This window comes from Sceloporus occidentalis, unplaced genomic scaffold (assembly GCF_023333645.1).
Source record: "Sceloporus occidentalis isolate IW3139 unplaced genomic scaffold, rSceOcc1.0.p SCAF_292, whole genome shotgun sequence".
NCBI classification, from domain to species: domain Eukaryota; kingdom Metazoa; phylum Chordata; class Lepidosauria; order Squamata; family Phrynosomatidae; genus Sceloporus; species Sceloporus occidentalis.
The window spans coordinates 7,651-144,113 of NW_028317272.1; the positions used below are offsets into that span (position 1 = coordinate 7,651).

A 136,463-nucleotide genomic window follows, 5' to 3' on the forward strand; every position below is an offset into this window, starting at 1 on the left:
TGTAGTAGTGTGTGAGGGGAGGCTGGCACTGCCGCTGTCTGCGCTGTATCTGTGCTGTGTATACATGTCACGGTGTAGTAGTGTGTGAGGGGAGACTGGCACTGCCGCTGTCTGCGCTGTATCTGTGCTGTGTATACCTGTCACGGTGTAGTAGTGTGTGAGGGGGAGGCTGCCGCTGTCTGCGCTGTATCTGTGCTGTGTATACATGTCACGGTGTAGTAGTGTGTGAGGGGAGGCTGGCACTGCCGCTGTCTGTGCTGTATCTGTGCTGTGTATACATGTCACGGTGTAGTAGTGTGTGAGGGGGAGGCTGCCGCTGTCTGCGCTGTATCTGTGCTGTGTATACATGTCACGGTGTAGTAGTGTGTGAGGGGAGGCTGCCGCTGTCTGCGCTGTATCTGTGCTGTGTATACATGTCACGGTGTAGTAGTGTGTGAGGGGAGGCTGCCGCTGTCTGCGCTGTATCTGTGCTGTGTATACATGTCACGGTGTAGTAGTGTGTGAGGGGAGGCTGCCGCTGTCTGCGCTGTATCTGTGCTGTGTATACATGTCACGGTGTAGTAGTGTGTGAGGGGAGGCTGCCGCTGTCTGCGCTGTATCTGTGCTGTGTATACATGTCACGGTGTAGTAGTGTGTGAGGGGAGACTGGCACTGCCGCTGTCTGCGCTGTATCTGTGCTGTGTATACCTGTCACGGTGTAGTAGTGTGTGAGGGGGAGGCTGCCGCTGTCTGCGCTGTATCTGTGCTGTGTATACATGTCACGGTGTAGTAGTGTGTGAGGGGAGGCTGGCACTGCCGCTGTCTGCGCTGTACCTGTGCTGTACCTGTGCTGTGTATACATGTCACGGTGTAGTAGTGTGTGAGGGGAGGCTGGCACTGCCGCTGTCTGTGCTGTATCTGTGCTGTGTATACATGTCACGGTGTAGTAGTGTGTGAGGGGAGGCTGCCGCTGTCTGCGCTGTATCTGTGCTGTGTATACATGTCATGGTGTAGTAGTGTGTGAGGGGGAGGCTGCCGCTATCTGTGCTGTGTATATATGTCACGGTGTAGTAGTGTGTGAGGGGAGGCTGGCACTGCCGCTGTCTGCGCTGTATCTGTGCTGTGTGTACATGTCACGGTGTAGTAGTGTGTGAGGGGGAGGCTGCCGCTGTCTGCGCTGTATCTGTGCTGTGTATACATGTCACGGTGTAGTAGTGTGTGAGGGGAGGCTGCCGCTGTCTGCGCTGTATCTGTGCTGTGTATACATGTCACGGTGTATTAGTGTGTGAGGGGAGGCTTCCACTGCCGCTGTCTGCGCTGTATCTGTGCTGTGTATACATGTCACGGTGTAGTAGTGTATGTGATGTGTAAAGTGCGGTCTCTTATGTGGCGGAGGGGATAGTCTTGAGACTCTCTGTGGGCATTGCGGGGTTAACTCTGACACACGTGTTCCCGTGTGTAGTAGTGACACACTGGGGGTGTGTTGGGACGTGGTTTGCTGAGTAATATTTCTCTGAGTCTGGGGGGTCTGAGTCAGCGTGTGTGGGCCGTGGGAACTCGTCATTGTGGCTGGGACTGTGTGCCACCTTTGTCTGTAACATTGTGTCACCCTGTAGGGGCATAAATAGATTCAGCCCTTCCGTCCGTGTCACCCCACGGGGGGCGGGCAGACTCATTGGTCTGTGTCACCCCACGGGGGGTGTATGGGACTCACCTGGTTTGCCTTTTCTCCCAATAGCCTGACGTGTTTTTGTATTTTTAGTTTTTTGGGGTTTTTTTTGCTCTATTGTGACACCTACTGGAAACCATCAGTTTTGAAATATAATTTCAAAATAAATCCCCCCCCCCTCCCCGAGGAGATGGGTGAACGGGTGTCATGATTTCCACACAGTCATCCGTTCGTTAAGTAGTCTGCGACCGTGAGTTTTTATTGGCTTGGGAATGACTCAATCCCAACCAATGGGTAACTAGTCGCATATGTCTCGTCTCCAGAACTAACTATGTATATATAATATATATGGTTTTTTTCTGTGAATTTTGTAAAAAAAAATAAAAAAATTATTTTTTTCTTTCTTTTAATGTTTTTTTTTTTGTAAGTAATTTTTTTATTTTATTTTTATTACCCCCAGGCTCTTTGTTGTGACCCAGAACACCATGCTTCTCCCCCTGATGTTACTCTTCGAATTGTGAAACCCTCACGGATTCAAACGGTACGTCGCACCTTTTAAAACTAAAATCTTTTTTTTGTTTGTATCCCACCCTAGTCTGAGCATTAAAAAAAAAATACAGTTTAAAAAAAAAAAGGGGAAAAAAAAGTGAACGTCCATCTCTTGTGGGCAGAAAACTTTTGAGAAACTGCAGAGAATTTATACATTTTAAAAAAGCCTTTTTGCTTTAATCAGTCGCTGGTCTCGTCTTAGATTCAGGAGCAGTATTTCTATCCCATGCATGTTTAAACTCTCCCGCTGTATTACCCTCTTCTGCTGGGAGGCTGCTCCACTTACCTACCACTCTCTCAGTGAAATAAAAGGTTCTTTGGCATTTTTTTTATTATTTGCCCACATGGCAGCAACAAAAACTGGTGTGACTATACCCGCCTCACCAACCAATGAGTCCCAAAGAAAACCCCCTTCCTACTTACAGCAACCCAGGCGAGCATTTAAAGGGACAGTAACGGGTAGTTACAATTATAAACATTTAAGTAAAATTCCTTATATATAATATATTGAGCTTCTGTGGGAAAAGTGCTGAACGACTATAATTTGGTTAAAATATCTCACGTGTAGTTCTATATTATATATAAAAAAAAAAAAAAAAAAAAGTGACTTTTCAAATTTTTTTACCATATGTTTTTTTGGGGGGAAATTCACAGCTGCTTTTATTTATTATTATTATTTAATATTTTTTTTGGGGGGGGGGATAACCTTGCACTCTAATACGCGTTTTTCACCCCTCGGTTTATAGTTGCACTTTATGATATCCCGTCATTTTTCGTCCCCCCCCCCCCCCCCCCCACCGCAGTCTGGATGTATCGCTCACAGGAACAGTTTGGATCCCGATTTCCCCGTGACCCCTTCATCAGTGGAATCAACACAGCATGGAACTCTCCTCACCCCCGAGCGTGGGTCCCTGCGGGCAGGTGAGTGCGCACGGCCGGGAGTGAGGCTCATATATGCGTGTATGCATGAATGTATCGTGTATATAGGGGGCTGCTGTGGATTGTAGCTCTGTGCATTCTGCGGCATAATTTCCCTCCTCAATTTTTCCTCCTCTCTCTCAGATGCTCTTCCAACATCAGCCAATCGCAGTTGCCACCCCATTTGCCCTCTAGTCATGTGGCCAACATTGGTCATCCCAACAAGCCGTATTACCCTCTGGGGTAAGTATTGCATCTGGGAGGAAGGGAAAAACCTCTCTGACGTTTCCCGGTCATCTCCCCATCACCGTCTTACCTCCTTTCCTCTATCTCCGTCTTGCCCCCCCGCCATTAGTTCTGCCCCCGGCCCCCGGTTGGGGAAGTTGGAGCGGGTGCACTCGTGCGTGCAGGCTCTCCTCAGGGACGAGCAGCAGCCGCAGATTTGGGAGCAGCTCGGACAGATCTACGAGTCGGAGCAGGAATGGGAGGACGCCGTGCGCTGCTACCAAACGGCCGCGCGCTATCATGGCGGCTACGAGCTGAGTGCGCACATCTCCAGGCTGCAGCAGGTGAGTGGGCACTAGCGCTCTACACGGCTGGGGGGGAGCAGCTTGGTTGTTCCCATAATGGCTTAATCAATGATCATTATCTCCTCCTTACCTCTATCTTCTCGCTTCTCTCATACCTCTCCCTCTGCGTCTAAAGACTCACCTATGGAACCTGCACTCCAATCCTCATCATCGGCCCAAGTCTCTGCCGCCGCTACAACAAGTCTGGGACCTTATGCAACACGAGGTAAGCCTGGCGTGGAAGAGGTTAAACGCACAGTATCTTCACCGTCCACATACTCGGTACAGCGCAGCATGTTCATTACCATCACGTAGAATGTGCAGGTAGTACCCGTGCGGTCCTCTGTTTATCATGGATGCTTATTGTGACCGTATATCTGCAGCAGAAGAGGCATTTTGTGGGTAAGAGGGGTCCCCCACAGCTGAAGCGCCCTGTCCCCCCAACTGAATCTTCAGCCCTCCAATCTCCCCCTCACAATCCTCATGGGGGCGAGGAGCAGCCCATGAAGCGCAGAAGGAGCGGGAGTCCTGAGCAGGTGATTGTCTGACACTCCGGAGAGGGAAATGGGGCACCTGTGTATCTGATAACAGGGGTTGAAGGGGCTGCCACCGCTGAGGGTTGGTGGGTGCCGGGGATGACAAGTGAGGTTGGTGGTTCCTGGGGATGGCAGGTGAGGCTGAGCTTGGTGGCCCCTGGGCATGGAAGGGGAGGCTGAGCTTGGTGGCCCCTGGGCATGGAAGGGGAGGCTGAGCTTGGTGGACACTGTTGATGGCAGGGGAGGCCACCTTTGGTGGCCCTAAGTATTTGGATGCAGGAGTAGTAGTATCTATGATCAGTTACGTGTGGCCTGTCTGTCTTTGTCTTGAATTGGGTTGATGCCTTAATGTCTTTCCTTCCGCTTTCAGCAGCGGAGAGGATCCCACAATCTGCACTCCCCTCCGAACACAGGAGGTTCTGGGAATTTGTACCACCAGGCGCCTGCAAAGCCGAATGTTTGGAATCCTCTTACCCATGAGCCTTGGGTGGAACGAAGGGACAGGCAGGTGAGCCGAGAAGCGTCCTCCCAGAAACTTTGGAGAATGTGGTGATCGTAATTGCTAAGCTTTTCTCACAACTGTCTTCTTCTTGCTTCTTCTTCAGGATCCCCGCATGCCACCCCATATTGCATCTTATCCCCCTTACTGTCCTCCTCGTCCACCACCACTTCACCAGCAACCACGCCCTCTGAGTGACCTTACTGAGGCTCGGGGTCAAAGGTCACCAACAGAGGTCACCCCTCCAGCACCACCACCACCACTTCATGTGCCTTACGACCAGAGAAGACACCGCATTCCGCCACCGAAACCCTCTAGGACTGATCTACCCCCTGTAAGTACTTACAAACGCTTTTATCAGTTCTGAATTATGTCCTTAATGTATAATTGTAGGACTTGTCAATAGTCCCTCCATAGAACCTCTACAGATATGTATCTATGTTGTAAAATTATTTTATTTAAAAAAAAATCTAAAAACATACCCTTATATTACCTTCTTTGGTTTCAGTCCTCCGATCGCTACCAGAGCCCTGTGGAACCTGCTAGGATCTGCCCCCCTCCTCCGGAGCAGCCAGACCCCCCCAAACCGCTCTGCTTGCCTGTCCAGCCCCAGCCATCTCCTGCCCCCTGCCCTCCCCCACTGCAACAGAGCTGGCTGCCTGCCCCAGTCAAGGAGGAGGTGAAGAGGGGCGATGCTCTGGAGGAAATACTGTATGGAGAGAATCCTGGAGGGGTCAAGCGGGAAGGGTATTTCCCACCCTGCAAAACCCAAGAGGGGGGCAGCGTCTACGAGCACCTAACTCAGGGCATCACCACCAGCAATGTCAGGCCAAGATCTGAGGCCTTCCAGTCGGCCAGCCTGGATCATGTGCTCAAGAGCCTGCAAAAGATTGATGACCCTGTGTTTGCCCCCAAAAAAGAGGAGGAACTGGGAGAAGGAATCCGAAAGCAACCCCGCACCCCAGAGACGGATGACTCGAAGATACCAAGCCATGGACTCTCTAGGGCTGAAGGCAGCTATTCGGGTGGGAAGGGCTCTCCTGTGCAAGAGGACAACACCTCACTCGTCCCTTCTTCTGCCCCTCACCACAAAGATACCTCAGGGAGCATGCAGGTGTCGGGTTCTGTTTCTCCATCAGCACAGTCAGTCCCAAATCTGAGCAGCCAACCGCTGAGTCCAAGCCCGGCCTTCTCCGAGAGCAATGGAGGTTGCAGGCAGGAGAAGGAGAAGTCCGCTGGATGCGACCAACTCTTTGACTTCCCCGGAGGGCAGTTAGCTGAGCCTTTTGAGGAACCCTCAGAGTTTGCGAAGATATTGCCTGATGGGTTGGATGATATCATGAAAATGTTGGATGAGTCCATTGAGAAAGAAGAAGTTGGTGGGAGCTCCAATAGAGAGGACTTTATCTCCCCTTCCACTTGTCCCCCAACTGAGGCCAGGTCAGATCCCCACCTTGCTGGTCCAACCCAAAACAGTGTGCCAGGAACAAAAATTGCAGAAGTGAGGCCTAGCGAGTTGTTCCCCTATTATGGTCCCAAAAAAGCAATACTGGGACAGGAAGGTGGCAGTGAGACACGACCTGCGCAGAATGGTGGAAATAGTGTTCTGAAATCGCTGGCCAGCGTGCTAGAAGGACAGAAGTATTCCTACCGTGGTGGTGCTGGCCTGAAGGGAGGAGGAGGCGGCCCGGCCTACTTCGCTGGTGCTATGGTGGTCAAGCGTAGCAACCCATACACTGCGCAATCTACCTCACGCCGGGCCTGGGATGAAAAAACTGTTATTGGGGCAACCCCTACCTCAGAAATCACAGTGCAAGGGATGTTAGGCAGAAGGACAGGAGTGCGGACTGAGACGGACATTCTAGAGGACATCTCACGAGCTTGTGAAACTCTAGTAGAGGGTTCTAGAGTGTCTGGGTGCAGCCGGGTGGAGGAAGATAGGATATCCGAGAAGACAGCTAGAAGGCCCGAAGTGGTGATAGAAAGAAAACCAGAGAGACATTGGGGGGCAGGTAAACAGGAGAGTCCAGTTAAGGCAAGTACTGAATTACCTTGGGGAACAAATAAGCAAGAAGGGGCAGCTGAGAAGAATCTAGATACAGCCTGGGGGCCTGAGAAACAAACAGGACCAGTCCCAAAGAAACCAGAGGTGCAATGGGCGGCAGCAAAACCGGAATCAGTGGTAGAAAGGAAGCAGGGGACACCCTGGGTGGTAGATCGAAAGGAAGAGACTGTTGATAGGGACTTAAAGATATCATTGAAGGTAGCTGGGAAAAAGAATGTCACCGGCCATGTTGACTCAACTCAAACGACAGCTAAGGAACATGCCTCAAAGTTGCATGGGACAAGCATCACGGAAATGACAAAGTTGGATGGGGTACTTGAGAGATTGCAGGAGTTCATTGAAAGTCAGTCACCAAAAAAGACAACAGAACCACAGATACCCCAGGTGGCAATAAGTGACAATAATCCATCAGAGCTACTAAAGCGAAAGGGCGAGAAAGAGAGCATTAAATCCCCAGGCGAGGCGCCGAAGTTGGAAGCCGAAATGGAGGGTGCTAGGGTAGTAGAGTCGGAGAGACCCCATGAGAGACTGACCATCTCCTTGCCTGCTCCAACCCGCATCAAAGAGGAGGGAAAGAAGAGGGACAAGAAACACAGGAAGTCCAAGAGAGACCGTAGCAGAAGGGCAAAAGAGGGACGCTCACAAAAGGACAAAGAGAGACAGATTTTGGGTAACTTGGATCTTCAAAGCCAGTGTAGGGATGCACCAAAATCTTCTCAGAAACAAGGGACAGGGGGAGAGAGAAGGAAATCCGAGACGGGTAGAAGGGGAGGGGAGGAAGGACACCACCACCAACCCACCACCCCTGCTACCCCAGCTTCTGCTCTTTCTCCACCTTCCAATGGGAACGTAACATCTGACCTGTTGAAAATGAGACCCTTCATGGAGGGTCCGCCCAAGGAGCTGAAGATCCGGTTGATAAAGGTGGAAAGCGGGGATCGAGAGACCTTCATCGCATCCGAGGTGGAGGAGAGGAGACTACATGCCAGCGAATTGACCATTAACCACTCGGCTGCAGATATTGTCCGAGCCACCAAGTAAGTGTAGGAACGGGCTTGAGGTTGAATGGAGGGCTACACATAATAAATGTGGTTCTGTGTCTTCCCGTGTTTTATGGGAAGCTGTACAGGAGTGTCGAGGGCCACAGCCAGATGCAACCTTGGTTAGAATTTATGAGTAGATTATGGAGCAGGAGCATGGGTTCAAGATCAGCAAAGGAGCACTTGTGCCAAAATAAGTCAAACTTCTGTCTTTCTCTTGTTTTTTAAATTTGATTTCTCCCTTTCTGTCGTTTTGCCTTAGAAATTTAGTGATGAAGGGAAAGTTCAAGGAATCCTACCTCTTGCCCTCTATGTCCGTGAAACCCCCCATGGGAACCGAGTGTAACCTCCCGCGGGAGAAACTCAACCCTCCCACACCCAGTATCTATGTAAGTACCTTGTCCTCTGTGGAGCAGTGTAAGCCCTCTTCTCCCGATACTGGGTGACATAGTAACACTACTCCTTCCCTTCTCTTCCCATACAGTTGGAAAGTAAGCGCGATGCTTTCTCTCCTGTTCTTCTTCAATTCTGTACCGACCCGAAGAATCCCATCACGGTGATACGTGGATTGGCTGGTTCCTTGCGGCTGAGTGAGTTTCTTTCGGGTGTTGCAAGTTACTTGTGAGGGGTCACTGTTCCTCAGATGGGTTTTGGGGAGGAGGAACATCGCTTCCCTATCTGCCTCCTGCTTAACTTCTCCGTGTCTCTCGCCTTCAGACTTGGGTCTCTTCTCCACGAAGACCTTGGTGGATGCCAACGCGGATCACTCTGTCGAGGTTCGTACTCAAGTGCAGCAGCCGTCCGATGAGAACTGGGACCCGTCTGGAACACGGCAAGTCTGGCACTGCGAGAGCAGCCGGTCCCACACCACCATTGCCAAATATGCTCAGTACCAGGCATCTTCCTTTCAAGAGTCTCTACAGGTAGGTGGAACCACCGCGATTCCCTCCCCAAACCAGTGCCGGACACATTCCTATGGTCCCAGCCCCATAATGCCCCCCCCCCACCACCACCATGTTCAGCCCCCATAATAAATAACCCATAATGAGGGTTGTTTAGTAGATTGGCCTAAGAAAGGAGTTTTCCCTTTTTGTTACTCCAACCAGGCCCATGGAGGACATGTCGTGGGGCTATCCCTCCATCGCAGTGTCGCACTCTTTTGCTTTCATTGTCATGGCACCTGCTTAACCTTATTATTGTTCCTTCTACAGGAAGACAAGGACAGTGATGATGAACTGAATGAACCTGACCGCACCACAGAACCCCCACCCCCTAGGTAACTTGGGCACTAAGGAAGAACTGACCCAGCCCGGGGACAGTGTGTCACAAATGCTGACTTCCCTCTCTCCGCCTTTCTCTACCTCCACAGCACAAACCAGGAGCAAAAGACCCCTCAAATTATCAAGTTTGGCACCAATATCGACCTCTCTGACCCAAAAAGGTGAGATTTATTGACGAGATCACTGGCGTCATCCAATGATGCATATTTCTCTCCTGCTTCATTAGTAGTTAAAAGTAACCGGCGTTCTCCAGGGAAACATCTTCTATCTCTGTAGGTTTTTTCCATGGTGACTTCTCCTTCCTGTTTAGTAGGACTCGGCTTGGAAAGTTTATGGAGGTTGGACCTCCTTGGCCAGGGACTGGTGGAGAGATCCTGGTTATGGAGAAGCTTTCTCTCCACTCAGCTCTCTCCAGAAACCCACTAAAGAGAATCTCTTCTGTTGGATGGGTGGGCTGCGTCTGGTGGGACTGGGAAGACGTTGAGGAAGTTGATATAATAATGTGGATTTTTTGTTGTAGGTGGAAGCCTCAACTTCAGGAACTGCTGAAGCTGCCTTCCTTCATGCGCGTCACGTCCAACGGAAACATGCTAAGCCACGTAGGACACACCATCCTAGGCATGAACACGGTTCAGCTGTACATGAAAGTACCAGGAAGCCGGACCCCAGGTAATAGGCCAATAAATGTGTCGTTATAAACGGTTAGAACAGTCTTGCTGCCCTCCGCCACAACCATGTATACGTGACCCCTGGAAACGAGCACCAACCACTCTGAATTATTCAAAACACAGAAGACCAACATGGTTGTGTCTAAACGTTGGTCATTTTGATGGTCCACGTATAGCCGCGTGGCTTAGAAGAATAAGGTGCGGGTGAGACGCCATCTTTAAGCCTTTTGTCCTCGGCACCCTTCAATGGCTTTTCTTTCCTGTTTTCTCTTTAGGCCACCAAGAGAATAATAATTTCTGTTCCGTGAACATAAACATCGGCCCCGGGGACTGCGAGTGGTTCGCCGTGCATGAGAATTACTGGCAGGAGATCAGCACCTTCTGCGACAGGTCAGTCCGCGGCCGGAACTTCCCCGACCCCGGCAGAATCCCTCTTCTGGGTGCCACGTAACGATACGGAGGTCATCGCTGTGCAGAAGACCTCTTATTCTCATGGAATTTGCAGCTTGGACAAAAATCATTTGCCCCGGTTGTATGAAGGAAAATGACGAAAACTTCCTGCTGCCTCCTTTGCAGGGTCCATCTTCAGGCACCTGTGCCGTTTGCGAGGGAAAGCAGGTGGCAGGAACAGAATTTTTTATTTTTACTTACTTTTAATCTAACATGATATGTTTAAGGTTGGCTCTTTTTAAAGAAATTTTTCCAGGCTGTCGTTTGCTGTCCGATCTCCTGTAACAGCTTCCGATCACGCGATCGCGCTGTTTCAACCGCGCGATCGGGCATTCCCTTCCGGGTTGCGTTACCGCTGACGTAACCCGGAAGGTTATACGCTGCGATCTCTATGCAGGTCTGTGAGGACCTGCATAAGAGATCACAGTGTGATCGGTGCAGGGGGATCGCGGGGAGGGGAGTGAGAAACCATCTCTCTCACTCCCCCTCCCGTCCTGAAAGAGAAAAGCTGAAGAAAAAAAGTTAATTCATTTAAAAAATAATAATAAATAAATCATTAAAATAATAATATAAATAATACTAAAAAAAATTATAATGTAAGCTGTGATGTCATTGTGACATCACTGGCATGTTCAGGAGGTCCCTAAGAGGACCTATAACCATTTCTGTGTAAAAAAAAAATAAAAAAAAAATATATATAAAAAATACAAAAAAAATGTAAAAAAAATTAAAATAAAAATATAAAAAAAGATAAAAATAAAAAAATTATTAAAAAACCTTACTTCCCATTGCCCTAGAATAACATCTAGCCAGTATAACCCTCCTGCCCCCGTTCACAACCCCCAAACCCGTTAAGCCATAGGCATAAAAATTATACAAAATTGTATACCTTATAGTATGCTCCCTGATGCTGGGAAAGTCTAGAAAATCTATATAAATTAGGTATTTCTGAAATCAGGGCACCTGAATTAATAAACTTGGAGAGGATTTTCCATCACTTTACCTAATTTTGTGAGGGAAAATGTAAAACATTTAAATTTATGTATATAATATAAAAATTCTAAAAATGTCAGTTTATATTATCTATAGCTAAGGAGGGCCCTACTTGTAAAAAAAAAAAAATAATAATAATAAAAAAAATTATATATATAAAATAAAAATTCTAGAAGTGTCAATTTATATTTTCTATAGCTGAGGAGGGCCATACTTAAGACCTCTTTCCCCAAAAAAGACTGGGACTTGGTCTTCATTGACTACTTTTTTAATTTATTACCTCCTGGTGGGGAGGAGATACTTGGAGCGTTTGCAGTTAGACGTTCCGTGTTATCTCTGTATATGTGATGTAAATTGTTCTAGGTTCCGTATACAGTCTCTGCATTGTGAGGCTACTGGATTCACTCTCTTCCTACCCTACCTCCTCCTCCTGCAGGCACAACGTGGACTATCTGACCGGTTCTTGGTGGCCAGTCTTAGAGGATCTGTACAAGGCGGATATCCCCGTGTATAGATTTGTACAGCGGCCGGGAGATCTGGTGTGGATCAACGCGGGGACCGTTCACTGGGTGCAGGCCATCGGTTGGTGCAACAACATCGCCTGGAACGTGGGGCCGTTGACACGTGAGTTGATGTCTAGGAAGTGGTTTCCACCACGGTGGAGGACATCATGGCTGGAGCTTGACTCCCTGTACTAACGGTAAATCTCACGCTCCCCCTCAGCTTATCAGTACCAGCTGGCCCTGGAACGCTTTGAGTGGAACGAGGTCAAGAACGTGAAATCCATTGTTCCGATGATCCACGTGTCGTGGAACGTGGCGAAGACTGTGAAGATTAGTGACCCCGACCTCTACCGCATGATAAAGTGAGTGTGTGGCCTTTTGACAAATACAGCTTTCCCCCCTTCTAGTTTCTGGGGAAGGAGACTCGCAGTTTAGTAAATCTACCACTTCCGGGGTTTGCCACGTAAGTTTTCGGTGTGACTGCTCAACTGGGCCTTTCCCAAATCCTACGGTTCTGTACACATATGATATCCAGATGGGGAGCAGCCATCTGTACTTCCTGTTCTCAGGATCTGCGTGATTATTCCTCCCCGGTTATTAAGAAGCTGATTTTGATTGGTTCAGGCAGCCTTTGTGGGAGGAGGAGCAGAAGGAGAAGGGAGTGATGGTGCAGGACAGGAAAATGATTATGTAATGCTGGCCCTGCCACGGGCTGCCACCGGTCTCACGTTCCCTGTACCGCGTTGTTTGGCAGGCACTGCTTAATGCAATCGATCAAGCGCTGTCAGATACAGCGGGACAGCCTGATCCGCAGCGGCAGGAAGATCGCGTACCAGAGCCGAGTGAAGGATGAACCTGCGTATTACTGCAACGAGTGTGATGTGAGTGCATTCTCTTCCCCCCACATTTAATGTGCGTTTAAAGGGGCGCAGAAAGCCATCTCCTGGCGCCTCTGGGGGTCTGCGGTACGACTGGAGCCCTGCCTTTCCATGGTCTCTTTCCATGGTGGTCGCTTGCTGAGCACCAACCGCTTAACCATGTATATACGGGCAATCACCTTACACATGAACACGCTCATACGTGTGAAAGTGATGCGCCAACACGCAATCACACAGGGAAGCAGCCATAGTCGTGACGGATCTCCCCATTAAGACCATTGGTTGGGGTTTAATGCCCCTTTAAATACATCACGACCCCTCCTGCCTTTGGCATTTTTTTTTATTTTTTTTTAATTCCGCGCCGTCCCGTCTCCCCCCATAACGCTCTGCCCCCCCGCCTCCCGCAGGTGGAAGTATTCAACATCCTGTTCGTGACGAGTGAGAGCGGCGGGAAGAACACGTACCTCGTCCACTGCGAGGGCTGCGCGCGCTCCGCCAGCAGCAACATGAGTAACGTGGTGATTCTGGAGCAGTACAAGATGGAGGAGCTCATGCACATGTATGACGGCTTCAACCTGGTGAGTGAGCAGCGCAGGGGGCGCCCCAGGCAGCCTGAGAATAGTTAAATAATTTGGGCTACTCACGGCCTCTATCATTAGTGGCTCTCGGCCTTCTCTTCCTTATTGGCTCATCTTGATTTTTTATTTTTATTTTATTCTTTTCTATATATGTATATATTTATCTTTTTATTTTTATTAATCTTATTTAATTTTATTATTTATTATCTTATAATGGTTCTGTACTTGGAATTTTGATGAAAAGATTTGCGGTCTGAATTCCCTGTGGTTACCCCTCATCGGGTTTAATTTTAGCACGCTGAGTATGCAGGTTTTTTTATGCCCCGTTTGATATTTTATATTTTAAAATTATTTTTAGGTCCCCAATTCACGTTTTATAGACTTAGATTAATCGTAAGTTTTTATTTTTATTTTAAAATGTTTATTTTTCTTTTAGGCACCACCCCCAAGCACACGGTGAGGCTCCGCCCTCTCCTGCTGCCCCTACAGCAGCCTCTCCTCTTTCTTCATCTGCCACCGAGCCAGCCAATCAAATCTCCCCCCCCCCCCCTCCTTTACCCCAGAGCGGGGGAAGTGGGGGGGAAATGGTGCTATCCAACCAGCAAGTCACAGACGAGAGCCACGGAATGGGGGAGGATGGAGGGGAGCCAATCATAGATCGGCAGCTTTTGTCTCTCTCCAGCCAATCGCAGGCCTTGTTTACACAGATCCCGTCCCAATGCGGGAACAGCCAATCAGGATGCAAGATTCTACTTGTCCACATTGCTAATTTTATTTTATTTTTTTGTAATTTTATCAGGAATATTTATTCTGAAATCTTGAATTTGTGACTTTGGGGAGGGGGGATTTTATTTGGTGGGGTGGGGATTGTATATGAATTTTTTTAAATATTTTTGTGAATGGGTTTTTTTGTCTTTTTTTTTCTTCATTTTGTTGTCGTCTTTGCAAGTTGAGGGTACTGAGTTTATTTTAAAAAAATGTTAAATTAAGTTTTTAGAGTGGTGCTCGGCTTTTATTGATGGGGGGGGGGACCGGCCCACAATGGCCCACGTTGAGTGTTATTGTGAAAGGGGAGGGTAGGAGGCATATGAGGGGCTTCTCCGTGTGTGCGTTGGGGGCCTGGCTGAGATGCTGGAGGATAGAGACATCGACTTAATGAACGGAGAGAAATTGTTGATGACCGCGCTCACTGGCGGGGCAATGCCGTGTGTAAAGTGGCGGGTCACGGTGGGGCGCGCGGGCGCATTGAGCGGAGTCATTGCTTGGCTCTCTGCGATGGGGCGCCATTAACAAAGTTTTTGTGGGGGGGGTCTTCATAGGTTATCCTCTATTTCGCTGGCATAGTCATCTTGCCCCCCCCATGGGCCGAATGGGGGGTCCCGGTGGGATTCTTTCTTCTCCTTTTATAGAAACAAGACCCCCCCCCCTCCCCCAATGACTGTGCGTGAATGAACCTCTCCCCGAGTTCTGTCCATTGAGAGAGGGATACGGGTTTTTATATATATAACAGAAAAAATATCTATTCAGCGCAGACTTTCTCTCTTTTCATCGTTTCCTTGGATTTTCACCCCATTTCCTGGTCTCTGTAATATAGAAGTTTATTAAAAAAAAATAAAAATGAATATATATAAATATAAATATATATATATATATATATACAGAAATATATATAGATTTGGTTTATCTTCCCCTGTCTGCTGGTCGTCGTCGTCGCTTGTCGTGTGTCTCTGTGTTGCCGTCTGAACCCCTCTTGGGTTTCGTCTTTGTCCATGTTTGTTTCCTCTCGCCGTCTTCTTTAACGTTTCAAGCTATCCCTAACTCCCATCACTCCCTTCTCTCTCTGCCCCCCAACCCCACCGTCCTCTCTAACCTTTCCATTTCAGCGTTCGTTCTTCCTTTTTTAAAGGCGCTGTTCCACCTACACAGAGCAGATCCGCCATTTTATTCTTCTCCTTTCCCGTAAAGAGCGTTTTGAGAAATTTTTTTTTTACGCTTGTATGGCAACAGCCAGTCAGCACTCGCTATTGTGTCACATGGTAATTAAACTTTCCCTGAAAAAAAAAACCTAAACAAGGCAAGATTTTTTCCATGAAAATTCTTTTGGTAGGAGACGGGCATTCAGCAGTATCCAGAATAGGAGGGACAGCACCCTTAATGTAGCAAGTTGCTTCATTCTATCGCTACGTGCCCCTGCTCCATTTCATTCGTGCCCCTGCTCCATTTCATTCGTGCCCCTGCTCCATTTCATTCGTGCCCCTGCTCCATTTCATTCGTGCCCCTGCTCCATTTCATTCGTGCCCCTGCTCCATTTCATTCGTGCCCCTGCTCCATTTCATTCTTGCCCCTGCTCCATTTCATTCTTGCCCCTGCTTTTCAACGTCCCGCCGCCTTCATATACTTTTCTTAACCCCTTCACGACAAAGTATGGGCTCATAATGCATTGTCATTAATGGGTTTAATGACAACCCGTTGTCCTTAAGGGGTTAATGTTCATTAAAAAGAAAAAAAGGCAAAAAGACCCACCCATCAGAGGCAATTCACTCACCCACGGCCTCCATCTACACATCATTCTAGATGCATTTGAATCCATATAAGAGCTGAAAAATTCACGTATAAATATATATATATATATATAAAAAGAAACTAGTTTTTTAGATTTATCATAATTACACCCGACGTGTAAACAGTATTATATTCCAAAGAATATAGCTTATTGTCTTTTAAAGGTGCTGTTCCACTTAGACAAAGCCTCGATGTGCACTCGCTAGGATGTTAAGCAAATTGATCCTTAGCAGATTTGGCGTTTTATTCTTTCCTCTGAGATTTTTAAAGCTTGTGCAGCATCAACCTATCAGCACCTGCTTTTGTTTCATGTGACAATTAAGTCTTCCCGGTGATATAACGAAAACTTTTTAAATGGCAGGAAACCCGGACAGTTTGTAGATGTAAAACACGCCCGGCTGTCTGACTTCCGCTCCACACCGACACGTATACAGTATTCACATCCCTATACCAATAGCGCCCTGCGGTATATGCCTCGCTCGTGTACGCTCCCCATCGTTTCACGCTTTGCATGCCACAGAATCTGCGTATCTCATAACTTCTTTGACCACTACATCAAGGGCGTCCCACCCGGCATTCAGGGGGCCACCGACAAACCCCGGGTTTACAGGATAGCACTTAGCACACTACTCTGCAGTGAGTCGGAATTAATTGCCCCCCCCCAGAGAAATCCCTGGGTTTTCGGCCCCTGGTGGCTGTGTTGGACACCCTTCACCATGTGCTTGTGTGTGAGTGATCGGTTCCTCTGGATCCACTGTTTTGAGCTCTCAATCTGTTCTACATACACATAGTCTAAAAAAAAAAACCTCTTTACGAGACCTCATAAGGGGGGAAAATCCATTAAGCTGAAATTACCTTGAATTTTTTTTTTTTCTCTAATGCATTATTTATTATGTTCTGCGGGTTTGTTTTTGTTCTTTAGAATTTAAGATGTTTGGGGCATTTTTTTTTTTTGTAAAAAAAAAAAAAAACAAAAAAAATATTCTGTGTATACATTTTTTTTGTTTTTTTTCTGTGTGTTTTTCGGTAGGGTAAATATTTCCCTTCTTTTTTAATGGTGCTACGTTTCCTACAATTTTTGTAAATTGTTTTAAACTGGTGGAAGGGTAGATGACTTTAACACAAGGGGGGGTTGCATTATGTTCTTGTTTTTGTATTTTGCCCTGAGTGATGGGGTAATGCTGGGGGGGCATCAAGAGAAAAAAAAAAAAAGGGGGGGGGTAACTGCAGGGATGAAGTCTGTTGGGGGTTGTGTTTAGGGGGCAGCCATCTTGCAGGCAGCTGGAGGGGACTGGGTTGAGGATGTGATGATCTACAGGCTGTGGAACCGAGAGGACTTCATGGAGATGCCAACCACTGCTAGGAGCCGGGTGAAGGCAGTGTCACCGTGCTGGGTCTCCGGTGCTAAGGTCCCCTTTTTTGGGGGGGTTACACGTCTGGGGCACATCGCCAGTCTCCATAATAGCTCACCTGGTGCTAAAAACCAGTCGCTTTGTTGGTTCAGTGCTAGTTTGGGTGGGTTTTTGTTTTGAAACCTGGACAGATGTCCTCCTCTAACCCATGGGGGGGGTACTTCTGCGCATGGAACTTCTAAGACTATGCACGCCCCTGGTTTTCATCCAACGTAAAGAGAAATTAAGACTGAACTGAACATTCATTGGAACTTCAGATGATGAGGAGACTGTAGACCTCTTGCTGAGTTGAGTGGGCAGCCTCAGATGTTGGGTTAGAGCCACTCGGTGAACGGATCTGGTGGAAATGCTACGTCGTCCTGTGCTGGGTCAACTTGCCTGGCAGAGGTGGTCTAATTCATCGAAGAGAGCGTTGTGGGACTCGTTCGGTGAATTAAGAGCGTCGGCACTAGCCAGACCCAAACCCCCTCTTCTCAAGTCTTCAAAACTTCTCCATCGAGACACAAGATGCTTATCCCCCCCCCCCCCCTCCGTTAAGCGGACAGAGAAGACTTCACTCCCCGGGATTTTAATATAATTTTATTTTTTTTTTATTTATTTTTTTAGACTGTACGTACCCTCTTTCCTCACCCCATCACACAAACGCAAAACTTCTTATTTTTAACTGAGCCAGCGACTTTTTTGTGAATTTGTGATATTAATAAATCTGAAAAAAAAATAAAGATTTTGATAAAAAAAAAAAAAAACTTTTCTTTTTCTTCTTCAAAGGGGATAGTAGGTAAAGATAATCTGGTTGCAGCTTTAGATTTTCCATATGTTTGTCTATTTTATATCCTTTTTTAATTTTTTTTTATTTTTTTTCTTCAAAATTCACAATTTCTTAAACTGAATTTAAATTCACAGGTTCAGAAATGTTGGCCACAGAGAATAACTATATAAAGAGGGGGAACGGGAAAGTGACCAATGATTTCAGATTCTTAAACAAGGGCATGTTTACAAAGCTTATGATGATAGACACTGGTTCCAAAACCGGCCCTCGGCCTCCTTAATAGTGACGGCTTTCAGGATCTCCTCGCAGAGTCCCAGCCTGCTTGCGAATTTGATGGAGACCCGAAGTGGCCGATTTAACTGCTTTAGCTGCGGTGAGACAGCTACTCTGCACAATGTCAGGAAGCATCATGCCAAGCACATAGTATTATCATACATCACAAGTGATCATTGATGGTGATGGAGGTGTCCATCGGAGTAAGCAGGAGCGTTTTTAAGGAAAACGGCTCTGTTATTGGCTATTTTTCAATTACACAGAACATGTAATGTGAGGAAGACCATTTATCAAAAAAAAGGGTGACCTCAACCACACATTGCATCACATGGGGCAGAAATGATGGAAAAGCTGCCCTGCAAGATAGATTTTCTGCAGCTGGTTAAAGGGGAGATCTGGCCACAGTGACATAGGAAGCAGAAAAAAAAACCCCAATGGGAGCATAAAAAGACTCCCTGCAAGGTGTAAATGCTGCATGAATTAATTGTTACTCTTGACCCTAGTGGCTAAATGTGGAACTGCAAGTGAAACACAAAAAGTTGATTAAGGCTCAAATTCTTCAATTATTGTTATTTATTTCTGTGGCACCAACAATGTATTCAGGGCTTCTTACAGTCCCTACATGCAAAGGTTCTGACAAACCCAGAAGTGACGGACTAAGACGACCCGATACATGATTAGGGGAAGAGGGCACGGCTCCCAAATGTATGATCTGGAGAGGCGAAAGAGGAACGATTACACCCATGATGCTCCATTTACGCACATTTGCTGTATTATAGATTTTTCCCTTTTTTTTTTTTTTTTTTTTTTTTTTTTTACTCCAACGCTACGCCAACGTAATCTTGTAATTCTAAAAATATACCAATTAGACAAACCGATAAAAACATTAATAACCATCTTCTATGTGGATTCATAGACGCAGTGCTGGCACGAGCCGCATTTAACTCATCAGAGTGAACCCCGCAAAACCCACTTCCAAGAAAATGATGATCTGTAATTAAAAGAAATTAAAAGATACAGACTTAAGAAAGTCACTTAATGATTATAGTGACCTCTTGTGGTTGTTGTGTATTATGCAGGCGATATTCCATGAGTACTAGTGCCATCTTGTGGCCACTATGTATATTGTCATAAATATTGCTAAAGTGTACTGTTAATAAATGTCCATCCCTTTATCTTGGTTCAAGGGTTAATTGCCTAATTTTGTGAAACACTGTTTACTCACACACCACTGGCTTATTATACCGTGGTCAGCGATACGGGAATCAGGCCAAGATCGGGTATCACAGGTTATCGGTATGGGTACATTAAAGAGCACATGCTGGGTATTCAGAGCTCTAGATTTCCAACGGGAACTCAATTAACCAAATAATCTGAAAAGATGCTCAGGGCAAAAGAGGCATCTGCAATCTTCCGGGGCACAGCCATAGCCCCCCTCCCCATCTCAAGGAAATGGTTGACCCCAGGTATATGGGGATGACTAGAGGCAGAGAAAGTACTGGGAAAACTGAGGACAATAGATTCTATCCCCTCCCCCGCACCTGAATTGGTTTGTTCCTGGGACACTTCCTGTCTGGAGTGTGAGCATGGAGTGCTTCCTGCGATGGAGTGTCTGCCTGTTTTGTGTGTTCAAATGAAGGTGGCTGAGCGAAGGCAATATTAGTTATTTCTGAACAAAATAGTATGACAGGCGGGCGGCGGGATAATGTCCAAGGACCTTTTTTTTGTAAATAAATGAAAAACTATTTAAATGCCTTGAAAAATAAAATTTGTAGAAAATATTTCTATTTAGAATGATGAATACAGTGAAAATATAAATATAATATATGATGGTGCTTATATAAATTAAACCAATAATAATACTAATAAATAATAATAATAGTAATAATAATAATAATCATTTCAATTCCTGTACAGAAAGGTGAAAACGTACAGGACAGTCCAATTCACAAACGGAATAGCAGTTTGTATTTTCAGACTCAGGACATTAACGCTCCAATAACCACAATTCAGATAAGGGTCCTGGGTGGTCCTAATAACCCATTTGCTGCAAAGCATCCTGGAACCTGCACTGATTAAGAAGCCCTCAGGTGGGGGTGGGGTGGGGGTACATATAGGGGATTCAGCCATTTGCAGAGGGGAAGCTTCATACATCTAAAGCCCCCCCCCCACGCATTAAATGCATATAATGGCTGGTTCGGCCCTTTAAACCCCTGCTTTGTTTTAGGCTACCATCTCGCTGCATCCAGTACATGCGCAAAATGAGGAGATATATTTGCCCCAAACAGGCTGCCTGTGCCATCTTTGCTCCAGCTTGTTAATGCCCCCAAACAGCTTATCTGTGCCATACATTGTCTCTTGCCCCCCCAACATACACTATGACACACATTCTAACACATCCGCTTACTCATACAACACACACACACACGTACATTCTGATTGTAATACACACACAGATTGGAAGGATCAGCAACTTCACAATAGGGAGAGATGTATTAATGGGGAGGAATAATCATGCAGATCCTCCGAATAGCAAGTCATGATGGCTGTTACTCACCATAATGGGGGATATATATATATATATATAATTACTTATTTACAACATCATTACCTGGGGCTTTAGTGGATAGAGTGTAACGGTCCTTGTTTATCGCGCTCCTCGGCCCTCCACATAAGTGATTTACGAACTGTTATGATCCATACCTTATCAGGGTGTTTACTGAACCCGAATGATGCTGCCGGGCCGGCAGGGATGTTTCCGGATTATGATTACTTGATAGAATTTGCTGTCAGATCCCCCCGCTCCCCCCCCAATGTATTACCCTCTACCACTTCTGCTGGGAAGCTGTTCCACTTATCTACCACAGCCTCAAAACGAATGCCAGCCTATTAAAAAGTTTTTTATATGACACTCGAGTCACTGGGTCATCCCTGGCTATGGTCATCGCAAACTGCAAATTCTCCTAGCCCACAGAGCTTGCATTCTGTAAAATGTATTGATGAACTAGGGCTAGGCTGTAGTATAATGAAGGCTTGTGAGCAGTTGACCCGTTATAACTATTCTGTAGGATTGTATTTAATTAGTGCAGGTTCCGGGACCCCTATGAGGACCACCCAGGATGCTGATTTATCTGCTGGAGAGAACTGTGATGGATGATGCAGTGATGACTCGCCCCCAGAGCTTACACTCTCAATGCATATAAGATAGAAGGGGGATGTATATTGGGGGTTGGGGAACCTATACATTCCAGCGAGGGTGGACTGTTAGGGGGAGTGAGGCATCCCTGCATTCCTAGATAAGAGGAGGGGGAGGAGAGGGCACAGGCGTATTAGGAAAGGAGAGGTACTGAGGACCAGATGAGAAGAGGAAAGGACCAGGAGGACAGGAGAGACCAAAACACCCCGTTGGCCTAGAAGAAGCCCCCTTTTCAGTACATGTCTCGCTCCGACGTGAATCAGGCGGCGGTGGGCGACAATGCCCCTGCCCCGCCACCCCCATATACCCCTCTCCCTCCCACCCCCAGGGAGCCCCTGGATTGCTGGGCCTGCGCGGTTCTGATCACAGCTCACAACCTGCTGGTGGGAGCCGCTAACCTGCTGATATTCCTGATCCTGTGCGGAGGAGCCCTCGCCCCCTCGGCTGCCATGCTGCTCTACGGGTTCCTGTGCCACCCCCAGGTGAGTGGAAGCCCCCCGTGACCTCTAAAACAAATGTCGATTTGCAGTGGGGCAAAGTGGGAATCTGCAGTTTCAGCTCATTGCCTTCTCTCTGCAGGGCAGACCCCGTGCAGCTTCTCCCGCAGAAAGAGTCGGGCCGACCCTGTATAACGTATTGTTAATGCTGGGAGAGAATGAGCAGTTTCTCATCATTTAACTATACATTATACAGGGCCGGCTCTGTCACTAGTAAACTAAATGTGTAGCGTCCATAAAAGGCTCCACTTATTGGAGTAAACGCTCGCTAGACAGTCCGAGTAGAAGACATCTCCGCTGTCCGTGCTCTACTCAGGAACCCGGGCTCCATAACAACCCAGCCAGGGATGCAAGTCATACAGGGGTGGTAGATAAGTGGAACAGCCTGACAGCAGAGGTAATACAGTGTAAACATGCATGCGATTGATAAAGGTTTAAGTCTTTACTGCAGGAGAAACGGGCGACTAGACGGGGGGGAGCGGGGCTGATCAGCGAGTTTCAGTTTATATACATTTTAGAATCCATTGCATGTTCACAACAACTCCCAAAATGCTCAGCCAACCGTGCCTCATAATACAAACTGCAACTCCAGCTTTCGTCTTATGGCACATGCCCCTTAAATAGAATATTTAGTGGAACCCGCACCTCTCCTCCTCCCTCCCTGTCGCATTCCTGCCCAGTATGGCGATTTAACTATACATTATACAGGGCCAGCCAAGCTCTCCCTGCAGTAGAAACTCTCTGGGGTTGGACCTTTATAATGAAGTCAGAGATTAAACTGAAACTCTCCCTTTAGTGAATAAAGCCCTCTGCATATGCAGACACTATTAAGAATGGTGAGTGGCCCAGATATACTGGTCCTAGAAGTGACCCCCCGCCGTCGGATGCCATATGCACTAACACCATTTTCCTTGACATCCTTCCAGTTCCGGCGACCCAAAGAGACGCTGTGCTCCCCGCTCCTCACCCCGGTGGCCTGCACAGCTCTGCTGGTCTTCGGCGTCATCCTTCTGCTGCCCTTCCTGATCCTGGGCTTGGCGGCGTACGCCCGGCTGGCTCACGCGCTGAAGCTGGGGTCCTGCTTCCTGCCTTACAGCCGCGCCGTCTATCAGGGCCGCCGAGGAGCCAAGGAACGCCAACAGGAGAGCAAGTCCTGGGTGTGAGGGAGGCCTTGGCCACCAGGAGGCCATTGTACTGCGGTGGACGCCAACCCATGGACATCCCCACCGCCGCAGTGTGCGACGTCCTTAACCCCGAAGCCTCTCAAGTGTCCAAGGAGACACGACGCTGGCTGTGGATTCTCGACATCGGCTGCGAGGCACCACTTCTTGTGTCTGGTGACCCGTTACTGGTTGTGTTAATGTGTAATATGTGACGTCACAAACGGTTCATGGCTTTGCTAGCCTACAAACCAATAACAATCGTTATGGTGAAGCCCAGAGTGATGTCACAGTATAACACGGCGTTCTGTGCTGCATGAGCTCATAGCCTACCTTTAAAACCAGACTCACCCGATCTATATGCGCTTTATTTTTATATGAAATACAGTTCATTATACCAAATTTGCCTTTTTTCCTTATTGTTATGTATACATGTCACGGTGTAGTGGTGTGTGAGGGGAGGCTGCCGCTGTCTGCGCTGTATCTGTGCTGTGTATACATGTCACGGTGTAGTAGTGTGTGAGGGGGAGGCTGGCACTGCCGCTGTCTGCGCTGTATCTGTGCTGTGTATACATGTCACGGTGTAGTAGTGTGTGAGGTGAGGCTGGCACTGCCGCTGTCTACGCTGTATCTGTGCTGTGTATACATGTCACGGTGTAGTAGTGCGTGAGGGGAGGCTGCCGCTGTCTGCACTCTATCTGTGCTGTGTATACATGTCACGGTGTAGTAGTGTGTGAGGGGAGGCTGCCGCTGTCTGCGCTGTGTATACATGTCACGGTGTAGTAGTGTGTGAGGGGAAGCTGGCACTGCCGCTGTCTGCACTGTATCTGTGCTGTGTATACATGTCACGGTGTAGTAGTGTGTGAGGGGAGGCTGCCGCTGTCTGCGCTGTATCTGTGCTGTGTATACATGTCACGGTGTAGTAGTGTGTGAGGGGAGGCTGGCGCTGTCTCTGTGCTGTGTATACATGTCACGGTGTAGTAGTGCGTGAGGGGAGGCTGGCACTGCCGCTGTCTGCGCTGTACCTGTGCTGTGTATACATGTCACGGTGTACTAGTGTGTGAGGGGAGGCTGCCGCTGTCTGCGCTGTATCTGTGCTGTGTATACATGTCACGGTGTAGTAGTGTGTGAGGGGAGGCTGGCACTGCCGCTGTATCTGTGCTGTGTATACATGTCACGGTGTAGTAGTGTGTGAGGAGAGGCTGGCACTGCCGCTGTCTGCGCTGTATCTGTGCTGTGTATACATGTCACGGTGTAGTAGTGTGTGAGGGGAGGCTGCCGCTGTCTGCGCTGTATCTGTGCTGTGTATACATGGTCACGGTGTAGTAGTGTGTGAGGCTGTTACATGTCACGGTGTAGTAGTGTGTGAGGGGGAGGATGTTGCATGTCACGGTGTAGCAGTGGGTGAGGCTGTTACATGTCACGGTGTAGGAGTGGGTGAGGCAGTTACATGTCACGGAGTAGGAGTGGGTGAGGGGGAGGCTGTTATATGTCAGGGTGTAGTAGTGTGTGAGGGGAGGCCGTTACATGTCAGGGTGTAGTAGTGTGTGAGGGGGAGGCTGTTACATGTCATGGTGTAGCAGTGGGTGAAGCAGTTACATGTCACGGTGTAGCAGTGAGTGTGGGGAGGCTGTTACATGTCAGGGTGTAGCAGTGTGTGTGGGGGGGCTGTTATATGTCACGGTGTAGTAGTGGGTGAGGAGAGGTTGTTACATGTCACGGTGTAGCAGTGGGTGAGGTTGTTATATGTCACGGTGTAGTAGTGGGTGAGGAGAGGTTGTTACATGTCACGGTGTAGCAGTGGGTGAGGTTGTTATATGTCACGGTGTAGCAGTGGGTGAGGCTGTTACATGTCACGGTGTAGCAGTGGGTGAGGGGGAGGCTGTTATATGTCAGGGTGTAGCAGTGTGTGTGTGTGGGGGGCTGTTATATGTCATGGTGTAGTAGTGTGTGAGGGGAGGCTGTTACATGTCAGGGTGTAGTAGTGTGTGAGGGGGAGGCTGTTACATGTCACGGTGTAGTAGTGTATGAGGGGAGGCTGTTACATGTCAGGGTGTAGCAGTGTGTGTGGGGGGGCTGTTATATGTCACGGTGTAGTAGTGGGTGAGGAGAGGTTGTTACATGTCACGGTGTAGCAGTGGGTGAGGTTGTTATATGTCACGGTGTAGCAGTGGGTGAGGAGAGGTTGTTACATGTCACGGTGTAGCAGTGGGTGAGGCTGTTATATGTCACGGTGTAGTAGTGTGTGAGGGGAGGCCGTTACATGTCAGGGTGTAGTAGTGTGTGAGGGGGAGGCTGTTACATGTCATGGTGTAGCAGTGGGTGAAGCAGTTACATGTCACGGTGTAGCAGTGAGTGTGGGGAGGCTGTTACATGTCAGGGTGTAGCAGTGTGTGTGGGGGGGCTGTTATATGTCACGGTGTAGTAGTGGGTGAGGAGAGGTTGTTACATGTCACGGTGTAGCAGTGGGTGAGGTTGTTATATGTCACGGTGTAGCAGTGGGTGAGGCTGTTACATGTCACGGTGTAGCAGTGGGTGAGGGGGAGGCTGTTATATGTCAGGGTGTAGCAGTGTGTGTGTGTGGGGGGGGCTGTTATATGTCATGGTGTAGTAGTGTGTGAGGGAAGGCTGTTACATGTCAGGGTGTAGTAGTGTGTGAGGGGGAGGCTGTTACATGTCACGGTGTAGTAGTGTATGAGGGGATGCTGTTACATGTCAGGGTGTAGCAGTGTGTGTGGGGGGGCTGTTATATGTCACGGTGTAGTAGTGGGTGAGGAGAGGTTGTTACATGTCACGGTGTAGCAGTGGGTGAGGTTGTTATATGTCACGGTGTAGTAGTGGGTGAGGAGAGGTTGTTACATGTCACGGTGTAGCAGTGGGTGAGGTTGTTATATGTCACGGTGTAGCAGTGGGTGAGGCAGTTACATGTCACGGTGTAGCAGTGGGTGAGGGGGAGGCTGTTATATGTCAGGGTGTAGCAGTGTGTGTGGGGGGGGCTGTTATATGTCACGGTGTAGTAGTGTGTGAGGGGAGGCTGTTACATGTCAGGGTGTAGTAGTGTGTGAGGGGGAGGCTGTTACATGTCACGGTGTAGTAGTGTATGAGGGGGAGGCTGTTACATGTCACGGTGTAGTAGTGTGTGAGGGGAGGCTGTTACATGTCACGGTGCAGTAGTGTATGAGGGTGAGGCTGTTACATGTCACGGTGTAGCAGTGAGTGTGGGGAGGCTGTTACATGTCAGGGTGTAGCAGTGTGTGTGGGGGGGCTGTTATATGTCACGTTGTAGTAGTGGGTGAGGAGAAGTTCTTACATGTCACGGTGTAGTAGTGGGTGAGGTTGTTATATGTCACGGTGTAGTAGTGGGTGAGGAGAGGTTGTTACATGTCACGGTGTAGCAGTGGGTGAGGTTGTTATATGTCACGGTGTAGTAGTGGGTGAGGAGAGGTTGTTACATGTCACAGTGTAGCAGTGGGTGAGGTTGTTATATGTCACGGTGTAGCAGTGGGTGAGGCTGTTATATGTCACGGTGTAGCAGTGGGTGAGGCTGTTACATGTCACGGTGTAGCAGTGGGTGAGGGGTGTAGTATAAGGATGATTTCGGTAATTTCATTAAATATAAATACATTTTAATCAGAACGCCGCCTGGAACCCGGTTTGCATAAATTATCTGACAGCGTGTTAACAGACTTGTAAGGCTGGTCACTGAGCCGCGGGTATACGTCAAACACTCTCGCGGTGCTTTCGCCTTCTCTCCTCGTTCAGCAGGTAAATAGTTAACAGTCCTAGGGGGTCCAGCGTCTGGGGACTCAGAGGTACTGGGGGGCCGTGACACTCTCGAGCTCCACTTGGATGGACACAATATGGTGGCCGGGGACCATGGCGAGACCCAGAACCCGCGGCTCTCTGATGGGAAACGTGTCTGCGGAAAGAACACATACCAAATCAGCCCTGCTTTCTAACCACTGCCAGGTTACTATGACATCATACCGACCAACAGGAAGTTCTTACATAGAAGGACATCTAGTCTGCCCAAGTCTCCTGCCCTTAATCAGTTGTTGATCCTGTCTTAGATTCAGGAGCCAGTTAGACTAGATTTAGTTTAAATTCCCTCATTACCACTTCTGCTGGGACGCTGTTCCACTTATATACTACACCTAGGTAAATTAGCCCGTGGCACCCCCATTACTTCACGCATCCCGCCAGTCTCAGTTTCCGCTGATTATCTCACCCGACGGTCGAAGGAATTCCTGCGCGGAGCCCAAGATGACGTTGCAGTCCCGGTCTGTGCAGAGGAAGCAGCCAATGAGCGACCGTCCGTCCGTCATCTCGATCCGCATGTTCCGGTTCAGGAGAGATTCCAGTTTGTGACGGGCAGAGTCACCCAAATCGCTATCCGAGTCCTGCAGAGACACAAATTACCCCGAGTGACAGGACACGGAGGGCAACCCGGAACAGCTAACATACCCCATCAGAACCCGCCGAGTAACAGCGTTGGGTATATCTGCCCCAGACGTAACTTACATACCCAGCTCAAGAGAGGCTGTATCTGCCCCAGGGGTAGATGATATAACCGACGTTTATCTAAAGGAGTAGCGGCTGCGCCAGCGCTAGGTGAGGGGGCATATTTGCCCTGGTAAGGGTTTCAACAACCTAAAAAGGGCAGCAGCCCAGAGGTCTATCTACCCCGGCTGGAGGCATCATAGGCTGTAAAGTGTTTATCTGCCCCGGCTGGAAGTTTATACACAAAGAGAAGGATTCTCTATCTAGAGCTTTATAGCCAGAGGAGAGGAGTGTATCTGCCCCAGCAAGGGGTTTATATACAGAGGAGGGGGCTGTATCTGCCCCAGCAAGGGGTTTATATACAGAGGAGGGGGATGTATCTGCCCCAGCAAAGGGTTTATATACAGATAAGGGGGCGTTTATACACAGAGGCCCGCCAGTAACAGAGCAGAGGATATATCTGCTCCGGCTAGGGGTTTATAGCACAAACTCTTACCCCAGCCGTGGGGCTGCTCTGCCTGCTGCAGCCATTCTCCTCCAGCTGAGCCGCCATGATGATCCCCACACACTTCACAGGGACTGGTTAAACCGGAACTACAACCCCCATCAGGCTGTGCGTGAGCAGGAGGCGTGATGCTTTGTGTTAACCAATTAGCGCAAGGGCTGGCAGGATGTTACTCATAATGGACAGGTTGAGAAGTACACAATTTCCAAATGTACCCGGAACTCGTCATGCGTTGACTCAAAGCCAGGCTTGATTTTTCTTTTTAAACCTAGAAACAGGAAGCGGAAGTATGGCCTGGAACGCAAGCGTAAGTGAAACGCAGAAATGTGCAGGCAGCGCGTCCTGTTACCATGGTACCTGCCAGTGCTGGATATGCAGACATGACCGTCCCTCCTCGGCGCCCGTTCTATACAAAGCGTGAGGTCTCTCGGCACTGCACCCTCACCGATCTCTGGGTGTCCTACCTGGGCAAGGTGTACGATCTTACCCCGCTGGCCAAACAACACAAAGGTGACCCGGCTCGGTGTCAGCTGCGTGGGGCATCTGTGTCACTCGTGGGTGGGGAAGACGGGTTCATATCCATACACGATCCGGTGACTTATTGTAACATTTCCCCTCCTTTGGACTAAACTCCCCTCCTGTCCTTTGTTAAATCCCTTTAAGTGAGATGCTTCTCTTACATGATTGTAAGCTCTTTGACCTATTACATATTACGTAAGTGTGTCAGGATGAATAGCGCACATTAGTCACCCTAAGTATTAATTAGGAGCTGCTCACATCCGTCCCTATGGGTCCCTGCCGGTACCGGATCAGAGAATTTCCCTGCCTGATCACAAGTGGCAACCTTTCCTATTTCGGTTCCCATTGACATATAATCTGACCTGCTGGTGGCCCCCGAGTGATGGCGTCAGGGCCCCTGGGATTCTCACACATTTAATTATTATTTATTGATTTATATGGCGCTGTCCTATTCCAGAAGAAGGAGTTGTGGGGGGGGTGCTTTAATATTTGAAGTATTGTTCTTGGCTCTGATTGGCTGCACCGTTTCCGAAGCTGTTTAACCGGATCTCTCTCTCTATTCTCTTACAGGGGACGTTTTGTTGAAGCCGATCATTATGGCCGCAGGAAAGGACATTAGCCATTGGTTTAATCCCAAGACTGGTGATGTAAGACACAGACAGTACATAGCTTCCAAATGTCTCTGTTAAGGAGAGACAGTCTCTCTTTGGAATTAAATGCCTGTACCCCTCCTCCCCTCCCCTATGCCCTTCACTATTCTCCTGATGCCCCTCTTTCCTCGCCTGATACCCCTCTTTTCTAGGATCTTGGAATGTTTGCTGGGTACGATGATGTCACAGGGTTCCTAAAAGCCCCTAACAATGGGCATAGAAACAGCAGGAAGCAGTTTTATGAATTAATTGTGTAAATAAAACCCGCTATTCTTCTTCTAAATGCCCCACTCAGTTACACAAATACCCAGCAACGGGGCACAGTCACATAAAAAGTCTGGCCAAACATCTCCACTTTTGGTCTTGTCTGTCCAAAGGACGTGGTTCCAGAAGACTTGTGGTGTGTTCAGAAGCAACTTTGCAAACCTAAGCCATGCTGCCATGTTCTTTTGAGAGAGAAGAGACTTTCTCCTGGCAACCCTTCCAAACAAACCATACTTGTTCAGCTTGGGTAGACAGGACATAACAAGTGGTATTTAACATAACAAATTGACTTACAGAGTCAACAGGTGAGGAGGGCCCTGCGCACAGGAGCTTACAATCTAGAATCTAAACTCCTATGGAAGCAGTAAGGCTGTGCTTAATTTTTCACACAAAGCTTCTACATTTTGGCTTTTTTCCCCCTTTTTTTTTAATACACGTTGTAATATGTCACACGTTGTTCATCTGAGCTAGTAATTACCTAATTTCAGACCTGCTGAGGAGCAGCTAATTGTTAGTATGTCCTGGTATATAAGACCATAGAATTCAAAGAGCGTGTACTTCCTCCCCCCCCCCACATGAGTATATATATATACAGCAAATAAAGTTGATGCACTAAGCGGGTCTTCTTTTTATAAAGTTTATTAGCTTGGTGAAGGTCCAACACACACATATATATATATATATGTGTGTATATATATATATATATACAGGGCCGGCCTTTGGGGTGTGCGACCGCACAGGGCGCCACACTCCAGGGGGCGCCGCCGCGGGGTCCCACGCCGACGCCAGCCGACGACGACGCGGGGTCCGACGACGCCACCGCGGGGTCTGCTGTCGCCCCCTCTGGACCTAGATTAAAACATCAGGGGTTTTTTTGGTTGTTTTTTTAACTTTATTTAAAATCCTCAATGTTAAATAAAGTTTGAAGGGGCAGGGGGGGTAGTTTGAAGAGACAGAGGGGGGGTCGTGAGGGGGGGCGCCAGAGGAGTAGTTCGCACAGGGCGCCAGAACACCTAAGGCCGGCTCTGTATATATATGTGTATATGTATGAGCCGTATTACTGAGATACACAGAATTGTAACTGCAGTAGCAGTAATTACCTTGTGCACCCTCTACTGGCTGCAGGTTGTATTGCAGTCGGTAAACGCTTACACTCTAGAGCAGACCTGGGCAAAGCACGGCCCGCGGGCCACATCCGGCCCGCTGAATAGCTCGGACCGGCCCGCAAAGAGTGTCCTGGTGACTCACCAATGAGTCCGGTGTCAGCAACGGGAAGCAGCGAAACTATGCACTCCGAAGCCTTGTTCATTTTGTTCACTTCTGTGCTGTGCTAATAGTTATTCAGGCCTTACTTATTCAAGCACCTCTACCAATGACGTAGGCTTGAATAACTTTATTAAACAGCACATAAGTTAACAAAATGGACAAGGCTTCGGAGTTTGTAGTTTCACTGCTTCCCGATGCTGAGTAAGTGATGCCACTGTAACTTCTGAGTGCCAGGATGCTCGTTGCGGACCTTGGGGAGTGCCAGGACAATCGTTCCACGCTCGTCATTTACCATTTTTTTAAGAAGGGATAGTATATGTATGCAGTATACAGGTATTGGTAGAATGAAGTTAAGGGCTCATGCACACTGCTGTAGTTTCGCCCGGGCCGTAACCCAGGCGAAACTACGGCGTGCTGCTGCGGAGAGGAGATGGGAGTGCTCCTTACCGCTCCCCTCTCCATTGGCAGACACGGGGGCCGCGCCGTAAAACGGGGTGAAACACCGGTTGCTCACCGCGCCGTATTACAGCGCCATTCATTTTCAATGGCGGCCGTATTCTGGCCGCAAATCGGGCGGCTGGAATACGGCCCCATTACGGCAATGTGCATGGAGCCTTCGTATGTTGGTCTGGCCCTCTAAAACCATTCCAATTTCTCATGTGGCCCCATGGGAAAATTAATTGCCCACCCCTGCTCTAGAGGGAGTTAGGGTATAAATCACTATGATTTAGATCATCCCTTGATAAATCTGTAAAGTACAGATAATTTCTTGTTTATTAGGAAAATGTGTTCGATATATGAAGGTAGTATTTGACAATGGATGAGAATCATTCTATCCACCTAGTCTGGCCATCTCTGAAAATTTTTTGCTGCTGTGAAAGTCTTGTCTTATATTCGTCATAACCTTAGCTCTATCCCATGCATGTTTTGATTCCTTACAAACCCCTCTCTCTTATTCCTCCCCCAAAGATTAAGACGTACATAGATCCGCAGACAGGCTGTTTGAAGTATTACACTCCTCAGGGACGCTTTATCCACGTGCCTCCATCGTATCCGTCTACAGACTGGGACAATAGCTTTGGGCGTCCATGGTGGAGGGATCCTTCCTATGAAATCGGTATCCTGTCTTCCAAAACCAGGTTCATCCGTATCATCAATACGCTGACTTCTCAAGAGCACACTCTGGAGGTGAGGAGCCACTAGAAATAAAAAAAAAAAAAAAAAAAAAAGATTCTGTTATGGTCTCATCACCATAGGAAAAAATTGATGATCAGCAACTTGCAATAGCGATAAGACAGTTTTTCAAACTTCAGACTAAGCTGTGAGCTTGACCCAGATGGCAGGATCTGGGTGTTTGACCTTACCCTTGAAAGGTGACGCAGAATGATCGGTGAGTCTGCCCCAGCTCTTGCAGGGTGATATAGACAGAAAGAGTTGTGAGTTTGACCCTCCTACTCCAGGGTGACAAAGAAGGAGCTGTCAGTCTACCCCCCCCTTCAGGATGACAGTCCATATATGAACCCAATTTCTATTGTAGGTGTGTTCAGAGGAGAACATGTGGGAGATCCTGCACCGATACCTGCCCTGTAATGCCCACGCAACCAGTTACACGTGGAAGTTCGATGGGGTTCCCCTCGACATGGACAAAACCCTGCAGGAGAACGGAGTGCGGGACGAGGACGAGGAGTTCGAGCAGCTGACGATAGATTCCGACCTCTTTACACCCAGTATACTCCTGTATTTTAACGATGACCTCACTGAATATTAGAAGACAAGAGTAACGATTTGTGGCGAGAACAAACGTAGCCACGATTACGTCCTATAGCTCATCATTAAATTGTAGTGCCAATCTTACCCGTCATGACAGTCAGTGCCTTATTAGGAGGGGGTATATTTTAATGCCAGTAGAAACAAGTAATTCTATTATATATTTATACCTGTGAAATATTATTATAGCAGTTTTTGTCTGTGTCTGTGGCCAAAAGCAGCAAGGAGTCCACAATAAATCTGTTTCATTTTGTAACTTTTGATGGTTTCACAGTCTTCCTTTAGTATAATCACAGTAACATAATAACATAGCAGTAACATAATAAGTTCCTCCCCGCTTTTTATCAAGAAGACAGGAAAAAAACAAATACATTGAAGCGATTTCCAATTATGCTTCAAAACGGAGACTTCCTTTTTGACTCCAAAATGGCCTCTGATTTCTCACTAGATCAACAAACTAATCCTTATAACCCGTTATATCCCTGTATATTCCTCGTATTATATATCATATACTCTCCAGCCTGTATAACTTATCCCGTCCTTATAACCCGTTATATCCCTGTATATTTCTCATATTATATATTATATACTCTCCAGCCGTATAACTAATCCCGTCCTTATAACCCGTTATATCCCTGTATATTCCTCATATTATATATTATATACTCTCCGGCCGTATAACTAATCCCGTCCTTATAACCCGTTATATCCTGTATATTCCTCATATTATATATTATATACTCTCCGGCCGTATAACTAATCCCGTCCTTATAACCCGTTATATCCCTGTATATTCCTCATGTTATATATTATATACTCTCCGGCCGTATAACTAATCCCTTCCTTATAACCCGTTATATCCCTGTATATTCCTCATATTATATACTCTCTGGCCCCCGTATAACTAATCCCGTCCTTATAACCCGTCATATCCTTTTATATTCCTCATATTATATACTCTCCAGCCGTATAACTAATCCCGTCCTTATATCCCTGTATGTTCCTCAAATTATATATTGTATAATATCCAGCCTGCATAACTAATCTTTTTGCTCACTCTTCTTTCCTTAACAACATAGATTGAAAGTAAGGTTGTTTTCTTTGCTGAGAGGCCGGTAAAAATCCTTTATGTTATATCCTTACAACCAGGTTCACTTCAGACTCACTGTCTGCAAGCGTAGAAAGTGCCTCTACTGACTTCAACAGAAGCTCTTTCCTGCAACTGATTACCTGCTTCTAGTCTCGATAAAGACGACGTTTATCTGAACTCTTCTCTAAAATAGACCTTTGTTAGCCGTTGTGAACAGGATTCGAACCTGCGTGGGGAAACCCCATTGAATTTCAAGTCCAAAGCAGTAAACAGTGTTCCCCCTAAGCTGTGCGCTTGTGCGCGTACATAGCTTTTAGAGAGAGTGCACACGTCCAAAAATTGTGAGCACAACCAGTAGCGTACCTAGCAGGGGGGGGGGGGCGTTCTTCCCCGGGTGCCGATCACCAGGTGAGTGCCACCCCTCCAGAGACAGTAATGTCTGCCGGTAGAGGAGCAGGCTTCGTTGGGGAGATCAAGGATCTCCCTCTAACCGGGGTAAAGACAATCAAGCAACTGACGCACACCGCCTTCCACACTCACTGCACCGGAAGGGCAGGACACAGAAGAAGAAGAGCCTAGAGGAAAAACGAAGAGGAGGAGGAAAAGTGACAGAGAAAGGGTAGGAAAACATCCAGTGAGAGTGGATTAGTAAGTGTGTGAGAGTGATGGGTGTTATGTTGTAGTTTATGCTGAATGTTTGTGAATGAGTGTGTGTGTGATAGCATGGATGTGTAAGTGGGGGGTGGATAGCATGGCATAGGGAAGCTGCAATTACATTCCTATCATGCTCAGGTTCCAGCATCTACTGGCTGCCTGGGCATGATAGGAGTGTGATTGTTGTTGGACCGAAACCGAAAATTAAATAACAATATTAATAGCATATACGATTGCTGTTAACAATCAAATATCCTATTAATATTGTCATTGCCTTTTTCTGTCCACTTTTGGTGTGTTACTTTTAATAAAAGTGTTTTTTTTTGTTTTTAAAGGTGGGGGCGTCATTTTCGTTTTCGGTCGAGTGAATGCTGAATTTTCAGTTTCGGTCCAGAATTTTCATTTCGGTGCATCCCTAAGCCAGACACTGAAGTGGTACACCTACACCACATCAATGATTGGCTTAGTATATAGTGACAGGGGTTATGCTGCATTATTGTCAATGTCTGGCTCAATGTATAGTGATCGGCGTTATCCTGTACCACCGTCAATGTCTGCCTTAGTATATAATGATAACAGTTATGCTGTACCCCTGTCAATGTTTGCCTAACGATAGAAGCTATGCAGTTTTAAAGTGTGTATGTGGGCGGGGGGGGTGCCACATACAGGATCCGCCCCAGGTGCCAAATACTATAAAATAAAATGAAATAATAATTTTTTATTTTTTTTTTATCCTTTATGTGGCCTTGAGCCTCCACTCGTGATTTGCTCATAATTTACTTATGCAGTGAGAATTTCACCTTTAAAATAGACCATGGAAGTGGAGTCAAAAGGGTGGAAATATATAGCGCCACCCCTTGCAATGTGAATTTTTTCAGCTCCACCAACTTCGCTTTATATGGACCGTGTGACAGAGCAAAATGGAAATTAGGAGAGAGGCTTGTCTGTCAGACAGGCTGAAGTTACAGTAAGTAATACTGTTGTGTAACTAATACTATATTATCAGACTATAATGTAGAGTTGTTAACCATGAGCGAGCTGTACCAAAAATATAGAATAACAATTTAAATTGAACATTTGCAGAAGCATATTGTGCGCACAAAATTTTGGCTCTGGGAAAGTTTTTCCACAAGAGAGATTTTCTGCGCACACCACCTAAGAAAAATTAGAGGGAACATTGATCTAAAGCCTTAACCACTCCATTCCAACAATGGAGCCAACAAGTCTCAGAACTCCTGTTCCAGAATGTGAGAGAACAATCTTTAATTTTTTTGCTCTCTCTTCTTCTATTATTTAATGTAAGCCTGTTTTTTTTTTTGCTGAGAGGCAGTAGATAACCTTTATCTTATATCCTTACCACCAATCACTGCTAACACTTTTTAAGCTAATGTTGTGGGATTCAATACAGATTCACTGTATACAAGCATATAATATACCTCAACTGATTTCAATGGAAGCACTTTATAGCCACTGATAACCTCCTTCAAGTCTCTAAAAGAATGCTTCCTGTGAACAGGACTCGAACCTGTGCAGGGAGACCGCATTGGATTTCTAGTCCAACGCGTTCTAGTCCAACAGTTGCTATAGGTTAGGGAGCGCATTCTGCCACAACCACAGGGGGTTGTATATCATGAATTCAAATAGCTTCTTGAGTTTTCTAAAAGCAACTCCAACAGTGGAACTAACAAGGATGATAACTATTATTCTGGAACTTGAGAGAACAAGAGTTTTTGCTCTCTCTTCTTCTATTTGAAAACATGGGTTGAATGTATGGATGTGTTCCTTTGCTGAGAGAAACTGGTTTCCTTACCACCAGTCACTCCTAGCATTTGTTCAAGGATTCAATTCAGACCCACTGTCTGCAAGCATGGTAAGTGCCTCCGCTGATGTCAAAGTTAGCCCTCTCCTGTCATTGATTTCCTCCTTCAACTCTCAAGTAGAACGATGTTTATCTGAACTCTTCTGTAAAAGTAACCTTCACCAGCTGATGTGAACAGGATTTAAATCTGTGCGGGGAGACCCCATTGGATTTTGAGTCCAACGCTTTAACCAGTCGACCATCACAGCTCTGACGAGGGTGAGAAAAGGCATTCTGGCACAACCACAGTGGGTTCCAGATAATCCATTCAAAAAGCTACTTGACTGTCTTACAGGTAACTCCAACAATGGAGTCAACAAGTCTGAGAACTACTGTTCCAGAACGTGAGAGAGAAATTTTTTAAGAATTTTTGATCTCGCATTCTGCCACAACCACAGAGGGTTGTATATCATAAATTCAAATAGCTGCTTGAGTTTTCTAAAAGCAACTCCAACAGTGGAGCCAACAAGGATGAGAACTACTATTCTGGAACTTGAGAGAACAAGAGTTTTTGCTCTGTCTTCTTCTATTTAAAAACATGGGTTGAATGTATAGATGTGCTCCTTACCACCAGTCACTGCTAGCATTTGTTCAAGGATTAAATTCAGACCCACTGTCTACAAGCATAGTAAGAACCTCCGCTGATGTCAAAGTTTGCCCTCTCCTGCCACTGATTGCCTCCTTCAAGTCTCAATAATGATGATGTTTATCTAAACTCTTCTGTAAAATAAACATTTGTCAGCCGCTGCGAACAGGACTCGAATCTGTGCGGGGAGACCCCATTGGATTTCAAGTCCAACGCCTTAACCACTCGGCCATCACAGCTCTGACGATGGAGTTAAAAGGCTTTCTGGCACAACCACAGTGGGTTCCAGATAATCCATTCAAACAGCTTCTTGACTGTCTTACAGGTAACTCCAACAATGGAGTCAACAAGTCTGAGAACTACTGTTCCAGAACGTGAGAGAGAAATCTTTTAAGAATTTTTGATCTTGCATTCTGCCACAACCACAGAGGGTTGTATATCATAAATTCAAATAGCTTCGTGAGTTTTCTAAAAGCAACTCCAACAGTGGAGCCAACAAGTCAGAGAACTACTATTCTGGAACTTGAGAGAACAAGAGTTTTTGCTCTGTCTTCTATTTAAAAACATGGGTTGAATGTATAGATGTGCTCCTTACCATCAGTCACTGCTAGCATTTGTTCAAGGATTAAATTCAGACCCACTGTCTACAAGCATAGTAAGAACCTCCGCTGATGTCAAAGTTTGCCCTCTCCTGCCACTGATTGCCTCCTTCAAGTCTCAATAATGATGATGTTTATCTAAACTCTTCTGTAAAATAAACATTTCTCAGCCGCTGCGAACAGGACTCGAACCTGTGCGGGGAGACCCCATTGGATTTCAAGTCCAACGCCTTAACCGCTTGGCCATCACAGCTCTGTGGTGGCTTTTGAGAAAAGGCTTTCTGGCACAACCACAGTGGGTTCCAGATAATTCATTCAAACAGCTTCTTTACTGTCTTACAGGTATCTCCAACAATGGAGTCAACAAGTCTGAGAACTACTATTCTGGAACTTGAGAGAACAAGAGTTTTTGCTCTCTCTTCTTCTATTTAAAAACATGGGTTGAATGTATGGATGTGTTCCTTTACTGAGAGAAACTGGTTTCCTTACCACCAGTCACTCCTAGCATTTGTTCAAGGATTCAATTCAGAGCCACTGTCTGCAAGCATAGTAAGTGCCCCCCCGATGTCAAAGTTAGCCCTCTCCTGTCATTGATTTCCTCCTTCAACTCTCAAGAAGAACGATGTTTATCTGAACTCTTCTGTAAAACTAACCTTCACCAGCCGCTGTGAACAGGATTCGAACCTGTGCAGGGGAACCCCATGGGATTTCGAGTCCAACGCCTTAACCACTCGGCCATCACAGCTCTGACACTGGTGTTAAAAGGCATTCTGACACAACCACAGTGGGTTCCAGATAATCCATTCAAACAGCTTCTTGACTGTCTTACAGGTAACTCCAACAATGGAGTCAACAAGTCTGAGAACTACTGTTCCAGAACGTGAGAGAGAAATCTTTTAAGAATTTTTGATCTTGCATTCTGCTACAACCACAGAGGGTTGTATATCATAAATTCAAATAGCTTCTTGAGTTTTCTAAAAGCAACTCCAACAGTGGAGCCAACAAGTCAGAGAACTGCTATTCTGGAACTTGAGAGAACAAGAGTGACTGTAGTAGCCTCGACTCCCGGGCTAGGCCCCCTGCAAGAACCAACCAACCATCCCCCCAATAAAGACACGACAACCATAGATTTTGGGTGTAAAAAAGGCCACAGCCGAAATTTATTTAAATGCAGGCCATTGCCACGCAGACCTAAAACCAAAAATAGGTGCGTTAACAGGACAATGACCAACACACAGAACAATAAATAACATAAATTAACATAATTCAACATTAACCATTTAATGTAAGCCATCCCAAGCTTACCAGGTTATCCAGGAACCACACAGGGAAGGACATACCGAGATGCCCAAACCCAAACCTGAGGTTCCCAGTTCCACCTACCAGGAAACCTCCCAAAACCAATGCTCTCCCATCAGCATTAACCCCCTAGATACCTGGTAAGCTAACGCACGACCGTGACAACAAACACACACCAGAAGAACACACACACAAAAGGAATAGGGAGGGAGGGTGGGACAAAGAGTGAGTGTCAGGTGAGCCAAAATGGAGACTGCTCCATTGGCGCCAAACCCCTAAATAGCCCACCGTTAACCCCTCCCCCCACATTCAAAAAATGCCGTCAGGACCTATCCCTGCTCGGCACACAGTCAACGGCCCACTAAGGCCCATTCTGAGCACGTGGGCTTCATTTTTGCTCTCTCTTCTTCTATTTAAAAACATGGGTTGAATGTATAGATGTGCTCCTTACCACCAGTCAATGCTAGCATTTGTTCAAGGATTAAATTCAGACCCACTGTCTATAAGCATAGTAAAAACCTCCGCTGATATGAAAGTTTACCCTCTCCTGCCACTGATTGCCTCCTTCAACTCTCAAGAAGAACGATGTTTATCTGAACTCTTCTGTAAAACTAAAGTTCACCAGCCGCTGTGAACAGGATTCGAACATATGCGGGGAGACCCCATTGAATTTCTAGTCCAACGCCTTAACCACTCAGCCATCACAGCTCTGATAAGGGTGCCAGAAAGCTTTCTGGCAAAACCACAGTGGGTTCTAGATAATCCATTCAAACAGCTTCTTGACTGTCTTACAGGTAACTCCAACAATGGAGCCAACAAGTCAGAGAACTACTATTCTGGAACTTGAGAGAACAAGAGTTTTTGCTCTGTCTTTTTCTATTTAAAAACATGGGTTGAATTTATAGATGTGCTCCTTACCATCAGTCACTGCTAGCATTTGTTCAAAGATTAAATTCAGACCCATTGTCTACAAGCATAGTAAGAACCTCCGCTGATGTCAAAGTTTGCCCTCTCCTGCCACTGATTGCCTCCTTCAAGTCTCGATAATGATGATGTTTATCTAAACTCTTCTGTAAAATAAACATTTGTCAGCCGCTGTGAGCAGGACTCGAACCTGTGCGGGGAGACCCCATTGGATTTCAAGTCCAACGCCTTAACCACTCGGCCATCACAGCTCTGTGGTGGCTTTTGAGAAAAGGCTTTCTGGCACAACCACAGTGGGTTCCAGATAATTCATTCAAACAGCTTCTTTACTGTCTTACAGGTATCTCCAACAATGGAGTCAACAAGTCTGAGAACTACTATTCTGGAACTTGAGAGAACAAGAGTTTTTGCTCTCTCTTCTTCTATTTAAAAACATGGGTTGAATGTATGGATGTGTTCCTTTACTGAGAGAAACTGGTTTCCTTACCACCAGTCACTCCTAGCATTTGTTTAAGGATTCAATTCAGACCCACTGTCTGCAAGCATAGTAAGTGCCCCCCCGATGTCAAAGTTAGCCCTCTCCTGTCATTGATTTCCTCCTTCAACTCTCAAGAAGAACGATGTTTATCTGAACTCTTCTGTAAAACTAACCTTCACCAGCCGCTTTGAACAGGATTCTAACCTGTGCGGGGGGACCCCATTGGATTACGAGTCCAACGCCTTAACGACTCGGCCATCACAGCTCTGACAAAGGTGTTAAAAGGCATTCTGACACAACCACAGTGGGTTCCAGATAATCCATTCAAACAGCTTCTTGACTGTCTTACAGGTAACTCCAACAATGGAGTCAACAAGTCTGAGAACTACTGTTCCAGAACGTGAGAGAGAAATCTTTTAAGAATTTTTGATCTTGCATTCTGCTACAACCACAGATGGTTGTATATCATAAATTCAAATAGCTGCTTGAGTTTTCTAAAACTACAACAGTGGAGCCAACAAGTCAGAGAACTACTATTCTGGAACTTGAGAGAACAAGAGTTTTTGCTCTCTCTTCTTCTTTTAAAAACATGGGTTGAATGTATAGATGTGCTCCTTACCACCAGTAAATGCTAGCATTTGTTCAAGGATTAAATTCAGACCCACTGTCTACAAGCATAATAAGAACCTCTGCTGATGTCAAAGTTTGCCCTCTCCTGCCACTGATTGCCTCCTTCAACTCTCAAAAAGAACGATGTTTATCTGAACTCTTCTGTAAAACTAACCTTCACCAGCCGCTGTGAACAGGATTTGAACCTGTGCGGGGAGACCCCATTGGATTTCAAGTCCAACGCCTTAACCACTCGGCCATCACAGCTCTGACAATGGTGTTAAAAGGCTTTCTGGCACAACCACAGTGGGTTCCAGATAATCCATTCAAACAGCTTCTTGACTGTCTTACAGGTAACTCCAACAATGGAGTCAACAAGTCTGAGAACTACTGTTCCAGAACGTGAGAGAGAAATCTTTTAAGAATTTTTGATCTTGCATTCTGCCACAACCACAGAGGGTTGTATATCATAAATTCAAATAGCTTCTTGAGTTTTCTAAAAGCAACTCCAACAGTGGAGCCAACAAGTCAGAGAACTGCTATTCTGGAACTTGAGAGAACAAGAGTTTTTGCTCTGTCTTTTTCTATTTAAAAACATGGGTTGAATGTATAGATGTGCTCCTTACCATCAGTCACTGCTAGCATTTGTTCAAGGATTAAATTCAGACCCACTGTCTACAAGCATAGTAAGAACCTCCGCTGATGTCAAAGTTTGCCCTCTCCTGCCACTGATTGCCTCCTTCAAGTCTCAATAATGATGATGTTTATCTAAACTCTTCTGTAAAATAAACATTTGTCAGCCGCTGTGAGCAGGACTCGAACTTGTGCGGGGAGACCCCATTGGCTTTCAAGTCCAACGCCTTAACCACTCGGCCATCACAGCTCTGTGGTGGCTTTGGAGAAAAGGCTTTCTGGCACAACCCCAGTGGGTTCCAGATAATTCATTCAAACAGCTTCTTTACTGTCTTACAGGTATCTCCAACAATGGAGTCAACAAGTATGAGAACTACTATTCTGGAACTTGAGAGAACAAGAGTTTTTGCTCTCTCTTCTTCTATTTAAAAACATGGGTTGAATGTATGGATGTGTTCCTTTACTGAGAGAAACTGGTTTCCTTACCACCAGTCACTCCTAGCATTTGTTCAAGGATTCAATTCAGACCCACTGTCTGCAAGCATAGTAAGTGCCCCCCCGATGTCAAAGTTAGCCCTCTCCTGTCATTGATTTCCTCCTTCAACTCTCAAGAAGAACGATGTTTATCTGAACTCTTCTGTAAAACTAACCTTCACCAGCCGCTGTGAACAGGATTCGAACCTGTGCGGGGGGACCCCATTGGATTTCGAGTCCAACGCCTTAACCACTCGGCCATCACAGCTCTGACACTGGTGTTAAAAGGCATTCTGACACAACCACAGTGGGTTCCAGATAATCCATTCAAACAGCTTCTTGACTGTCTTACAGGTAACTCCAACAATGGAGTCAACAAGTCTGAGAACTACTGTTCCAGAACGTGAGAGAGAAATCTTTTAAGAATTTTTGATCTTGCATTCTGCCACAACCACAGAGGGTTGTATATCATAAATTCAAATAGCTTCTTGAGTTTTCTAAAAGCAAATACAACAGTGGAGCTAACAAGTCAGAGAACTACTATTATGGAACTTGAGAGAACAAGAGTTTTTGCTCTCTCTTCTTCTTTTAAAAACATGGGTTGAATGTATAGATGTGCTCCTTACCACCAGTCAATGCTAGCATTTGTTCAAGGATTAAATTCAGACCCACTGTCTACAAGCATAGTAAGAACCTCTGCTGATGTCAAAGTTTGCCCTCTCCTGCCACTGATTGCCTCCTTCAACTCTCAAGAAGAACGATGTTTATCTGAACTCTTCTGTAAAACTAACCTTCACCAGCCGCTGTGAACAGGATTCAAATCTGTGCGGGGAGACCCCATTGGATTTCAAGTCCAACGCCTTACCCACTCGGCCATCACAGCTCTGACAATGGTGTTAAAAGGCTTTCTGGCACAACCACAGTGGGTTCCAGATAATCCATTCAAACAGCTTCTTGACTGTCTTACAGGTAACTCCAACAATGGAGTCAACAAGTCTGAGAACTACTGTTCCAGAACGTGAGAGAGAAATCTTTTAAGAATTTTTGATCTTGCATTCTGCCACAACCACAGAGGGTTGTATATCATAAATTCAAATAGCTTCTTGAGTTTTCTAAAAGCAACTCCAACAGTGGAGCCAACAAGTCAGAGAACTACTATTCTGGAACTTGAGAGAACAAGAGTTTTTGCTCTGTCTTTTTCTATTTAAAAACATGGGTTGAATGTATAGATGTGCTCCTTACCATCAGTGACTGCTAGCATTTGTTCAAGGATTAAATTCAGACCCACTGTCTACAAGCATAGTAAGAACCTCTGCTGATGTCAAAGTTTGCCCTCTCCTGCCACTGATTGCCTCCTTCAACTCTCAAGAAGAACGATGTTTATCTGAACTCTTCTGTAAAACTAACCTTCACCAGCCGCTGTGAACAGGATTCAAATCTGTGCGGGGAGACCCCATTGGATTTCGAGTCAGATATTTTATGCTAGAAAACATGTATTCTATATATTCTGTATTTTACATGAGCACAAAATGGAGTCAGAGCCATTTTATTTTATTTAATCATATAACGGTTATTTCTGTGTGTCTTTGTTCCCTCAATAATTGAGAACAAAGAAGTATTCAGTATATATGATCCAATTAATGTTATCTTCCATGAGAAAGTTAAGGAGTAGACACTGCATATCCTTAGGAATGTAAATTGGAATGGGGGATACGTCGTAAGACCACCAAAACCTAATTTACTACCTAGGAGGCAACGTCTGGAGATATGGGTGACTACAAAGACCTGATTTACTATATAGGAGGTAACATCTAAAGATAAGGTGACCAAGGATAAATTCCTAACACATATGTAATGGTCTTAAGTTATTTCTTAGACCAGAGCGTCTCTCGGAGGTAAATTAAGAAATTACAACGATGTAAATATGAGTAGAAGTCCTAATTATAATGGGTAAAACCCACCGTTATGATTGGAGAATTCCAATCAAGAGGTGGAGGCTATGATAATAAGCTCTGTCTTTAAAAGCTTATGTTTTTAATAATTAAGGGTCGGACCTTAAAAAAGAAACGGACCTGAAACAGACAGACCCTGACGGACTCATTTAAATTTACCCCAGAGAATTGGAATCTTAAGATCCTGGCACCATAATTTTACTCTTAGAATTACTTTGAGTCCCAATCTATATAACTTTTAGTAAGTTATATTTCTTTCCACTTAATTTCTTGCCACTGAACCTGGATTAACTTCTACAAGGACCAGTTGGACAACAGCAACAAGTGGTGGTAAATATAATTGTTTTATTATTCTCACTAGAGGTGAATTTTGTCTTCTTCGTATAGAATTCCCTGTTTCTGGGAAATAGTATATTGCATTATTGTATATGACGGCTTGTGAGACTGCAGCTTATAACCCGTGATAATAACAATAATGAAAAGGTACTTTTACCTGTAGATGAAGTTTGACATTATTTGCATCTATTAGGAATGTCACTGAATACTCTTGGACATTATTAAGTTATTTTAAATTGTCATATTAGTTAAACTAATATAATAGAGTTAGTGATCTTTTTATTACCGCCCTGATTATCATTTTTGGTTGCTGAGTGGGATGGAAATTAATGCTGTGTTAGACTCATAAAGTACTAATTCATATTGATAACTTTCGATAATATACCGTATTTGGATATACTGCAATTTGACATGTTTTAAGAACTTTGTGTTTATATTATGCACTGTTTGACTCATATATAGATTTTATAAATTGTATTCACAATAAATAAATATTTTTGATTGATTATTATTGTGATATATATCTGATTTGAATTATAATTTTCGGCGATCTGGAAGGATTTAGGATCGGAGATAAAATATAGGGTATCTCCTTAAATTAACAAGATCATACTGACAATCAGTTACCCTGCTCTTAGCATCAAGGTATTGGCCATGAAGTGCCAAATGCTTATCATTTAAATCATCAAACTTTAGTCTCAACTGTTTGTACTCTGCCTGAGTATCATTTAACTGATCCAGGGCTGTTTTAGAATCTTGCAATTCTTTTTGGAGACTAGACACTTCTTTATCTCTAGTTTCACGATCTCGCAACAACCGAGAAGCCAATACAAAAAAATAGGGCCAGGAAGATAAGATTAACCCTTCTCGCTCCTTCAAATCTGATGTTTGAATAATAGCATTCAGATGTCCAACCAAAGGTGATCCTTCAGACCATTCATTTGTTAGGGTCAATTGTACATTATCCTTAAGGGATTGGAGCCACTCTCCATAAGTCCCTTTGATTTTCATATTTTTATGATAACCTCTCATAATATCCTGTTTAATGTTATTAACATGTACCAGCATTTGTGCTTTATACATCGAAACATCTTCATCAGAAGCAGCACTCGATTTGCTAGATACAGACATGTTTTATGCACTGATCAGTATGCAATACACAGTACCAGAAATATACTATGTGAAACAACCGAAACTCACAACAACTACCGTATACCAATAATTTGAATTATTCTTTACGTGAAATATCTCAGCAGTGCCTCCAAGTATGTCATGGGGAGATACGAGAACTCCAAGCCAAATTGTCTAACCAGGATAGTGTGCAAATGCCTAAGCTATCTTTGTATGGTGAAGGTGATGAAGGGGTTAAAACCCACACCACCGTAACAGAGTCTGCTGTTCTGAGTATAAGTAAGCAATTACAAACTCTACAAGAACAGGTTAATCAGATGGCTTCTGTCCAATCACAGTGGAATCATAAGGTTAAATGTTCTGATACACGCGATTCCTCTGACTCTGATGAAAATCAGAGTAGTGATAAAAGTGATAGTGAATGTTCCGTTTATTCAGAAGGTCATGTTTCAGGTGAACCCTCTGTGATGTTACAAGGTGCCAATACGGCCAGAACACACAGATCAGACGGGCGCTCCCGTAACTTTAAAGGAGTGAAAAAGGGTACTAAGAAATTACCCGTACCTGTCTATGATGCCCCTAAGGTAATTAAATTCCTTAAGGAGACTGTTGCTGAATTTTCTAAAAAGGGCACAGCTAATATTGCTGACCATTTAGAATCATTTGAAAGGGCAATGCAGTTTTTGGGAATGGATGATGATATCCATAAGAAGCACTATGTGTCGTGGACTTTTTCAAGTCATCACAGACATTACTTTGAAGGTTTACAAAGCATGCGAACCCTATCTTGGTCTAAAATGAAATATGAGATTAAGTTAGAGTTTGGACAGTATAAAACTGTCTCTGCTGCTAAGAAGGCTGTGTATAATCTGAAATGTAGACCTCACCAAAGTCCTAGAGAGTTTTTAACTGTTCTAAAGAACGCTTATTCTCTTACAGAACGTAAACCCAGATATGATTCTCGAGAATTCCGTGATCTTTTCTTCTATGCAATGCCTTCTCCAATTCGGACAAATCTTGCTAGAGATTATGATAGCGATTGTTCATTAGACTGGCTTGTTAATGAATGCATGACGCTGTATACAGTACTGCATGCCAATGATGACTTGCCTGATAAAAAGAGTCAGAAATTTCATGGACAAGAGGTGGCAGAAACCCAAGTCCATCTGGGATTAGAATCACAGAAAAAGAGAAGCTATGCTGAGGTGGTTAAATCCCCAAAACCTCAGAAACAGGAATCGGCTACAGCCTCACATGTTGTCAGGCCTAAAACTCTTAATGTGGAATCCCAGGATAACAAAGGACAAAGTCCTACTGCCAAAAAGAATCCACAGTGGAGGAAGGGTAATTCCCAGTGGAATAAAAACCCTCAGGCAAGGAGGAAATTTTACAGGACTAATCGGGACAGATCCAGCCAATCTGAGTCTGATAACTCCCAACAGCCTCAGCCAAATAACTCCAAACCTAATAGGCAGTACAGGAATGGGAAAAACAATTTTCGTCATCATGTCAATCAAATGAGTGACCAAATGAAATTGTTAACGGAGCAGATGACTAAATTAAGTCAAACTATGGCTACAGCGACCACCAATCCTTTTTTAGGGGTAGGTCCTGCTACAATGCCAGCTCCCCCGCAATAGATCATAATGAAGTTAAAGCCGATGTGGCAATGCAGGGATGGTTATCAGATGATATAATTCCTAACCCTGTTTTACTTCCAGATCCTTATTATCTATCGGATGATTGTGTTATTGATGGTAAAACCTATGTGGTCCCTCCACTTTTGGCTAGGGGGGACGTGTCTGTAACTTTATCTTCTATTTTGCAGCCAGACCAAATGAATCCGCAAGCTAACTTGTCTTTAAAAGCACCTAGTTCGCAGGAACCAGCTCCGAAGGAGTTAACCGATGAGATGCCAACTGCTAGGAAGAGCTTGAATGCTCAAGACATTCCTGAGAAGGAAGAACTAGTGGGTAAGAGTGTGCATACATCAGTACAGGTTGGAACTATTGCCGTGACAGGTAACGTATGGAAGACAAGTGATATGCTGACACATTCTAAGTTTTTATGTGAACTCGAAGAATATGAGGGAAGATATTATGTTTCTGTAAATGTACAGGATTCATCGCCACAACCCTTCATGGGGTTAATTGACACTGGGTCACAAGCGACTATATTGTCAAATGTGTACTTTCAGAAGGTAATGGACTTAGCAGCAGAAAAGCCGAAGCTAAGAGATTTTCCAAATACTCTACTGAGTGTTGGAGGTAATTCCCTTCATGTCGTAGGTTCTACCTGGTTAAAGTTTACCATAGGTAATAAGACCTTGAGACACCCGGTAATAGTGGTAAATCTCCCCTATGACCGATTGATTTTGGGTATAGATCTACTCAGAAGACTTAACGTAATCATAGATTGTGTGAATGGGATTGTATGGTCACAAACCAAAGTACCCATTCCATATGATAAGTCTCATCAGCAATCCAGGCGTAATTGCCATGTGATTGAGGAAAGGCCAGACTCTATTGAAATTCATTTTAGGAATAGTCAGTCATCTGATGTTACTGTTTTGCAGGTTAATGATTTTATTTCCCCTGCAGATGATCATTCCATAAAAGTTCAACCGGAGAGGATCCGAAATGTATCTCTGGAAGGCGATGTTTTAACCATTTCTCTTCACAGGAATTATGTGGAATCTGTGGAATCAGCAGGTCATGTCCAATTCCTTGACAAAATTGAAAAGACAGATGGATCCATAATCTGGACGGCGAATCGGATAGCCATAATATTAGTGCAAAATGTTTGTTATCCATTTCTATCGGAGTTAGAAGACAACATCGGTGTGAAATCAGAAGATCCAAATCAACAATGTGGTATCGTATACAACTTGACATGTGGTTATGTTATGCGATCATGTATATTCATATCATTAATTTCCATACCATCCAGCAACTATATTAATATTGATAGGTAGCTTGGATAGCTATTGTGACGGAAGCCTCCATCACTGGGGCCACTGGAGAAGCCTGACTGCCAGCCTCCTCCCTATTGACTATGGGCCCTGGGTTTGTAAAGACTTCTGTGGCTACCCCCAGCAGTATCATCTCATCACTGGCTGAGAGGATTATCTCCGGCAGACAGCCAGGATCTGCCACCATGGAGTGACCACCATTCTTTGATGTTTAATGTTGTATAAATCAGTCTCCGCCTATTGTATTGTTAATCCAGTTACTGCCCCTGTTGTCTCTGAGAGGCAGATTAAGGGGGCGGTTTGTGTCCCAATGTCTTGTTTTATGTTAATGTGTGTTTTGCTGGATATATCCAGCTCTGTGTGTCTAAAATAAATCAGTCTTCGTTTGGTTTTACCCTACACTGAGTCTCGGCTAGTGACTGGGGAACCGGGGAAAGTGTGTTGTCCCAGGCTAAGGGAGCACAAGACAGCGGAGGTAGTCGGTCGGACAAGCCAGCTCCGTGACATTGGTGGCAGCGGTGGGAACTGGAAAAGGCGTATAAAAAACTGTTTGACCGCGTTCAACAGAATGCCCCAGTGTCCAGGGATTGTGTGGATTTTGTGGATGTTATTGAGTGGTCACCTGAGGATGTTGACCCAGGCGGGGTGGATGGGACTGCGGTCTCCACCCCTGAGTCAGAGGGATACTGGGCAGCTAATCCAGATCTGATACTGGAGCTGTGCGACTGTGCTCCACAACCAGATCCAGAGATTGTGGATCTAACTGATTTTACATCTGAGGATGTTAACCCAAGAGGGGTGGATAACACTGCGGTCTCCACACCGGGGGCCTCAGAATGCTGGGCAGTCTGCCCAGATCTCTTAGTCCCATCTGAAGAGCTGGCAACAGGGCAGAGCGCTGCTGGCTACTGCCCCACACCTGCAATGACTACAGGGATCCAGGGAGATGTGGCAGCCGGCCCTTCTCCCCAGCGGCAGCTCACATGTCCGGGAGCGGAGGAACTTGTTTTTCCTCCCCAGCGGCAGTGGGAGGAACCGAGAGATGTGACAGCCGGCCCATCTCCCCAGCGGCAGCTCACATGTCCGGGAGCGGAGGAACCGGTCCTCCCTCCCCAGCGGCAGGCCGACCCACAAGATTCCCTAACCCCAGCTGAAGTGCTGGCAACCAGGCAGAGCATCGCTGGCCTCTGCACAGCACCTACCAAAGCTGCAGGAGTTCAGGGAGATACAGCGGCCGACCCGCCCCCCCAGCAGAAGAACCTAATTCCAGGACCGGATCAACCGGAACTCCCTCCTCAACGGCAACAGGAGCACCAGGGAGGGGATGCAGGCGGCATCACTCCCCAGCGGTACCCGGGAGATGGCGCAGCCGGCCCATCTCCCCAGCAGCAGCAGGAGCACCAATTTTGGGAGGGCATTAATGGGCCAAATAAACTGACTGACTACGGAGTCAACCCGTTTGGGGTCTCATCCTATGTCAGTCCAATTCGAAGGGGGGAGAATTGTGACGGAAGCCTCCATCACTGGGGCCACTGGAGAAGCCTGACTGCCAGCCTCCTCCCTATTGACTATGGGCCCTGGGTTTGTAAAGACTTCTGTGGCTACCCCCAGCAGTATGATCTCATCACTGGCTGAGAGGATTGTCTCCGGCAGACAGCCAGGATCTGCCACCATGGAGTGACCACCATTCTTTGATGTTTAATGTTGTATAAATCAGTCTCCGCCTATTGTATTGTTAATCCCGTTACTGCCCCTGTTGTCTCTGAGAGGCAGATTAAGGGGGCGGTTTGTGTCCCAATGTCTTGTTTTATGTTAATGTGTGTTTTGCTGGATATATCCAGCTCTGTGTGTCTAAAATAAATCAGTCTTCGTTTGGTTTTACCCTACACTGAGTCTCGGCTAGTGACTGGGGAACCGGGGAAAGTGTGTTGTCCCAGGCTAAGGGAGCACAAGACAGCGGAGGTAGTCGGTCGGACAAGCCAGCTCCGTGACAGCTATGTCTTAATGTCAAGTGATATTACAAGTGCGTATACTCATACTATTCTTCTTTTTGAATATCAAGACAAGGATTCAAGTTCTGAAAGATGTCCAAGAAGGATGTGGCGATCGTCTGGATCGTATTACTCCTGTGTCACGAGATGCGGATGGAACCGATCGCAGAGCCTGGACCATCCTCCGGCATCATGATCCAAGAAGCTCCTGGATTCATCCTTACAGAAAAGAGGATCCTAACACAACGTGTGTTTGTCAGCTTAGACCCGAAGATCTCCATCGAAAAACAGTACAACGTTTCATCGATGCAGCTACCTGAATTAAAGGCCTGGTACCAGATGCATCTTGAAAGAGCACAAAGACGCGTTCAAGAAATTTTGGAACAAGCCAGGAAGCCGTTTGTATCGAGCTCCATCACAATGAATCATCGAGCTAAAAGATTTCTTGTTGCTTTAATGGTTGCCTTGGTATGTACAGCCATAGGTGCAGTCGTTGCAACCGGTATGTCTGCCGCAAACTCTGTTCTGTTCAAACTTTGGAGAACGAAATTCGAGGTTTAAAAGGAGAAATCAATGCTATTCATCGGGAAATGGAACGACAACGAGAGTAGTTAGTCGATTTAATGGTTATGGTGAATGACACCATTGTAACCACAAATATGCATTCTAAATTAATCTCTCACTCCATTAATCTGCACCAAAGTCATGAACAATTCAAACGTGAACTTTTGTTTATGCACGACCCGATAATATTCCACACAAATTCATTTTTGGATGAAGTGCAATCTGGAATGACTGAGTTAACCAGAGGACATATTCCTTTATATTTTGTTTCAGATGATATTGTTCGTAAAATGATTACGAAAGTCGATGGCAATACAGTGGAACCCATGCAACTAAATCTGGCCTATGAAATGGGAAGTGCTCTTCCTCTTTACATTGACCCAGAGAAAATGGAAATATGTTTCTTATTATCAATCCCGTATGTTACCCCACGAAATATTTTTCAGTTGAAAACCATACATAATGTTGGAACATGGAAGGATGAGATCCATGTCAGAATCCAAACCCCTGCTGTGTTGGCTTTTCAACCATGGGTACCAGATTGGTATTCAATACCTATTTTGACAGAATGTGTCAAATTTAAGGACAATAATTTTCAGTGTGACGGGAATCCTTTTATATACGATTCTACCAATGCCTTATGTGGAATTGAATATATTAAGCATGGTTCTGAAAAATGTCAAGTAACTATGACAAAAACTGGTGATAATGCTCCAGTACATGCTATCTTGGTAAAGGATAGATGGTTGGTCAGTACTCTGTACAAAAATATGAGTATATTTCGGAGAGATCAGGTGACTAATAAGGTGATAGCCTTGCCATCTCCAGTGTCATTGATCAAGGTACCCCAGGACTCGCGGATTACCATAGGCGAGGTTACTTTGTACCCTGTTGGTACCGATGTTTGGGAAGGGGAAGTTCAAATGGTTGATGCGTTTCAAAATCTTGATATTCCCATTAATCCTGATCTCCAATATCTACTTGACCATAAGCCTAACCATACGATACAGATGTCTATCAGGAAGAATAATATTTCTGTTGATGCATATAAGTACACGGAACAAGATACCAATATCATACACAATGTGGATTGGTCATATCATAGCGATATAATTTTTGGTTTGATGATGATCACAGTTCTTATATGGCTAATTATTCTTACTATAAAGTTTTCATTAATGACTTCTCTTACAGGAGCAAAGGTGTTCCAATCTGTGCATTATTCCCCTGCACGTCCCATGTCGGACGATATGGTTTGAAGTCGTTAATACATATCTGACGCTTGTTTAGATCATTCTAGAGCAAACTGGATTTTGCTTTGTCATAATCTAAAGGGGGGATTATGTCAGATATTTTATGCTAGAAAACATGTATTCTATATATTCTGTATTTTACATGAGCACAAAATGGAGTCAGAGCCATTTTATTTTATTTAATCATATAACGGTTATTTCTGTGTGTCTTTGTTCCCTCAATAATTGAGAACAAAGAAGTAGTCAGTATATATGATCCAATTAATGTTATCTTCCATGAGAAAGTTAAGGAGTAGACACTGCATATCCTTAGGAATGTAAATTGGAATGGGGGATACGTAAGACCACCAAAACCTAATTTACTACCTAGGAGGCAACGTCTGGAGATATGGGTGACTGCAAAGACCTGATTTACTATATAGGAGGTAACATCTAAAGATAAGGTGACCAAGGATAAATTCCTAACACATATGTAATGGTCTTAAGTTATTTCTTAGACCAGAGCGTCTCTCGGAGGTAAATTAAGAAATTACAACGATGTAAATATGAGTAGAAGTCCTAATTATAATGGGTAAAACCCACCGTTATGATTGGAGAATTCCAATCAAGAGGTGGAGGCTATGATAATAAGCTCTGTCTTTAAAAGCTTATGTTTTTAATAATTAAGGGTCGGACCTTAAAAAAGAAACGGACCTGAAACAGACAGACCCTGACGGACTCATTTAAATTTACCCCAGAGAATTGGAATCTTAAGATCCTGGCACCATAATTTTACTCTTAGAATTACTTTGAGTCCCAATCTATATAACTTTTAGTAAGTTATATTTCTTTCCACTTAATTTCTTGCCACTGAACCTGGATTAACTTCTACAAGGACCAGTTGGACAACAGCAACAAGTGGTGGTAAATATAATTGTTTTATTATTCTCACTAGAGGTGAATTTTGTCTTCTTCGTATAGAATTCCCTGTTTCTGGGAAATAGTATATTGCATTATTGTATATGACGGCTTGTGAGACTGCAGCTTATAACCCGTGATAATAACAATAATGAAAAGGTACTTTTACCTGTAGATGAAGTTTGACATTATTTGCATCTATTAGGAATGTCACTGAATACTCTTGGACATTATTAAGTTATTTTAAATTGTCATATTAGTTAAACTAATATAATAGAGTAAGTGATCTTTTTATTACCGCCCTGATTATCATTTTTGGTTGCTGAGTGGGATGGAAATTAATGCTGTGTTAGACTCATAAAGTACTAATTCATATTGATAACTTTCGATAATATACCGTATTTGGATATACTGCAATTTGACATGTTTTAAGAACTTTGTGTTTATATTATGCACTGTTTGACTCATATATAGATTTTATAAATTGTATTCACAATAAATAAATATTTTTGATTGATTATTATTGTGATATATAACTGATTTGAATTATAATTTTCGGCGATCTGGAAGGATTTAGGATCGGAGATAAAATATAGGGTATCTCCTTAAATTAACATTGTGGATGTGGTTCTACAATCTTTGGTAGCGTCGTTATTTTGCGTGTGTGATAAAATATTGGTTTTACCTATTTTGTCTCATTAATATCCCTAACAACTCGGCCATCACAGCTCTGACACTGGTGTTAAAAGGCATTCTGACACAACCACAGTGGGTTCCAGATAATCCATTCAAACAGCTTCTTGACTGTCTTACAGGTAACTCCAACAATGGAGTCAACAAGTCTGAGAACTACTATTCTGGAACTTGAGAGAACAAGAATTTTTGCTCTCTCTTCTTCTATTTAAAAACATGGGTTGAATGTATGGATGTGTTCCTTTACTGAGAGAAACTGGTTTCCTTACCACCAGTCACTCCTAGCATTTGTTCAAGGATTCAATTCAGACCCACTGTCTGCAAGCATAGTAAGTGCCCCCCCGATGTCAAAGTTAGCCCTCTCCTGTCATTGATTTCCTCCTTCAACTCTCAAGAAGAACGATGTTTATCTGAACTCTTCTGTAAAACTAACCTTCACCAGCCGCTGTGAACAGGATTCGAACCTGTGCAGGGGGACCCCATTGGATTTCAAGTCCAACGCCTTAACCACTCGGCCATCACAGCTCTGACAAAGGTGTTAAAAGGCATTCTGACACAACCACAGTGGGTTCCAGATAATCCATTCAAACAGCTTCTTGACTGTCTTACAGGTAACTCCAACAATGGAGTCAACAAGTCTGAGAACTACTGTTCCAGAACGTGAGAGAGAAATCTTTTAAGAATTTTTGATCTTGCATTCTGCTACAACCACAGAGGGTTATATATCATAAATTCAAATAGCTGCTTGAGTTTTCTAAAACTACAACAGTGGAGCCAACAAGTCAGAGAACTACTATTCTGAAACTTGAGAGAACAAGAGTTTCTGCTCTCTCTTCTTCTTTTAAAACATGGGTTGAATGTATAGATGTGCTCCTTACCACCAGTCAATGCTAGCATTTGTTCAAGGATTAAATTCAGACCCACTGTCTACAAGCATAGTAAGAACCTCTGCTGATGTCAAAGTTTGCCCTCTCCTGCCACTGATTGCCTCCTTCAACTCTCAAGAAGAACGATGTTTATCTGAACTCTTCTGTAAAACTAACCTTCACCAGCCGCTGTGAACAGGATTCGAACATGTGCGGGGAGACCCCATTGGATTTCAAGTCCAACGCCTTAACCACTCGGCCATCACAGCTCTGACAAAGGTGTTAAAAGGCATTCTGACACAACCACAGTGGGTTCCAGATAATCCATTCAAACAGCTTCTTGACTGTCTTACAGGTAACTCCAACAATGGAGTCAACAAGTCTGAGAACTACTGTTCCAGAACGTGAGAGAGAAATCTTTTAAGAATTTTTGATCTTGCATTCTGCTACAACCACAGAGGGTTATATATCATAAATTCAAATAGCTGCTTGAGTTTTCTAAAACTACAACAGTGGAGCCAACAAGTCAGAGAACTACTATTCTGAAACTTGAGAGAACAAGAGTTTCTGCTCTCTCTTCTTCTTTTAAAACATGGGTTGAATGTATAGATGTGCTCCTTACCACCAGTCAATGCTAGCATTTGTTCAAGGATTAAATTCAGACCCACTGTCTACAAGCATAGTAAGAAGCTCTGCTGATGTCAAAGTTTGCCCTCTCCTGCCACTGATTGCCTCCTTCAACTCTCAAGAAGAACGATGTTTATCTGAACTCTTCTGTAAAACCAACCTTCACCAGCCGCTGTGAACAGGATTCGAACCTGCGCGGGGAAACCCCATTGGATTTCAAGTCCAACGCCTTAACCACTCGGCCATCACAGCTCTGACAATGGTGTTAAAAGGCTTTCTGGCACAACCACAGTGGGTTCCAGATAATCCATTCAAACAGCTTCTTGACTGTCTTACAGGTAACTCCAACAGTGGAGTCAACAAGTCTGAGAACTACTGTTCCAGAACGTGAGAGAGAAATCTTTTAAGAATTTTTGATCTTGCATTCTGCCACAACCACAGAGGGTTGTATATCATAAATTCAAATAGCTTCTTGAGTTTTCTAAAAGCAACTCCAACAGTGGAGCCAACAAGTCAGAGAACTACTATTCTGGAACTTGAGAGAACAAGAGTTTTTGCTCTGTCTTCTTCTATTTAAAAACATGGGTTGAATGTATAGATGTGCTCCTTACCATCAGTGACTGCTAGCATTTGTTCAAGGATTCAATTCAGACCCACTGTCTGCAAGCATAGTAAGTGCCCCCCCGATGTCAAAGTTAGCCCTCTCCTGTCATTGATTTCCTCCTTCAACTCTCAAGAAGAACGATGTTTATCTGAACTCTTCTGTAAAACTAACCTTCACCAGCCGCTGTGAACAGGATTCGAACCTGTGCGGGGGGACCCCATTGGATTTCGAGTCCAACGCCTTAACCACTCGGCCATCACAGCTCTGACAAAGGTGTTAAAAGGCATTCTGACACAACCACAGTGGGTTCCAGATAATCCATTCAAACAGCTTCTTGACTGTCTTACAGGTAACTCCAACAATGGAGTCAACAAGTCTGAGAACTACTGTTCCAGAACGTGAGAGAGAAATCTTTTAAGAATTTTTGATCTTGCATTCTGCTACAACCACAGAGGGTTATATATCATAAATTCAAATAGCTGCTTGAGTTTTCTAAAACTACAACAGTGGAGCCAACAAGTCAGAGAACTACTATTCTGAAACTTGAGAGAACAAGAGTTTCTGCTCTCTCTTCTTCTTTTAAAACATGGGTTGAATGTATAGATGTGCTCCTTACCACCAGTCAATGCTAGCATTTGTTCAAGGATTAAATTCAGACCCACTGTCTACAAGCATAGTAAGAAGCTCTGCTGATGTCAAAGTTTGCCCTCTCCTGCCACTGATTGCCTCCTTCAACTCTCAAGAAGAACGATGTTTATCTGAACTCTTCTGTAAAACCAACCTTCACCAGCCGCTGTGAACAGGATTCGAACCTGCGCGGGGAAACCCCATTGGATTTCAAGTCCAACGCCTTAACCACTCGGCCATCACAGCTCTGACAAAGGTGTTAAAAGGCATTCTGGCACAACCACAGTGGGTTCCAGATAATCCATTCAAACAGCTTCTTGACTGTCTTACAGGTAACTCCAACAATGGAGTCAACAAGTCTGAGAACTACTGTTCCAGAACGTGAGAGAGAAATCTTTTAAGAATTTTTGATCTTGCATTCTGCCACAACCACAGAGGGTTGTATATCATAAATTCAAATAGCTTCTTGAGTTTTCTAAAAGCAACTCCAACAGTGGAGCCAACAAGTCAGAGAACTACTATTCTGGAACTTGAGAGAACAAGAGTTTTTGCTCTGTCTTCTTCTATTTAAAAACATGGGTTGAATGTATAGATGTGCTCCTTACCATCAGTGACTGCTAGCATTTGTTCAAGGATTAAATTCAGACCCACTGTCTACAAGCATAGTAAGAACCTCTGCTGATGTCAAAGTTTGCCCTCTCCTGCCACTGACTGCCTCCTTCAAGTCTCAATAATGATGATGTTTATCTAAACTCTTCTGTAAAATAAACATTTGTTAGCCGCTGCGAACAGGACTCGAACCTGTGCGGGGAGACCCCATTGGATTTCAAGTCCAACGCCTTAACCACTCGGCCATCACAGCTCTGACAATGGTGTTAAAAGGCTTTCTGGCACAACCACAGTGGGTTCCAGATAATCCATTCAAACAGCTTCTTTACTGTCTTACAGGTATCTCCAACAATGGAGTCAACAAGTCTGAGAACTGCTATTCTGGAACTTGAGAGAACAAGAGTTGTTGCTCTCTCTTCTATTTAAAAACATGGGTTGAATGTATGGATGTGTTCCTTTACTGAGAGAAACTGGTTTCCTTACCACCAGTCACTCGTAGCATTTGTTCAAGGATTCAATTCAGACCCACTGTCTGCAAGCATAGTAAGTGCCCCCCCGATGTCAAAGTTAGCCCTCTCCTGTCATTGATTTCCTCTTTCAACTCTCAAGAAGAACGATGTTTATCTGAACTCTTCTGTAAAAGTAACCTCCACCAGCCGCTGTGAACAGGATTCGAACCTGTGCGGGTAGACCCCATTGGATTTCAAGTCCAACGCCTTAACCACTCGGCCATCACAGCTCTGACAATGGTGTTAAAAGGCTTTCTGGCACAACCACAGTGGGTTCCAGATAATCCATTCAAACAGCTTCTTGACTGTCTTACAGGTAACTCCAACAATGGAGTCAACAAGTCTGAGAACTACTGTTCCAGAACGTGAGAGAGAAATCTTTTAAGAATTTTTGATCTTGCATTCTGCCACAACCACAGAGGGTTGTATATCATAAATTCAAATAGCTTCTTGAGTTTTCTAAAAGCAAATACAACAGTGGAGCTAACAAGTCAGAGAACTACTATTATGGAACTTGAGAGAACAAGAGTTTTTGCTCTGTCTTCTTCTTTTAAAACATGGGTTGAATGTATAGATGTGCTCCTTACCACCAGTCAATGCTAGCATTTGTTCAAGGATTAAATTCAGACCCACTGTCTACAAGCATAGTAAGAACCTCTGCTGATGTCAAAGTTTGCCCTCTCCTGCCACTGATTGCCTCCTTCAACTCTCAAGAAGAACGATGTTTATCTGAACTCTTCTGTAAAACTAACCTTCACCAGCCGCTGTGAACAGGATTCAAATCTGTGCGGGGAGACCCCATTGGATTTCAAGTCCAACGCCTTAACCACTCGGCCATCACAGCTCTGTGGTGGCTTTGGAGAAAAGGCTTTCTGGCACAACCACAGTGGGTTCCAGATAATTCATTCAAACAGCTTCTTTACTGTCTTACAGGTATCTCCAACAATGGAGTCAACAAGTATGAGAACTACTATTCTGGAACTTGAGAGAACAAGAGTTTTTGCTCTCTCTTCTTCTATTTAAAAACATGGGTTGAATGTATGGATGTGTTCCTTTACTGAGAGAAACTGGTTTCCTTACCACCAGTCACTCCTAGCATTTGTTCAAGGATTCAATTCAGAGCCACTGTCTGCAAGCATAGTAAGTGCCCCCCCGATGTCAAAGTTAGCCCTCTCCTGTCATTGATTTCCTCCTTCAACTCTCAAGAAGAACGATGTTTATCTGAACTCTTCTGTAAAACTAACCTTCACCAGCCGCTGTGAACAGGATTCGAATCTGTGCGGGGGGACCCCATTGGATTTCGAGTCCAACGCCTTAACCACTCGGCCATCACAGCTCTGACAAAGGGGTTGAAAGGCATTCTGACACAACCACAGTGGGTTCCAGATAATCCATTCAAACAGCTTCTTGACTGTCTTACAGGTAACTCCAACAATGGAGTCAACAAGTCTGAGAACTACTGTTCCAGAACGTGAGAGAGAAATCTTTTAAGAATTTTTGATCTTGCATTCTGCTACAACCACAGAGGGTTATATATCATAAATTCAAATAGCTGCTTGAGTTTTCTAAAACTACAACAGTGGAGCCAACAAGTCAGAGAACTACTATTCTGGAACTTGAGAGAACAAGAGTTTTTGCTCTCTCTTCTTCTTTTAAAAACATGGGTTGAATGTATAGATGTGCTCCTTACCACCAGTCAATGCTAGCATTTGTTCAAGGATTAAATTCAGACCCACTGTCTACAAGCATAGTAAGAACCTCCGCTGATGTCAAAGTTTGCCCTCTCCTGCCACTGACTGCCTCCTTCAAGTCTCAATAATGATGATGTTTATCTAAACTCTTCTGTAAAATAAACATTTGTCAGCCGCTGTGAACATGACTTGAACCTGTGCGGGGAGACCCCATTGGATTTCAAGTCCAACGCCTTAACCAGTCGGCCATCACAGCTCTGTGGTGGCTTTTGAGAAAAGGCTTTCGGGCACAACCACAGTGGGTTCCAGATAATTCATTCAAACAGCTTCTTTACTGTCTTACTGGTATCTCCAACAATGGAGTCAACAAGTCTGAGAACTACTATTCTGGAACTTGAGAGAACAAGAGTTTTTGCTCTCTCTTCTTCTATTTAAAAACATGGGTTGAATGTATGGATGTGTTCCTTTACTGAGAGAAACTGGTTTCCTTACCACCAGTCACTCCTAGCATTTGTTCAAGGATTCAATTCAGACCCACTGTCTGCAAGCATAGTAAGTGCCCCCCCGATGTCAAAGTTAGCCCTCTCCTGTCATTGATTTCCTCCTTCAACTCTCAAGAAGAACGATGTTTATCTGAACTCTTCTGTAAAACTAACCTTCACCAGCCGCTGTGAACAGGATTCGAACCTGCGCGGGGAAACCCCATTGGATTTCAAGTCCAACGCCTTAACCACTCGGCCATCACAGCTCTGACAATGGTGTTAAAAGGCTTTCTGGCACAACCACAGTGGGTTCCAGATAATCCATTCAAACAGCTTCTTGACTGTCTTACAGGTAACTCCAACAATGGAGTCAACAAGTCTGAGAACTACTGTTCCAGAACGTGAGAGAGAAATCTTTTAAGAATTTTTGATCTTGCATTCTGCCACAACCACAGAGGGTTGTATATCATAAATTCAAATAGCTTCTTGAGTTTTCTAAAAGCAACTCCAACAGTGGAGCCAACAAGTCAGAGAACTACTATTCTGGAACTTGAGAGAACAAGAGTTTTTGCTCTGTCTTCTTCTATTTAAAAACATGGGTTGAATGTATAGATGTGCTCCTTACCATCAGTGACTGCTAGCATTTGTTCAAGGATTAAATTCAGACCCACTGTCTACAAGCATAGTAAGAACCTCTGCTGATGTCAAAGTTTGCCCTCTCCTGCCACTGACTGCCTCCTTCAAGTCTCAATAATGATGATGTTTATCTAAACTCTTCTGTAAAATAAACATTTGTTAGCCGCTGCGAACAGGACTCGAACCTGTGCGGGGAGACCCCATTGGATTTAAAGTCCAACGCCTTAACCGCTCGGCCATCACAGCTCGGTGGTGGCTTTTGAGAAAAGGCTTTCTGGCACAACCACAGTGGGTTCCAGATAATCCATTCAAACAGCTTCTTTACTGTCTTACAGGTATCTCCAACAATGGAGTCAACAAGTCTGAGAACTGCTATTCTGGAACTTGAGAGAACAAGAGTTGTTGCTCTCTCTTCTTCTATTTAAAAACATGGGTTGAATGTATGGATGTGTTCCTTTACTGAGAGAAACTGGTTTCCTTACCACCAGTCACTCCTAGCATTTGTTCAAGGATTCAATTCAGACCCACTGTCTGCAAGCATAGTAAGTGCCCCCCCGATGTCAAAGTTAGCCCTCTCCTGTCATTGATTTCCTCTTTCAACTCTCAAGAAGAACGATGTTTATCTGAACTCTTCTGTAAAACTAACCTCCACCAGCCGCTGTGAACAGGATTCGAACCTGTGCGGGTAGACCCCATTGGATTTCAAGTCCAACGCCTTAACCACTCGGCCATCACAGCTCTGACAATGGTGTTAAAAGGCTTTCTGGCACAACCACAGTGGGTTCCAGATAATCCATTCAAACAGCTTCTTGACTGTCTTACAGGTAACTCCAACAATGGAGTCAACAAGTCTGAGAACTACTGTTCCAGAACGTGAGAGAGAAATCTTTTAAGAATTTTTGATCTTGCATTCTGCCACAACCACAGAGGGTTGTATATCATAAATTCAAATAGCTTCTTGAGTTTTCTAAAAGCAAATACAACAGTGGAGCTAACAAGTCAGAGAACTACTATTATGGAACTTGAGAGAACAAGAGTTTTTGCTCTGTCTTCTTCTTTTAAAACATGGGTTGAATGTATAGATGTGCTCCTTACCACCAGTCAATGCTAGCATTTGTTCAAGGATTAAATTCAGACCCACTGTCTACAAGCATAGTAAGAACCTCTGCTGATGTCAAAGTTTGCCCTCTCCTGCCACTGATTGCCTCCTTCAACTCTCAAGAAGAACGATGTTTATCTGAACTCTTCTGTAAAACTAACCTTCACCAGCCGCTGTGAACAGGATTCAAATCTGTGCGGGGAGACCCCATTGGATTTCAAGTCCAACGCCTTAACCACTCGGCCATCACAGCTCTGTGGTGGCTTTGGAGAAAAGGCTTTCTGGCACAACCACAGTGGGTTCCAGATAATTCATTCAAACAGCTTCTTTACTGTCTTACAGGTATCTCCAACAATGGAGTCAACAAGTATGAGAACTACTATTCTGGAACTTGAGAGAACAAGAGTTTTTGCTCTCTCTTCTTCTATTTAAAAACATGGGTTGAATGTATGGATGTGTTCCTTTACTGAGAGAAACTGGTTTCCTTACCACCAGTCACTCCTAGCATTTGTTCAAGGATTCAATTCAGAGCCACTGTCTGCAAGCATAGTAAGTGCCCCCCCGATGTCAAAGTTAGCCCTCTCCTGTCATTGATTTCCTCCTTCAACTCTCAAGAAGAACGATGTTTATCTGAACTCTTCTGTAAAACTAACCTTCACCAGCCGCTGTGAACAGGATTCGAATCTGTGCGGGGGGACCCCATTGGATTTCGAGTCCAACGCCTTAACCACTCGGCCATCACAGCTCTGACAAAGGGGTTAAAAGGCATTCTGACACAACCACAGTGGGTTCCAGATAATCCATTCAAACAGCTTCTTGACTGTCTTACAGGTAACTCCAACAATGGAGTCAACAAGTCTGAGAACTACTGTTCCAGAACGTGAGAGAGAAATCTTTTAAGAATTTTTGATCTTGCATTCTGCTACAACCACAGAGGGTTATATATCATAAATTCAAATAGCTGCTTGAGTTTTCTAAAACTACAACAGTGGAGCCAACAAGTCAGAGAACTACTATTCTGGAACTTGAGAGAACAAGAGTTTTTGCTCTCTCTTCTTCTTTTAAAAACATGGGTTGAATGTATAGATGTGCTCCTTACCACCAGTCAATGCTAGCATTTGTTCAAGGATTAAATTCAGACCCACTGTCTACAAGCATAGTAAGAACCTCCGCTGATGTCAAAGTTTGCCCTCTCCTGCCACTGACTGCCTCCTTCAAGTCTCAATAATGATGATGTTTATCTAAACTCTTCTGTAAAATAAACATTTGTCAGCCGCTGTGAACATGACTTGAACCTGTGCGGGGAGACCCCATTGGATTTCAAGTCCAACGCCTTAACCAGTCGGCCATCACAGCTCTGTGGTGGCTTTTGAGAAAAGGCTTTCGGGCACAACCACAGTGGGTTCCAGATAATTCATTCAAACAGCTTCTTTACTGTCTTACTGGTATCTCCAACAATGGAGTCAACAAGTCTGAGAACTACTATTCTGGAACTTGAGAGAACAAGAGTTTTTGCTCTCTCTTCTTCTATTTAAAAACATGGGTTGAATGTATGGATGTGTTCCTTTACTGAGAGAAACTGGTTTCCTTACCACCAGTCACTCCTAGCATTTGTTCAAGGATTCAATTCAGACCCACTGTCTGCAAGCATAGTAAGTGCCCCCCCGATGTCAAAGTTAGCCCTCTCCTGTCATTGATTTCCTCCTTCAACTCTCAAGAAGAACGATGTTTATCTGAACTCTTCTGTAAAACTAACCTTCACCAGCCGCTGTGAACAGGATTCGAACCTGTGCGGGGGGACCCCGTTGGATTTCGAGTCCAACGCCTTAACCACTCGGCCATCACAGCTCTGACAAAGGTGTTAAAAGGCATTCTGACACAACCACAGTGGGTTCCAGATAATCCATTCAAACAGCTTCTTGACTGTCTTACAGGTAACTCCAACAATGGAGTCAACAAGTCTGAGAACTACTGTTCCAGAACGTGAGAGAGAAATCTTTTAAGAATTTTTGATCTTGCATTCTGCTACAACCACAGAGGGTTGTATATCATAAATTCATAATAGCTGCTTGAGTTTTCTAAAACTACAACAGTGGAGCCAACAAGTCAGAGAACTACTATTCTGGAACTTGAGAGAACAAGAGTTTTTGCTCTCTCTTCTTCTTTTAAAACCATGGGTTGAATGTATAGATGTGCTCCTTACCACCAGTCAATGCTAGCATTTGTTCAAGGATTAAATTCAGACCCACTGTCTACAAGCATAGTAAGAACCTCCGCTAATGTCAAAGTTTGCCCTCTCCTGCCACTGATTGCCTCCTTCAACTCTCAAGAAGAATGATGTTTATCTGAACTCTTCTGTAAAACTAACCTTCACCAGCCGCTGTGAACAGGATTCGAACCTGCGCGGTGAGACCCCATTGGATTTCAAGTCCAACGCCTTAACCACTCGGCCATCACAGCTCTGACAAAGGTGTTAAAAGGCATTCTGACACAACCACAGTGGGTTCCAGATAATCCATTCAAACAGCTTCTTGACTGTCTTACAGGTAACTCCAACAATGGAGTCAACAAGTCTGAGAACTACTGTTCCAGAACGTGAGAGAGAAATCTTTTAAGAATTTTTGATCTTGCATTCTGCTACAACCACAGAGGGTTATATATCATAAATTCAAATAGCTGCTTGAGTTTTCTAAAACTACAACAGTGGAGCCAACAAGTCAGAGAACTACTATTCTGAAACTTGAGAGAACAAGAGTTTCTGCTCTCTCTTCTTCTTTTAAAACATGGGTTGAATGTATAGATGTGCTCCTTACCACCAGTCAATGCTAGCATTTGTTCAAGGATTAAATTCAGACCCACTGTCTACAAGCATAGTAAGAAGCTCTGCTGATGTCAAAGTTTGCCCTCTCCTGCCACTGATTGCCTCCTTCAACTCTCAAGAAGAACGATGTTTATCTGAACTCTTCTGTAAAACCAACCTTCACTAGCCGCTGTGAACAGGATTCGAACCTGCGCGGGGAAACCCCATTGGATTTCAAGTCCAACGCCTTAACCACTCGGCCATCACAGCTCTGACAATGGTGTTAAAAGGCTTTCTGGCACAACCACAGTGGGTTCCAGATAATCCATTCAAACAGCTTCTTGACTGTCTTACAGGTAACTCCAACAATGGAGTCAACAAGTCTGAGAACTACTGTTCCAGAACGTGAGAGAGAAATCTTTTAAGAATTTTTGATCTTGCATTCTGCCACAACCACAGAGGGTTGTATATCATAAATTCAAATAGCTTCTTGAGTTTTCTAAAAGCAACTCCAACAGTGGAGCCAACAAGTCAGAGAACTACTATTCTGGAACTTGAGAGAACAAGAGTTTTTGCTCTGTCTTCTTCTATTTAAAAACATGGGTTGAATGTATAGATGTGCTCCTTACCATCAGTGACTGCTAGCATTTGTTCAAGGATTCAATTCAGACCCACTGTCTGCAAGCATAGTAAGTGCCCCCCCGATGTCAAAGTTAGCCCTCTCCTGTCATTGATTTCCTCCTTCAACTCTCAAGAAGAACGATGTTTATCTGAACTCTTCTGTAAAACTAACCTTCACCAGCCGCTGTGAACAGGATTCGAACCTGTGTGGGGGGACCCCATTGGATTTCGAGTCCAACGCCTTAACCACTCGGCCATCACAGCTCTGACAAAGGTGTTAAAAGGCATTCTGACACAACCACAGTGGGTTCCAGATAATCCATTCAAACAGCTTCTTGACTGTCTTACAGGTAACTCCAACAATGGAGTCAACAAGTCTGAGAACTACTGTTCCAGAACGTGAGAGAGAAATCTTTTAAGAATTTTTGATCTTGCATTCTGCTACAACCACAGAGGGTTATATATCATAAATTCAAATAGCTGCTTGAGTTTTCTAAAACTACAACAGTGGAGCCAACAAGTCAGAGAACTACTATTCTGAAACTTGAGAGAACAAGAGTTTCTGCTCTCTCTTCTTCTTTTAAAACATGGGTTGAATGTATAAATGTGCTCCTTACCACCAGTCAATGCTAGCATTTGTTCAAGGATTAAATTCAGACCCACTGTCTACAAGCATAGTAAGAAGCTCTGCTGATGTCAAAGTTTGCCCTCTCCTGCCACTGATTGCCTCCTTCAACTCTCAAGAAGAACGATGTTTATCTGAACTCTTCTGTAAAACTAACCTTCACCAGCCGCTGTGAACAGTATTCGAACCTGTGCGGGGGGACCCCATTTGATTTCGAGTCCAACGCCTTAACCACTCGGCCATCACAGCTCTGACGAAGGTGTTAAAAGGCATTCTGACACAACCACAGTGGGTTCCAGATAATCCATTCAAACAGCTTCTTGACTGTCTTACAGGTAACTCCAACAATGGAGTCAACAAGTCTGAGAACTACTGTTCCAGAACGTGAGAGAGAAATCTTTTAAGAATTTTTGATCTTGCATTCTGCTACAACCACAGAGGGTTATATATCATAAATTCAAATAGCTGCTTGAGTTTTCTAAAACTACAACAGTGGAGCCAACAAGTCAGAGAACTACTATTCTGAAACTTGAGAGAACAAGAGTTTCTGCTCTCTCTTCTTCTTTTAAAACATGGGTTGAATGTATAGATGTGCTCCTTACCACCAGTCAATGCTAGCATTTGTTCAAGGATTAAATTCAGACCCACTGTCTACAAGCATAGTAAGAACCTCTGCTGATGTCAAAGTTTGCCCTCTCCTGCCACTGATTGCCTCCTTCAACTCTCAAGAAGAACGATGTTTATCTGAACTCTTCTGTAAAACTAACCTTCACCAGCCGCTGTGAACAGGACTCGAACCTGTGCGGGGAGACCCCATTGGATTTCAAGTCCAACGCCTTAACCACTCGGCCATCACAGCTCTGTCAAAGGTGTTAAAAGGCATTCTGACACAACCACAGTGGGTTCCAGATAATCCATTCAAACAGCTTCTTGACTGTCTTACAGGTAACTCCAACAATGGAGTCAACAAGTCTGAGAACTACTGTTCCAGAACGTGAGAGAGAAATCTTTTAAGAATTTTTGATCTTGCATTCTGCTACAACCACAGAGGGTTATATATCATAAATTCAAATAGCTGCTTGAGTTTTCTAAAACTACAACAGTGGAGCCAACAAGTCAGAGAACTACTATTCTGAAACTTGAGAGAACAAGAGTTTCTGCTCTCTCTTCTTCTTTTAAAACATGGGTTGAATGTATAGATGTGCTCCTTACCACCAGTCAATGCTAGCATTTGTTCAAGGATTAAATTCAGACCCACTGTCTACAAGCATAGTAAGAAGCTCTGCTGATGTCAAAGTTTGCCCTCTCCTGCCACTGATTGCCTCCTTCAACTCTCAAGAAGAACGATGTTTATCTGAACTCTTCTGTAAAACCAACCTTCACCAGCCGGTGTGAACAGGATTCGAACCTGCGCGGGGAAACCCCATTGGATTTCAAGTCCAACGCCTTAACCACTCGGCCATCACAGCTCTGACAATGGCGTTAAAAGGCTTTCTGGCACAACCACAGTGGGTTCCAGATAATCCATTCAAACAGCTTCTTGACTGTCTTACAGGTAACTCCAACAATGGAGTCAACAAGTCTGAGAACTACTGTTCCAGAACGTGAGAGAGAAATCTTTTAAGAATTTTTGATCTTGCATTCTGCCACAACCACAGAGGGTTGTATATCATAAATTCAAATAGCTTCTTGAGTTTTCTAAAAGCAACTCCAACAGTGGAGCCAACAAGTCAGAGAACTACTATTCTGGAACTTGAGAGAACAAGAGTTTTTGCTCTGTCTTCTTCTATTTAAAAACATGGGTTGAATGTATAGATGTGCTCCTTACCATCAGTGACTGCTAGCATTTGTTCAAAGATTAAATTCAGACCCACTGTCTACAAGCATAGTAAGAACCTCTGCTGATGTCAAAGTTTGCCCTCTCCTGCCACTGACTGCCTCCTTCAAGTCTCAATAATGATGATGTTTATCTAAACTCTTCTGTAAAATAAACATTTGTTAGCCGGTGCGAACAGGACTCGAACCTGTGCGGGGAGACCCCATTGGATTTCAAGTCCAACGCCTTAACCACTCGGCCATCACAGCTCGGTGGTGGCTTTTGAGAAAAGGCTTTCTGGCACAACCACAGTGGGTTCCAGATAATCCATTCAAACAGCTTCTTGACTGTCTTACAGGTAACTCCAACAATGGAGTCAACAAGTCTGAGAACTACTGTTCCAGAACGTGAGAGAGAAATCTTTTAAGAATTTTTGATCTTGCATTCTGCCACAACCACAGAGGGTTGTATATCATAAATTCAAATAGCTTCTTGAGTTTTCTAAAAGCAAATACAACAGTGGAGCTAACAAGTCAGAGAACTACTATTATGGAACTTGAGAGAACAAGAGTTTTTGCTCTGTCTTCTTCTTTTAAAACATGGGTTGAATGTATAGATGTGCTCCTTACCACCAGTCAATGCTAGCATTTGTTCAAGGATTAAATTCAGACCCACTGTCTACAAGCATAGTAAGAACCTCTGCTGATGTCAAAGTTTGCCCTCTCCTGCCACTGATTGCCTCCTTCAACTCTCAAGAAGAACGATGTTTATCTGAACTCTTCTGTAAAACTAACCTTCACCAGCCGCTGTGAACAGGATTCAAATCTGTGCGGGGAGACCCCATTGGATTTCAAGTCCAACGCCTTAACCACTCGGCCATCACAGCTCTGTGGTGGCTTTGGAGAAAAGGCTTTCTGGCACAACCACAGTGGGTTCCAGATAATTCATTCAAACAGCTTCTTTACTGTCTTACAGGTATCTCCAACAATGGAGTCAACAAGTATGAGAACTACTATTCTGGAACTTGAGAGAACAAGAGTTTTTGCTCTCTCTTCTTCTATTTAAAAACATGGGTTGAATGTATGGATGTGTTCCTTTACTGAGAGAAACTGGTTTCCTTACCACCAGTCACTCCTAGCATTTGTTCAAGGATTCAATTCAGAGCCACTGTCTGCAAGCATAGTAAGTGCCCCCCCGATGTCAAAGTTAGCCCTCTCCTGTCATTGATTTCCTCCTTCAACTCTCAAGAAGAACGATGTTTATCTGAACTCTTCTGTAAAACTAACCTTCACCAGCCGCTGTGAACAGGATTCGAATCTGTGCCGGGGGACCCCATTGGATTTCGAGTCCAACGCCTTAACCACTCGGCCATCACAGCTCTGACAAAGGTGTTAAAAGGCATTCTGACACAACCACAGTGGGTTCCAGATAATCCATTCAAACAGCTTCTTGACTGTCTTACAGGTAACTCCAACAATGGAGTCAACAAGTCTGAGAACTACTGTTCCAGAACGTGAGAGAGAAATCTTTTAAGAATTTTTGATCTTGCATTCTGCTACAACCACAGAGGGTTATATATCATAAATTCAAATAGCTGCTTGAGTTTTCTAAAACTACAACAGTGGAGCCAACAAGTCAGAGAACTACTATTCTGGAACTTGAGAGAACAAGAGTTTTTGCTCTCTCTTCTTCTTTTAAAAACATGGGTTGAATGTATAGATGTGCTCCTTACCACCAGTCAATGCTAGCATTTGTTCAAGGATTAAATTCAGACCCACTGTCTACAAGCATAGTAAGAACCTCCGCTGATGTCAAAGTTTGCCCTCTCCTGCCACTGACTGCCTCCTTCAAGTCTCAATAATGATGATGTTTATCTAAACTCTTCTGTAAAATAAACATTTGTCAGCCGCTGTGAACATGACTTGAACCTGTGCGGGGAGACCCCATTGGATTTCAAGTCCAACGCCTTAACCAGTCGGCCATCACAGCTCTGTGGTGGCTTTTGAGAAAAGGCTTTCGGGCACAACCACAGTGGGTTCCAGATAATTCATTCAAACAGCTTCTTTACTGTCTTACTGGTATCTCCAACAATGGAGTCAACAAGTCTGAGAACTACTATTCTGGAACTTGAGAGAACAAGAGTTTTTGCTCTCTCTTCTTCTATTTAAAAACATGGGTTGAATGTATGGATGTGTTCCTTTACTGAGAGAAACTGGTTTCCTTACCACCAGTCACTCCTAGCATTTGTTCAAGGATTCAATTCAGACCCACTGTCTGCAAGCATAGTAAGTGCCCCCCCGATGTCAAAGTTAGCCCTCTCCTGTCATTGATTTCCTCCTTCAACTCTCAAGAAGAACGATGTTTATCTGAACTCTTCTGTAAAACTAACCTTCACCAGCCGCTGTGAACAGGATTCGAACCTGTGCGGGGGGACCCCATTGGATTTCGAGTCCAACGCCTTAACCACTCGGCCATCAAAGCTCTGACAAAGGTGTTAAAAGGCATTCTGACACAACCACAGTGGGTTCCAGATAATCCATTCAAACAGCTTCTTGACTGTCTTACAGGTAACTCCAACAATGGAGTCAACAAGTCTGAGAACTACTGTTCCAGAACGTGAGAGAGAAATCTTTTAAGAATTTTTGATCTTGCATTCTGCTACAACCACAGAGGGTTGTATATCATAAATTCATAATAGCTGCTTGAGTTTTCTAAAACTACAACAGTGGAGCCAACAAGTCAGAGAACTACTATTCTGGAACTTGAGAGAACAAGAGTTTTTGCTCTCTCTTCTTCTTTTAAAACCATGGGTTGAATGTATAGATGTGCTCCTTACCACCAGTCAATGCTAGCATTTGTTCAAGGATTAAATTCAGACCCACTGTCTACAAGCATAGTAAGAACCTCCGCTAATGTCAAAGTTTGCCCTCTCCTGCCACTGATTGCCTCCTTCAACTCTCAAGAAGAATGATGTTTATCTGAACTCTTCTGTAAAACTAACCTTCACCAGCCGCTGTGAACAGGATTCGAACCTGCGCGGGGAGACCCCATTGGATTTCAAGTCCAACGCCTTAACCACTCGGCCATCACAGCTCTGACAAAGGTGTTAAAAGGCATTCTGACACAACCACAGTGGGTTCCAGATAATCCATTCAAACAGCTTCTTGACTGTCTTACAGGTAACTCCAACAATGGAGTCAACAAGTCTGAGAACTACTGTTCCAGAACGTGAGAGAGAAATCTTTTAAGAATTTTTGATCTTGCATTCTGCTACAACCACAGAGGGTTATATATCATAAATTCAAATAGCTGCTTGAGTTTTCTAAAACTACAACAGTGGAGCCAACAAGTCAGAGAACTACTATTCTGAAACTTGAGAGAACAAGAGTTTCTGCTCTCTCTTCTTCTTTTAAAACATGGGTTGAATGTATAGATGTGCTCCTTACCACCAGTCAATGCTAGCATTTGTTCAAGGATTAAATTCAGACCCACTGTCTACAAGCATAGTAAGAAGCTCTGCTGATGTCAAAGTTTGCCCTCTCCTGCCACTGATTGCCTCCTTCAACTCTCAAGAAGAACGATGTTTATCTGAACTCTTCTGTAAAACCAACCTTCACCAGCCGCTGTGAACAGGATTCGAACCTGCGCGGGGAAACCCCATTGGATTTCAAGTCCAACGCCTTAACCACTCGGCCATCACAGCTCTGACAACGGTGTTAAAAGGCTTTCTGGCACAACCACAGTGGGTTCCAGATAATCCATTCAAACAGCTTCTTGACTGTCTTACAGGTAACTCCAACAATGGAGTCAACAAGTCTGAGAACTACTGTTCCAGAACGTGAGAGAGAAATCTTTTAAGAATTTTTGATCTTGCATTCTGCCACAACCACAGAGGGTTGTATATCATAAATTCAAATAGCTTCTTGAGTTTTCTAAAAGCAAATACAACAGTGGAGCTAACAAGTCAGAGAACTACTATTATGGAACTTGAGAGAACAAGAGTTTTTGCTCTGTCTTCTTCTTTTAAAACATGGGTTGAATGTATAGATGTGCTCCTTACCACCAGTCAATGCTAGCATTTGTTCAAGGATTAAATTCAGACCCACTGTCTACAAGCATAGTAAGAACCTCTGCTGATGTCAAAGTTTGCCCTCTCCTGCCACTGATTGCCTCCTTCAACTCTCAAGAAGAACGATGTTTATCTGAACTCTTCTGTAAAACTAACCTTCACCAGCCGCTGTGAACAGGACTTGAACCTGTGCGGGGGGACCCCATTGGATTTCGAGTCCAACGCCTTAACCACTCGGCCATCACAGCTCTGACAAAGGTGTTAAAAGGCATTCTGACACAACCACAGTGGGTTCCAGATAATCCATTCAAACAGCTTCTTGACTGTCTTACAGGTAACTCCAACAATGGAGTCAACAAGTCTGAGAACTACTGTTCCAGAACGTGAGAGAGAAATCTTTTAAGAATTTTTGATCTTGCATTCTGCTACAACCACAGAGGGTTATATATCATAAATTCAAATAGCTGCTTGAGTTTTCTAAAACTACAACAGTGGAGCCAACAAGTCAGAGAACTACTATTCTGGAACTTGAGAGAACAAGAGTTTTTGCTCTCTCTTCTTCTTTTAAAAACATGGGTTGAATGTATAGATGTGCTCCTTACCACCAGTCAATGCTAGCATTTGTTCAAGGATTAAATTCAGACCCACTGTCTACAAGCATAGTAAGAACCTCCGCTGATGTCAAAGTTTGCCCTCTCCTGCCACTGACTGCCTCCTTCAAGTCTCAATAATGATGATGTTTATCTAAACTCTTCTGTAAAATAAACATTTGTCAGCCGCTGTGAACATGACTTGAACCTGTGCGGGGAGACCCTATTGGATTTCAAGTCCAACGCCTTAACCAGTCGGCCATCACAGCTCTGTGGTGGCTTTTGAGAAAAGGCTTTCGGGCACAACCACAGTGGGTTCCAGATAATTCATTCAAACAGCTTCTTTACTGTCTTACTGGTATCTCCAACAATGGAGTCAACAAGTCTGAGAACTACTATTCTGGAACTTGAGAGAACAAGAGTTTTTGCTCTCTCTTCTTCTATTTAAAAACATGGGTTGAATGTATGGATGTGTTCCTTTACTGAGAGAAACTGGTTTCCTTACCACCAGTCACTCCTAGCATTTGTTCAAGGATTCAATTCAGACCCACTGTCTGCAAGCATAGTAAGTGCCCCCCCGATGTCAAAGTTAGCCCTCTCCTGTCATTGATTTCCTCCTTCAACTCTCAAGAAGAACGATGTTTATCTGAACTCTTCTGTAAAACTACCCTTCACCAGCCGCTGTGAGCAGGATTCGAACCTGTGCGGGGGGACCCCGTTGGATTTCGAGTCCAACGCCTTAACCACTCTGCCATCACAGCTCTGACAAAGGTGTTAAAAGGCATTCTGACACAACCACAGTGGGTTCCAGATAATCCATTCAAACAGCTTCTTGACTGTCTTACAGGTAACTCCAACAATGGAGTCAACAAGTCTGAGAACTACTGTTCCAGAACGTGAGAGAGAAATCTTTTAAGAATTTTTGATCTTGCATTCTGCTACAACCACAGAGGGTTGTATATCATAAATTCATAATAGCTGCTTGAGTTTTCTAAAACTACAACAGTGGAGCCAACAAGTCAGAGAACTACTATTCTGGAACTTGAGAGAACAAGAGTTTTTGCTCTCTCTTCTTCTTTTAAAACCATGGGTTGAATGTATAGATGTGCTCCTTACCACCAGTCAATGCTAGCATTTGTTCAAGGATTAAATTCAGACCCACTGTCTACAAGCATAGTAAGAACCTCCGCTAATGTCAAAGTTTGCCCTCTCCTGCCACTGATTGCCTCCTTCAACTCTCAAGAAGAATGATGTTTATCTGAACTCTTCTGTAAAACTAACCTTCACCAGCCGCTGTGAACAGGATTCGAACCTGCGCGGTGAGACCCCATTGGATTTCAAGTCCAACGCCTTAACCACTCGGCCATCACAGCTCTGACAAAGGTGTTAAAAGGCATTCTGACACAACCACAGTGGGTTCCAGATAATCCATTCAAACAGCTTCTTGACTGTCTTACAGGTAACTCCAACAATGGAGTCAACAAGTCTGAGAACTACTGTTCCAGAACGTGAGAGAGAAATCTTTTAAGAATTTTTGATCTTGCATTCTGCTACAACCACAGAGGGTTATATATCATAAATTCAAATAGCTGCTTGAGTTTTCTAAAACTACAACAGTGGAGCCAACAAGTCAGAGAACTACTATTCTGAAACTTGAGAGAACAAGAGTTTCTGCTCTCTCTTCTTCTTTTAAAACATGGGTTGAATGTATAGATGTGCTCCTTACCACCAGTCAATGCTAGCATTTGTTCAAGGATTAAATTCAGACCCACTGTCTACAAGCATAGTAAGAACCTCTGCTGATGTCAAAGTTTGCCCTCTCCTGCCACTGATTGCCTCCTTCAACTCTCAAGAAGAACGATGTTTATCTGAACTCTTCTGTAAAACTAACCTTCACCAGCCGCTGTGAACAGGATTCAAATCTGTGCGGGGAGACCCCATTGGATTTCAAGTCCAACGCCTTAACCACTCGGCCATCTCAGCTCTGTGGTGGCTTTGGAGAAAAGGCTTTCTGGCACAACCACAGTGGGTTCCAGATAATTCATTCAAACAGCTTCTTTACTGTCTTACAGGTATCTCCAACAATGGAGTCAACAAGTATGAGAACTACTATTCTGGAACTTGAGAGAACAAGAGTTTTTGCTCTCTCTTCTTCTATTTAAAAACATGGGTTGAATGTATGGATGTGTTCCTTTACTGAGAGAAACTGGTTTCCTTACCACCAGTCACTCCTAGCATTTGTTCAAGGATTCAATTCAGAGCCACTGTCTGCAAGCATAGTAAGTGCCCCCCCGATGTCAAAGTTAGCCCTCTCCTGTCATTGATTTCCTCCTTCAACTCTCAAGAAGAACGATGTTTATCTGAACTCTTCTGTAAAACTAACCTTCACCAGCCGCTGTGAACAGGATTCGAATCTGTGCGGGGGGACCCCATTGGGTTTCGAGTCCAACGCCTTAACCACTCGGCCATCACAGCTCTGACAAAGGTGTTAAAAGGCATTCTGACACAACCACAGTGGGTTCCAGATAATCCATTCAAACAGCTTCTTGACTGTCTTACAGGTAACTCCAACAATGGAGTCAACAAGTCTGAGAACTACTGTTCCAGAACGTGAGAGAGAAATCTTTTAAGAATTTTTGATCTTGCATTCTGCTACAACCACAGAGGGTTATATATCATAAATTCAAATAGCTGCTTGAGTTTTCTAAAACAACAACAGTGGAGCCAACAAGTCAGAGAACTACTATTCTGGAACTTGAGAGAACAAGAGTTTTTGCTCTCTCTTCTTCTTTTAAAAACATGGGTTGAATGTATAGATGTGGTCCTTACCACCAGTCAATGCTAGCATTTGTTCAAGGATTAAATTCAGACCCACTGTCTACAAGCATAGTAAGAACCTCCGCTGATGTCAAAGTTTGCCCTCTCCTGCCACTGACTGCCTCCTTCAAGTCTCAATAATGATGATGTTTATCTAAACTCTTCTGTAAAATAAACATTTGTCAGCCGCTGTGAACATGACTTGAACCTGTGCGGGGAGACCCCATTGGATTTCAAGTCCAACGCCTTAACCAGTTGGCCATCACAGCTCTGTGGTGGCTTTTGCGAAAAGGCTTTCGGGCACAACCACAGTGGGTTCCAGATAATTCATTCAAACAGCTTCTTTACTGTCTTACTGGTATCTCCAACAATGGAGTCAACAAGTCTGAGAACTACTATTCTGGAACTTGAGAGAACAAGAGTTTTTGCTCTCTCTTCTTCTATTTAAAAACATGGGTTGAATGTATGGATGTGTTCCTTTACTGAGAGAAACTGGTTTCCTTACCACCAGTCACTCCTAGCATTTGTTCAAGGATTCAATTCAGACCCACTGTCTGCAAGCATAGTAAGTGCCCCCCCGATGTCAAAGTTAGCCCTCTCCTGTCATTGATTTCCTCCTTCAACTCTCAAGAAGAACGATGTTTATCTGAACTCTTCTGTAAAACTAACCTTCACCAGCCGCTGTGAACAGGATTCAAATCTGTGCGGGGAGACCCCATTGGATTTCAAGTCCAACGCCTTAACCACTCGGCCATCACAGCTCTGTGGTGGCTTTGGAGAAAAGGCTTTCTGGCACAACCACAGTGGGTTCCAGATAATTCATTCAAACAGCTTCTTTACTGTCTTACAGGTATCTCCAACAATGGAGTCAACAAGTATGAGAACTACTATTCTGGAACTTGAGAGAACAAGAGTTTTTGCTCTCTCTTCTTCTATTTAAAAACATGGGTTGAATGTATGGATGTGTTCCTTTACTGAGAGAAACTGGTTTCCTTACCACCAGTCACTCCTAGCATTTGTTCAAGGATTCAATTCAGAGCCACTGTCTGCAAGCATAGTAAGTGCCCCCCCGATGTCAAAGTTAGCCCTCTCCTGTCATTGATTTCCTCCTTCAACTCTCAAGAAGAACGATGTTTATCTGAACTCTTCTGTAAAACTAACCTTCACCAGCCGCTGTGAACAGGACTCGAACCTGTGCGGGGGGACCCCATTGGATTTCGAGTCCAACGCCTTAACCACTCGGCCATCACAGCTCTGACAAAGGTGTTAAAAGGCATTCTGACACAACCACAGTGGGTTCCAGATAATCCATTCAAACAGCTTCTTGACTGTCTTACAGGTAACTCCAACAATGGAGTCAACAAGTCTGAGAACTACTGTTCCAGAACGTGAGAGAGAAATCTTTTAAGAATTTTTGATCTTGCATTCTGCTACAACCACAGAGGGTTATATATCATAAATTCAAATAGCTGCTTGAGTTTTCTAAAACTACAACAGTGGAGCCAACAAGTCAGAGAACTACTATTCTGGAACTTGAGAGAACAAGAGTTTTTGCTCTCTCTTCTTCTTTTAAAAACATGGGTTGAATGTATAGATGTGCTCCTTACCACCAGTCAATGCTAGCATTTGTTCAAGGATTAAATTCAGACCCACTGTCTACAAGCATAGTAAGAACCTCCGCTGATGTCAAAGTTTGCCCTCTCCTGCCACTGACTGCCTCCTTCAAGTCTCAATAATGATGATGTTTATCTAAACTCTTCTGTAAAATAAACATTTGTCAGCCGCTGTGAACATGACTTGAACCTGTGCGGGGAGACCCCATTGGATTTCAAGTCCAACGCCTTAACCAGTCGGCCATCACAGCTCTGTGGTGGCTTTTGAGAAAAGGCTTTCGGGCACAACCACAGTGGGTTCCAGATAATTCATTCAAACAGCTTCTTTACTGTCTTACTGGTATCTCCAACAATGGAGTCAACAAGTCTGAGAACTACTATTCTGGAACTTGAGAGAACAAGAGTTTTTGCTCTCTCTTCTTCTATTTAAAAACATGGGTTGAATGTATGGATGTGTTCCTTTACTGAGAGAAACTGGTTTCCTTACCACCAGTCACTCCTAGCATTTGTTCAAGGATTCAATTCAGACCCACTGTCTGCAAGCATAGTAAGTGCCCCCCCGATGTCAAAGTTAGCCCTCTCCTGTCATTGATTTCCTCCTTCAACTCTCAAGAAGAACGATGTTTATCTGAACTCTTCTGTAAAACTAACCTTCACCAGCCGCCGTGAACAGGATTCGAACCTGTGCGGGGGGACCCCGTTGGATTTCGAGTCCAACACCTTAACCACTCGGCCATCACAGCTCTGACAAAGGTGTTAAAAGGCATTCTGACACAACCACAGTGGGTTCCAGATAATCCATTCAAACAGCTTCTTGACTGTCTTACAGGTAACTCCAACAATGGAGTCAACAAGTCTGAGAACTACTGTTCCAGAACGTGAGAGAGAAATCTTTTAAGAATTTTTGATCTTGCATTCTGCTACAACCACAGAGGGTTGTATATCATAAATTCATAATAGCTGCTTGAGTTTTCTAAAACTACAACAGTGGAGCCAACAAGTCAGAGAACTACTATTCTGGAACTTGAGAGAACAAGAGTTTTTGCTCTCTCTTCTTCTTTTAAAACCATGGGTTGAATGTATAGATGTGCTCCTTACCACCAGTCAATGCTAGCATTTGTTCAAGGATTAAATTCAGACCCACTGTCTACAAGCATAGTAAGAACCTCCGCTAATGTCAAAGTTTGCCCTCTCCTGCCACTGATTGCCTCCTTCAACTCTCAAGAAGAATGATGTTTATCTGAACTTTTCTGTAAAGCTAACCTTCACCAGCCGCTGTGAACAGGATTCGAACCAGTGCGGGGAGACCCCATTGGATTTCAAGTCCAACGCCTTAACCACGCGGCCATCACAGCTCTGACAATGGTGTTAAAAGGCTTTCTGGCACAACCACAGTGGGTTCCAGATAATCCATTCAAACAGCTTCTTGACTGTCTTACAGGTAACTCCAACAATGGAGTCAACAAGTCTGAGAACTACTGTTCCAGAACGTGAGAGAGAAATCTTTTAAGAATTTTTGATCTTGCATTCTGCCACAACCACAGAGGGTTGTATATCATAAATTCAAATAGCTTCTTGAGTTTTCTAAAAGCAACTCCAACAGTGGAGCCAACAAGGATGAGAACTACTATTCTGGAACTTGAGAGAACAAGAGTTTTTGCTCTCTCTTCTTCTATTTAAAAACATGGGTTGAATGTATGGATGTGTTCCTTTGCTGAGAGAAACTGGTTTCCTTACCACCAGTCACTCCTAGCATTTGTTCAAGGATTAAATTCAGACCCACTGTCTGCAAGCATGGTAAGTGCCTCCGCTGATGTCAAAGTTAGCCCTCTCCCAGGCCCGGACTGGGACAAAAAATAGGCCCGGGCATTTGAGACTGAGCAGCCCATTTTTATTTATTTATTTATTTTTTGTTAAACCAAATTCTGACAAATATAATATACCATTTCTTGTTGTCTATTAGTTATATTTCAGCATGCTTTTGTCACTGTAAATCAATTAGCATTACATAAATATATAATAAATGAATCATAACGTCATGCAATTTATAAAGTGCTATATCTTTAATTAAAGATTCAAAACAGTAACAAATCTTTGACCATTTAGTTGGTACTTAGAAAGAGGTAGAAACTTTGTAAAAAAACCCCAAAAAACTTTCACTTAGAAACTAAGACCCGTCTGGGTCTAACAAGCTATTAACTATTAGCTACAACTATTTACTACAAGCTATTAGAGCAGGAGATAAGAGATTCTAAATTAGACAGAATTTGCAATAAAGGTAGCATAAAGTTTAGAGTACCTTTACAGGAAGTGTTTAGAAAGGCTATGCAGCAAAACAAAGTGGTTTTACTCCAAAATGGCAGAGAATTGAGAAGTGAGACTGCAGGGGTATGATCTATACACCCAAACTGTTGCATTAAGCTAAAGTTGTTTAAGTGACTATAGTGTCCCTTTAACTACAAAAAGTGCACTATGGATTCAGTAAGTTTTGTAGAAGTTCACTGGTTTCAGCAACTCTGTCAATTATATCGTCAGAATCAAGGTTCATTAATATATCTTTTTCTGTTGCCATCAGCATCAAAGAGCTCAAATGCTCCTGAGATACAGAACTTCTCAGACGGGTCTTAATAAACTTCAACGTGGAGAAGCTTCTTTCACAGGCAACTTGAGTGAAAGACAGTGTAAGCAAAAATTTGTAGGCTACACCAATAACATTGTAGGCATCAGTTAATAAATTATAGCGCTGTAGAATCTGGTAGCAGCAAATAGCACAGTTCTTACATGCCTAGTTCTGTGTCTGATAATTTACTTTCCTTGTTTTCTAGATGTATATCTTCTATAATCACATATTCTTCTAGTGGTGATGTCTTCAGCCTGTCCCACTGCAGTGCAAAATTTGCCAGTTGGGAATGCAAATTTTCCGGAGTTGCTCCCTCATCAAATCTAACTAACCGTAGGCTGAGTTCTTCCATTGCTGGTGTTTTAAGTCCAGATTTTTTTATTTCTGAAAAGCAGCTTGGCTCCAAGCATGCCAAGTCAGCAAAGAGGGTTCCACGGGAGAGAAAGCGGCGACTCATGCTCTCTGTGACCATATCCAAGATTACATTGTGAACATTAATCTTGTAGGCTGAAATAGCATCAGAAATCACTGCATCTTCAACAGACTCATCTGCCATTTGTTTTCTTTTTCTTGCTCTTTTTTGAGGTAGAGTGGTCTGGAGTATTTCGTGTTCTTGAAACTTATTATTTGCCCACTTAACAAAATGATCAGTAGACATCTGTATTGAATCAAAATCTCTTACAACTGTTTTAAGTTTTTCATGAGTGCCCTGTACCATCTGAAGAGCTTTTGAAATGTCCATCTGACTTGTCTGCAGATATTTAGACAATGGTGTGGTCAATTCAAATATTCGCAGAAAAATTTGGGCTGTGAGAACAGTTTCATATTTCAGCAGGGATTCTGCATAAGCTTTTGCTCTAACACGCACCTCAGGTTTTGATGATACACTTTCTTCAATTTTGCTCAAAGTGTAAATTAAACTGAGGAACAAACCAGATTCCGGATTAGAATATTCCCCAAACACTTTTCTTAAAGCAGCATCTTTTGACCACCAGCGAGTTTCACCAATTACAGAAATTCTTCCATGGTGAGGGTCTTGGCTAACTTTTTCCCAGGTATTCATACGCTGGTAGGAATCACGAATAAACACTGCAATGTCATTCAACAAACTAAATAGTGATGCACTTGCAACCAGTACTTTTGTGGTATCTGCAAGTACCAAATTCAGTATGTGTGCATAGCACCAGATATGAATTTGCTGTGGTGATTCAGCTGATAGCCATGATGAGAAACCATTATATTGGCCTTGCATATTTGCTGCCCCATCTGTTGAACTGCCAACGCATTTTGTAATATCAAGATTGCGTGATTTTAAGACTTCCATCAATGACTTAAATAGATGTTGTCCTGTTGAAGATTCACATTCAACAATTGCAAGAAGCTTCTCCTTGATGCAATCTGTGACATACCGAACAATTATCGAGCACTGATCTTTTGAGGTGATATCTTGAGTAGTATCAACTTGAACTGAAAACATGCCAGCCTCCTTTACTTCATTGGAAATGGTTTCCTTGATAAGCAAACAAATACTGTCTAATACTTTGTTAACAGTTGTTTTTGAGAGCAGTGTTATAAAAGATCCTCTTCCTTTACCTCCAGAGGAGTGCAATTTTTTGCTATTCTCAATACATTTATTTACATGATCTTTTAGACAAATGTCATACTTGCTAAGAAGAAGAATGAGCTCTAAGAAGTTTCCATGATCTTTTGTTATGTCTTCCAAATGGTATGCAGCTTCATCTTTATCTCCTCTGTAACTCAGCCCTTGTTTTCCTATGACTTTTACAACATCTACTACCCTATGCAGTACTTGCCGCCTGTTTCTGACTTGTTCACGCCTTACAGACATTTGTTTATGCAAAAGTAAGTCATCAACACCAGCACTGCTGGATTTCAGAAAAAAAGCTTCAGCACACACATTGTGCATTGCACTCTTCTCATGCTCTTCAATTCTTTGATGAACATGACGCTTATCTGTCATTCCTTCAATAAAAGAATTTGTTTCATATGACTTTGAAAAAGCCAGACAAACAGAACAAAACAGAGCTTTCTTTTCATTACAGTAGGTGAGCCACTTGCGACTTGTTATATCTTTACGCTTTATAGCCTTTTTTAATACTGGATCTGGAATTTCCTGCTGTGGATGATATTTGAAAAAGACAGCAAGTTGATTTTTTTTTGGAAGACCAAAATAATTTAATGATGGATCTATGTCTTCACAGATCTCTGAAATGCCTACAATCACTTGTTCTGCTGGTAATTCAGGGTGCCCAAGTTCTCTATGTCCTTCAGTGGATAATTCTGCTGTTTCATCAACACATTCCACTAAATCATCTTCTACTGTTATTTGTTCAGTGTTTGCGGTCTCTCTACTTGTTCCTGCTATGGAATCACTGGAACTCTGTGCATGAAGACTGAACATATCTGTAATTTTAGCACATTTCTGAGCTTCAAGTTCCAAAGACTTTTTAAATTTCTCTCTAATTTTTTCTGCTCCTCCCTTTTGTTTTTTGGAAGACATCCTATTATCTAATGAATCTATATATATATGAAAAACAAACAAACAAAAACAACCTGTCACTGATTTTTCAAACATTATATATACACATATTATAATCTCAGCAGTGCCTCCAATTATGTTAGGGATATTAATGAGACAAAATAGGCAAAACCAATATTTTATCACATACGCAAAATAACGACGCTATCAAATATTGCAGTACCACATCCACAATATGAATTTAAGGAGATACCCTATATTTTATCTCCGATTCTAAATTCTTTCAGATCACCGAAAATTATAATTCAAATTAGATAGATATCGCCACGATAGTCAATCAAAAATATTTATTTATTGTGAATACAATTTATAAAATCTATGTATGAGTCACACAGTGCATAATATAAAACACAAAGTTCTTAAAACATGTCAAAATTGAATCAATTTAAATACAATATATTATCGATAGTTATCAATATGAATTAGTACTTTATGTGTCTAACACACAATTAATTTCCAGTCCACTCAGCAACCAAAAATTTATAATAATCAGGGCAGTAATAAAGATATCACTATCTCTCTAATATTAGTTCAACTAATATAACAAATTAAAAACTAATTTAATAATGTCTACGAGTATTAGTGAAATTCCTAATAGATGCAAATGATGTCAAACTTCATCTATAGGTAAAAATACCTTTTCATTATTGTTATTATCACGGGTTATAAGCTGCAGTCTCACAAGCCGCCATATACAATAATGCAATATAGTACTTCCCAGAAACAGGGAATTCTATACGAAGAAGACAAAATTTATCTCTATTCAGAATAATAAAACAATTATAATTACCACCACTTGTTGCTGTTGTCCCACCGGTACTTGTAGAAGTTAATCCAGGTTCAGTGGCAAGAAATTAAGTGGAAAAGAATATAACTTTCTACCAGTTATATAGGTTGGAACTCAAAGTAACTCCAAGAGTGAAATATGGTGCCAGAATCTTAAGATTCCAATTCTCTGAGGTAAATTTGGTGAATGAGTCCGTCCGGGTCTGTCTGCTTCAGGGTGCGATCTTTTTTTAAGGTCCGTTTTTTTTTTTTCTAATTATCCAAGACATAAGCTTAAAAACAGAGCTTATTATCATAGCCTCCACCTCTTGATTGGAATGCTCCAATTATAACGGTGGGTTTTACCCATTAAAATTAGGATTTCTACTCATATTTACACCGTTGTAATTTCTTAATTTACCTGTGAGAGACGCTCTGGTCTAAGAATTAACTTAAAACCATTAAATATGTGTTTGGAATTTATCCTTGGTCACCCTAATCGCCAGATGTTACCTCCTAGATAGTAACTCAGGTCTTGGTAGTCTTACCATGTATCCCCATTCCAAGTTACATTTCTAAGGATATGCAGCGTCTACTCCTTAACTTTCTCATGGAAGATAACATTAATTGTATCATACATACTGAAACATCATTATACATGAATACTCCTTTGTTCTCTATTATAGAGGGAACAAGAACAAAAAGAAATCATCACTACATGATTAAGTAAAATAAAATGGCTCTGACTCCATTTTGTGTTCATGTAAAGTACAGAATATATGGAATACATGTTTTCTATCATAAAATATCTGACAATAAATAAGTATATATATATATATATATATATATATATATATACACACACACACACACACACATTAAATATCAGTCACAAACTCACAGCACTACACGGAAACAATCTTTAAAGCTGAAATGCCCCATAAAAATGGAGGACTTGAAAAGGCCTCTGAACTAGGGCTGCAACTAACGATTATTTTAATAATCGATTAGTTGGCCAATTATTTTTTTGATTAACCGATTAATCAGATAAAAAAAAAATATTCAAATTTTTCGTTTATTTAAAACAAAAACTTATAAGATGTGTCATTAACACTTTTATCTCTTTATCACAATCGCATTTCTCTATTCGCATTCTTATTTTACTGACATAATAATTAAAGGTATATTTTTAAGGTACAAGAACCCAAAACACATTTCTCAAACTAAGTTTTTTTTTACCAAAATTCCAAAAAAAAAGTTTTTCTAGTAAATATTAATTAATGTAAAAAAATTTCATATTTAATAAAAACTATGAGAAAAACTGCCTCTTGTTTATATTTTCTTTTATTTGTCAACCAGCCCCCCAGTTATGCACATCTGCCCCCAGCTTGCCACACTGCCCCAGGAATGCCTTATACCCTCCTATATGCCAGAGATGCCACTGTGCCCCCTGATATCCCTTATACCTCCTATATGACACTCTGTCCTGTGATAGAAAAACTGACAGCGCTAAAATAGGTATGAAAATATTTGCTTTAATAAATAGACAAAAAAAATAGATAATACATAATACAATATCAATATATATATATAAATATATGGACAATACAAGCAATAAATCAAATATTACAGCAATCAAAAAAAAATAAAAAAAATTCAAGAATGCACATAATTAATAGATCCCGAAAAAATTATATCTGCCCACCAGGGGTTAATATATCAACAGAAGAAACATGGGGCAAATAAGCAAAAAAATTAAGATAATACTCCAGGCTAAGCTTACCCAGTGGTGCTTATTTGCCCTGTTTTTCTTCTGTTGATATATTAACCCCTGTTGGGGCAGATGGAAGTGAAGTAGTGGAAGTTGAGCACTAAAATCCAAATTCCCTGCAGCACTGCAGGGGACCTGGATCCTCTCTTGCAGCCAGTCACAAACTAAGAAACTCAGACCACGCCAACTGAATTGCGGCGCTCAGCCAATCCTCTAGGCTGAGCAATGTGACTAAAAAAAGTCATCATACACGGGACCCCTGAAGCCACAATCTAGTGCCACAAATCCTTTTTAATAAGATACGCAGGTTGAAATAAGAGTAAATAACACAATACCTTTACTTTTGCTGGGCCTAGAATGTTTTGACCTCTGAAGTGACAAATTCAGGAGGGCGTTTTATCTCTGGATAAGTAAAAATTAAATAGTTCAATTTAATCCTACAGAAAGTAAAGAGCCAGAAAACAGATGACTAAATACACATCAGGACAGGCTCTGCCACCCAGTCAGACACACACACACACACAAGGACAGGCTCTGCCACACCAACACCTAAACACAAACACCAGGACAGGCTCTGCCACACTGACACCCGCATCCGGAGGGTTTCCACGGACGCTTTCCCTTTGATTTAGGTGATGGCCGCAGCTGGCTGTCTTGTGTATTGATGCTGCCAGCCCCCACGTGTATTTATGCACTCAAGAGAGCAGCCCCACCTTAGTATTGATTTATGTGATGCACTGATGCCCCAGCCAGCACTCGCTTGTGAATTAATGCCCCCACACCCTTGCGTATTGCCCCATCAGCCAGCCCTACATTGTGTATTTATGCCAGCCACTCCCCTTAGTATAAAATCAGACCTGGCACCCAGACCTGCCTAGGACCCAGATTGGAAGAATAGGACTTGCCATCTTTGGCCCCAAAACAGCCCGCCTGTGGCATCTTTGCCCCAAAACAGCCCGCCTGTGGCATCTTTGGCCCCATAACAGCCCGCCTGTGGCATCTTTGGCCCCAAAACAGCCCGCCTGTGGCATCTTTGGCCCCATAACAGCCCGCCTGTGGCATCTTTGGCCCCAAAACAGCCCGCCTGTGGCATCTTTGGCCCCAAAACAGCCCGCCTGTGGCGTCTTTGGCCCCAAAACAGCCCGCCTGTGGCATCTTTGGCCCCATAACAGCCCGCCTGTGGCATCTTTGGCCCCATAACAGCCCGCCTGTGGCATCTTTGGCCCCAAAACAGCCCGCCTGTGGCATCTTTGGCCCCAAAACAGCCCGCCTGTGGCATCTTTGGCCCCAAAACAGCCCGCCTGTGGCATCTTTGCCACCAAAACAAGGCTGTTTTGGTGGCAAAGATGCCACAGGCGGGCATCTTTGCCACCAAAACAGCCTGCCTGTGGCATCTTTGCCACCAAAACAGCTTGCCTGTGATGTCTTTGCCCCCCTTACACATCCATGCTATCACACACACATATTAATTCACAAATATTTACTCACTAATTCACAGATAATCCATTCACTCATTCAGATATTCATACATTGATACTCATTAATTCCCTCATTCAGACACTCATTTACATATACTCATTCACAAACATTCATTCACTCACTCCTTCACAGATACTCATTAATTCACTCACTCAATCTCAAACACTCCTTCATGCAGCCTCCCCTTACCTGAACAACTGAAGATTTAAAGAGTACGTGCCGCTCGGCGCTCGCAGACCAACCTGTTCTTCTGCACAGGAGGAAGCAGATGCGCAGCAGGGTCATGTGACGTACGTCACGTACGTCACGTGATTCTTTTGGATTCCTGCGTCCCCGGCATCCTCGGCTAGCCAGTAAGTAGCGGGCCCCCGCGGAATTAATCGTGGGGGTTGCACGGGCCCCCTAGAGTGGCGGGCCCGGTCGCAGCTGCTGCAGGGTTAAGGGGCAGGTGCCCCTTTTGCCCTGCGTTATAGACGGCCGTAGAGGCCCAGTCAGTCCGGTCCTGACTGGGCCTATTTTAAGGTAGGGGCTTGGAGCTGCAGCTCCATCAGCCCCTAAATCAATCCGGCCCTGCCGCGGCCCGGCCCACCGGGCATATGCCCGGTGTGCCCGATGGCCAGTCCGGGCCTGCCCTCTCCTGCCACTGATTGCCTCCTTCAAGTCTCAATAAAAACGATGTTTATGTGAACTCTTCTGTAAAACAAAAAACTTTGTCAGCCACTGCAAACAGGATTAGAACCTGCGTGTGGTGACTCTACTGGATTTCAAATCCAACGCCTTAAACACTCGATGCCTTGTTGAGAAAAGGCATTATGGCTTGCAGGTATCTCCAACAATGGAGTCAACAAGTCTGAACGTGAGAGAAAAATCTTTTATGAATTTTTGCTTTGTCTTCTAAAATAAACATTGATTGAATGTAAGCATGTTTTTTTTTGCTGAGAGGCAGTAGATAACGTTTATCTTAGCCATCACAGCTAAGCTGCTAGTAGTTAAATCAGGCATTCTGACACAGCCACATGGGGTTCCATATAATGAACTACTGTCCCAGAACGTGGAAGAGTGTTGGACTCTACATTTCATGGGGTCTCAATCCACAGGTCTGAATCCTGCTCACAGCGGTTGTTTTTAGACTTGCGCATTCGTCTTCGGGCGAACATGAAAACGAGCACGAAGAGGCCGTTTTTTTGTTCGTTCCGAAGACACGCCGAAGAGAATACAGTGCCGGCATAAAACGTAGGAGAAGACGAAGACTTACAACCAAGTTTTTGCTGCGCAGCCGCCAAAATTTCAAACAGGAGTGAGCTGATCTCGTCTGTCCAATCAGCTCACTCTTGTGACGTCACGCTAAGGGTCTCGTCCAATGCCTGTGCTGCTGTTTTTTGAATTCTGAAGGCGCCTTTATAAGACCAGAGCTTGCCTGAGAGATCCATTCATTTTTCGCTGTGACTGCTTTGGCAACACTGCTGTGCTGCATCCGAGCGTTACAGAGAGAGATTGTTCTGTTCTGTGTGAGACTGGTAAGCCTTAGCCTGCCATTTCTCACAGTGTACTTCATCCTCACTTCAGTGCTACTTAATATAATTAATAATAATAATTTGATTAATTTATTTATTTTTTTATTTAATTTGTCATCAACTGTAGTGTAAGTGCTGTTGAGTTGACAGTGCACCCAGTGTCTCAGTGGCACTGGGGTGCCCTTGCCCTGGGCTGGCACTAGTGCCTACTGCCTGTCCTGCTTAAATAAATTAAATAGAATTTATAAATAATAATTTAATAGAGTCTATAATTTAATAGTTCATTATAATATTATATATATATATATATTTGTCAGTCATATATATATATATACTATAGTATACTAGTGTAGAGTGTACTGTAGACATTCATCTACTAGTGTCTAATTTAAAATCAGTAATATTAATTAATATAATTAATAATTGAATTCATTATAAAATTATATATATACTTGTCAGTTATAGTTAGTAATAGTATACTAGTGTAGAGTGTACTGTAGACATTCAAGACATCTACTAGTGTCTAATCTAAAATCAGTAATATCAATAATTCTATAATTATTTTTTCTTATCTTAATAGTTAATTAAATTAGCTATAAATAAAAGTAATAATATTAATTAATTACTACTAGCTAATCTTATTAGTACTGGTGCTGCAGCTCTATAGTTTGTGCTTTGTTTCAGCAACAGCAAGAGACCAAGTCAATTTTTCTTAATTAAAAACCTTTCATTTTATTTCATTTGTTTTGCTCACCTCAGTCCATCAGTGAAGTGAACTTGTTGGGCTAGTGAGTGCAGCCGCATAAGTGCTGTGTTTTTTTTTGATCAGCAAGCAGTGACGTTAACTGTTTTGCAAAGATTTTCTCATTTATTTTACATTTTATTTCAATTTTATTAAAAGTACACTTAGTGTTTTGCTCACCTCAGTCCATCAGTGAAGTGAACTTGTTGGGCTAGTGAGTGCAGCCGCATAAGTGCTGTGTGTTTTTGTTCAGCAAGCAGTGAAGCTAACTGTTTTGCTGTGACATTTTATTTTATTTCTAATTCTTTTCAAGAAAAATTTACTGTGACGAGCTGTACTAAGCAAAGCTTCAAGCTACTAGCTGTAGTACTAAAATAATTCTAATCTTCTTTAATCTTAATCTATAATATATTATAAATAATATATAACAATATAAATTCTAATTCATAATCTATAATATAAGTAATTCTAATTCTAAATTCTAATTCATAATCTATATTCTTCTATCTATAATACATAATATATAAGTAAATTATTTCTAATCTATTAATATTATATAACTTAATATTAATAAATCATACTGAATCTGATTTAACCTCACTTTAGCTTAATGGGTTTGAGAGCGTCTGCCTAGAGGTAGACTTATAGTAAGGAAATATAGCTTTAGGCTAGCATAGTAGTAGGCTAAGCTCTTAGGCCCGTGTAAATTCAAATTTAAAATAAAATACTGCTAGTTATTAAATAGTTAATCTTGAGTTAATAATTTAAATAACTTTAGCACTTTGGCAGATTGCACACAACAGCACAGTGCAGTAGTGCATAGTTTTACTTTTTAAGCAGTAGCACTGAAGAGAACTTCCTCTAATTTTTTTGTCTTTAATTCGTTTTTCCTTTTTTTTATTTTTTTATAGTTTTTTAAACACTACACTACACTACACTACACACACAACACAAAATTTGAAATGGATCCTCCTTTTGGGACTAAGGAGGGACAAGCTCCATCTACCACCACCACTAGCACCACCACCAGTTCTAAGATGCAGCCTTTGCGTCAGTCTAGTCGGCCAAGTAGGCCAAGCTCTCGCTTATCATTTGGGGAAGCATTGCTTGAAGGATCATCAAGTAAAGGAAAGGCACCAAAAGCAGGCAGTAGTAGTGCGGCTAGGCCCACAAGCTCTATGTTTTTTTACGGAAAGCCTAAAGCACCAGAAGCACGTTCAAAGTTAAAGGGTAGCACAAGTAGTACCAGCCCAGTGACTAAAAAGAAGTGCCTTTTGCCCCAAGCAGCATCTTCCCCATCCACAAGCAGCATGCAAGGTACCAAGCAGAGCCAAATTAGCAGCAAGACTCAGAGGGGTCCCAAACAAAAGCGATCTCATTCCTTTGTAGGGAAAACCACCACCACCACCACCACCCCCACCCCCACCGCCTCTACCACCACTAGTGCTGCGCCTACTGTTCCCACTGGTACCGCCACGCCATGTCCTCCTAGTACTTCTAGCAAGCCACCAAGTCCTTACAAAATTTTTGTAAAGACAGTTAGAGAGAGGGCTACACATAGTGGAACTCCACCTAGCGAGGTAGCAGAGGAGCCTGAGACTGAGAGGCCAAGTGCAGAGTCTATTCTTCCTGCTCGCACTACTACTAGTCACGAGTCTCACGACGATATCAGTCTTAGCTCCAGCCTAGCAGGAATTCCATTCGATCTGGCTAATGAAGAGCTAGACTATGAGCCAGAGGAAGTAGAGGAGATGAGTGGTCAGGAATCAGATTCCTCAGGGAGCAGTGTCCAAATGACTAGTGCACAATTTTCCCCTGAGCCTCCACCTTCTCTGCTACGATCATCACCATCACCACCACCACCAGCAGCAGCAGCAGCAGCAGCAGCAGCAGCAAAACCTAGCAAATCTAAAGCATTTAGCAGTCCCACTATGGCCAGTACTGTTACCACCAGTCCCACCACCACTAGTTCTGCCGCTGTTCATCCACCCCGAGCAGTAGGAGCAGCACCCAAGGCACACTCCAAGGCTATGCGCGCCCCAATTTGGGAGCACTTTGAAAATGTTGAAGAAGGGCGCTATGGAAAGTGCAAACATTGTGGGAAGCTAATAAGCAGAGGGAAAGTGTCTGGCCATTTTACCAGTGCTAGCATGAAGCATCACCTCAGCACTCAACACAACGCTGTGCTATTGGGGAAAGATGCAGAAGTAAAACTTAGTGCAGGCAGCATAGCTGGTGGCCGTGGAAAAACCCCAACAGCTTCTTCTTCTGAGCCAATAGCAGCAGCAGCAGCAGCAGCAGCTAGTGCTGGCAGCCAGAGACCAAGGCAGGTTGGAGCACTGCATGTCCAGCCCACTCTATAACAATTTGTGGCATTCCAATCCAAAAGGTCAATGCCCAAACAGCAGGCCAATAAAGTAACGCGACTGATTGGTCAGTTCATTGCTGTTGGAGGGGCATCCTTCTCTATGATCGAAGGGGAGCCTTTCAAACAATTGATGGCGGCTGTGGCTCCACAATATACAGTTCCGTCATGTTCCACTTTCAGCAGGAACATTGTCCCCTCATTGTATCGGTCCTGTGTTGCAGCAGTGAAAGAGGAGCTTTCCAAGGCTGCTGGTCAGTCTGTTCATTTCACTACAGATTTGTGGAGTGCACCTAGCGGCCAGCATGCCTTTCTTTCTTTGACAGCACACTGGTGGAAGCCCGGTGTGTCTAAGGAAGCTGCTGCAGCAGGCTACCGATCTTTCCTTCTCCATGCAGAAGTGATGGATGAAAAGCACACTTCCCAAAATATTCTGCATGCAATGAGGAAAATGTTTAGCCTTTGGGTGGGAGCAGAGGCGGGCACCAATGTTGAAGTTGGTTTTGTGGTAACTGACGGAGGTGCCAATATGGTGAAAGCGCTGCGAGATGGTCATATTGTTGGTGTGCGCTGTGCAGCCCACATCATCCATCTTGTAGTGAAGGCAGCAATGTCAGAAGGAACTAATGTGGCAGCAGTAGTTCTGTCCCGCTGCAGAAAGATCGCTGGGCACTTTCACCATAGTGTTAAGGCTAGCCAACTTTTGAGGGAAGAGCAAGAGAGGTCAGGTCTTCCCGTACACTGCCTACGTCAGGATGTCAGTACACGGTGGAACTCCACGTTAGACATGCTGGAGAGGATTTTGGAGCAGCAGAGGGCAATCCATAATCTTGCCTCAGAGCACAATATTGGGATTACCTCTCCATTGAATAGGGAGGATTGGACAGTGATCACCCAGCTAGTGGCAGTCCTTAAACCATTCAGGGAAAATGTAAACTCAAACACTGCCAGTCTGGCCCAGGTAATCCCAGTGTTCTCCCATCTAGGAAGCAAGATGGATGTGTTCCTTGGAAACCGTGAGGCTGTTCAAGGTGGCACTCTACATCCTGACGTAGCAGCCATAGTCAGGAAGCTGAAGGATCTCCTAAAAGTACACCTTCGCAAACGAATGGAAGAGAGTCCCGAAATGATGCTAGCGTGCCTTTGCGATCCAAGAATTAAGGGAAAGCTAGCTTTGAAATTTAATGTTCTCAGTAGCTACCGGGAGCAATTGGTCAACAAGGTGCGTGACTGGCAGCGTAAAATGGGAATGCTGTCCGAGGAGGGAGAGGTGCAGGAGGAGGAAGAGATGATGTGGTCTGCTACTCCTAGCAGCAGCATCAGCAGCAGTGCCACAAGCAGCACAACACAGCTGAGTGGAGCAGCTGCGTTTTGGGAAGAGGCACTTGGGAGTATAGTTGGACCATCTGACAGAGCTAGCAGCAGAAAGGAGAGTAGTGCTGCTGAAATGGTCAAACTTTACCTCTGCGCCTAATGTTGATCCTCTTAGCTACTGGGATGAAAAGAAGAGTGTGTGGCCTGTACTCTCATGGGTTGCGCAGCAGCTACTATCATGTCCGCCAACCACTGTTCAAAGTGAGCGCGTGTTTTCTATGACTGGAAACATACTGAGTCCACAGCGCTCACGCATGGCACCTCATCTGATGGAGCAGATTGCCTTTCTTAAATTCAATCTGCCCAAGTTGGGTTACCCAGCTCTTAGCTTGGAAAGTTAATTTTTTTTCTCTGTAATGTTTAAGGTAGTTTCTCCCCCTGGTTGCACGTGTTTGTGGTGTGGCAACGTCTGCTACCTCCGCCGGTGTAGCCAAGGCCTAAGCTAGGGCCTAGTGTCTGAGTTCTGGAAGTCTGCTCCCAAACGCCATGGACTGACAGACTTTCATGCTTTGCCCTGGGGTGAAACAGGTGAGCGGGTCGTCAATTGCCCACTCATTCACCTTTTTCCTTTTCCAACGCTGCTGCTGGTGGTGGTGCCAGCATCTTTTGCCAGTTCGCTTCCTGGCTGAAATCATGCCTCAAATGTCCCTAATGGAGAGGGTAGTTTCTCCCCCTGGTTGCACTTGCTGCGGTGTGGCAATGCCTGCTACCTCCGCCGGTGTAGCCAATTTACGCTAGGGCCTAGTGTCTGAGTTCTGGAAGTCCGCTCCCAAACGCCAAGGACTGACAGTCTTCGGATGCTTTGCCCTGGGGTGAAACAGGTGAGCGGGTCGTCAATTGCCCACTCATTCACCTTTTTCCGTTTCCAACGCTGCTGCTGGTGGTGGTGCCAGTATCTTTTGCCAGTTCGCTTCCTGGCTGAAATCATGCCTCAAATGTCCCTAATGGAGAGGGTAGTTTCTCCCCCTGGTTGCACTTGCTGCGGTGTGGCAATGCCTGCTACCTCCACCGGTGTAGCCAATTTACGCTAGGGCCTAGTGTCTGAGTTCTCGAAGTCCGCTCCCAAACGCCAAGGACTGACAGTCTTCGGATGCTTTGCCCTGGGGTGAAACAGGTGAGCGGGTCGTCAATTGCCCACTCATTCACCTTTTTCCGTTTGCAACGCTGCTGCTGGTGCCAGTATCTTTTGCCAGTTCGCTTCCTGGCTGAAATCATGCCTCAAATGTCCCTAATGGAGAGGGTAGTTTCTCCCCCTGGTTGCACTTGCTGCGGTGTGGCAATGCCTGCTACCTCCGCCGGTGTAGCCAATTTACGCTAGGGCCTAGTGTCTGAGTTCTGGAAGTCTGCTCCCAAACGCCAAGGACTGACAGTCTTTGGATGCTTTGCCCTGGGTTGAAACAGGTGAGCGGGTCGCCAATTGCCCACTCATTCGCCTTTTCCAATGCTGCTGCTGCTGGTGGTAGTGCCAGCGTCTCTTCTCTGCCAGTTCGCTTCCTGGCTAGTGTCATGCCTCAAATGTCCCTAATGGAGAGGGTAGTTTCTCCCCCCTGGTTGCACTTGCTGCAGTGTGGCAATGCCTGCTACCTCCGCCAATGTAGCCAGCTTACGCTAGGGCCTTGTGTCTGAGTTCTGGAAGTCCGCTCCCAAACGCCAAGGACTGACAGTCTTTGGATGCTTTGCCCTGGGGTGAAACAGGTGAGCGGGTCGTCAATTGCCCACTCATTCACCTTTTCCAATGCTGCTGCCGGTGGTGGTGCCAGCGTCTCTTCTCTGCCAGTTCGCTTCCTGGCTAGTGTCATGCCTTAAATGTCCCTAATGGTAAGGGCAGTTTCTCCCCCCTGGTTGCACTTGCTGCGGTGTGGCAACGCCTGCTACCTCCGCCAGTGTAGCCAGCTTACGCTAGGGCCTTGTGTCTGAGTTCTGGAAGTCCGCTCCCAAACGCCAAGGACTGACAGTGTTTGGATGCTTTGCTCTGGGGTGGAACAGGTGAGCGGGTCGTAAATTGCCCACTCATTCGCCTTTACCAATTCTGCTGCTGCTGCTGCTGGTGGTGCCAGCGTCTCTTCAATGCCAGTTCGCTTCCTGGCTGGTGTCATGCCTCAAATGTCCCTAATGGTAAGGGCAGTTTCTCCCCCCTGGTTGCACTTCCTGCGGTGTGGCAACGCCTGCTACCTCCGCCAGTGTAGCCAGCTTACGCTAGGGCCTTGTGTCTGAGCTCTGGAAGTCTGCTGCCAAACGTCTAAGACTGACAGTGTTTGGGTGCTTTGCCCTGGGGTGAAACAGGTGAGTGGGTCGCCAATTGCCCACTCATTCGCCTTTCCCATTTTTCAATGCTGCTGCTGGTGGTGGTTGTGGTGGTGCCAGCATCTCTTCTGTGCCAGTTCGCTTCCTGGCTAGAGTCATGCCCAAAATGTCCCTAATGGTAAGGGCAGTTTCTCCCCCCTGGCTGCGTCTGTTTGCGGTGTGGCAACGCCTGCTACCTCCGCCGGAGTGGCCAGCTTACGCTAGGGCCTTGTGTCTGAGCTCTGGAAGTCCGCTGCCAAACGTCTAGGACTGACAGTGTTTGGATGCTTTGCTCTGGGGTGAAACAGGTGAGTGGGTCGCCAATTGCCCACTCATTCGCCTTTTCCATTTCCATTTCATTATTTTCCTTCTGATACACAACCAACCAACCAAACATAACACACACAATAACACAAATAACACAGTGACATAACACATAACACACAACACATATAACACACAGTGACAACACACATACACGTACAATGCACAAATCACAAGGACCTTTCCTCTTGTTATTTGTCCTGGCCTTCACTTCTACACTCACTAGCATTAATGCTATAACTCACACTTCATACTATAACATTTTTCCATCCACATACCTGCCAACAGACCCAACTTTTTCAGGGACAGTCCTGCTTTTTTCCAGTCCTGTCCCATCTAATTTAGCTATCTAGGTATGCAAATACACATTGGTAGTTATAGCTCGGTAGGTAGCACTAGTATAAACATTAAATAAATATAATAAAGTACTAAATAATAAATCTAACTTTAAAATACATTTAAATAAACCCCTAATTTTTTTTTAAAACCCATTAAAATTAAAATTAAATTATTATTTAGACATAATACATCTTTAACCAAACCAGTGCACTGCTACTAATCTTAAACATAACCGTACATTAACACTAAGCTATTTTTTAGTTCTTGTCCAACATTTTTTCCATCCGCATACCTGCCAACACACCCAAGATTTTGGTGGACAGTCCTGCTTTTTTCCAGTCCTGTCCAGTAAAAGTTGGGTTGTTGCAAAGTATGCCATTGTGAATAGGTAGCAAATGTTAGGCATGTATTACAAGTGGTCCAAAATCAATTTAAACATTTAAAATAATCCCTATGCTTTTATTAAACATCTATGGATGTGTGACTGTGTATGATAAACGGAGGCCAAGTTCCTTGGAGCATTTGTCTCTAGGTCATTTTGTGTACAGTACACCTCAGTACGTGTGTGCAACTCTATTGGTCGTTTCGGCAGGGGGCTGGCCTGCCATCAACGAATGAAGTGCGTTCTGCAATTCACTCGTTGATGCCAGACCAGCCCTGCCGAAACGACCAATAGAGTTGCACACACGTACCTTCACGGCAGCTGCTGCTGCTCCGATGTGTTGTTAACCCCGTATTAACCCCTGCTAGGCAACCGGGAAGGAAACGAAGATTAAACGAGCACGAAGAATGTCCGCGAATATTCGCCCGAAGAGAAGACAGGAACAGGCGAATATTCGCGGAATACGAAGGTTTTTTTCCCCCCGAAGACGAGCACGAAGACGAACACGAAGAGCCCCCTGGTGCCCAAGTCTAGTTGTTTTAGAGAAGAGTTCAGATAAACATCGTCCTTATTGAGACTTAAGCCACTGCAGCTCTGCCATAGTTGGCGAGGGCAGCCATTCTTGCAGCATCACAAAGGCCTTTTCTCTCTCTCCGTTTTTCTATTTATAAGCATAGATGAAATGTAAGTTTCCTTTACCGAGAGGGGGGTCGGAAACCTTGATATTGTGTCTTTACCAACATTAACGTTCAGTGAATGCTGCCGGATTCTATTTAGATCCACTGTCCGCATGTGTAGAAAGTGAAATGGGAGCTCTTTCCTGCTCTGATTGGCTGACTCAAGACTCAATAAGGAAGATGTTTATCTAAAACTCACCTTGGAGAGATGCTGCGAACAGGGTTTGAACCTGTGCATAAAGACCTTATTGGATATCGAGTCTAAAGCCTTACGCCCTCGGCCATCACAGCTCAGTCGTAATAAGAGGGTAATTATTCTGGAAGCACCACACGGGGATCTAGATAATCCATTCAAACAGGCTTCTTGATACAGGCAATTCCAACAATATAGCTAACAAAACTATTCTAGTCTTCCAGAACATGAAAGACATTTTTTTTAAGAGTTGCGTTCACTATATCTCTCCCTTTGTGATGTTATTGAGCAGGCACTACAGGAACACGCAATATAGAATTATTATTATCTTTTATTTATATAGCGCCAGCAATTTACGCAGCGCTTAATGCAATACATACCATATCTGCTTGATTATAAGACGACCCTGATTATAAGACGACAGCCAAAAATGTGAATATTAATTTAGGAAAAAAAGCCGGAATATAAAACGACCCTATAGGAAAAAAAGTTTTACTAGTAAAACTATATTTTCATATTTAACCCCTTCGTGACAAAGGCTGATTTTACTTTTTGTACCCTTCGTGACAATGGCCGTTTTAACATTTCTGCGCTGCTCGTGTTTAGCTGTAATTTACTTCTTTCCCGTTTACTGAACCCACACACATTAGATATTGTTTTTTTCAGGACAAGAAGGGCTTTCTTTAGATGACATTGTTTTGATTGTATCATATTATTTACTATTAAAAAAGTATAAAATATGGTGAAACATTTAGAAAAAAATTACTGTTTCTAACTTTTAGTTCAAAAATCTTTTACTCATCTATAAAAGGTAATAACAAAACCTGCTAAATAGATTCTACTATTTGTCCTGAGTTCAGAAATACCCAATGTTTTTATGTTTTTTTGCTTTTTTCTGCACGTTATGGAGCAATAACTACAGGTAGCGTTTTGCTATTTCAAAGCCATTTTTTCCAAATCTGGTAATTCTTCCCCCCATGTGCCATTTCGGGTATCTTTGAAGCCGGCCAATGCAATTTACCCCATCAAGTTTTTTGGGGGAACTAAAAGGCCACATTTGGTGCGTGTGCATTTTTCTAATTGAAAATTAGATGTGTGGCCATCCTTCCTCCCGTGTTAATTGGGACATTGTTGAACCCGGCCCATTCAATTTACCCCATCAAATCATACATTTTTAAAAAGTAGACACCCCATGGGCATTTAATATGCCAGTATTTTAACTCTTTCCATGCGAGAATTGTTTTAAGCTAATATGCTAATTTTAGGACTTGCTCACAAAAATATATTTTTTTTTTTTCCAAATCAAATTTTATTGGTTTTGGTTGAAAAACGGGGGGGGGGGAGGGGGGATACAGAAGGAAAGAGGGGAAGGGGGAAGGGAGGAGGGCAGCACCAGTAACAGTATGCATGTACAAGACATGACAATCAAAAACCGCAAAAGGTCATACATAAAGGAGACACAAAATAGCCGATAAGCGGTGTACAGGCACAAAAACAATTAAGGAAGGCGGCCGCGCACGTACGAGAGCCAATAAAACCAGGTAGCCGTATAAGCCTCCCTGAGTTCAACGGAGGAGGCGGAGAGGTCCTCAATTACACGGATCTCCTCAACTCGAGACATCCATGCCTCCAACGTGGGGGGGCGAACATCCCTCCAACATAAGGGTATCAAGTGCCTGGCAGCGTCGAGCAGGTGCCTAACAACAGACCGCTTGTACTGCGAAATAGACAGCTGGGTATGGTGCAGGAGTAGGGACAACGCTTGGAAGGGTGGAGGGGAATCAGTGAGCTCCACAAGCACTGCATAAATCCCCTTCCAAAACACCTGGATCACCGGGCAGTCCCACCAAATGTGGAGCATGGTGCCCACCGCACCACCGCACCTCCAACAAAAATCCGAAACGTTAGGGAACATAACATGAAGCCTCTGCGGCGTACGATACCACAAAGAAAGGATCTTATAGTTCGTCTCCTGATACCTAGTCGCCCCAGAGCTCTTATGCGTGAGGGTAAAAATCTTAGTCCAGTCCGCGTCAGAGAGTTGAGTCGAACAAGAGGATTCCCAAGTCGAACAGAAGGAGGGTCTGGAGGCAGAAGAAGCAGTCAGCAGCATAGCGTAAAGCAAAGAGATGGCCCTCTCTGGCGAGTGATCACGGGCACACAAGCGCTCAAAGGGCGTGAGGTCCCGGTATAGAGAATGCTGGTTGGGGAGAGTGGCAACATAATGGGCGATCTGGTGGTACGTGAAGCGGTCCCGCCAGGGGGGCGGAGCAGAAGCGGAAAGGGCCGTTAGGGGCAGAACCCCCATCTCCCCAAGGAGCGCATGTAGGCGGACAGGGAGAGGGGCGCCCAGGAATTCCAGGCGCGCCCGATCCCGACCCGGCGCAAAGTCAGGATTCCGCCAGAGGGAAAGCATGGGGGAAGGCGACGTGGAGAGCCGGGCCCGACGCCCAGAACATCTCCACACCGCCAAACTAGCGGAAACGAAGGGGTGCCGCTCCACACCACAGCCAATCCTGGGGCCCCACAGAGCATGGAGTACTCGCCCCCTGGACTCCCCGAGCTCCAGCGCGACCCAGGGTTTTGCGTGAGGGCCCTCAACATTCCATTCAATTATGCGCAACAAGTGGACCGCCTGGTAGTATTTCCAAAAATCGGGGAGAGCCAGTCCGCCCCGATCCTTGGGACGTGTAAGCTGTGAGAATTTCTGTCGAGGACTCCTATGGCCCCAAATAAATTTGGTGATGAGCGAGCGAAGGTGAGCAAAAAAAACCCTCGGTACACGGATCGGCAGGGTCTGGAACAGATACAACACCCTGGGGAGCAGATTCATTTTAACCGCATTCACCCGGCCCATCCAGGAGAGGTAAAGGGGAGACCACTTACAGAGGTCAGTGGACAGGGCGGTGAGTAGAGGGGCGAAATTAGCTTGGTAGACCCGGGACGGGTCGTCGGTCAACCAGACCCCCAAGTAGCGCATCTGGTTGGAGCACCACTTGAAGGGAAAACTGGAACGGAGCGCTGGGGTCTGCACGGGCGGGATGGAGATATTGAGAATCTCGGACTTGGAATAGTTAATCTTAAGGTTGGAGAGATCACCATACAGCTTAAATTCGAGCAAAATGTTCGGTAATGTAACGCTAGGGTTGGAAATTACGAAAAGGAGGTCATCCGCATAGGCCGCCACCTTATGGTGCACCTCCCCAGCGCAAAAACCCTGTATGTCCACATTGGACCTAATGGCCTCCAAGAAGGGCTCGAGGGACAGTACAAAGAGGATCGGCGAGAGGGGGCAGCCCTGCCTGGTGCCGTTCCGTATCGTCACAGGCCTCGACAAGACGCCATTAACTCGGACACGTGCAGTGGGAGACGAATACAAAGCGTCAATCCACATCAACATCGAAGGACCCAACCCCTGGCGTTCCAGAGTAGCTCGTAAGAAGGGCCAGTTCACCCTGTCAAACGCCTTCTCAGCATCAGTGGACAAAAGCATTATCTGGCGTGCCTCTTTCTTAGCCCTATGGACGACGTTGAGAAGTTTAACAGTGTTATCACGAGCTTCCCGGCGGGGGACAAACCCCGCCTGGTCGGAGTGCACCAGGTGAGGGAGGAATCGACTCAGCCGAAGGGCCATCATTTTAGCGAAAAGCTTGAGATCGGCATTAAGCAACGAAATTGGTCGATAGCTGTTGCACAGACTCGGGTCCTTTCCCTCCTTAGGGATCACCGTGATTATCGCCTCCAATGCCTGAGGCGGTAAGCGGAGACCCTCCCGAAGAGAATTGAGAGCCCGTACAAAATAGGGGAACAGCTTTGTCGAGAACGTTCTATAATATCCAAGGGGCAGGCCGTCCGGGCCCGGACACCTGCCCCGCTGGCTAGACTTCAGCGCGAAGGACAGCTCATCCTCGGAGAAGGGGTCCTCCAAAGACGAGGCCTGGTCAGGGGTGAGTTTGCGGCGAACGTGTCTGGTAAGATATTGGTGTAAGCGATCTTGTGCACCCGATTGGGAGCCCCGGGGGTCAGGGGTACCTATATCGTACAGCGATGTATAATAGGAATGGAAGGCCTCAGTAATCTGAGCCGGGAAAGGGGAGACCCGGCCACTCGCAGTCTTGATCTTATGAACGTGCGATCCGCGGTGGAGGGGGTGCAACACCCTGGCCAGCAATTTGCCACATTTATTGCCATGCTCATGAAAGAAACGTTGATTGTAGCAAGCAGCCCGCCGAAAGCGAGAGTTAAGGATATCAGAAAGTCGACCCCGCGCAGCCAGTAAGGCACGGTAAGAGTCAGACGAGAGAGAGAGTTTATGTAGAGTTTCAAGGTGCATTATCTGCGATGTTAATTGGGAGATTTCCTGCGAACGCGCCCTCTTCCTCTCAGCACCCACTCGGATGAGAAAACCCCGGATCACACACTTGTGGGCCTCCCACAACACCAGAGGGGACGTCTCCCGTTTGTCGTTGTCCAGAAAATAAGTGCCTAGCTCCGTCTCGATACGGCCGACCAGCGTCTCGTCAGTCAAAAAGGAGTCGTTCAGTCTCCATGTCCACTCCCTGGCCCGATACAGCGGGGACGACATAGTCATAAGCACCGGGGAGTGGTCCGACCAGGTCATTGGCAGAATAGTTGCGGTCTGCAGTAAGTCCAAGTGGGGCTGGGAGAGGAATAAATAGTCAAGTCTAGAGTAGCGATTGTGAGGCGGTGAGAAAAACGTATAGTCACGAGTCGTAGGGTACAAGGAACGCCAGCAGTCGATTAGAAGGAGCCGCGACAGGGTACCCCGAATGGAGCGAAGCCGGTTGTCAGGTAAGCTACTCGTGCCGGTCGACGTGTCCGTCAAAGGGTGCAAAGGGGCGTTCAGATCGCCCCCTACAACTAGGATACCCTCCTGGAAATCGGAAAGGGAGGAGGCAATAGAGCGCAGGGCCACATCCTGGCCAGTATTAGGAAGGTATATGCTGGCAAAGGTGTACGTGATCCCTGCGATAGTACCCTTAACAAACGTAAAACGACCAGAGCTATCAAGTAAAGTATCCGTAACTAAAAAGGGGACCGAGCGGGCTATGAGAACAGCCGTACCCTTGGATTTGGCCTCCGGGTTATTGCTAAAGAAACCCAGTGGATATGAAGCATCTCTGAGAATGGGGGCCTGCCCTACTTTAAAGTGGGTCTCCTGCAACAGCACCACGGAGGCCCTGTGGTGCTTAAATTCCCGGAGAGCTCGAGAGCGTTTTTCCGGCAAGTTAAGGCCCTTAGCGTTGGCGGAATAAAACGTGAGTGGAGAGGCCTGGTAAGCCGCCATGAGGAACTGAGAGCGGGCGAGAGAGGCGGAAAAGGGAAAAAACCTAGGGGAGACACGGGGAAGGGTACTCGGGGGAGGGAGAGGAGAGGTAGTCAGGTAGGAAGGGGATGAGTGTCAATCGCCGGAGGCAATTCCGCACTCCAAACAGAGAGTGCGGGATCCCCGGTAGATGGGGTAAGACACCAAGTCCCGTAGGGGCCAGAGGCGTGCAGGCGGAGGAGAATACGAGAATCGAAAACCGCCGTGAAACGAAACCAAACGTCAGGAGGTGTCTGGATACGGCGAAATAACAACAACACCGACCACCCGCTCAAGCGTAACAAAACAAAAGGTGAGCACCACGTAAAGTAACAGGCAGGCAGGTATAATTGGCCAACAATAAGGCAAGGAGCAGCAGACATAAGGGTCACAGAGTAATGAGCAACCCCAACGCAGGGGGAACACAGTGAGCGAGAAAAAAAAAAAAAAAAAAAAAAGGGAAAAACACCCCACCAAGATGTATCAGAATGTATGTAAGTGCATGTGCGGTGTAGGTCTAGTGGAACAAGGCGGTGGGAAGCGCCGATCACTCGAAACCGCCCTCGTAGGACCAAAAAGACTAACGGCACTGCCGCGCATAGGCATGCGGCGTATGGCATAGAGACCGCGTGTAAGCAAACAAGTGGGCAGCAATAGGGCCCAGTAGCGGCGCAAACGATAAAAAAAAAAAAAAAAAAAAAAAAAAAAAAAAAAACAAAAAAAAAACACAAAAATAAAGAAACAGAAACGAGCATCTCACGTGAACCCCAAGCGTCGTACGAAGGAGAACGTCCAAATCTCCCTGAGTCCCGGCGGTACAGTAGTTCGGGAAAAGTCAGACGAACGCAAAAAGCAGCAAACGAGGCGCGGGCCAAAAGGAACGTTCACCCCTCCAAGGGGCGAGCAGGGACGTCCTCCTCGGCGGCTCTCCGGGGCGCGTGGGGACGAACTCCCACGGGCCGTGGGGGTCGGTGTCGCTGCCGGCGCGACAAAAATATATTTTTTATATATATATATTTTATTTTTTGCCTTTTTAAAAAAAAAAAAATTAACATTTTTTTTCAACTTGAAGGTTCCCCTGATAGTGACATCAGTGGGAAATTATTTTTACATTTTACTGTTTTTTTACAATTTTTTTCTAATTATTATTAATTTTATTTTATTTTTAATTTATTTTTACTAATCACACTGTGATTAGAAAGCTGAGCTCCATTGACTTGCATGGTTGAATGCAGTACCTGTATTCAACCTGCAAGTGGAGCCAGAGTTCTCTAGAGGGTCTGGAGACCATCTAGCGAACTTTTTCGTCTTTATTGTTTTTTTTCCCGGGCCGCAGCCATCTTGCTGATGGCGAAGAACACCGGCAGCTGCGGCTGTGACCGCTCTCCGGAGCGGTCACAGTCCATCCCAAGGTAAGTGTTTGGTGTCGCTGGATGCCTCCTGATCGAGGCATTCCAGCGACACCATTTAAGTTTAAACGCTTTTAAAATGGGCGTCCGCCGCCATACAAAGTATGGCGGATGTTGACGCCCCGGGGAGGGGCCAGAGATGGCCCCTTTGTGCCGATGATGGCGTTGCTGAATGCCTCGAGGTCGAGGCATTACAGCAACGCCGTTTCGGTGCAGAAAGCGAAAATAGATCGCTTTCTGCACCCGTTTAAAGACGTGCCGGTCCTGGCACGTCAATTGTCGTTAACGACTTGAATTTCGGTGACCTGCCCGGACCGGCAATTGTCATCAAGGGGTTAATAAAATCCATGATTGAGGAAAAAAAAAGTTTTTATTTACTTTTATTTGCCAACCTGCCCCCAGAAATGCCTTATACCCCCTATATGCCACTCTGCCCCCTGATATGCCTTATACCCTCCTATATGCCACTCTGCCCCATGATATGCCTTTTAACCCCTTATATGCCAGTCTGCATCCAGAAATGCCTTATACTCTGCCTCCAACAAAGCCTTATGCCCCCCCATATAACCCCCCCCGACTTACCAGTGACTCTGACTCGCCGGTGTCTGGTGGGGGCAGCAGCTGGAGGTGCTCCGTCATAGAAGCCCTGGCGGAAGTGCCAGCAGAATCGGGGGTTGTCTGCATCCGAGTGGATGTTCCCCAGCTGCCAGCGAAGAGAATTCCCCGCAGCGCTGTAGGGAATTCTCCTCTCTGGCAGCCGGGGAAGGTATGAGCGATGCGCGTAGACAAGCTCCGCTGTTGCCCGCGCTTTCGCTGGCGCTCAGTGATAGAAGCCCGGGTGGAAGTGCCGGCAGCAGCTGAGGTTACCAGACAGGAGGATCTGGATCTTAGTCTCATAGTCAGACCTCTATTTGAGGTCTGATTAGAAGACAACAATTTGCTCGGAAAAAAACCTTGTCTTATAATCAAGCAAATACAGTATATTCAAGGAGTATGACAAGACAAGAATTGGCAGACTAAAACAAACTGATACATTAGGTGGAGAGAGCCCTGCTCACAAGCTTACTATGTAAAGGATTAGATTTGTCTGGATACAAATCAGATGGCAAACAGCTCAGACATGGCTCTTAGCTGGTAACCTAATTGATGCCTCCATTCTCCTGTGGTGTGATCCATTGAGCCAATTTGTGTGAACAATTATACTTCTTTCTTTTGTGCTTGGTGGTAAGACCTCCACACTCCTGAAATACATCACAGGTAGCCTTGATTAATCCACATTTCCCAAGATCCGACAATAATAGTGGCATGTTAGAAGGGTAATAAAACGCTTCGAAACTTCACAGTGTATCCTTTTTATAGAGAAAAAAATATCAGAAATATTCAATAATTACTGTTAAGGCTTTTAGTTATATCTTTTTTACTTCATTAAGAAGGATGTAGGTAAGTGGAGTGACCTTACAGCAAAAGTAGTAAATGCTGATATAATGAGAATTTAAATATGCATGGGATAAATGTATGCCAAAAGATAAGCGACATGACATAAGGACTGAATGAGGGACTAGGTGAGAAAATGGTTGTTATCTGTTGCCAATTCTATTTTTGTGCTTCCAATGACTTCCATAATTACCTAGCAGGAATGTATGGGGGGATTTATATATTAAAGAAGGAATAAGCTGGCATTAGGAATGGAGCATTCTACATCTGCTGCACCTCTGCACCAATCCTTCTACCTGATCTCTATACCCTCCAAAATGAATTAGAGGTTCCTGATTTTGACTTACAGATAATTTTACAACACAACACTCCCCTCCTCTTCATTCTGCCCATAACCTGCTTGTTTCCTCTACAGTTACTACTTATTTGCATCTCTATGATTTCACCCATGCTGTAATTAGAATGTCTTACTGTATGCTGTCATACGTTCCTCTACTTATTCTAACTAAAAACCTACCTGATCAGAGAATCTATCCTCCTAATACCCAAAAAACTGCATTCTGAAAGAAAACATCGGTTCTACCACCTTTTGAAATCTCCACATCACTTCTTCATGTGACCTTTGCTACTGGTGCTCTATAAATGAAATGCAATGTTGTTAGAAGCTTACAATGTGTAACACCTTTTCATCTTTGTTTTACTTTTTATTGTTATGTTACATCTTTCCACTTTGTTTTGCACTGCTCTACACCCAATGTATCTCTAGAGAGAATGGAGAACTTAAAAAAATATGCAATGAATATCATAACAGCTGCAGAAAAAGAGAGACCTCTCTTTTTCTGCAGCTGTTATGATATTCATTGCATATTTTTTGTTTATTTCTTTTCTTGCATAATTTCGGACACACTATATTTTTTTTATACATATGGGATCAAGCGTCTTCATGGAGTGCCGGTGTTCCTTTATTTGATTGATTTCAATCAATGGAGTGGATGCTCTTTCTCGCTAGAGCACCTGTGTGGGATAGCGGCTTTCGCCTTGTTTTTTATTTATGTGGTCTGAGCTGGCGTCTGAGCTGTCTGAGCTGAGCTGGCGTTATATTTTTTTGGAATGGAGAACTAGACAAAACCACTGATGATGCCATGATCATGGTGCCCTGACTATGGCATGAGATGAAACAGGGGACAGAGATGAGGAAAAAAAGGTAGGGGAGAGAGAAGAAACATAAAGGGGCGAGGGAAAAGAGAAAGGAGAGGAAAGAGAGAAAGTATCCACTTTAGTTGTTATTCTGTTGAAAGTCCACACAGTGTATGCATATGATAATACTGCTTGGATTCACTAAGTATTTAAGTATCGTATTTGCGTGATTATAAGACAAGGCTTTTTCCAGAGCAAATGCTCTGAAAAATACCCCTTGTCTTATATTTAAGGTCGTCTTATAAGACAAAGACTAAGATCCAGATCCCCGCAGCGCTGCAGGGGAAATGGATACTTCTCTCTGGTAACCTCCCCTGCTGACATCACTTCCTTTGGGGGCTTCTATGACGGAGCTCCGGCGTGACATGACCTTCCGGTGCTCCATCATAGAAGACCAGCGGAACTACCGGGCAACAGAGGTTGTCTACGCACAGACGTCCACCAGCTGCCCCCACTAGACACCAGGGAATCTGAAGTACGGGAGACAAGTCTGGGGAAGCATTGGTACCCGGGGGGGGGGGCCCAGAGTGGCATATAGGGGGTTAAAGGCATTTCTGTAGGAAGAGTGGCATATAGGGGGTTAAAAGACATTTCTATAGGCAGAGTGGCATATAGGGGTTAAAAGGGCATTTCTGTAGGTAGCGTGGCATATAGGGGGTTAAAAGGCATTTCTATAGGCAGAGTGGCATATAGGGGGGTTAAAAAGCGTATCAGGGAGGCAGAGTGGTATATAGGTGGTATAAGGCATATCTGGGGAGTATAAGGCATATCTGGAGGTATAAGGCATTTCTGGGGTAGAGTAACATATCAGCGAGCCAGAATGGCGTATAAGGGGGTATAAAGTATATCTGGTGGGCAGAGCGGCAAACCTGGGGGGAGATGTGCATAAATGGGGGGCAGGCTGGCAAATAAAAGGTAATACCGTACTGATTATAAGACGACCCCCCAAAATCAAAATATTAATTTAGGAAAAAAACAAAAAGCCTGAATATAAGACTACCCTATAGGAAAAAAGTTTTACTAGTAAATATTAATTCATGTAAACTATTTTTTCATATTTAATAAAAGCTATGACACACACACTCATTCACAAACATTTAAATACTCATTCATTCCATTAATCACACATACTTGATCAAACCCCCCACCCCCTTACCTGAACTGCAGATCTCCCACTTGCAGGGGCCTGGCTGTGCGAGAAACTTCTCTGGCCCCGCCCCCAGAGGAAGGAGGGGGGAGGCAGAGTTGGCAGCATGGCCCCCGCAGACATTTTTTTGAGGTCTGATTAGAAGATGACCTCGATTATATGAGAGGTATTTTGCAGAGCATTTGCTCTGGAAAAAACCTTGTCTTATAATCGAGCAAATACGGTAAAAAAACATTTTTCTAAATGTTTTATTAAATATGAAAAATAGTTTACATGTGAATTAATATTTACTAGTAAAACATTTTTCCTATAGGGTAGTCTTATATTCAGGCTTTTTCTTTTTTTCCTAAATTAATATTAACATTTTGGGGGGCCGTCTTATAATCGAGAAAATATGGTAATACCAAGTGGTGTCTCCAAAAAGTTACAGAAAATATGCAATGTGTATCAATAAACTGCAAATAGACATACAGTGAAAGGATTAGATGAGTTTGACAAAACGTAACATATTCACTATTCTGAAGCACTTAAACTGACAGAACAACGCAAGAACTTGGCAGCTGCAAGCAAGTCAACCCCATTATGATCACCAGCTCTTGATAAACAGATTTGGACGCAAAGTTTTTTGAGGTTTTATTATAAACAATAAATAATAATAATATAACTGCAGATTTAACAGACTTTGTAGATTATGGTAGATTTTCCTTGTATTTTAATAAAAAAGCTCATAGCTACATCAATTTTTCCAAGGTCTGACCCTCTTTAAGGAATGGACCCAGGTTGGGTATGGTTTCTTAGGCTGAAAAGGACTGTTAAACGTACCTGTAATAGAAGCAGAAGTGGCTACCCTACAATGTTTCTGGGCAGAAGGCCTGGGAACCATATTAACACTTCTTCCATGACATAAATGGCTGGACTGCTGGGGACCCACTGACGTAAGTGACCTTAACAATGACACAACGTTCAGCCCTTCCAAGTACCCATGTCTGTTGACCCAGAAGACTTTTCTTCAGTGTTGTCCCACAATTCCTTCAGATATTTCTCTCGATCTATGTTACCTAAGATAAATTTTAATTTAAATACGGTTTCTGTAAATGAAAAAATCCCCATAAAGGTATTTGTCCTGTTCTTGAATTTATATATTTACATTAAGACATTCTGGTACAGGATGAGAAGAGGCAAGCTCGTGTGAGAGAGACAAAAGGTAAGCAACTGCTTTGGCGAGGATGACTTGATTGTGGAGGTCACCTTGAGTAGTCAGTGGCCTAAGCAACTCCAAGGTGGAAGGGGAAAGGGATGGAAGGTTTCAAAATCAAAATGTAGGTTGTGGGTAAAGAGGACAGTTTGTCTCTGAATAGGTTGGTTTTTAGTGTATGTTTAAAGTTATGGCAAGTATAGGAGAGTCCGACAGAACGAGATAGAGATTTCCAGAGAATAGGTATAGCATGGGTAAAATCCTGAAGAAGAAATGATGATGATGGTTTAAGCAGACCATGGGCACAGCAAATTAATAAGGGCTAGGAGTTTAAACTTTATTCTGGGGTCTAGGTCTGACTTGCCCACAACATGGCTTGTGTCTAGAGGATTAGAATAGAGGGTTTGTCAATTTCATAGAGCTGAAGCATGCAATTATGTCCAACTCCCCCCTCTGATGCCTGACTCCAGCTCGTCGTGTGCTACGCCACTAGCTTGCTTCTAGTAGGTTAGGATACTAAGTTTGCCAGCCCTGTATAGCTGCTTACTATCTTGAAGCATGCAATTTCACTCAAAACACCAGGCAAACGACATTATCCACGTCTTCCTCCACTATCAACACAATAAGGATTCCTGGGCCTAGATTTTAAAGGCATCTTGAATGCACATGGCTCAATGTCGATCAGACCCCTCCTGTTTATTCTGATGGCAACTCGGCTCCGAAGATCGCTTGTGGAAAAAAAAATATCATACCAGAGCTGGAGTAAAGATGCCTATAAATTGAGAAAACAAAGATAGCTGATTTACACTTAATCTCGGCAGGGCCCAGAAAGCAAAATACACTCATTTTGATGAAGGCAAAAGATGGTCGGTCTGTAGTATTTACTAGAGACTGTTGCCACCTAAGGTCAGGATGGGGTTTTGGAAAGGCACCCAGCCATTAGGAATATTATGACAATTTGAGACAATCAGTTGGATTTGTGGTCAAATATAGAGTCCGTCTAGTGTGTTTACGAGGAACATCAACAATGCCAGTAAGCCTGTCTACGAGTGTATCTCTGTGCACATGGTCTCCTATAGTAGGTGTACAAATCCTCCGATTACCAAAAGAAAGATGTAACAAAGGAGGAAGCCATGTTTCACTTAGAACTATACAGACAAATTACGTACACATTTAATTTTGCCTCAGTAAATACGCTCCAACGACACAGGCACGATACGAGAATATAATTTTTTCAATGGCGCAAAGGCAAAAACCTATTAAAACGCACATTCACTTATATGACCCAATGTGTCAGGCTTTATTTTCCGGTAAATCGACCAGATGGTATTTGTTATGAAGGCCTGCTTTTTAACCTTTTCAGTTACACACAGGTGGCTCTGGTAAGATGTTGGCCATGTCTGCAGGCACTCAACGGGTTAATGCATTCCCTGACAGATGCCCATATTTGCAGGCAGATTTAAACAATAATGTGAGGCTGATGTCAGACTGAGCATGACTGTTGAATATTTAGACGCCCCCTCCCTTCCCCTCGCTCAAGAAATATATATTTATTTTTCTTTCTTTTAGATTAAAAAAAAAAAGAACCAAATGAGAAAAAAAAGAGGTGGGGGAGGCAGCCATTTTTATTTTTCTTTGACTGCAATGTGTGGGGGGGAAGCAATGCGGATATTCAAGCCATCAAAAGTCATGCGTCTCGTTTACTGAAGTGCGAGGCAAGGTTTTCACGCGTATGACATTTTATTAATGGATAATAATGACAAGTGGAGCTAGAAAGGATGGAGATTACAGAAAATTCTGTATGTTCTCCTTTCAGTCTTTGAATGAATGAAATTAAATAAATGTTGTCTTTTTTTTCTGAAGTGACAACATTTTCTTGGAATTTGATCTCAATTAACTGACAACTTCCTACTTGCTAAAATGTTTTCCACCTCCTCGGTATGAGGTTACTACACCCCAGCCACCCACTGCCCGGTGGAACAGAAGTTACATGCCTAGATGACAGTTCCCAACGGTTTACAAGTATCTTCATGGCTTATACTGGGTAACAGTGTATCCCCTCCCAAAAATCAGAGCAGGTCTCGGCTCAGACCTGCTGTATCCCACACCCCGATCTATGACTCTCTTTAATACATATAAAGTGCCAACAAAGTCTGTGATGCGCTACGATAGAGGGGTATGAGGTGACAATGTCCTTTTAAAATGGTCCTTTCTTTACGGCCTTCCTCATCTATGACCACAGTTAAATAATCTCCAATTAAAGAATCCCTTGCATACCTAGAAATCTCTCGTGTTTTTGGGGAAAGACTCTCCCCTTTCTATGCGAGGTGACAAAATATAGTCAAAATTCTCAAGCCCATAACCTTTCCACATATGAGGTGACCAGGTGCCACCATCTGGTTACTATCTGGTTACTGGTTACTATCGAGAGTCACCATACCCTCAAGTCTGAGGACGGAGCCGACATTATCTCTTCTACAAGTGTCTGGGAACGCAGAGAGACAGAGGGTCTGCTTACGAAAGGTTCAAATCTTACATGCACAGAAACAAGCACCGAAACACATAAATACAGAACCTCATTTCTATTATACATTGTCCGGCTCCTGAAATGGTATCGCAGACAATCTATTTATTGATGTTTATAGCGCCATCATGTTCTGCAGCGCAATGGGTGAACATGCCTTAACAACTTGGACTTACAGAAACAAACTGTAAGTAGGGCCCTGCTCAAAGGAGCTTACAATCTAGAATATCTTTGCGCTATTATGTATTAACAGGGCAATAATGTATTTGGAGCGGGAGGGGCTGTGAAGGAAAGTACATTTCCAATTTTCATCCTTAAAAAATTGGAATTGCCCAATACGAGGGTGAATAAAAGACCCGAGGCTCTGTGTTACTTATAATAAGATGTCTATTATGATGCTTTAGATTGTAAGCTTGTAGGCCCGGCCCTCTGTACCTAACGTATCGGTTTGTCTCAGTCTGTCAGTTCTGGTTTTGCCAGACCCTTTGAATGTACGGACTGTAAGAAGCACCGAGTAAATTGTTGGCACTACACAAATAAAAGATAATAATAACCTGGCTGCAGGAAGTATCGCTAAAGAGGGCCTAGCGGGAGACAGAAACTTGCCCTTCTTTATAACTACCCCTGCACAGTGAGCCACTGCCCTGTTTCCCTGACGCGTTTCACAATACTCCATCAAAGATTCCTACCTGAGAAACACATATTCTTATTTATAGCTATCCAGGACCCACCTCCGGGGGCAAAAGCAAGCCGAAAAGGGGGGCCTAGTAGCCTCTAATATGGCAAAAACCCATACATTCTAGAAAAAATTGTGCATACAAAATCGACACCCTACTTTAAAAAAAAAAATAAAGCGTATATTATAATATCTCCTTTCCACATTTCTCAAATCATTTAATGCAGATATATTATCTTTAAGAGAATATATTTTAATCCCCGGCTTTAAGTTTTATTTTATAATTCTATTTAACTTCTTTCTATTTCCACATCTGTAGGTTGTGCGTGTGTGTGTGTGGGGGGGGGGGGGGGAGAGGCATTTTTATGGATATATATGTCTATGTGGCCACACCCACCCCTTGTATATAGATCTGTGCGTATATGCACACATACATGATATGCTATATGTATATATTATTTTATTTATTTATGAATAGTGCCAGCTGCCCCGAGCCATTTTGTGAGGCTGTTACACCAGAGAGAGGCTGCTGTGTATAATAGAAATGGTCTTAATAAAAGGGGGAGTAGCTGCTGTGTGATTCAGGTGGGGGAGGGATGAGGAAGGTTTATAAATATCTCACACAGCCTCATTTTATTATTATTTTTTTTTTTAACTTTACATATAATAATTGAAGGGGCGGCCATCTTGGTTCCCTGTCAACTTTCTATTTGATCTGAATAAAAATAAATCCCGTTCCCCAGATTCCTCCTCTTCTTCTTTTTTTTTGACTATTATTATTTGAAAAAAATATTTGTTCCCCCCACAGATTGCTCCTCACAGGATCTTAATTTAATTTAAAGGGTTTCATTTTTATAAAAAGGGGTAAGATTTTGGACAAAGAAAATATTTTTTTTTCTTCCACCCCCACACGGAGGTGAATTTTTTTTTTTTTAACAAGATTTTTGCGTTAACAATATAATTTTTTTTTTAAGAATAGCGTCGGATGAAGTGGTTTTTGGGGAGATTCGCGTGTTTTCGGTGGATTTTTCTGTGAGGAAAGTTTTGTCCTCAGCCGCGGCGGCTGTCGCCGGGGAAGGGAAAGAGAAAAGCGGGGGGGGGGAACACGGTAAGACGGCCGATGTCCTCCCCGTTAAGGGACGAAGAAGAAGAAGACGAGGAGGAAGAAGAAGAGATGGCAGTGTCCGAAGAAGGGGACGGCGAAAAGGAGGAGGAAGACGATGAAGAAGAAGAGGAGGAGGAAGAAGACGAGCCGCAGGCGACACAGAGCCGCCATAGCCCCAGCCTCTTTTTCCCGCCAACGGCCTCCAGGGAGTCGGGGGGTGTTGAAACCGACGAGACACCAGCGGTCGCCGCAGGTAAACAGGGAGCGACCTGTTGGGGGGAGGGGAGCCTGCAATGTTGGGGCGGCTTCGAGGATCCCCCCACCTCTCGCGTTTCATCCCTTACATTCACCGCATTAACTGTCGGACTGTCTCACTGCAGAGAGGGAGGGGGGTGAGGGGACTTGAGCCTTATGTCCCCCTATTGTTTGACTTGGTGACAGCAGCCCACCCCTGTGTCCACCTCACCCCCTGTCTCTGCGGTGTGGTCTGTCCCTTCACCTTTAAAGCGGGTTACGCAAGGGAGGCTGTTCCCGTTCCCGCCATTTGCCTCATTAACCAGTGTAAACGTTGGCTTATAGATTCCCCCCAAGGTGCTAATAACATAATTGCTGCCACCATAGCGTGCCTTTTCCTGGGGCCTTTTCAGGCTTATGGTGCTACTAGGTAATTACTGCCACCGTGCAGAATCTATTGTAATGGCTTATCAAAAAAGAAGGTGGAAGAATCACAAAAATATAGGATCTGGGTTGCTCTATAATGTTCTGTCTGTGCCCTTAAACCAAAGCCATAGCCATAGGTTTTATGATGAAGTAATTTTTGCATATGCACCGAATTTGACTATGGCTATTTGCATATATGTTAATATCTAATGTAACGTACAGATCTGCTCCGGCTTAACTGGCTTATTGCTATTCTAACCCCTGCTGTGACCATATGGTTGATGTCCCTGCTTGAATGCAGGTGGCTCGATGAAGTGTATCTTTAAATAGTGGCAAGTTAGGGTTTCCGTGAGGACAGACATTAGAGCCGTATGGGTAATGCATTCGAGTAGTCGCTACATTGAAGCTTCACAATGGGCTATTAAATGTTTAATAATTCAGGGTCAGCTCATTTAGGAAGCTAATCGGGCCTGAGAACTGTTACAACATTAATAGACTAAATTAGATTAAATAAATTAATATACTTGAATATAGAAATTACAGTAACATTTTAGTCATGTGTGCCATCCACAGATCTATTAGCCTGCATGTAAGTGAGGAAGGCATGTTTGGGTCAGTGAGGTTTTAGCAATAATTACCCTCCCCCACTAGTAAATTAAATTAAGTATGTATTATTAGCAGCAGTTCTAAGTTATGACCTTATTGAGAGGCACAAAACTCCAATAAAGATATTATAAAGATTACAGTACGGTGATTGTTCAAAACATCAGTTATTATCATTAACCTCTTAACAACAAAAATGCATGCAGTTAGTGACAGTTGACGTCCCTGGCACGTCATGGGGTTAAATGATCTTGGAAAGTGATCAACAATTGCTTTCTTTGTTCAGTTGCGTTGGTGCAAAAAAAAAGAAAAAACTGGCAGCATGTCTTTATTAAGATGACAAAGACTGGGAACAGATAAGACTAGAAATGTTCCAAAGAGGGTCTGTCTAGACTCTCCTGAGGCCTATGAACTCCACTTGCAGGCTGATTACAGGTACTACAATGCAGGAGAATGGATCCCTGTAAATGTAAAAATAAAACAAATATTGATAGTTGTAAGAATGTAATACAATGTAACCATGGTGTTAACTTAGGGGCCTCAGGTTGCCACATCAGGAATTTATGTTGACATTTTTAATTTGGCTGAGATACAATATGTACGCAAAGGAGCATCGGAATTATGACACTCAAATGCCACAGCGGATCCGGGTCCCCAAAAGTCAAGTTTTTTCTGGTTGGCGGGCTAGGTAGCTCTTATGAGTGCCCCCCCCCCCCAAATTGGCCAGGGAAGGAAGGGGCCTCATCCCTTCGGGGAGTGTGACCTCTGAAGAAAAGAAGAAGGGGATCAGTTGTCCACCTTGGCCTCTTCACATTTGGCACCTCGTTATTTTTTCTTCACATCGGAGCCACTGAACTTTGTGGCGTAAAAATAAACAAACCACAAGGTCAAGACTTAAATCTTCCTGAGGTCCGTAATTGACCTGTTACCTATCTACAGTAGGTGTACTACCATCCCTCTAAACATAGTCACTGTGACAATGGAGTGTTTCTGGATAATTGTATTATATTTCACTGCCGAATTAGTGGCTGTTTTACTAATACATTCGATTGTATTTTGGCCGATTTCAATTATTGCCTTTTCCCATATAGACCAACATCTGGCTCCCTCCTCCATAATTATTGTGTTTTGTTTGTTTTATCCGGATTAATGTCTTCCTCATGTTAATAATACGGAATCAACGATTCATTATTAAAAATACCTTAACTTTTTACGCTTGAGAATTTATTTTGTCAACAGCGGTTTCCCTTTTTCTTCTTTACAGCAACTATGTATTGAATTTTCGTAGTAGTTTCTTCACAAACCATGTCCATAAGTACATAACAGTACTAATTTACTTGTCTTGCGTGTGTTAAAAAAAAACCCAGCCCTGCTCTTTTGAGCTTAGAATCAATTAAGAAATTGAAAGGGAATGAGACAGAAGGTGAGGGACTTCTTGGGTGAGGATGTCTTTGTTGTCATGCAATAGTCTTTGACTTGGAGAACTCAAAGGTGAGGAAACAGATGGTTTCTATTTACAGTGGGGTTGTTGTGAATGAATGAAATAAATATGAGATAAAGGGAATGAGAGAGATGAAAATAATGAGGGTGAATGTTTGTGCCAGTGAGAACAAATAAGTTCCCGAGAGGGAAGCAGTGATGACAATTGACGAGATGCCAGTGGTGGGAAGAGCGAAGAGGGCATCAATAAGGATATTTAAACCTAGAATTTGACAGCAGATAACCATGTGCCCAATCTAGTGGGCCCATTTTCCTGATTCATACCTTGGCCTATTCTTAGATTCAGGAGAGCTTTATGTTTGTCCTGACTGTAAAATTTGTGAACGTTGGGTGCCTTCCCCAGATCATTTATAGAATGATTCTCTGTTGTCTAATTGCACGAAACGCCTAATTAAGAGATGTAGGAAAACAAGGATCAACTTGCCTCGCGTGAGGATCGAAGTCACGACCTTCGGATAATGAGACACGCTAACAAGGCTGTACCTGTCTGGGATTGGTGCAGAAATGTAGAGGGACCCAGTGCTGTGAAGGAGTTTAAATTTAATTCAGTTGGGAGTGGCACGGTGTGGCAGCAGACGGGCTAAGAAAATGAGTCTGGCCGGGGTGTTCAGGATGGAATGGAGCAGCTAACAGAATGCTATGTATAAATGACCAGCCTTTACATTCCTCCCAAGTGTTCTGGTTTCCACGACAGACCCAATATTTGGTCAAAATGGGGCTTAGTTGCCCCCATGTCCTACATATGTTGTCAAAAGGTCCCAGAGTCACATAAAGACTTTGTAAAGCCCTGCCCCCAGCCACGCCTCTAACCACACCCTCAAAACAAGTTACCCTCTGGCCATTTGAAATATTGGCACATAATGCCATTGCCACGTAAAAATATTATTATTATCCCTGTTGAGTGATGTGTTCACGCACAGGTGTCAGATCATCACAAACTACTAAACCTTCATATTAATTAACTAAAGTGATAAAGTGACCACATATTATTGGGACACAGGCTGCAGCAGCAGATCGGATGCTGAAACGTATAGTCGGCACCTGGATATGGCCAACCACATACTACGTGACTAGAAAAAAGTTGTGTACGGCCGCCCAGCCATTATGGGGTAATTAACTAACTTTGGAGACATTACTAGACATAAAAAAGTTTTATTTTTTATTTTTTTTAATATGCAAACTAGAATTACAAAGAATAAGTGAAAACCAGGGGGAAAAACCATCACGTTACTGTAAACTTTCAAAGAGGTTGGTAATAATATGGCCTATTAAAAAGGGTCCAAATGGACCTAGTAGAATACCCCGAGGGGGCTTCTTTTCATTCACATGTGGTTTTATGGGGTGGTCTTGATATCTGTCACCAATATAGCAGTTAAAGATGCATAAAAACCAAATTTGCAAAACCCCGTCCAAAAAACTGCAGTTTAAAAAAGTGATGCACAACTTGTAATGTTTGCCCGATAACAACCAAAATAAATTGAAATCCTGGGTGTATAGGGTGGGCTCCAAATCAGGGCAAGTTAATTAATATGTTTGGGGTATTTATTCCCATTGGCTCTAGCTGTGTGTAAAACGGTATAAATGTTTTTTTTTTTTCTTTTAATTTTTTTGCCATTTATTCATACAAAATAATGCCTTACATTTACGAATATGATTTAAAAAAAAAAAAAGCAAAACCCTCAATATATAATTCAGGTGGGCTCACTAAAGTGAGAGAGACGGGTAAAACCGAGACATAGTAACAACGTGAAAATTGCTGCCGTCCTGTAGCATTGGTCCTTAAGGGGTTAATCCCTGGTGTTTATGGCAAAAGCCCCGTCATTCTGCGTGTCTTTGCGTCCATTCCAAATCAGAATAATATTTAGAATAGAGATAAACCCCAGACTAAACGCTTAACAAGCCCCGGATAAAGCGGATTGAGACGCTCCAGAATACCGCGTGTGACATCACCTCTCCTTAAAGGAACCCGCAAAAAAAAACCCCTTCCTTTAATACACAGATCTTCAAGGAGCTCTTACTGTCCTATTTCCAGTGCGAGTAGATCGGAGGATAGAGGATTGTCACAAAACTCTTTGGTCCCATACGGACGTACCGGTACATCCAAAAAAAAAACCTCCCCAAAAAACTGTGCTTAAAAGCCCATTAGGATGTACTGGTACGTCTTGACTTGCTTGCAGCCGCGGGGGGCTTCTCCCTGCCGCTACACGGGAGATCAGACTGCCGTTTGTGCGGAGTCCCCCCTTGTCAGCAGAAGCCAGTATTGGTGGCTTCCATGCTGACGGCCCCCCATAAAGGCGCGAGCACCGGTATGCTGTTATGTGAAGAAATGTCCGATCACGCGATCAGGCATTCCCTTTCCAGTAGACTGGAGGACAGGATTTACCCAGCAGGGTCTGTCTAGAAGTGTATTAAGAAATGCTCCCTGCTTTCGGTAGAGGGAGCTGGGGTAGCTGGTGTTAGTATATTTTATTTTGGAACCGAGCGTAGAGGGACTGGTAATACATAAAAGGGTACAGGCGGGGGGAACGGCTGCATGGGATCGATCTACCGGCTAACCATCGTGTGATAGTAGATGGCACGTGGTTACGGTCTTGTCATTTCTTTTTAGAACCAGATGATGAAGACGTTTCTCCGGCTCCTTCTCCCTGTGAAATCGTCACGAAGAAAAAGAGAGGACCCAAAAAGAAAGATAAGGACAAGCAGAGGGGGCCGAAAACCATAAAACCACGCAAACGCAAGAAGCCCGTAAGAGTCGCTTTTACCGCCCTTTACCGAGAATAGATTGTAAGCTCACAAGCGCACGACCCGCTTCCCCTTCAGTATCAGTTTGTCATTGTGTGTGTGATTTTAAATGACTCCACTCATTGTAACAGCGCTACGGAATCTGCTGGCGCTATGTAAGTAAATGTAATGGGGCGCCTTAACCCTCTAAAGTGAAACACCCCGCTGAAGGCGACAGTTCCACCCCGTCGTACAGATGCACCAAACTAAAAGCGAGCTCCATCCAGTACTGGACTAGAGAGGCTAAATCGGTCCTGGCCCTTTAAGGCCCGCCCAGGCGGTTTTGGGCACGTGCCCGGCGCGACCGACAGCCAGCCCTGGCCTGCTTCCATCTTATAAAAGTTATGATCCCCTACGACTCTGTATGTTACTTTTCAATGATGTTCCGGTGAGCCTGTCGCGTTTCTTGGTCCCGTCTTAACAGACTGGGCCCCTAAATCCACTTAGGGCAAGGGTGTCCAACCTGCGGCCCTCCAGCTGCTGCAGGACTACATATCCCACACTCCTCTGCCAGCCCCTTAGCTGAAAGAGCATTATGGGAGACGTAGTCCTGCAGCAGCTGGCGGGCCGCAGGTTGGACACCACTGACTTGGCATGTCTCTTTTTTTTTTTTCACTGTCTCTTCTCCCTCAGGACAGCGATGAAGAGCTCCGTTGGGACGAAGGTCTCGGGGAACAGGGTTCCCATGATAGTGACCTCGAGATTGGAGGGAAGAAGAAAAGGAAGAAACACAAAGAAAAGAGAGAGAAAAAAACCAAGAAGAGGAAAAAGGACGAAGAGACGGTAGTGGAGCGCAAGGTACGTGTCCCGAGCTGGTAATCGCAGGGAAGACGGAGGGGAGAGAAGCCTCGTCGTGTACGTGGTTTTGGAACGCACGTTTATGTGAGTGGCCATCTTGGTTCAACCTGGCAGGTGGAACAGAAGTCCTCGGCAGTGCTGCTCGCCAGCTGGGGTTTAGAAGATGTGGATCACGTCTTCACGGATGAAGATTACCACACGCTAACCAACTACAAGGCCTTCAGCCAGTTCATGAGGTGGGTTTGCATCCCATGTTCCTCGTCAGGAGAATTACGGCTTCATCTCCTGTCTTTACTCGGGCAGGAACAGCTGACCCGGTCTAATCACGGGAGGTCTGGCACCTTTTGGCCTGGGGGGGTGGGTAAATCCAAGTGGCCCCCATTGATCCCCACCCCCTGTAACTCACGTGCACTGGCACACACACTCATGCTTACACTAATACACATTCATGCTAACACACACATACACATCCATGCTCACACACTTACCATCCATACACTATACCTTATCCAGGGCCAGCTCAGCCCTTCCTCTGGGAGAAGCCCTTTGTAATGTAAATGAAAAACCCTGCTTGCATGATTACGTTCACAGAAGAGAACGCGTTAGAGCAGCGTTCACAAGCTCGGGCTAGTGCCTTGCTGCAGAATGGGCATTTTGGGCACTCTTAATCTCCAAACAATCAGCACTTTGACTAATTATGCGAACCATACAAGACTCCAAATGAAGCCCTGCCCCGGTTAAATACCCTACGTTATATCAGGCAGTGCACAATGAGGGGCAGCAGGGTTGCTTTCCCTAGGGTCACTGCCCTGGTTTTTACCCCGTTCATTCATTGGCTCATGCAGCCACATTTAACCCCTTCCGGGCATGACTTTCTACAATAAATACCCTTCTGGACAGCTGTGGTCCTGTCTTTTGGATCTTCAGGCGCCTGCTTTTTGCCCATGAAGATGAGCCTTCGGTTGTCCCATCGTTTGGGTCATAATGAAGTCCTTCCGCGCGTTTCCGGATCGCAGCGTAAGAGAGTCGCACTTCCCTTGTGTCGTCTTTTTTTTTCTGTGTTTAAAAAAATGCCGTCCATTTCCAGGCCTCTCATTGCCAAGAAGAACCCCAAGATCCCAATGTCCAAGATGATGACCATTCTAGGTGCCAAGTGGAGGGAATTCAGTGCCAACAACCCTTTCAAGTCATCGCCTGCGGCCGTCGCGGCGGTGGCCGCAGCGGCTGCTGCAGCGGTGGCAGAGCAAGCCGCCGTCCCCGCCACCCCCGCTGCTCCCCAGGCCGCGCCGGTACGCCGAGCAAAAACCAAGGAGGGCAAAGGTGAGTCCGAAGGAAAGTTGACCCCGCGCGTGCCATTCTTCATGATCATGTGATCGGCGAAGCACCTATTCTCAAGGGCCGAAGAAAACCTAGACCTTTGCAAAATGGGCTTTTCCGTAATGGCTATTCCATAGTTATAAGGTTTGAAACTAGGATCTTATTTATTAAGGATGCCTGTAGGGGGGAAACTTGTTCAGAATCCTATTGCCCGTATTTTTTCCCTATCCCAGAGTTAAACATCATTTTCCTCATTGATGCTCTGGGTGTTTGTGCCTGTTTTAAGTGAAAATATATATTTTTTTTCCCTATTGTATGATTATTATTATTACATAATTTTATAATTATTATTATTTATAAAATCGCCAACCATTTACGCCGCGCTTCTCGCAATACATAAATTCGAGGGGTCTGACACGACTAGCATTGACAGACAAATAGTAGCGGGTGCAGTGTTATGCATTATGCTTAGATAAGGGTTTGGGGTCTGGTTTTAACTAAACCGTTTGCAATAACCCAACTTCTCTGTTAGGCCCGGGCCATAAGAAGCAGGGTAAAGGCTCACGGGCCAACGACACGAAGAAGTCTGGGAAAAAGATGGCGCCGCTAAAGATCCGCCTGGGAGGCGTCAAGCGCAAAGCCGCCAGCTCGGTAAGTGATCCTGAAGCGGGCGGCCATTTAGGCCCCGGGTTACCGTTAGAAGAGAACTCCCAGCAGGCGCAGGAGCCGACATCTTGGGAATTTCACGCCGGCGGCTGGAAACAGTGAGTACAACTAGGGGGCAGGGAAGGGGACAAATACACATGGAGGGGTATTTGCGCAGTGGGCAGCGGAGACATTTAAAGGGACCACTCATCTAACATATACGTTAAAGTCCATATGACAGCCTGGGGGGTCCCTTTAATACACAGTCATTATTATGGGGCGAGGGGGGGGGGGCTGTCTGTTTAACTGACGTTTCAAAGTAACAACTGTGAAAGATACAGTTAGCTGCACGCAATCCTACTGTAACCTAAACGAGAAGTGCTGAGGATGCTTGGGGGTCTTTGAATCCTTAAGGAGTGCGTTCCCTAAACCGAGAGGGTAGTGGAGGCAGGGACGCACGCTATCGTGTCTGCGCGCGGGGAAAAGATTCTACCTATATAATATAATTATTTAAGAAGTTACGTTCCATAAAGCAAAAGATGACGTTTTAATTGTAATTGTAGAATATATATATATATATATATATATATACTGTATCTTTCTGGGGACAGACGGTAGCTATTGGGTGAATGAACCCCAAGGTCACGGGAAAAGATGGCGAGAGAGAAAAGACACGGAGACATTAAAGCGTACGATACACACACCAAGGGCCGCAGGTGTAGACAGACACGCGCATGCACATGACTGAGGCTCAAAGGACCAGCCAGGGCAGCTCGTTTATCGCTTATTGCAGTTGGATTCTGCCATCGCTGACGCTTTTATTTACTGAAAAAATATTTTATCAAAATGCATTAAGACCAATGTCGATTTTTTTTTTGGTCATAGTTTATTGATTTATTATCAATTATCATCTATTTTTGTATAACTAATTAACTTATTTATATAATATATTGGGTTGCTTTTTTATTTTTTTTTAAATCCACTATGTAAATTGTAACAGGAAAAAAAAAATCTGGTTTATAAAATCGTTTTTAATATGTTAATAAAAATAAGCAGTTTCCAGGGCATAAACCGACGCGTAATTGTTTTGCGGATTCTCCCCGCAGAGCGAGGATATGGAGCTCGGCGAGGCGTCCGACATGGAGAACTCCAGCGTGCACAGCTCGTCCGCTCCGTCCGACAGCTCTGGGAGGGTAAAGAGGAAGAGGGGGAGACCGGCAGGAAAAAAGAAAAAACGTGAGAAATGGTTATAGAATAATTACACAAATATATACAATATATAGAGAATATGTATAGAACGCAGCTATAGAATGTGATGGCTTTAGCTTGGAAGCCCCGGTAGTGGGGTGGAGGTAAGAGGTGGAAGAGGTGAAAAATAGGATTAAATTATCCTAATTAAATTAAAATATATTTTTTAATGTTTTAAATATATATATATATATTTAAAATATATATGTTATGTTAAATATTAATATTTATATATATTCCTTATCAATTAAATATTATTTATTGATTTATAAAGCGCCATCATGATCGGCAGGACTGTACAATGGGTAAACAGCATATAACAAATAATACAATAGTACATAACAATATTCACTTAGAGAAACAAAAGGTAAGGGGGACCCTGCCCAAAAGAGCTTACAGTCTAGAATAAGTTTGTTTTACTTGTGTCTTGTCTACTTTTAATGGTTTGTTCTGTTTTTTGTTTTTCTTCACGTTTTTCTACAGCTGCCCCGGAGGAGGGTGTATCTGCTGGCGAGGGCTACGAGACAGACCACCAGGACTACTGTGAGGTCTGCCAGCAGGGCGGCGAGATTATCCTGTGCGACACCTGCCCTCGGGCCTATCACCTAGTGTGCCTGGAGCCTGAACTGGAACGTGCCCCCCAGGGCAAGTGGAGCTGCCCTCACTGCGTAAGCCTATATCTGTGGGCAAACAGGGTTAACTGGAACGGGCATGTGTATAGGAGTAATTGAACGGGCATGGATATAGGAGTTATTAAAGGGGCATGTATATAGGGGTTATTGAACAGGCATGTGTATAGGAGTTATTGAATGGGCATGTATATAGGGGTTATTGAATGGGCATGTATATAGGGGTTATTGAATGGGCATGTATATAGGAGTTATTGAATGGGCATGTATATAGGAGTTATTGAATGGGCATGTATATAGGAGTTATTGAATGGGCATGTATATAGGAGTTATTGAATGGGCATGTATATAGGGGTTATTGAATGGGCATGTATATAGGAGTTATTGAATGGGCATGTATATAGGGGTTATTGAATGGGCATGTATATAGGGGTTATTGAACACACACCACCATGTTGTAAGTTAACAGATATCTTGTTTTCCGCGGCAGGAGAAGGAGGGAGTGCAATGGGAGGCAAAGGAGATTGAGGAGGAGGAGATGGAGGAGCGGAGGAGAGAGAGACGCGAAGAGGAAGATGATCACATGGAATTCTGCCGCGTCTGTAAGGACGGAGGGGAACTTTTGTGCTGCGATGCTTGCGTGTCCTCCTACCACATCCACTGCCTGAACCCGCCGCTGCCGGACATACCACACGGCGAGTGGCTCTGCCCACGGTGTACGGTGAGCAACGGAGCTTGAAGACCATTAATGGGGCGCTTGTGTGGTCGGGGGGGATGCTTATCCCCGAAAGACTGAAAGGCACAGACTGGGAAGACGTTCTAATACATTTCTCTTCTCAGTGTCCACGGCTAAAGGGACGGGTCCAGAAGATCCTACACTGGCGCTGGGGGGTGCCTCCAGAAGGAGTAGTCCTTCCTCGCCCTCCTGATGCTGACCCTGACGAGGAGCCGCCCCAGGCCTTGCAGGGGAGGTCAGAGCGCGAGTTCTTTGTGAAGTGGGCAGGGATGTCGTACTGGCATTGCAGCTGGATCACCGAGCTACAGGTCTGTATATTGTGTTAACAAAACTCTATCTTTCTCATTTCTTTCCTCCAGCCCCTAAAGCCTCGTTTATTTTGCTCTCTCCTGGTCTTCACCTCCATCTCTCCCCGTCTGTCTACCTTTTAGCTGGAGATCTTCCACACCGTCATGTACCGCAATTTTCAGCGCAAGAACGACATGGATGATCCTCCACCGTTTGATTACGGTTCAGGGGAGGACGAGGGGAAAAGCGAGAAGAACAAGGACCCCGAATACTCCGACATGGAGGAAAGATTCTACCGATACGGAATCAAGGCTGAGTGGATGTCCATCCAGAGGATCATCAATCACAGGTCTGGACCTGAGGTGGTGATTGGGGAGAGTAGATGGAGAGAAAATGGCGCCAAGCAGGAGACAGGAGAAGTCTTTCTCTCCCTACTGCTGATTTGGTAGTAGGGCAGGATTATGGGGGGGGGCTCGATGAGGTTCTCATGTTTTCCAAAGATAGGGTGTCCATCTGCCATCACAGAAACTACTACTACTTGGGGAACAGGCAGGATTTGGGGATGTGCGTATGGTTGATGTTGGGGTTCTCTAATATGATCTCTGTATAGACTGCTTAATGGAAGGTGAGATTTGGGGTCAAAAGTGGGACGTGGGGTTGTCCTCTCCCCGCTTCCTCTGTATCGTGTGAATTCTATGAAGCGACGGGTGGGATTCAGGGCTGACGCCTCCTCACCTTCTTCTGCAGCTTGGATAAGAAGGGAGTGTACCACTACCTGATAAAGTGGAGAGACTTGTCCTACGATCAGTCCACGTGGGAGGACGATGCCATGAAGTTGCCGGATTATGAATACCACAAACAGATGTACTGGAAACACAGGTACCTCCTCCGTGTTGGGGTGAGAGATGGAGAAGAAGTGTTGACGCCATTCTTATCTAAATGGATCCACGATTATGAGTCAACTTAATTTTTAAATTGTCTTTGTTAAGTATATTCACACTCCCTAATTTTAACAGCGCTACAGAATGTGTTGGTGCTATATAAGTATAATGTGTAATGCTATAATGTAACTAACCTTTGCATTTGGTTCCCTTGCAGGGAGCTGATCATGGGGGACAGTTCTCAATGTCCTGTTAAATACAAGAGGCATCACAAAGGATCATATATGGATGAAGTATCCCGCTCCCCCACCAATGATGTCAGTATACGTAGCGGGTGGCATTGCTGCATTTCTCACGGTGTAGTAGTGTGTGAGGGGGAGGCTGGCACTGCCGCTGTCTGTGCTGTACCTGTGCTGTGTATACATGTCACGGTGTAGTAGTGTGTGAGTGGAGGCTGCCGCTGTCTGCGCTGTATCTGTGCTGTGTATACATGTCACGGTGTAGTAGTGTGTGAGGGGAGGCTGGCACTGCCGCTGTCTGCGCTGTGTATAAATGTCACGGTGTAGTAGTGTGTGAGGGGAGGCTGCCGCTGTCTGCGCTGTATCTGTGCTGTGTATACATGTCACGGTGTAGTAGTGTGTGAGGGGGAGGCTGGCACTGCCGCTGTCTGTGCTGTACCTGTGCTGTGTATACATGTCACCGTGTAGTAGTGTGTGAGTGGAGGCTGCCGCTGTCTGCGCTGTATCTGTGCTGTGTATACATGTCACGGTGTAGTAGTGTGTGAGGGGAGGCTGGCACTGCCGCTGTCAGCGCTGTATCTGTGCTGTGTATACATGTCACGGTGTAGTAGTGTATGAGGGGAAGCTGCCGCTGTCTGCGCTGTATCTGTGCTGTGTATACATGTCACGGTGTAGTAGTAGTGTGTGAGGGGAGGGTGCCGCTGTCTGAGCTGTATCTGTGCTGTGTATACATGTCACGGTGTAGTAGCGTGTGAGGGGGAAGCTGGCACTGCCGCTGTCTGCGCTGTACCTGCGCTGTGTATACATGTCACGGTGTAGTAGTGTGTGAGGGGAGGCTGCCGCTGTCTGTGCTGTATCTGTGCTGTGTATACATGTCACGGTGTAGTAGTGTGTGAGGGGGAGGCTGGCACTGCCGCTGTCTGCGCTGTATCTGTGCTGTGTATACATGTCACGGTGTAGTAGTGTGTGAGGGGGAGGCTGGCACTGCCGCTGTCTGCGCTGTATCTGTGCTGTGTATACATGTCACGGTGTAGTAGTGTGTGAGGGGGAGGCTGCCGCTGTCTGCGCTGTATCTGTGCTGTGTATACATGTCACGGTGTAGTAGTGTGTGAGGGGGAGGCTGGCACTGCCACTGTCTGCGCTGTATCTGTGCTGTGTATACATGTCACGGTGTAGTAGTGTGTGAGGGGGAGGCTGCCGCTGTCTGCGCTGTATCTGTGCTGTGTATACATGTCACGGTGTAGTAGTGTGTGAGGGGAGGCTGGCACTGCCGCTGTCTGCGCTGTATCTGTGCTGTGTATACATGTCACGGTGTAGTAGTGTGTGAGGGGAGGCTGCCGCTGTCTGCGCTGTATCTGTGCTGTGTATACATGTCATGGTGTAGTAGTGTGTGAGGGGAGGCTGCCGCTGTCTGCGCTGTATCTGTGCTGTGTATACATGTCACGGTGTAGTAGTGTGTGAGGGGGAGGCTGGCACTGCCGCTGTCTGCGCTGTATCTGTGCTGTGTATACATGTCACGGTGTAGTAGTGTGTGAGGGGAGGCTGCAGCTGTCTGCGCTGTATCTGTGCTGTGTATACATGTCACGGTGTAGTAGTGTGTGTTAGTAGCGGCTATTAACGTTATCATTCATTCACATTATAAATGTAATCACGTTCTCTCCCCTCCACAGCCTACAGTAAAGTATGAAGCGCAGCCCCAGTTTGTGTCCGCTACGGGGGGCACTCTGCACATGTACCAGCTGGAGGGACTGAACTGGCTGAGATTCTCGTGGGCTCAGGGCACGGACACCATCCTGGCCGACGAAATGGGACTGGGGAAAACTATTCAGACCATAGTATTCCTTTACTGTCTATATAAAGAGGTGAGAGTATGGGGGATAATGACAAATAGAAAACCCATGAATACAGCATTGGAATTCCACGGGTGAGCAAGTGGATCAGATACCCCCCACCCCCACCCTGGGACATTTCCCTCATGAACCTAGTCGCTTTTACTTCTGCAGCTTGCACCCTCGCAGACGGGGCGATACCTTCTCTTGACCCTCTCCCTCTTCTCCGCAGGGTCACACGCGAGGCCCCTTCCTGGTCAGTGCCCCTCTCTCCACCATCATTAACTGGGAGCGGGAGTTCCAGATGTGGGCCCCTGACTTCTACGTGGTGACGTACACCGGAGACAAGGACAGCAGAGCCGTCATCCGAGAGAACGAGTTCTCCTACCAGGATAACGTCATGAAGGGCGGGAAGAAGGCCTTCAAGATGAAGGTTAGATGACGCTAGGAACTCCTATGGGCCCCGCAGATAGGTGGTGGTCATGGCGCAAATATTTTTGTTATTGTGATTTATTGTATTTATTCCCCCCCCCCCCCCAGGCTCAGGCGCAGGTGAAGTTCCACGTGCTCCTCACGTCTTATGAGCTGATAACGATCGATCAAGCGGCTCTGGGGTCCATTCGCTGGGCCTGCCTCGTTGTAGATGAGGCACATCGGCTGAAGAACAACCAGTCAAAGGTACGCCCTCGCTTTTAGGGTCTCGTCCAGCGCCGTAATAATTATTAGCGCTCTGCGTTTAGTAGCCCGAGCCGGTGCAGATTTTTCTATATTTGCCCCAGAAGAGATCCAATGTTTTAGTGGGCCGGTGTTCATGCACGTAAGATGTAGAGTCACGTAAGCCTGGACGGTTTCAGAGGTCCTGTCTTCTAGATGTAAATCATGTAGTCTGTACTGGGTTTAGTGAATCTACCCCAGTGTCGGTATGAGTTATACTATACCTAAAGATGCCACCAGCAGGTGTATGGTTCTAGAGGTTTCAGCGCTACGGAATATGCTGGCGCTATATAAATACATTTTATGGCTGTGTCCTGCGTGTTGCAGTTTTTCCGGGTGCTGAACGGATATCAGATCGATTACAAGCTACTCCTGACGGGAACTCCTCTGCAGAACAACCTAGAGGAACTTTTCCATCTGCTCAACTTTCTAACCCCAGAACGGTTCAAGTACGTCCACCTAAACATTGACAGACCATATAAGAGTCCCCACGAGCATGTCCGTACCGCTTAGACTTCCACACGCCCGCTTCCGCTCCCAACGTGACTTATCTTCTCTCTCTCTCTCTCTCTCTCTCTCGTGGTAGTAATCTAGAAGGGTTCCTGGAAGAATTTGCAGACATTTCCAAAGAGGATCAGATCAAGAAGTTGCACGACCTCCTGGGTCCTCACCTGCTGCGGAGACTCAAGGCCGACGTGTTCAAGAACATGCCGGCCAAGACGGAGCTTATCGTCCGTGTGGAGCTCAGCCCCATGCAGAAGTAAGAGAGAAACCAGGAGACACCAGGGGAGTCGGATGAGTGGGAGAGGACGGTGGTCGGCATATAAGGGAATGATTCTCAGGAGAACTAAGGACATGGATGAGGGAGAGAGGGTGTTGAAGAGATGCAGTGTAGCGGAACCAACCGAACAAAAGGGAGGTTGTGGAAAAAGAGTCTGTTGTACGGGGTACGAGCCTGTTGGGACGTTTAGGAGAAGAGGAGATGGGCATTTTTAATCATAGATGGTACATTGAGGGATTAACTTGAGGGGTCATGACTGGGTGAGGACCTGAGCCCTAGGCCAGACTAAACCCAAAATCTCTGGCCGGCTGCAGGATACAGAATATCGCCGTAGCAATGGAATCAGCCGGAATATTTCCAGTGGTTGCTATGGTGATGAGAGAGCTTTTTCGAAACTTTTGGCCAGACTCCCTTTCCACACGTAAGCTCACCTCAAGCTGTCTCCCGCCAGGAAATATTACAAGTTCATCCTCACGCGTAACTTCGAGGCCCTGAACTCCCGGGGTGGAGGGAACCAGGTCTCTCTGCTCAACATCATGATGGATCTGAAGAAGTGCTGCAACCACCCTTACCTCTTCCCCGTGGCAGCTCTGGTGAGTTTCGGTCAGGAAGCCGGCGTCCGCATAAAGGTCGGCCGTCGCGACGTACTCAGTCTGTTTGGATATTCCGGGCAGACGGTCCTCCTTCTTAACTTCTTACCCTTGGAATCTGTCTTCTTCTCGTCGTCTTAGGAGGGCCCCAAGCTGCCCAGCGGAGCTTACGAAGGAGGATCTCTCATCAAGGCCTCGGGGAAACTGCTTCTCCTGCAGAAGATGCTTCGAAAGCTGAATGAGCAGGGCCATAGGGTGCTCATCTTCTCACAGGTGGCTCCCCAAGCTTTATTCTCTCTGCTCCTTCCTTCTAAAGTTTATTGCCTTCAATTCACTAATGTCACAATTTAACCCAAGTAGTTTACCGATGCGATCTGAGGTGCGATGGATGCATTTCCAGCAAAACCTAGGTTTTGATAAATGAGTATAAAACTCTCTCTCTCTCTCCCTCAGATGACTAAGATGCTGGATCTTCTGGAAGACTTCCTGGATTTCGAGGGGTATAAATATGAGCGGATCGATGGGGGGATAACTGGGAGCCTGAGGCAAGAAGCCATCGACCGATTTAACTGTGAGTCCGTGTCTATGCACCTTGTTCACAAGACCCACAAAACAAATTGCATTAACGGCAATTCTCATCTCCTCTACTCCTTCTCCACCTCCCTGCTTCTCTCTCTCTCCATTATGCATCTCCTCTCCCTCTCGCTTGGCTGTGTTGCAGCACCGGGCGCCCAGCAGTTTTGTTTCCTGCTCTCCACTCGCGCCGGCGGCTTGGGGATTAACCTCGCTACGGCCGACACCGTCATTATTTATGACTCCGACTGGAACCCACACAATGACATCCAGGTACGCATGGATTTACATGGCGACGGGTTTAAGGCTTTGAGTGTCAGCCGTGTGTGAGACGAGTTACTTTGTTACTTTCTTGCCATTGATGTGGATTACTGTCCTCTCCCAGGCTTTCAGCCGCGCTCACAGAATCGGCCAGGCCAACAAGGTGATGATTTACCGCTTTGTGACGAGGGCGTCCGTGGAGGAGAGGATCACTCAGGTGGCCAAGAGGAAGATGATGCTGACCCACCTCGTGGTACGGCCAGGCCTGGGTTCCAAAGCCGGCTCCATGTCCAAACAAGAGCTCGATGACATCCTGAAGTTCGGAACCGAGGAGCTCTTCAAGGACGAGATTGAATGTGAGAGCTGGGGATCGCCGGCTTGATTCGGTTGGAACAATGGGCAAAAATACGGTTCAACAGTGCTGTTCCACCAAGTCTCTCATAGTTCTGTCGAATGCTCAAACCCTTCCCAAAACTAACCAAGTCTTATAAAATGTTATTTTTTTTCCGGGAACACTTAATTGTCACCTGACACAAAAGCAGGTGCTGATAGGCTGTTGACATCTGGGTGCAAAGGATATACAGACTGTGTTGTACGATTGGAGTGCTTTACCGATCCTATGCTACCTTCAGCATGCTGTTGACCTACGGCTTCCATGATGCCCTTGGCTTGCCGAACATCTATATTATGCATGTTCTAGGGTTGCAGAATAGTTTTCCTGCTTCATGCATATTTCATAATTCAGTAGATGTTTTTATCTTCATTTTCTACCAGGGCCTAATTAGTTGAGTTGATTATGAGTGCTGTGGATGTGACTGTTATGTCCGCCATTCTTTTTTCCAGCCGGCGATAACAGGGAAGATGACAGCAGCGTGATCCATTATGACAACGGGGCCATTGCCCGCCTTCTGGACCGTAATCAGGACGAAACGGAGGACACAGAGGTCCAGAACATGAACGAGTACCTCAGCTCCTTCAAGGTGGCTCAGTACGTGGTCCGGGAGGAAGAGAAGGTAAGAGGGAAGCTGATCAGCCCAGTGGAGGTTTCCTTAAATCACTGAAATCTCAGACGTCCTTTTTATCAAAAAGACGTTCCTGCGGTGTTTGTGACGTTCCCAGGATTGGTCATTCTTGGTGTGCGAGTAACTAAGAATCTGGCCAAGGGATCGGTACAAGCCCGTCGGAGACAAATGTTAACCAAATGTGCTTCAGCCAGGCATTCGTCAATCAGAAACTGTACATCAGCTTCTCAATGATTTCATGCCACGCTGCAGATTTATGTCATGAATTATGTGATAAAAACCCATTTCAGATACATTTCTAGTTCTAAAGCGTAAAAGGAACAGTCTGGTCCGTGTTGGAATCTGTCTTTGGTAATCCCTCCCCTGGCTGCAATTAAGCAAGACGTATACTATATATGTATATGTATCCATGTATATTGATGTCAATAGCATATATATATATATATATATAGCACTTTCAAAAGATGGTCAGCACTCCAGGTCTTTAAATTAACAATTTCTCTTTATTCAAAGTCAAGTCGACGTTTCAGTCGTTGCTGACTTTCCTCAGGACACATATGTATACAGTATGAATAGGAGTTCTATTGAGCGCGTGCGACATGTGTACTGAAGTATGCTTCCTGCTTTCAGTAGTGGCAGCCAGGGGGAGGAGCTAACTGAGACAAGTGTCTAACATTCTAACTCCCGTTACTAAAGAATGCTTGTTCCACGGCTCCTATGTCTTTTAGCTACATGTATAGCTTCTGTAATGGTCTACATATGGATTATGGAACAACGAGAATCTGGATTTCTTCCACGTGCAATATGTAGGCAGCTTGACCCTTTTCTGTCTCTCTCTCTCTCTCTCTCTCTCACTCTCTCTCTCTCTCTCTCTCTCTCTCTCACTCTCACTCTCACTCTCTCTCACTCTCACTCTCACTCTCACTCTCACCCCTCTCTCCCCCAGCTGGAAGAGTTGGAGCGGGAGGTCATCAAGCAGGAGGAGAACGTGGATCCGGATTATTGGGAGAAGCTGCTCAGACATCACTACGAACAGCAGCAAGAAGACCTGGCACGGAACCTGGGTAAAGGGAAGAGAGTTCGGAAACAAGTTAATTACAACGATGCCGCGCAGGAGGACCAAGGTGAGTGGTCACTCCGAACACCCACTTCTCCCGTTACCTATCAGAACCCAGGGATAGTAATTCAAGTCATAGAGTTAAAGGCATATAAGCGGGGCGTCTCTTGCAGACAACCAGTCCGAATACTCTGTCGGCTCAGAAGAAGAAGACGAAGATTTTGACGAGAGGGCAGAAGGTGAGATTTACGAGACCCCGTAGTCCGTTGCCCCCCACGCCCCCCGTGGGCTCCTGTAACTCCGTTGTCTCTGTGCTGTTATCGCAGGCCGTAGGCAGTCTCGCCGTCAGCTGCGTAATGAGAAGGACAAACCGCTGCCACCGCTGCTGGCTCGGGTCGGAGGAAACATAGAGGTATGATCTGATACATCTACGCCATTGGTCATGTGGGATCAACTGATTGCTTTTCCTGCCCAACCACGCCACAGTATAAGTTGGTGGTATACAGAGCAAATCTAGTGTTGTCTGAACAGCCAGCTAAAGGCGAGGATGATCAGAGTTGTAGCCCCCGGTGGTTCGGCGCTGGGCTATCAGAATCCAGATACCGATGGCAGGACGCCAACCAGGTTTTATTAATATCCTCAGCACAGCGCTTGGTGCATTATGGGAGTTGTAGTCCCACAACAATAATTTTGTTTTATCCTCGTGTGTTCTTTGGGTAGCTTTCCAAACTTTCCACGCCTTTATTCGCTCCTTTACCACCCCAGATGGACGTTGGATTCCAGAAAATGTCTAATCCTTGTTTTCACGTATTACTGATCACCACTTATAGGGCGACCTTGCTGTATGTGGTGGGGGGGGGGGGAATCGACTACCTAATCAGGTTTACCCCCCCCAGTCCCATAATGCAGAGCGTACTTCATAGAGGAGGGTCGGCAAGACGCAGAGTTTAGATGTGTCGCTCACGCACCCCCCTTACACGTCTGACAGGGAGCCTTTTTGGGGGGGGCTCCGGAAACCATAGTATCCCTTCCAGGGAATAAACTGCACAAACCTTACTTTTGTCTTCTTTAAGGTAAAAAAAAATAAAAAAAAAATGGCATTATTAGGTAAATCTTAGACTTTGGTAACTAATGGCCATTCTCTTTCACCCTCCACCACTACGCCCCATTTGTATTACAGATACAGGGCACGGGGTTCAGGGGGCAGTGGGTATATGAACAGCATTCTTCCTGCCTATTTCTAGAATAAAAATGTAATCGGGGAACGAATCATTAGGCCGTAATTTGGTAAAATGTGAACCTGAAAACACGGAACGGAGCTGGGCGGTTAATATATAGAATTTAATATTATATATAATAAATATATATAATAAAATAAAATTCTGTTAATATATATGTTCTGCTAAGTTATCCCCATCGGCTGCACATCAGCTATACTCTCATGCAGGGCTGCACGTCTCCGGTCCTCGAGGGCCGCGATCGGGCCAAAGTTTTTGGTTCTCCCAGCTACTAAAACTACTTGACTTCGGGAGGGATGCACAGAAGTCCCGGCCTGTTTGTGGCCCTCGAAGGACCGGAGCAGACCTACTGAATGCCGAGGCAGTCGCCGGTCATTCCCCAGATAGTCTGCGGCCAGTGCAGGTTTTGGGAGATTCTCACATCCGTTTAACATGATTGAGAGAATCCTGCGCACATGGAAGGAGATCCTGAAATCTAGCATTATCCGGGGAGCGCAAACGACTATTATATAACTAATATATATATAGCAAAGTGGATGCGCAGCATGCATACTGCATGGGGGAATATATATATATATATATATATATATATATATATATATATATATAGGGTTTGGAAGATTAAAAGTTGAGAAAGCAGATTGAAGGATGATCCAGATCACCAGCGGGGGAAGGAATCAGTCTTTCGTGTGTGTGTTTCCCCACTGGGGGGATGGAATTTAATGGCGCACATTCACCCTTCGTCTTACCTGCATTAACAGGTCCTTGGGTTCAATACAAGGCAGCGCAAGGCTTTCCTGAACGCAGTGATGCGATGGGGGATGCCTCCGCAGGACGCCTTCACCACTCACTGGCTGGTGAGAGACCTGAGGGGCAAGATGGAGAAGGAGTTCAAGTAAGTGCCCCCTCTCCCTTACATACTACAAAGTGATGTGTATACAGCACAGCGGCACTGCCAGCCTCCCCTCACACACTACTACACCGTGACATGTATACACAGCACAGATACAGCGCAGACAGCGGCAGCCTCCCCTCACACACTACTACACCGTGACATGTATACACAGCACAGATACAGCACAGACAGCGGCAGTGCCAGCCTCCCCCTCACACACTACTACACCGTGACATGTATACACAGCACAGATACAGCGCAGACAGCGGCAGTGCCAGCCTCCCTTCACACACTACTACACCGTGACATGTATACACAGCACAGATACAGCACAGACAGCGGCAGCCTCCCCTCACACACTACTACACCGTGACATGTATACACAGCACAGATACAGCGCAGACAGCGGCAGTGCCAGCCTCCCCCTCACACACTACTACACCGTGACATGTATACACAGCACAGATACAGCACAGACAGCGGCAGCCTCCCCTCACACACTACTACACCGTGACATGTATACACAGCACAGATACAGCACAGACAGCGGCAGTGCCAGCCTCCCCCTCACACACTACTACACCGTGACATGTATACACAGCACAGATACAGCGCAGACAGCGGCAGTGCCAGCCTCCCTTCACACACTACTACACCGTGACATGTATACACAGCACAGATACAGCACAGACAGCGGCAGCCTCCCCTCGCACACTACTACACCGTGACATGTATACACAGCACAGATACAGCGCAGACAGCGGCAGCCTCCCCTCACACACTACTACACCGTGACATGTATACACAGCACAGAGACAGCGCAGACAGCGGCAGCCTCCCCTCACACACTACTACACCGTGACATGTATATACAGCGCAGACAGCGGCAGCCTCCCCTCACACACTACTACACCGTGACATGTATATACAGCGCAGACAGCGGCAGTGCCAGCCTCCCCCTCACACACTACTACACCGTGACATGTATACACAGCACAGATACAGCGCAGACAGCGGCAGCCTCCCCTCACACACCACTACTACACCGTGACATGTATACACAGCACAGATACAGCGCAGACAGCGGCAGTGCCAGCCTCCCCCTCACACACTACTACACCGTGACATGTATACACAGCACAGATACAGCGCAGACAGCGACAGCCTCCCCCTCACACACTACTACACCGTGACATGTATACACAGCACAGACAGCGGCAGCCTCCCCTCACACACTACTACACCGTGACATGTATACACAGCGCAGATACAGCACAGACAGCGGCAGTGCCAGCCTCCCCCTCACGCACTACTACACCGTGACATGTATACACAGCACAGATACAGCGCAGACAGCGGCAGTGCCAGCCTCCCCTCACACACTACTACACCGTGACATGTATACACAGCACAGATACAGCACAGACAGCGGCAGTGCCAGCCTCCCCTCACACGCTACTACACCGTGACATGTATACACAGCACAGATACAGCGCAGACAGTGGCAGTGCCAACCTCCCCTCACACACTACTACACCGTGACATGTATACACAGCACAGATACAGCACAGACAGCGGCAGTGCCAGCCTCCCCTCACACACTACTACACCGTGACATGTATACACAGCACAGATACAGCGCAGACAGCGGCAGCCTCCCCTCACACACACACTACTACACCGTGACATGTATACACAGCACAGATACAGCGCAGACAGCGGCAGCCTCCCCTCACACACTACTACACCGTGACATGTATATACAGCGCAGACAGCGGCAGCCTCCACTCACACACTACTACACCGTGACATGTATATACAGCGCAGACAGCAGCTGTCTCCCTTTATCCTCCCATGTGATGACGCTCTTACTCATCTGATGCCCGCTGGATCGGTGTCTGTTTTCCTGGAGAGGGTGAGCGAGTATCCAGCCGTCTCCCTCACGCAGACATACATTACGTGCTGCAGCTGGGTGTGCACATGGGAGCAAACTGAGACGTGTCTGATCCCACCTACCCGATGCAGGACATACGCCCAAGGTCAAGCCTTGACGTCCTATAGACATGGCGGGTTAGGATGCATTGGCATGTCTGATGGGGAACCCTTATTTGCAGGACCATCAACATTAGAGTGCAAGATCCTAGAAGGACTCAGCCGGCCCTGTATAATGTTTACTTAAAGCACATCATCTTCAGGAAATCTCTCTAGGTGAACTATACAGTATACAGGGCTGGCTGGGCATTTCCCGCAGGAGAAGCCTTTTTGCAGAGCATGTAATTGTTATTTTTAGGCTCTTTGGTCACTTTTGGCCTCTCTCACGCTCTGTTAATCTTTACAGTCTTTATGCCTTCTTCTTGTTTTCATAGCTCTCTTTATTACAGTGTCCATCGATCTGCTTTTAAACCACCTCAGTGTCGTCTCCGTCTCTCTGTCTTTTAGAGCGTACGTGTCTCTATTCATGAGACATCTGTGCGAGCCGGGTGCCGACGGCTCGGAGACGTTTGCCGATGGCGTCCCCCGTGAGGGACTTTCCCGCCAGCAGGTTCTGACCCGTATCGGAGTAATGTCTTTGGTCAAGAAAAAGGTACTCGTTACCCACTGGTATCCTAACCGCTGACCCGTGAGGTGGGCTCTCGTACGTGGCGTCCCACCCTTGACCTCTCCCATCGTTTAAATCCCAGATACAGGAGTTCGAACACATCAATGGGCGCTGGAGCATGCCTGAGGTGATGCCTGACCCAAGCCTCGACTCCAAGCTGTCGTCCCGAGCGTCCTCCCCGACTGTGAAGACCTCCACGACAACCCCGGAACCCAGCCTCACCAACACCCCCTGCACGTCAAAACCAGGTGGGAATATCAACGATCCATTAATTATCCCTGAACGGAAGCGGAGACGCGAAGCATGGTTTTTAACGAGACCCTGGTCCTAAAAAGCTTTTTCCGCGTGAAAATGAAAATATGAAAACGTGGTTTTGTATTTTAGCCACGCCGGCTCCCAGCGAGAGGGGTGAGAATGGGGGGACCCCGGGCGATAAAGAAGAGGCAGCGGAGAGCAAAGAGGGGAAAGAAAGTAAAGAAACCGACGTCGACCAAACCGGCGCTGCGAGGGTAAGCCTCACCGAACCCGGGCGGTATGGATCGGTAATACAACAGAGAGAGACTAACAGCCTGTAGTTTCCTCTGCTTATAACAGATGGACTTTAGGACATTTCTATACCCCGATTACCAAAATAATAATAATAATAAAAATAAATCTGTTTTGCAGACCCCGAGTCCTCCCGATACTGTGAAGCCGCCACCAAACGCTGGGCCTGAGATGAGCGACGAGAAACAGAGCGTAGAGCCCCCGGACCTGCCTGCGGGGAAGCCCGAGCCGGATACCCCTGGAACAGAGGAGAAGCCCGGTATGTGCGCTAAGGCTGGGTTTCAACAATTTGTCATTTAAGTATATGATTAAGTATTGTATCAAATATGAACACTTCTGTCTGGCCCTCATGAGCTGGCTCTGGCCAGCCACGTCATAAAGGGCGTGAGAAGATCACGTACAGTTTGGTGTGTGTTTGATATTTT

General features: G+C 44.9%; 5 protein-coding genes and 51 non-coding genes across 56 annotated transcripts in view; 4 read left to right on the plus strand and 52 right to left on the minus strand.

Annotated features, from left to right (window-relative positions):
- Nucleotides 1-3,005: 3,005 nt before the first annotated feature.
- On the plus strand, nt 3,006-13,634 carry LOC149275231 (lysine-specific demethylase 6B-like). The gene is made up of 20 exons (XM_089504850.1): nt 3,006-3,118; nt 3,260-3,358; nt 3,471-3,684; nt 3,821-3,910; nt 4,068-4,220; nt 4,591-4,728; nt 4,826-5,053; nt 5,228-7,821; nt 8,087-8,213; nt 8,309-8,414; nt 8,542-8,747; nt 9,036-9,100; nt 9,194-9,265; nt 9,625-9,773; nt 10,048-10,162; nt 11,652-11,839; nt 11,939-12,080; nt 12,473-12,599; nt 13,004-13,174; nt 13,611-13,634. Exons 1-20 carry the CDS (start codon nt 3,006-3,008, stop codon nt 13,632-13,634), a joined length of 5,121 nt encoding a protein of 1,706 aa, XP_089360976.1.
- Nucleotides 13,635-21,625: 7,991 nt separating this feature from the next.
- LOC149275232 (transmembrane protein 88-like) lies at nt 21,626-23,046 on the plus strand. Its single transcript, XM_089504816.1, has 2 exons — nt 21,626-21,868; nt 22,810-23,046. The coding sequence occupies exons 1-2, from the start codon at nt 21,626-21,628 to the stop codon at nt 23,044-23,046; spliced, it is 480 nt and encodes a 159-aa protein (XP_089360942.1).
- Nucleotides 23,047-26,849: 3,803 nt separating this feature from the next.
- On the minus strand, nt 26,850-28,096 carry LOC149275233 (N-alpha-acetyltransferase 38-A, NatC auxiliary subunit). Its single transcript, XM_089504815.1, has 3 exons — nt 28,040-28,096; nt 27,272-27,443; nt 26,850-26,962 (listed from the first exon to the last, which is right to left on the minus strand). The coding sequence occupies exons 1-3, from the start codon at nt 28,094-28,096 to the stop codon at nt 26,850-26,852; spliced, it is 342 nt and encodes a 113-aa protein (XP_089360941.1).
- Nucleotides 28,097-28,398: 302 nt separating this feature from the next.
- LOC149275234 (cytochrome b5 domain-containing protein 1-like) lies at nt 28,399-32,515 on the plus strand. The gene is made up of 4 exons (XM_089504817.1): nt 28,399-28,558; nt 29,138-29,214; nt 31,717-31,935; nt 32,285-32,515. Exons 1-4 carry the CDS (start codon nt 28,399-28,401, stop codon nt 32,513-32,515), a joined length of 687 nt encoding a protein of 228 aa, XP_089360943.1.
- Nucleotides 32,516-36,859: 4,344 nt separating this feature from the next.
- On the minus strand, nt 36,860-36,941 carry TRNAS-UGA (transfer RNA serine (anticodon UGA)). The gene has a single exon. It is a non-coding gene; the product is annotated as a tRNA-Ser (tRNA).
- A 531-nt stretch (nt 36,942-37,472) lies between these two features.
- Nucleotides 37,473-37,554, minus strand: TRNAS-UGA (transfer RNA serine (anticodon UGA)). Its single transcript has one exon. It is a non-coding gene; the product is annotated as a tRNA-Ser (tRNA).
- Nucleotides 37,555-37,964: 410 nt separating this feature from the next.
- TRNAS-CGA (transfer RNA serine (anticodon CGA)) lies at nt 37,965-38,046 on the minus strand. The gene has a single exon. It is a non-coding gene; the product is annotated as a tRNA-Ser (tRNA).
- A 1,180-nt stretch (nt 38,047-39,226) lies between these two features.
- TRNAS-AGA (transfer RNA serine (anticodon AGA)) lies at nt 39,227-39,308 on the minus strand. The gene has a single exon. It is a non-coding gene; the product is annotated as a tRNA-Ser (tRNA).
- Nucleotides 39,309-39,693: 385 nt separating this feature from the next.
- TRNAS-UGA (transfer RNA serine (anticodon UGA)) lies at nt 39,694-39,775 on the minus strand. The gene has a single exon. It is a non-coding gene; the product is annotated as a tRNA-Ser (tRNA).
- Nucleotides 39,776-40,185: 410 nt separating this feature from the next.
- Nucleotides 40,186-40,267, minus strand: TRNAT-CGU (transfer RNA threonine (anticodon CGU)). Its single transcript has one exon. It is a non-coding gene; the product is annotated as a tRNA-Thr (tRNA).
- Nucleotides 40,268-40,796: 529 nt separating this feature from the next.
- TRNAS-UGA (transfer RNA serine (anticodon UGA)) lies at nt 40,797-40,878 on the minus strand. The gene has a single exon. It is a non-coding gene; the product is annotated as a tRNA-Ser (tRNA).
- Nucleotides 40,879-41,412: 534 nt separating this feature from the next.
- On the minus strand, nt 41,413-41,494 carry TRNAS-UGA (transfer RNA serine (anticodon UGA)). The gene has a single exon. It is a non-coding gene; the product is annotated as a tRNA-Ser (tRNA).
- Nucleotides 41,495-41,904: 410 nt separating this feature from the next.
- On the minus strand, nt 41,905-41,986 carry TRNAS-CGA (transfer RNA serine (anticodon CGA)). Its single transcript has one exon. It is a non-coding gene; the product is annotated as a tRNA-Ser (tRNA).
- Nucleotides 41,987-42,519: 533 nt separating this feature from the next.
- On the minus strand, nt 42,520-42,601 carry TRNAS-UGA (transfer RNA serine (anticodon UGA)). Its single transcript has one exon. It is a non-coding gene; the product is annotated as a tRNA-Ser (tRNA).
- Nucleotides 42,602-53,949: 11,348 nt separating this feature from the next.
- On the minus strand, nt 53,950-54,031 carry TRNAS-UGA (transfer RNA serine (anticodon UGA)). Its single transcript has one exon. It is a non-coding gene; the product is annotated as a tRNA-Ser (tRNA).
- A 528-nt stretch (nt 54,032-54,559) lies between these two features.
- TRNAS-UGA (transfer RNA serine (anticodon UGA)) lies at nt 54,560-54,641 on the minus strand. Its single transcript has one exon. It is a non-coding gene; the product is annotated as a tRNA-Ser (tRNA).
- Nucleotides 54,642-55,169: 528 nt separating this feature from the next.
- Nucleotides 55,170-55,251, minus strand: TRNAS-UGA (transfer RNA serine (anticodon UGA)). Its single transcript has one exon. It is a non-coding gene; the product is annotated as a tRNA-Ser (tRNA).
- A 533-nt stretch (nt 55,252-55,784) lies between these two features.
- Nucleotides 55,785-55,866, minus strand: TRNAS-CGA (transfer RNA serine (anticodon CGA)). The gene has a single exon. It is a non-coding gene; the product is annotated as a tRNA-Ser (tRNA).
- A 528-nt stretch (nt 55,867-56,394) lies between these two features.
- TRNAS-UGA (transfer RNA serine (anticodon UGA)) lies at nt 56,395-56,476 on the minus strand. The gene has a single exon. It is a non-coding gene; the product is annotated as a tRNA-Ser (tRNA).
- A 534-nt stretch (nt 56,477-57,010) lies between these two features.
- TRNAS-UGA (transfer RNA serine (anticodon UGA)) lies at nt 57,011-57,092 on the minus strand. The gene has a single exon. It is a non-coding gene; the product is annotated as a tRNA-Ser (tRNA).
- A 404-nt stretch (nt 57,093-57,496) lies between these two features.
- TRNAS-UGA (transfer RNA serine (anticodon UGA)) lies at nt 57,497-57,578 on the minus strand. Its single transcript has one exon. It is a non-coding gene; the product is annotated as a tRNA-Ser (tRNA).
- A 532-nt stretch (nt 57,579-58,110) lies between these two features.
- Nucleotides 58,111-58,192, minus strand: TRNAS-UGA (transfer RNA serine (anticodon UGA)). The gene has a single exon. It is a non-coding gene; the product is annotated as a tRNA-Ser (tRNA).
- Nucleotides 58,193-58,602: 410 nt separating this feature from the next.
- Nucleotides 58,603-58,684, minus strand: TRNAS-CGA (transfer RNA serine (anticodon CGA)). The gene has a single exon. It is a non-coding gene; the product is annotated as a tRNA-Ser (tRNA).
- Nucleotides 58,685-59,213: 529 nt separating this feature from the next.
- On the minus strand, nt 59,214-59,295 carry TRNAS-UGA (transfer RNA serine (anticodon UGA)). Its single transcript has one exon. It is a non-coding gene; the product is annotated as a tRNA-Ser (tRNA).
- A 410-nt stretch (nt 59,296-59,705) lies between these two features.
- On the minus strand, nt 59,706-59,787 carry TRNAS-UGA (transfer RNA serine (anticodon UGA)). Its single transcript has one exon. It is a non-coding gene; the product is annotated as a tRNA-Ser (tRNA).
- A 1,026-nt stretch (nt 59,788-60,813) lies between these two features.
- On the minus strand, nt 60,814-60,895 carry TRNAS-UGA (transfer RNA serine (anticodon UGA)). Its single transcript has one exon. It is a non-coding gene; the product is annotated as a tRNA-Ser (tRNA).
- A 532-nt stretch (nt 60,896-61,427) lies between these two features.
- On the minus strand, nt 61,428-61,509 carry TRNAS-UGA (transfer RNA serine (anticodon UGA)). Its single transcript has one exon. It is a non-coding gene; the product is annotated as a tRNA-Ser (tRNA).
- Nucleotides 61,510-61,919: 410 nt separating this feature from the next.
- On the minus strand, nt 61,920-62,001 carry TRNAS-CGA (transfer RNA serine (anticodon CGA)). Its single transcript has one exon. It is a non-coding gene; the product is annotated as a tRNA-Ser (tRNA).
- A 529-nt stretch (nt 62,002-62,530) lies between these two features.
- TRNAS-UGA (transfer RNA serine (anticodon UGA)) lies at nt 62,531-62,612 on the minus strand. The gene has a single exon. It is a non-coding gene; the product is annotated as a tRNA-Ser (tRNA).
- Nucleotides 62,613-63,022: 410 nt separating this feature from the next.
- TRNAS-CGA (transfer RNA serine (anticodon CGA)) lies at nt 63,023-63,104 on the minus strand. The gene has a single exon. It is a non-coding gene; the product is annotated as a tRNA-Ser (tRNA).
- Nucleotides 63,105-63,634: 530 nt separating this feature from the next.
- On the minus strand, nt 63,635-63,716 carry TRNAS-UGA (transfer RNA serine (anticodon UGA)). Its single transcript has one exon. It is a non-coding gene; the product is annotated as a tRNA-Ser (tRNA).
- Nucleotides 63,717-64,244: 528 nt separating this feature from the next.
- TRNAS-UGA (transfer RNA serine (anticodon UGA)) lies at nt 64,245-64,326 on the minus strand. Its single transcript has one exon. It is a non-coding gene; the product is annotated as a tRNA-Ser (tRNA).
- Nucleotides 64,327-64,859: 533 nt separating this feature from the next.
- Nucleotides 64,860-64,941, minus strand: TRNAS-CGA (transfer RNA serine (anticodon CGA)). The gene has a single exon. It is a non-coding gene; the product is annotated as a tRNA-Ser (tRNA).
- Nucleotides 64,942-65,469: 528 nt separating this feature from the next.
- Nucleotides 65,470-65,551, minus strand: TRNAS-CGA (transfer RNA serine (anticodon CGA)). The gene has a single exon. It is a non-coding gene; the product is annotated as a tRNA-Ser (tRNA).
- Nucleotides 65,552-66,079: 528 nt separating this feature from the next.
- On the minus strand, nt 66,080-66,161 carry TRNAS-UGA (transfer RNA serine (anticodon UGA)). The gene has a single exon. It is a non-coding gene; the product is annotated as a tRNA-Ser (tRNA).
- A 528-nt stretch (nt 66,162-66,689) lies between these two features.
- TRNAS-UGA (transfer RNA serine (anticodon UGA)) lies at nt 66,690-66,771 on the minus strand. The gene has a single exon. It is a non-coding gene; the product is annotated as a tRNA-Ser (tRNA).
- Nucleotides 66,772-67,305: 534 nt separating this feature from the next.
- On the minus strand, nt 67,306-67,387 carry TRNAS-UGA (transfer RNA serine (anticodon UGA)). The gene has a single exon. It is a non-coding gene; the product is annotated as a tRNA-Ser (tRNA).
- Nucleotides 67,388-67,922: 535 nt separating this feature from the next.
- Nucleotides 67,923-68,004, minus strand: TRNAS-UGA (transfer RNA serine (anticodon UGA)). The gene has a single exon. It is a non-coding gene; the product is annotated as a tRNA-Ser (tRNA).
- Nucleotides 68,005-68,414: 410 nt separating this feature from the next.
- Nucleotides 68,415-68,496, minus strand: TRNAS-CGA (transfer RNA serine (anticodon CGA)). Its single transcript has one exon. It is a non-coding gene; the product is annotated as a tRNA-Ser (tRNA).
- A 529-nt stretch (nt 68,497-69,025) lies between these two features.
- Nucleotides 69,026-69,107, minus strand: TRNAS-UGA (transfer RNA serine (anticodon UGA)). Its single transcript has one exon. It is a non-coding gene; the product is annotated as a tRNA-Ser (tRNA).
- A 410-nt stretch (nt 69,108-69,517) lies between these two features.
- Nucleotides 69,518-69,599, minus strand: TRNAS-CGA (transfer RNA serine (anticodon CGA)). The gene has a single exon. It is a non-coding gene; the product is annotated as a tRNA-Ser (tRNA).
- Nucleotides 69,600-70,129: 530 nt separating this feature from the next.
- Nucleotides 70,130-70,211, minus strand: TRNAS-UGA (transfer RNA serine (anticodon UGA)). The gene has a single exon. It is a non-coding gene; the product is annotated as a tRNA-Ser (tRNA).
- A 528-nt stretch (nt 70,212-70,739) lies between these two features.
- On the minus strand, nt 70,740-70,821 carry TRNAS-UGA (transfer RNA serine (anticodon UGA)). Its single transcript has one exon. It is a non-coding gene; the product is annotated as a tRNA-Ser (tRNA).
- A 532-nt stretch (nt 70,822-71,353) lies between these two features.
- On the minus strand, nt 71,354-71,435 carry TRNAS-CGA (transfer RNA serine (anticodon CGA)). The gene has a single exon. It is a non-coding gene; the product is annotated as a tRNA-Ser (tRNA).
- A 529-nt stretch (nt 71,436-71,964) lies between these two features.
- On the minus strand, nt 71,965-72,046 carry TRNAS-UGA (transfer RNA serine (anticodon UGA)). Its single transcript has one exon. It is a non-coding gene; the product is annotated as a tRNA-Ser (tRNA).
- Nucleotides 72,047-72,456: 410 nt separating this feature from the next.
- On the minus strand, nt 72,457-72,538 carry TRNAS-CGA (transfer RNA serine (anticodon CGA)). Its single transcript has one exon. It is a non-coding gene; the product is annotated as a tRNA-Ser (tRNA).
- Nucleotides 72,539-73,068: 530 nt separating this feature from the next.
- Nucleotides 73,069-73,150, minus strand: TRNAS-UGA (transfer RNA serine (anticodon UGA)). Its single transcript has one exon. It is a non-coding gene; the product is annotated as a tRNA-Ser (tRNA).
- A 528-nt stretch (nt 73,151-73,678) lies between these two features.
- Nucleotides 73,679-73,760, minus strand: TRNAS-UGA (transfer RNA serine (anticodon UGA)). The gene has a single exon. It is a non-coding gene; the product is annotated as a tRNA-Ser (tRNA).
- A 410-nt stretch (nt 73,761-74,170) lies between these two features.
- Nucleotides 74,171-74,252, minus strand: TRNAS-CGA (transfer RNA serine (anticodon CGA)). The gene has a single exon. It is a non-coding gene; the product is annotated as a tRNA-Ser (tRNA).
- Nucleotides 74,253-74,781: 529 nt separating this feature from the next.
- TRNAS-UGA (transfer RNA serine (anticodon UGA)) lies at nt 74,782-74,863 on the minus strand. Its single transcript has one exon. It is a non-coding gene; the product is annotated as a tRNA-Ser (tRNA).
- Nucleotides 74,864-75,273: 410 nt separating this feature from the next.
- TRNAS-UGA (transfer RNA serine (anticodon UGA)) lies at nt 75,274-75,355 on the minus strand. The gene has a single exon. It is a non-coding gene; the product is annotated as a tRNA-Ser (tRNA).
- Nucleotides 75,356-75,765: 410 nt separating this feature from the next.
- TRNAS-CGA (transfer RNA serine (anticodon CGA)) lies at nt 75,766-75,847 on the minus strand. The gene has a single exon. It is a non-coding gene; the product is annotated as a tRNA-Ser (tRNA).
- A 529-nt stretch (nt 75,848-76,376) lies between these two features.
- TRNAS-UGA (transfer RNA serine (anticodon UGA)) lies at nt 76,377-76,458 on the minus strand. Its single transcript has one exon. It is a non-coding gene; the product is annotated as a tRNA-Ser (tRNA).
- Nucleotides 76,459-76,868: 410 nt separating this feature from the next.
- TRNAS-CGA (transfer RNA serine (anticodon CGA)) lies at nt 76,869-76,950 on the minus strand. The gene has a single exon. It is a non-coding gene; the product is annotated as a tRNA-Ser (tRNA).
- A 530-nt stretch (nt 76,951-77,480) lies between these two features.
- TRNAS-UGA (transfer RNA serine (anticodon UGA)) lies at nt 77,481-77,562 on the minus strand. Its single transcript has one exon. It is a non-coding gene; the product is annotated as a tRNA-Ser (tRNA).
- A 34,061-nt stretch (nt 77,563-111,623) lies between these two features.
- LOC149275286 (ATP-dependent chromatin remodeler CHD3-like) overlaps nt 111,624-136,463 on the plus strand; it is a 28,480-nt gene continuing 3,640 nt past the window's right edge. The window contains exons 1-33 of the mRNA XM_089504818.1: nt 111,624-111,702; nt 116,549-116,677; nt 116,980-117,116; nt 117,786-117,950; nt 118,065-118,186; nt 119,038-119,270; nt 119,800-119,918; nt 121,019-121,148; nt 121,644-121,828; nt 122,280-122,510; nt 122,630-122,833; nt 122,957-123,162; nt 123,561-123,692; nt 123,912-124,011; nt 125,604-125,795; nt 125,995-126,195; nt 126,303-126,440; nt 126,804-126,925; nt 127,063-127,236; nt 127,709-127,850; nt 127,989-128,120; nt 128,301-128,418; nt 128,569-128,693; nt 128,806-129,037; nt 129,525-129,694; nt 130,650-130,827; nt 130,934-130,999; nt 131,087-131,172; nt 132,760-132,893; nt 135,333-135,477; nt 135,575-135,740; nt 135,877-136,001; nt 136,159-136,297. Of these exons, the coding sequence (XP_089360944.1) occupies nt 111,624-111,702; nt 116,549-116,677; nt 116,980-117,116; nt 117,786-117,950; nt 118,065-118,186; nt 119,038-119,270; nt 119,800-119,918; nt 121,019-121,148; nt 121,644-121,828; nt 122,280-122,510; nt 122,630-122,833; nt 122,957-123,162; nt 123,561-123,692; nt 123,912-124,011; nt 125,604-125,795; nt 125,995-126,195; nt 126,303-126,440; nt 126,804-126,925; nt 127,063-127,236; nt 127,709-127,850; nt 127,989-128,120; nt 128,301-128,418; nt 128,569-128,693; nt 128,806-129,037; nt 129,525-129,694; nt 130,650-130,827; nt 130,934-130,999; nt 131,087-131,172; nt 132,760-132,893; nt 135,333-135,477; nt 135,575-135,740; nt 135,877-136,001; nt 136,159-136,297 (4,957 nt within the window). The remainder of the gene's footprint in view (nt 111,703-116,548; nt 116,678-116,979; nt 117,117-117,785; nt 117,951-118,064; nt 118,187-119,037; nt 119,271-119,799; nt 119,919-121,018; nt 121,149-121,643; nt 121,829-122,279; nt 122,511-122,629; nt 122,834-122,956; nt 123,163-123,560; nt 123,693-123,911; nt 124,012-125,603; nt 125,796-125,994; nt 126,196-126,302; nt 126,441-126,803; nt 126,926-127,062; nt 127,237-127,708; nt 127,851-127,988; nt 128,121-128,300; nt 128,419-128,568; nt 128,694-128,805; nt 129,038-129,524; nt 129,695-130,649; nt 130,828-130,933; nt 131,000-131,086; nt 131,173-132,759; nt 132,894-135,332; nt 135,478-135,574; nt 135,741-135,876; nt 136,002-136,158; nt 136,298-136,463) is intronic.

Excerpts from the sequence above, each read along its gene's own strand:
- LOC149275231 (XM_089504850.1), top strand. The coding sequence starts at position 3,006 with ATGTATCGCTCACAGGAACAGTTTGGATCCCGATTTCCCCGTGACCCC. Across the intron at positions 8,214-8,308 it reads CTCCCACACCCAGTATCTAT|TTGGAAAGTAAGCGCGATGC; the intron begins GTAAGTACCTTG and ends CTTCCCATACAG. Across the intron at positions 10,163-11,651 it reads ATCAGCACCTTCTGCGACAG|GCACAACGTGGACTATCTGA; the intron begins GTCAGTCCGCGG and ends CTCCTCCTGCAG.
- LOC149275232 (XM_089504816.1), top strand. The coding sequence starts at position 21,626 with ATGTCTCGCTCCGACGTGAATCAGGCGGCGGTGGGCGACAATGCCCCT. Across the intron at positions 21,869-22,809 it reads GGTTCCTGTGCCACCCCCAG|TTCCGGCGACCCAAAGAGAC; the intron begins GTGAGTGGAAGC and ends ACATCCTTCCAG.
- LOC149275233 (XM_089504815.1), bottom strand. The coding sequence starts at position 28,096 with ATGGCGGCTCAGCTGGAGGAGAATGGCTGCAGCAGGCAGAGCAGCCCC. Across the intron at positions 27,444-28,039 it reads AGAGCAGCCCCACGGCTGGG|GACTCGGATAGCGATTTGGG; the intron begins GTAAGAGTTTGT and ends GTGTCTCTGCAG. Across the intron at positions 26,963-27,271 it reads GGAATTCCTTCGACCGTCGG|ACACGTTTCCCATCAGAGAG; the intron begins GTGAGATAATCA and ends TTCTTTCCGCAG.
- LOC149275234 (XM_089504817.1), top strand. The coding sequence starts at position 28,399 with ATGGTACCTGCCAGTGCTGGATATGCAGACATGACCGTCCCTCCTCGG. Across the intron at positions 28,559-29,137 it reads GCTGGCCAAACAACACAAAG|GGGACGTTTTGTTGAAGCCG; the intron begins GTGACCCGGCTC and ends ATTCTCTTACAG. Across the intron at positions 29,215-31,716 it reads TTAATCCCAAGACTGGTGAT|ATTAAGACGTACATAGATCC; the intron begins GTAAGACACAGA and ends CCTCCCCCAAAG.